The sequence below is a fragment of the Rutilus rutilus genome (assembly GCF_951802725.1).
Source record: "Rutilus rutilus genome assembly, chromosome: 20".
Lineage (NCBI taxonomy): Eukaryota > Metazoa > Chordata > Actinopteri > Cypriniformes > Leuciscidae > Rutilus > Rutilus rutilus.
Window position 1 is genome coordinate 9324300 of NC_140225.1, and position 142340 is coordinate 9466639.

Genomic DNA, 142340 nt, shown 5'->3' on the forward strand with positions numbered 1-142340 from the left:
ACACTGATTGGTTGATCTCACCACAAGTACATACATACAAAATCACAAACCCTTCACTTGTGACTATCCTGAGCTACGACGTCAAATCCAGCAGACAGGGGCAAATATAAGTCCATTTCATGCTTTTAAGAGCCCTAAAAAGGTCACTGCCAACACATCTACCAAACTATAATTAGATATGTTTACTTGAAGAATTGTTCACATTCTAAAGAGCATTCATGCCAGATTTCAAGAACAATGATTAAGCGGTTTATGATCATTTTTTTGTATGTTTAGAAAACACAAACATTATAGAGACTAAATTTATGCTTCATGAGAAGCTGGTTATGAATGTGAAATTTCGAGTTCATAGCTCAAATTGACCAACAGCACTGAGCTTTAATATTTTACATTTTTATATGCCTGTTGCTAAGCAACCACACTGTTAATCTATCCCATAATTTGGATGATTAGAAAATTTAGCAACAAAAATAGCCTGCATGCAAAATTGGGTGACTTTTCACCAAAAAGGGGTTAAGTTAATGAAAAAATGAATAAACACAAGAAGCACCAAAAGCAATAAGTCTAACAAGGTGTAGGTTCATATCTGTTTGGCAGGTTTTGTGCCACAGGGAACACTTGAGACAGAATAAGATCTGAAATGACAGTTACACTTATCAAGCTGTACGATTTATATTTATTTTCTTTGGAAAATATAACAAGATATTTAGAATGTAAAAACATTTGAGCAGCATTTGACAGAACATAAGAAAAGAAAAGAACATTTTCACACAGTTCCACAGACTTCCACGGAGTCACGAATACAGCCCCTGGAACCCACCGTCAAGCGGCTTCTTGCATTTTAACATCATACAACAAAATGGCAGAAAACTCTCCGGTTCCCCCGGAGGTTCTGCTAAGAAGAGGATGTCCCAGGAGAACAGGAATTCTGAGCAAAACCAAACACTTCACAACACAGCACTGCCGAGGCTTTTTCCAGTAGATACTTTGCTTATTGGGGAAGACAACTTGAGTTTTTGCAGCGTTTTGAAAGGTAATTGTAATGTATCTGTAAATAGATATATTCATATATATAGAAATATACCATTCTTTCCCACAAATATGAAATATATACAACATCTTGAGCTTAATCACGTCTGCACTGTCCAAATAATGCTTTCCACATAAAAAGTATCGCAGAAGACGCGAATTATATGGTTTGGTGTTTTTCTTTTGCTTTCTTTTCATTGGGATACCACGTGTAAACTTTCATGATTTAATACATCCTTTGCAACACATATACCCAAAGACTCACAAAGTCCAACAGACACGCACACATAACCATGCAATCCGTGAAATCCTCGGCTATGTAAAAAGTTCAGATCATCTTCATGTTGACTCGTCTGGGCCCACTTGTTTCTGTAAGTTCTGAGTTTGCACCTTTCCTCTTTCGTGGGACATATTGAATGTCCACGCTTCCTCTGTGCTTCCCTTTGCCACGGCTCCATGCAAACAACAACAAGAAACAGAACAAAACGACGCCCAGGAAGCTGAGGCAGCCCATTGCTGTGGAGACTAGGATGGTGGTGATATCTAGCACTACTCTGATGGTGTACTCCTCTGTACCATTAATCAAGGAGCTGTTGTAGTCGGGGTCAAAAAGAAAGCTTCGGTTGGCATAAAGGGCTCTGTCCCTGATTCCCGAGCTTTTAACTGCGTGCATTACAGAGAGAGTAGCATTGCCCGCTGGGTTCGATGCCACACACACATACATGCCGCTATCCTGAGGCTCTGCCATGCGGAACTCTAGTGAGCCATTGGTGTGGACCACCACTCTTCCCGTACTCTTCGTAGTGATGTGCCGCCTATGCGGTGTCAGCCATGACACAGAGGGAGGTGGAGCCCCATCCGCACTGCAATATAGCCAAGCTCTCTGCCCTTCTTCTGCCTGTGACGGGTAAGTTGCCATGGAGATGACCCTGGGTTTGGTGCAGATAACATAGCGAGAGATTTGAGGTTCTACCAGGTCCCTAAGAGGCTTCCCAGCCAAGGGAGTAGGAGCACTGCATTCAGGTTGAACATCCCCGTACAGCAAAGGTGGATTCTTCTCCAGGAGCCAGCGTAGACGACAGTCACACACTAATGGGTTCTGACCAATCAGAAGACTCTGCAGGGCTTCGGAAGCAGGGAAAACGCTCCTCTCAAGTGTGGAGAGACGGTTGTAACAGAGGTCAAGAATACGCAGCGAGGAGGCTCCTTGAAAGGCTTGAGGTTCCACGCTGAGCAGGTTAGCCTGTCGCACACGTACAACTTCCAGTCGGTCCATTCCCCGCAACCACCCTGCTGGCAAGACCCGTATACGGCTGTAAGACAGGTTGAGATGTGTTAGATACAACAGATGCGTCACAACTGGCACGGACGTCAAGTTGGTGTGGGTAATGGACAGTGTGCTGAGATTCAGCCCCTGCAAAGTGGAGGTTGGAAACCCCTCTAACAAAGGCCAGCGGTCCACTTCCAGGTGTTTTAGTCGTGGCAGACCCTTAAAGGCGTGTGCCTGAAGCTCTGCGATGCCCAAGTCCCGCAACCGCAGGGTGTTCAGGCCATGCAGATGTGCGAGAGCATGTGTGGGCACTGTGCTCAGGTTGCAGTGCTGCAGCGTCAGAGAGCGCAGGGACGCCAGGCCACTGAACGCCCGTGGGGCAATAAACACTAGCTCATTATCACTCAGCTCTAGTACCCGCAGCCTCCGCTGGTCTTCAAAGCCGTAGTCCAGCAGAATAACAAGACGGTTTTGACTGACATCCAACAGAGTGAGCTCGCTGAGGCCAGCCAGCGCCCCGCGCGGCAGCAGGGTCAGCTGGTTGCTGCGCAGCCGGAGCGAGCGTAGCCGTGGCTGAGTGCGAAAGCTGCCCGGTTCCACAGATGACAACAGGTTGTTGCTGAGATCCAGCTCCTCTAGCAGTAGCAGCGAGGAGAAGTTCTGTGGCGTCACAATGCGCAGCCGGTTTTTACTGAGGTCCAGTGCCCTTGTTTCTATAGGGATGCCCTCAGGCACCTGCACTAACCGTCTGCGATGGCATGACACAGATCGCGTGGGCACAGAGCACTCGCAGCGGGCAGGGCAGGCGTGGATGGGGCACTGAAACAGGAGGAGTGGCAGGAGGGAGAGCCCCAGAGCACAAGAGAACGGAGAGAACAGCATGGCCACCTACAGAGAGAAAACAGAGATAGAAAAAATGATATCAATAAGAGATATGGCTGCATGATTAGTCACTACAGGTCATTTAAACATCCACAGATATATTCTCTGAATTTCATTCTACGAATTGGGATATTCTACAAGAAAAATGTAAATTGTTTGATATTCTATGGTGCAAATTACATTTTGGTATTTCAAGCTAAATTTCATATTTATTGGAATATGTTGGGATGAGGAATAGTTTATTGTTTTAAAAAAGGATGGTAACAGGTGGCAGTGGTTCTCAAACATTTTGACATCCCCCCAACTTGTAAAATAGGCTACTATGATATTACCTAAATTTCTGCATGATAAAGCTGATTGTTTTTACACTTTTTGTATTCCTGGTTGAAAAACTCTGACCTAGTGACACAGTCCTTTAATTATACATAAATGAAGAAGAAGAAAATGCATATTTACTAATATAGAAAAATATGTGGTAAGTTGGCATCAGCTATTTATTGTAACTTTTGTACATGCAGTATATATACAGTATGAGGGACACAAATAAGCCAACATTTTGTAGAACAACCCTTATAACGCACATACATGCACGTCAGGTTCTTTGTTCCATCCCAATTTCCCAACACCTCTTCTGTGCAAGACCTCTCTTGATTCTAGCTGATAGGAGCCCTGTGGTGCATCGATCGCCTCTTTCTCTGTCTCTCAAACGCACGCACACACACAAAACCTGCTTTCAGAAAGACATCTCCAAACATGCCATAACCATGGAAACCCCATGCTCCCTTGGTACAAGTCCTGCTTTGCCAATCGAAATCAATAATTGAGGAAAGCAAAAGGCAGGCATTCCACAGGTCTGTTAGATTTTGATAACAAATGTGTAATTTAAATCAGATACATAGACTGACTTTAACCACACCTGTTTATATGTTAAATTCACCAAATAATTTGGCCAGTTGATAGGAGAATAGCACCGTAAGACAAAGACCATATCAAATCAGATAAAGGCAGACAAAAAAGGATATATTTTAATTGTATATTTGTATATAATTTAACCTGGGCATTTTTATACTAATCCATTGACTGACTTTCCTTACCAACACGAATTGGGTTGAAATACACCCCTTATTTCAAACAATATGAAAATCAAACAGACCGTTAAAACCTCTAGCATAAGGATCACCAGCAGGGGAGCTTTTATATTTTATGAGCTATATCTATCTTGCACGAGAATGCTCCATTTAAACCTGCATTTAAACTGTAACCAATTAGTATTGAAATTAAAAATGAATGTTGTCCATCGAAGATCTTACAACCTCCTCTGACCATTCCTGAAGCTCTGGTTATATATTTCAATATGCTTCTCGCTTTTAGGTTGTTTTTCAATCTTTTAAATGTTCCCTCAGACATGATGCACATAATACAAGATGATGTTTCTCATTACGAAAGAGACATAAGAGTAGTAATTGCTTTGAAAATATAACTATCAAAGAGCATTGTTTGGGGGAAGGTTACGTGCACACACTCTCAATTAATTATTAATAGTAAAGTCATAAAGGAATCTGTTTCCCTTTATTGCTCTAAAATGGCCCTGAAGAGAAATGGTCATAATTTTGGGCAGAAAATTGGGGCAGACAATTTTCAGTAAATGGCAAGCCACCGTGGAGCACTCTCATAACCGATATAGCTACAGATTGACCTGCATTCACTATATAAACCTGGTGCCCATTTCTCTCTAATGTATAATTTAGACATGTGGCTTCACTAAGTCAAATATAATCTGTTTTTACAGCATTTTTCTGTGTATACTTGTTTGTACAAATCACAATTTTGTACTTTTATTTTTGCTTTTAAGCTATAGATACATACAGGAATTCGTTAAAATCACAAAGACAGAGTTCAAGGTGCAAATTCTCAGGCGCTGGCCCAATTGACTCAAACCGAGCACAGGTCATCTCATTCGAGCACTCATATGATTAGTACGAGCAAGGCCAGGCTTTCCTTTCAAATCAATATCAATGCATGCCACGAAATCTGCTGCCACATTCACGCTGCCTTAAAAGGCATGTGACTGCAAATGCCCTTGCTTGCACAAGAGAAGCATTTCTCAACCTTGGCGGCGCTCAGTTTCATTCACAACTCCATCAGGTTTGTCGCGACACAACACATCAAACGTTCTCCTGCCAGCGTGAGTGTCAGAATGAAGACAGAGGACACGTCTGGGTGGAACATCAGGGGGCAGCGCTAAGCCTGTGGTTCGTAATGGGGAGCAGCTCACTGACAGGAGAAGTTTATTAAGTTTTAATGAGTTAATAATTCAATTCATCCCAGCAGATCTGATGACAGTATCAGCAGCAGGGGAGAGCATGAGCGTTGATGTAATTCTTGCTAAAGGTGTCTGGATTAGATGCGCATTTCTAAGGCGTTTATCAGTCTAAATTTTATCTGTAAATCATTACAAAGTCCTCTTTTTGGGAATGGAGATAAGCCATTACACACAGCGGGAAGCTGCTTTTGGTTGAACAAATGTACTCTTCTCAGTCTTTTACAAAAAAAAAAATATCTCACAGCCACAATCTGTCGCGCTCTCTACCACACACAGACACACGACAGCACAGCCTTACATCATTTGCACACAGGGATGGGGGAACCCTGGAATCTGCTTGTAATTTTAAAACCACAAGATACAAAAAAAGAGCACCCTTTTGAAACATGCGTTTAATAAAACAGAAAGCAGTCTTGAAGCAAGGTGGGATTGTGTAAAGAACGAATAAATGAATAATAACCTATATAAATAAAATAATGAATTATTATAATGCTCAATAAAAAAAAAAAATTATATAAAATTACTGTTTCCTTCAGCTTTCTGAAAACTGGCTGGACATCGTGATATTCACCACAGTTCTTTTTTTGTATTGACACAGCCATTATGTTTCTCTTCAGGTTTATACATCTACTCTTATGATGCATAGAAAAAAAAACATACAGTGTCAATTTATCAGATCTAATATTAAATTTTGGGCTAGTGAATATGTTGTCTGCCAGGGTCCACCAGGGATGCCTTAAAAGTTTGTTTTTGCAAGCAAACTTGCTCAATGCAATGCAGATGAAATGTGTTGAATGGACTGGAACATAAAAGAAATATAGTCAAACTGACAATATGTATTTTTTCTTTTTTTGAATCAAAGATACCTCAATGTCCAATTTAACAGATGCTTACCCTCCATACAGACAACAAACAGACATCACACTAGTAAAACTCCTTGATTTTTGCTGCGAGCATGCGAGTATCAAAAACCTTCATTGTCCGCTTCTAGCGTATCAAAGCAAAGATCAGAGCGTTTCCTCAAACGTTGCAGGTGAGCTGTGGAAAACAATCCGGCCGTTCTCCTCATTGCTACATCAGTGTCTCTCTTTCACAGAGGGAGATTGTGAAGCCTGCGGTTTCTCTTACTTTGAGGACATTCTGCAGATTAACTTGGTCTAATTTTAGTTTATCTAATTTTAGTCTCATCCATTTTTCATTGAGTGAAACCACCACAGCCACTGAGAGCGCAGTGTCCCATCTCCCACCGGGTGAATGTGCGTATAGGCTGTGTCTGAGCTATTTGAGACTGAAGGAAAAAGGCAAAGTTTGTTGGAGAGTTTGTGAAGCATTGGAAGCATGCATATTTAGATATATCAGCATGTATACACGGTAGAGAATGTGTGCGAGCTGACCTTGATCCTTCAGGGTCTTTGGATCTCATGTTTAATTCAGCGCTACAGCACGAGCTTGAACTACATGTGGTGATCATTTCATACAGAGGTGTCTAAATGTAGGTGCCACGGGCTGTGTTTGTTCCCTGCGTGTCGCTTTCAGGCAGTGTGCTGTAGTATCTCTATGATGCTCTGATCCAGCCCAGTGGAGCTCTATTGACTCCAGCTATTGATCTCTGCGTTATTACACATTCGCTTCTTCACACGTCTCTCACATTGCACAAGACTGAAACCCAGTGTAGCTCTGCACCCATGGCAACCGAGCTGTCAATCAAGTCCTTATCTCTGAATGTTTCACATAGAGCTCAGGTGAGAATTCACTGAGTACTTTAATAATACCCAAATGATTTTGCTGGAGTGCGTAGCTTCACTCATTTGAGTTTCTGTGCTGGATGACCCTTTCCCTACGGAATACTATATTCGTTGGAACAAATGAGTATGTTTACGCATGTGTTTTGTGCGTCTGGGGCTGTCTCACTGGCAGGGCTGATGCTATGTGTTTATGTTTAACGGACATTCAGTACACAATCAGCAGAGTGTCTGGGCTCAGCTGCTGATGCCTTAATTCAGGGGCCATTTGTCAAGCCTGTCAGTATTTGTTCTTCAAATGACAGGACTTTTAAGATGCTAAGAAGGTTAAATTACAAACACACAAATCTTTATACACAAAGCTCATTCAGCTCAATATTTACTCTATATTTGCAATTTTGAGATAAATGACCCTGGCCATATGGTCAATTAGCTGAAGTGTTAACTCCCCCTTATATATATGAAGACTTCAGATGCAAAAGCCTCTAAGTCTGTCTAAAGTTTTTGTTTAATATTAACATTTTTATCAGGCTCCTATGTATAGGTTTCTACCCAAGTACTGGCATTTCTGAATGGGCTGAGGCTGGGATTTAGTGAGTATGTGCGGAGAGCAATCACTCAATATTATTATCTCATTTTTGACAGAGGTGGCTTTTAGAGGCTTTTGCATCGGAGGTCTTCATATATTCATTCTTTCTATCTCTCTCTCTCTCCCTCTCCCTCTCTCATTGTCTTAACCACAATTTACTGGTTAGGACATTAGCATAATTAATTAAAGCAAATGCACTACTCATAAAGCCATTGCTGTCTCAGAAAAACATAAAAGTTTTTGGCAGAATATAGGAAGTTTGATTCAGAGTGGTTAAGCAGAGATGCGTTGAGTGATTAATCACAAACACGTTGTGTATGTATATGTATATGTATATATATATATATATATATATATATATACATACACATACACATACACATATACATATACATATATAATATACATTTAAAATTATATAATATAATTTAAATAATTATATGAAATTATTACAACTAATTAAATGATTAAACTACTATTACAACAAGTATTACAATGAATATATTGTATTATTATATCCTGTATTAACAAATGGCTATTGATCAGCCTGCTCTCAAGATATTCATAAAACCCTGGTCAACAAATTCTTAAAAGTAAATATAGCATGAAGTCTTGAAATTAATATCAAACAGAAAAAAAAAAGCTTTTTAAAAAGACTGGATGGACTACAGCATGCTAAACTGCTGTGACACATCATGTCAAACTCCCAAATACATTTGCATATACACATCATAAAGGCCTGTTCCCACCAACACGAATATTTGGCACAAAAATGTTGTCAGATTTTTACATGCAATTACTTAACAGTTTGCAATCTCTAAACTATCAGAAAATAAAAATACAATGTAAATCTTGAAGAGAGAACCTCAAAATGCCTTCAGAGGGAACAGATAAAATGTAAGGGAAGAGAAAATACTAGCTGAAGAAACAATAGAAAAAACAATAATCCAAAGATAAAAGAACAGGAGCTGGTGAAAAGGGGTTAGAAGAGGTAGTTTGGAAAGAGGAACGTGTTGCAACGCATGAGAGGAAAAACGACTAGGCAAAGAAATCAGGCATACTGATTCATCTCTCCACCTGTGTGCCTGGGTAATAACATTAATGTGTGTGCAGTCACGTTTATTTGGCCAACAGGTTTCCTCCTCCCTTTGGCATTTGTCTGTGTGTGTGTGCGCTCATCACCGGCATACTGTGTAGTAGGAGCATCATTTATGCTTTCTTGTTGATTTCTTCTCTGCATACACAATTTTCTGCATGTACACAATCACACACACACACACGCACGCATAAGAAAGGGATGCGAGAGACGGAGAAAGGCGAGATTTGATGAGCCGACTGCCTCCAGACATTGCTTCTGCAATGCTAATTAACCCTGCAGGCAAAATCCACCACCAAGACTCTAACCCTTACCACCATTAACACACACCCTCCCACGCACACAAGACCTCAGTGCTAATCATGTATGAAAGTTTACTTAGCTGCTGCTGAGTTATTTCCTTTTGCATTTATTTTCTTTTATAATTATTCTCCTTCAAAATAAAGGTGATCTAATCACTTAATAATGAAGCTTGATTAATTATTTTCAAACACAACATAGATCTAGAATTTACATTTCATGCAGAAAATTTGTTGTACTTGCCCATGCAAAAGTCACTGCCATTATAGCAGGGTGTTCTATGTGTTTGCTTACTGCCCCTAGTCAAAAGAGCCCATCCCTAATTCCCGGTACAGATTGTATAATTTTGGGCTACAAAAGATGACCAATCGTTGCGTTTTCTGTGGCCGTGGCTCCTAAACGGTGGTCCTACATCAGTGAGAGAGGTTCAAAGATAGCCTATGATAAGTTTCTGACAGTGTCGGTATGGTCATCTTACAGCGTGTTTGCTGCTACGACCTACGTCTACTGACTAGCCAATGAAAATGGCTTGTCATTTGCACAATTGGCATGCCAAGTTCACCTCTTTTCCCTAGCCAGGACAGCATTCATAGTCTCCTCTTTCGCTTCCTCCTTTTTTTTTTCTTCAGCGCACATTAAAAACCACAATTGCCGGCGCCAATAGCCTCGTGGGTAGCGCCGACATGTAGCGCAGTTGCGCTTCGGATGTCCTAAGTTCGAGTCCCGGCTCGTGTACCTTTCCCGATCCCAAATTTGTGGGGTTTGTTCATGGGATTTTTCACAAAAATCATAAATCATACTAATTTACAGCTCACCTCTCCACAACAAGTCTTAATACAGTAAGCGGTATTATTCTTATCCATAGCACAAATCAAATTTTTTTAACTTTAGGAGTTATGCAAGTATAAGCAACAGGGTTGTACAAATTGTGAATTTGGTTTGGATTGGCCACACCCCACAGGAAGATGAATTGGAATTTGAATTAGAAGTACAGGAAATGTACTGAATTACAACTTCAAACAACTTCAAACTTTCAAACAATGCAAAACTTTTTTTTACACTTAAATTACACTTATTGGGGGTATATTTTCTTTGTATTTCAGTTCTTTACAATTCTACTTCCTTCAGTTCTAATGCAATATTCTAATATGCAATTTCAATTTAAATCTAATTCAGGAACTAAAGTGGCATTTTAAAAATCATTAGCAAGTACTACTAATGTGCAGGAGTTGATAATATCTTTGGCTCATGGCAACCACAAAACATTTTCTTAATGAGGATTTTGGTGTTCACCCTCATCAGGACACTTTCCTCTTGGTGGCGAGTCTATCCTTGCTTGCCTTTTCCAGGGAATTGAATCAGCTGCAGTCTGTTTCTGATTCCATAAAGTGCATTACCATTATGAGTCCGAACCAGCTCTGGCATGAAATCCTGGAACTCAGATGGATAATGATACTGCAACAACCACTGCCACCAACAAAAAAACATAATCTGATTTGCAGACTAGTGGATTAAACTAACACATCTTCCCCTAAAATATCATTGCATCACCCTAGTCATTTTTCTAAATAATCATAGCATACTTAATAGTAGGCAATGGTCAAGCATTTTAATTTAAAATAAGTGAAGTGAAACACTAAGTGAAATTACTTTGGCAATGCGTGCGTAAGTTTCACAGCAACTTGACGGAACTGCCAAAAGCTCAGAAAATCTCACATACACACACGACTGACACAGGCACACATCCATCCACATGCATATTTAGCTTGTTGCCTGATATATGCTAATTCATGCACATAATGCAGATTACTGAGATAGTTATCGGGCTTAAGCTCTTTGAGAACTGTTTGTCCCCAAACAAGCTAACAAGTGAGCTGGAGCAAATATATGACCTCATTCTCCCGCTCAGCATTGCGCTAAGTAACAACAGTCAAAGAAACAAATATATTAACAAAAACTGCGAGAACTACCCCAGTAATTGGTGGCACTGAGGGTGAGAACTGCATGCAGATGTAAGGTTGAACCACAGAGACCCTTGTTACAGTACATTCAGGCACAAATCCGATGGAACTGGCCACTCCTGAGTATGAACAAAAAATCCTTTCCTTTAGAAATATTGAAGAATGGAGCTATTCAAAGACTAGTTATTCAAAGATGACTCATAGCATTAACGGGGGGAATACATTTAGTAAAAAAAAAGTTAAAAGTCTGCTAGTGTACGGCCTCTCTAGAGGACGCTCAGGAAGCTCCTGGAGGCCATCGGGGCCAGTGGAGTTGAAGGAGAGCAATCGGCACTTTGAAAGGAAGCCTAATTAAAAAGCAAAAACACTTGCTTAGTCAGACAGGATTTAGAGCAGGAACTTTTTTTTCTTCATGTCATACTTCTGACAGTATAAAGCAACTGTTTAATTGTGAATATTAGTTGGCTTAGCACTTAAACATTAAGGTTCTTTATTGGCATCGATGGTTCCTTTAACATTCATGCAACCTTTCCATTCCACAAAAGGTTCTTTATAGCGGAAAAGGGTTGTGAAGATTTTTTAGAATGTTCTTCACACTGAGGGGAAAAAAGTGTTCTTTTAAGAACTGTTGACTGAAAGGTTCTTTGGGGAATTGGTTCTTATGGCATTGGTGCTAAAATACCCATTCTGACACCTATATTTTTAAGAGTGTATGTGAGCTGCGGTGGCTTCTGGAATATTTCATAAAACTATTGTCAGCAAAAAAGGCATAAATTTTTTGTGTTCATCATATCATATCTCCAGTGAAAATATTTAGGTCAGAGGGCCCTGTGCTGTAATATTTGATAGAAGAAACTCAAATAAGCCCAACATAAAATAAATCCTTTAGCTTAATATATAATCCCTTACAGCTTCAAGAATTCTGTAATTGTTCCAATCCAAATACATTCTAGGTTTTCCCATTTTCCCATGTTCGAGAGAATCCCCAATAGTGGAAACCAGGGGGTATGAGCATGTACAATAAAATACATATTAAAAATTGTAAAAAAGAAATAAATATTCAGATAAACGAGAGTAACATTTACCACTTATTTTATTTCCATATTTGAAAATGTAGTCATGTTTTTCTTTTCATTTTCAAAATTGTATTTTTAATCATAGTTTTCCAATGATATTTAACAACCTACAATATTTTTTTTATGCTGACTGTTAATTGTCTATTAACACAGTAAGTGATGAATTCTTGCTGACATGCAGTTGCATTATGCTTGTACTGAACTGATCTTGGAGTGAGATAGATCACAGACTTTGTAACTTAGAGGGGAAAAAAAAATGAATAAAAGTGCTCCAGGTAAAATCATACACTTCTCTGATCCCTTCTTCTTGTTCTAGGCATCTCCTGCATATGGCCTCTAGAATACACTGCAGATTGTTAACACTAGTGGTGTCTAATTTGTAACCCTGTTGGCATCCCTCAAAATTCCATAATGAAGCCAGCTAAACTGTCAGACTTATTAGGCTTGGCTCTGGAGAAACAGACTTGTGATTTACAAATCCCCTGGGGAAGTAAGGTTTACATCACTTGCCACTAGTTCTCAATTACGTCAGTATCACAGTACATTCCTGAGGCTGAGCTATCTTTCACTAGAGAGAAGTGCCCACCATTCTGCATCTAAAAACATCACTACTCTTAGTTAGCTGCTTGTTTCTACCGTAGATGGCTATTTACTTATTTTAACCATTTCACAACAACATTCACAATCTTGTCTTGACTGAACCTGCCAAGACTACGGGGAAGTTAAGATTCAGTTAAAATGGTGAAAGACATATAAAACAAAACAGTAAATGAAGACCACGCCCCCTATTAGCCCATGCAAACATTATCAAAAATAGTAACGTAAAACATGTCTATGTCCGATTCATTGTAATAAATAAAATAAGGAAGAGCAAGGAAAATAAATACACTTATTATTTACCACACCTACTAAGTAAATCTGGATCAAACTCTTTTCTTCAGACAGCACTATATTTTTAGGCACTTTCTTGTTACCACTTTCTAAATTGCCACTCTGTCTTTATTCCTGATTCATTCCCGCTGAAGAGTGGTTTTAACAATAGAATATATATGCACATTCCAATAAGTCACTTTGGCAGTTGTAAGACAAGCTGTACAAAAAGTATACAAGAAAAATGTATTTATGTTAATGCCAATGCATTTCTGCGTGCCTCTGAAAGCATTTGAAACAGTAGTAGAATGTTATGTATTCAGTGTTTGCATTTACATTTAAAACAACTTGATTTAATTCACTGAGCAGTCATTTAAATACCATTCAGTTCTTGCAGCACTTGTGAAATTATGTGAAAGTAGATTGGAGGCTTTCCTGAAATATGGTAGGACTAATCTGGGTAAACCTTTTTGCTGTGCTAAAAAAAAAAAATATATATATATTTTATGGTTCAGTTGGTACAAGGTGTCAGCAAAAAAAAAGCAGTACGCATCATATTGTCAATACAGACCTGTTGGTGCAGCTTACAATGAGAGTAAAGCAGAGATTAAACCTATTAAACACTGTGAAATTTGTGCTATGTTTGTTACATAATAATTACATGGTATGAAGATGCCACATTACAGAGCATTCCCTCAGTGCCTAATTATATATAGAGGTGGAAAAGAATTTCTGAATGTAAAGAATTGTAGTTTTTCTGGAAGGTGATACACACGATGCTGTGATTTAATCAGGTCGAACACAAAGGATTAAACATAAGAAGGTGTTAGGGTGTAGACAGCAACACTTTATAATGATTTTAGGGTTAATTACACTTGCCTTCCTGATATGAAATATACAAAGAAGTCTTAAAGCCGTGTTACAAACTTTCTCTCGAAACACATCCATTCACACTCTCAAAACAGTCACACCTACACACTCATCTCATTTATAGATGACAGCAAGTTCAAAAAGTCACATACACAAATGTTCATTTAAAAAGGAATCAGATTATCCGATGTCCTCTATATCTCTCCTACCAGAAGCTCACCTCGCAATACACCTAAATAGCCTTGTATCAACTTGCCAGGTCCATTTCCTCAGTCCTTTTTTCCTCCTTCCTTCAGCCCCTAATGGATGTGAAAACGCAACTGCATATCCTGGAGATATGCTGAGTTTATATTTTGTCTTAACGAGGTTTAAAGCAAATGATAGTGCACTCGCCACATGTGACGACACACTTTGATAAAATGAAAATGCAAATGGGTGAATCACACCCTGACAAGTTACTTACTTATTCAGTCAGTCAAAGCTCTGTGTGTCTCTCTCGAAGGCAGGTCTTCTTTATTGTGTCTGACAGCCCCAAAACTGTCCTTCTCCACCCCCTGAAATCCACACTTTTTGCTCTTTACCAAAGAATAGCATTCATCACTGTCCAGAGTCCTTCTAGTCTATCGGCGCGTGAGATAAGAACCGTTGAAAGCCATGGGAGAGAGAATCGCCGTGGCTGCCGTCTGCCGAAGGAGTTCCGCTAAGACCGTGCGCATTAAAGACACCTGACCGTCACAGACAAAGTGAACTAGTGACACACTTCCATGCACCGCGCTGATGAAATATCGCAGTGATGTCTCCCTCTCTCCTGTGTCTCTCTTTCTTTTCCCACCTCTCTACTAAAGCGCAGCAGGAGCGGGCTGTGGAAATTCACACCAGCGCTTGCTGAAACCCCTGGCAGAATACATCACCACTTTCCCTTTATGAGTCACAATGCACACAAACACACACCTCTGATCCGTTCCTACCTGCCACACGCAGAGTGTCTCAAACGAACACGCACTTTTAATCGGTTTCTTTTACCTTTACCTCCATGCACTGGCAGTTATAGTCTTAACTATCACGAACACACACACCTCACGACATAGGTACGGCTTACGTGCTCAACGCGTGCGTCTGGTTACCTGTGGCTGCTGTTCTAGATGCCATAAGGATCAGTGTCCCTGTGATCAGCGTCTGAGTGATCAGCTAAGGGGAAGAGGGAACAGCCAGCACTCTGTCTCCACGACAACGCCCGGCAGATGCCACACCTCCAGTTCAGGCTCCTCAAGAACAATAAGCGTTTATCGCCACCCTCCCTCTCTCTCTCTCTCTCTCTTCTTCCTTTTCCCATCCGCCGCTTCCCGCTGTAAAGCCGCGCTCAGTCAGAGAGAGTGACGCGCTTGTGTGTGACGTCTTCCCAAAAGCAAGGATTCTGTATGTGTGTCTGTTAGACTTGAGTTCCACAAGGGGATTAGGCACTTTTCATCTTCATGACGCACACTAGAAAGAGTGAGAGAGAGGGCGAAAGAGACCGGAGATGGAGAGACAGAGGATGGGGTCGTCATGGAGATATTCGCCCATGAAGGCAATGTAGGGTGAATGACATGAGACAGAGCTGGAAAGAAAGCAGGGGCATTAGTAAAGCCCTACGACACAACCGCATGGCACTTTTGATTCAGTTTCGCATAAAAGAAAAGAACTAACTAGCTGAAAAGGCACTGGTGCTGTTTTGCATGCACATATTCTCGCTTTCTCCTCTTGAGCTTTACTCGTGTAACCAGCTAGCCCTCGGGGAGGCCCTTCTACCGCTCTATCGTGCGTCTGACTTAATGCTCCAGCCTTCAGATTAAAATAGCTGCAGCCAAATGCCTTAAACTCACCGCCTTTTCTAAGATTACAAAGCACTCGCCTTGTCCAGCAACGTGAGCTTCAATTCGAAACCCTGCGGAGTGGACAAAGTGAAGGCAGATTCCCTTATGGTACTTTAGGTAACACAAAATGCCATGTCTAATTCCTATTAACATGGTGTAGATGACAATCTGCCATTGGGGAGTATGACAGGCTCTTCATTCTACATACTAAACAAAGGACGCTACAGCCTGTAATTGTGCACAATGTAGTGGGTGTTATGATTAAGCCACTCCCCATCAGGTTTAAGCCTCGCTAACATGAAAATAATTGACTGAGAAGGGGTTGTCGGCCATACAGATGAAACCTTGATGTATATGAGCTGATAGTAACGAGTTAGTCAACGGTATCTGGGGCGTCAATGTATGCAGCATGTGCTCTGTCGAATGCCAAATGTGGTTTCAAAGGTGCAGCTGTAATTGTAGAGCTCTATCATCTGATTCTGTCATGCGAATCTGATATCAAAGAGATGAAAGCTTACTGTGATTGCACATTCCAGGAGCTGGAATCCCACACATGCAAAGCTGGATACACCCGGAGACAATTACCGTGAAGATTGGGCAGGCCAGGCTTTTTACTACATTACAGTAATAGTAAGAGTCAAAGACAATTGTATTCTGTTTGGTGAGAGGAAAAGTGCAAACTTTATTACTTTCATTTGTCTGAAAGTACGTTCGCTTCTGACTTGTGTAATAATAAAGAAACGTCACATTCACACTGAAGATTAATACAGAGTCACTCCTCTTTTGACTGCTCAATCTTGTTCTGTACACCCTGAATTTATTTATGAGAGGGACAACTGCATTCTACACTTACATTTACTTACAGGTAATTACAGGTAGTGGTAACCAATTTTATATGAGTCCTAAAAAAAGTGTACAGAACAGAACTGAAGAACTAGTTGTTAATGCAGTAATGCTTCTCTCTCTTTAGGAAACTGACAGCCTGTCGATGTGGGTCTTCTTTCACCGTGAGCAGTGCTGGCAAATTACAGAGACTGAGGTACGTGTCTTGACTCATTCGCAAATTTTGACATCCACACCTGTCTCTCTTTGCCAGCTCTGTGGTCTAAGGGTGATCCATTACTGTCCAAAGAGAGCATGCTGTTTTTAAAAAAAGGAGCTGAATGAAATGAAAAACTTTTGAGATGATGAAATACCTAATATTACTTTAACAGCCATGAGACAGTTCGGGAGTGACTCCTGTTGTCTGATCACACTTGGAATAAAAACTTAGGGGATTTAGGCCTGTTCACACCAAGGACGATAACTATAATGATAACTAAACAGTTTTAATCATTTTAATTTTTGGAAGTCCACATCACAACTACATCAGTAAAAACACAGAGGAACAAAACTGTTGAAATCACTTGAATAGCAGTTTTTCCAGCTGATAAACGATAAAGCCAGTCGGATCCACACAACTTTAAACAGCTCAAGCATTTAAATCTTCAGACAACAACTGCATGCTTTAGGGTAGAGTGGGGGAAAACGCCCCCCTGGGGTAAAACGCCCCCCACCTGTTTTTCCCAAAATGATCACTAAAAGTAGTCAAGATCAATTTTTACTGTTGCTATGCACTACGCTGATAACGGGGATATACAAATCTCTATGGAGAAGCTGACACCAGCGACATATTTTAAGAGAAGAGGATTACAGGGTAAATGCTATAATTTTCAGATATTAGTAAACAAGTGTTTAATACAATATTGTTCTGCAGGATATCGCAGTGATGTATGATGGATGAATAGTGAAGTCTGTAGTTTGAGATCATATGGTATTTATAAGGAATATAATTATATTAAAAAAAAAAAAAAAAATTTTTTAAAGTCATAGCTTGTGGGGTAAAACGCCCCCTACGCTGAGGGGTAAAACGCCCCCGTGGGGGCATAGTTTCTCTCTATCATAATTACTATAATAAAATATTTCTGTCTATCAAATCCTTTGTTTTACACTTAATGCAGTATAACTAGGTGGTAAAATCAAAATATTTGAACAAAACATGAAAAAATTACCTCAAGTGAGCATTAACTAGCTAGCTTGCTAGCAAAGTTAGCTCACTGATGGAAGGTAGTTAAATTTGGCTATTTTGGACATTGCTGAAATAAATATTAATATATATACATGTTGATACATTACTTGCCTTTTACTTTTAGAGATTACAAACTATTGTCTGTTAATTTTGCTGTTGATCTATGAAGCAAACTGGTTGGTAAGTCAGGGGGCATTTTACCCCACCTTGGGGGGCGTTTTACCCTACCGCTGGGGCAAAACGCCCCCTTTGTACAAAAATATTTTCAGTGAAAATACTAATTAATTATGAAGGCTGAGCAATTTTAATATTTGGTGAATAACTCCTGCCATAGTCACTCAAAACCGGGATGGCAATTCTAATCACATTTATGTTTTGTTTCACTGTAACGACACATTTTCCTTAAGGGGGGCGTTTTCCCCCACTCTACCCTATAATAAACAGAAGATTAGCATTTTGGTTGGATGCTAATATAGACAGTTAAGCTATCATTCTTGGTATGAACGGGCCTATTCTCCTGCATTTTAATACTTGTAACAACTAAAAGTAAAACTTTAAAAAAAATTGGTGTGACTTTCTGCTAGAGCATTTACAGACAGTAAGGTAGTGTTTAGGAAACCTATTAGAAACCAATAATAAAATGTTGTTTTTTTTACAATTCCAGTTTGTTTTAGTGGCGTGCAGAAATGACATCGGTTCTGGTTCTAAAATAGACAGAGATGACTGAATGACTGACTTTATGCACTTAACTCACAACATTTGAAGAGACAATTGTTTTATTTCTTTATGAATTAAAAATGAAAAATTCTAAAGTAAACAAATGTAAAAACAAGCAATTCAATTATGCAGGAGACGCTTAGATGTTTCTTTGCATGTTTGATCATTCCAGGCGTCTTTGTTTGAAAGCATCAATAGAGACGCAGAGATGCGACGGCGCAATTTGACACGAAATAAGGAGCCTGGGAGTGAGATGCATTCATTAACGTCTCTTCACGCGCCTGCCGTGCAAAAGAAGAACCTAGTAAGAATCGTGCAGCGCTGTGTGTCAGAGTTTAAGTGTGAACAGAAGAACACACTTCCTCAACTCACACACACACACACACACACACACACACACACACACACACACCATAGCCGTTCACTGGCCAGTCGGTTGCTATGGGAAACCATCAGAGCATATCAGAACGAGCCCTCTAGGGACTCCTGCCACGAGCAATCCTATCCATTGAAACACACTTAACAGCGTGTGTGACTGTGACAGAGTGCCGTTTCCGAGATGCGGACAATTCGGTTTCTCACCCGTTGCCTCATAAAAGAAATAGAACCTCATCTGTCAGAGGTCTAATAACAGCCAGGAAAACATTTAGGGGTCATGCTGCGCCCGGATATCGAGCGAGACATTTTAGAAAATGGAATAATTATTGGGCAGTGCAAATATAAATCTAAAGAACAAGGCAAATAGATACAAATCTGTACATGAATCATCCTTCTGTAAGACCCCCGGACTGTGATGATTTATGTAGCATTTTGTAAATAGCGAGCATTCATACCCGAGCATGGCATTGTGGATTCAGGAAGTAGTTTAACATTCATTTTACCCCAAGCAAATGTGCGATTATATTTCAACAGACATAGAACAGAAACAAACAGAAAAGTCGTGTGAACTTGAGAGCAGTGGCAGTGATCTGTACAGGCACGAGCTCTTCCGTCAGTGAGGGGGGTGACTGACTATAATTGTCAGAGACAAAGTGAAGGTTGAGTCTCCATCTTGTGGCCATTAATCATAATATTCACAGATCAGTATCCCACAATCTTCCCTCCCAAACACTCTTCAAGTATATTACTTTCAAATTTAGGTTATTGGCAGTCTGGCAGATGAAAATACTGCACAGGAAAGTGCATATTGTGTAAGGGACAATTATCTAAGCATGTAACTGAGGATAGCCTGCTAAACCGAAGCAGTTTAATTTTGCACGATTATGTTTCTAATTACAAACAAATGTTTTATTTTCAGTATGACAGTCTGACTAAAAAAAATCAACTTGAATTTTAGTTTCTCTAAACCTAGTGTGTGTGTGTGTCTGTGCAACAGTTCAAAAGTTTTTTTTTTTTATGATTTTGAAAAGTCCCTTTATGCTCACCAAGGTTGCATGTATTTGGTCAAAAATACAGTAGGCCTAAACAGTAATATTTTGGAATATTACATTTTCTAATAGGCTAACTGTTCACTATTTCAACAGGTTTTAAAATGTTATTTCTTGTGAACACTGATATATATATATATATATATTGTAGAGAGAGAGAGAGAGAGAGAGAGAGAGAGAGAGACCTCTTAATTATTGAATATGAGTCACAGTGGCTGTGCTGATTTCATGGCTGAAAAGTTCCAAACTTCCACTGGCATTAATATCGGCAAACTGCGACGGGAGCTTCGTGGAATGGGTTTCAATGGCCGAGCAGCTGCACACAAGCCTCACATCACTGGACTCCACTGGAGAAGTGGAAACATGTTCTGTGGGGTGATGAATCACTCTTCTCTGTTTGGCAGTCTGATGTCCGAGTTTGGGTTTGGCACAATGCAAGGTCCATAAAGAACTGGAACGGAGATTGCAAGCCAGACCTTCTCATCCAACATCAGTGCCTGACCTCACACATTCTCTACTGGATGAATGGGCAAAAAATCCCACAGAAACACTCCAAACTCTTGTGGAAAGCCTTCACAGAAGAGTGGAAGCTATTATAGCTGCAAGGTGGGCACACACACAGATTTCACAGGAAGTGTATATATATAATCAATCTAAAACTACTTTAAAAGGCTATTTTAAATGTACTAGTAAAGGCCACAATGTATAATATGGCCTAATATTATATACTTTTTAACCTAACATTTTTATATATATAAATATATATTGATTATAATATATTGAAAATTAAATATTTAGAGTTATATACATTTATAAATAAAATATCTCCCTACATACATATTGTATACATCACAGCCATCCACTGCTAAAATACTGAAAATGTTTGGCAAAAACCCCAAGCCACATGCCAGAATTGCTGTAACAATGAAAATGCTTTCATGCTCTCTGATAGCTAGAGGCCAGAACAAACAAGTAATAAGACATGACTTGGCCTAAGAGCATCCTGTCTAGTGAATAACCATTTATACTATGGTATTCAGAGGTTGGGTATGGTTTAATGTCAAAGACATATGCCTGGTGGCTCTTTTCCTTTTCAGAGCGGTTGTATAATACCCTCACTGCCCATTTTAGTCTCATCGCAGTTCAGAGGTCTGACTGTTATTAGCTTTTCCTTCATACGAGTCCTCTATTTTCAAAGACTCGACTTTCATCTCAGAGTATGTATCTATGCACACTTAAGTATTCAGACTACATGAAAAACAGACATCTAAATTAAGATTTCAACACTGCATAGCTCCATCTGCTTGAGAGCAGTAATTGGTGAACAAACTGCGTGCTCCTCATTAGAGTATTGCGAGGGTCACTAAGACTGATTCAAGGGTCTCTCATTAGAGATGCTAGAGGTGTGAAGTGAGGAAGCTCAAACAGCACATCAGACTGTCATCTCATTATCCTGCTGGCCAGTACCACATAAACATCCAGAAGACATCAAAATGATACTAAAAACTATTGACATCTGCAGCTTTATTAGTGACCCTGAGTCGCAGCCATTAAACCAGAATACTCTTTTAACGCTATCATAAAAATGAGTTTTGTAGTTGTCAAGTTTGATTTTGTCTGGGACCCTCCCACGTTGTTTGTTTGACTAGCATCTCTCTATCTACTGATCAAAGTATGTTGAAACGGCATTAAAATCATTATGTCACAGTAAAGTCACTAAACACAAAAAGATCACCCCGCAACACAACAGAACATGCCACCAAAGTAAATAACACTATAAGGTTTCGTTTTTTCTAACAAAAACTACATACCATTTAAATGTTTGAGATCAAGATAAAAAATAATAATAATAATAATAATAATAATAATAATAATAAATACATTGACTTGATCAAAAGTGACAGTAAAGACATTCATAGTATTACAAAAGATTTCGATTGCAAATAAATGCTGATCTTTTGTGCGATAAGAATGCTTCTTGCGTAGCAAATCAGCATTTCTGAAGGATCATGTGACACTGAAGACTGGAGTAATGATGCTGAACATTTTAAAATATATTAAAGTTAAAAAGTTATTTTAAATTGTAATAATATTTCACAATAATATTTCTCTTTTTACTGTGAAGAATTTTTTTACCTTTCAAAAACATTAAAAAGATCTTAAGAAAAAAAACACAGAACCACAAAAATGCCTGTTTTGATCAACTGTCCTTGAGATGAATAGAAAAATCTCAGTTTGAACAACATTTTGATTCTGAACAAAGTCCTTGCTAACAAATAGTTATTTATTCTCTTTCTATGTCCCTGCAGTAACCTTTTGTACATGCTCTAGCAGCCAGTATCAGGTGACATACTGGTTCAATATCATTCAGCACTGTTCAAAGTCTACTGCAAGATACCTTAAACTTATTCTGAACTCTATGAATTCAGTTAAATAGACAGATGCTAATTTTGGATTCAGAAAATATTGTGGCTGTGAGCACAATCAAGCTTTGCTCTGACACTAGACTGAGTGGTGATGGGTTGTGGAATACAGTGCACTGCAAACCTCCAGACAGAAAGACTGCAACCAAGGTTTTTGTCTCGAAAAAAGAAACTCAATGGTGATTAGGTTATTGATTGTGAGATTTCAAATCTGAATGTTAAACGTGTAGAGTTCACAAAAAAAGAACATAAATGGCACTTAAGGCTAAAGTGATTACAAAAATCTGAGTTGTTAAATTGTGGGAAAATGATAGATAGATAGATAGATAGATAGATAGATAGATAGATAGATAGATAGATAGATAGATAGATAGATAGATAGATAGATAGATAGATAGATAGATAGATAGATAGATAGATAGATAGATAGATAGATAGATAATTGCAACCTCTGTTATCTACTTTGGTGAGATTTGATGCTCTAATAAATAATTAATTGCCCATTAACATCCAGCATCACTGTGGTGATAAATACCAAGACGCCTGGAATAAATTGAATCGATATGAATCTATTTTATTTTCAGGGCCTATTTGATAATGCTGCTATCTTTTTGAAGAGTCAAATCAAGTCAATGACATCCAGACAAGCAAAATTCTGTTACAGCATTGCAAAAAAGTCCCACAGTTTACTGTTCTAATAAGGAATGTAAACTTATGATGCATCGAAAATTCACAATATAAAAAACACTTCTTGAATTGCAAACCCCCAAATTTAATCATGTCAATGCTTAAAGATGGCAGCTCTATGTAGATGAGCTTGATTACATGCACTCAATGGCCAAATACCCTCTCAATTAAATGTTGAGGATTAATCTGAATAAATTAAAATGTTTATGTTCAATAGGCACTGAAGCAGCAAAGCTGCTGGATAAAAGAAGACAGACATTTCCTTTCCTCTGCCATTAAATAAATTGACAATTTTTTTTTTTACAAAAACAAAACAAAACATTAAATACTTAAATAACTCTGAACAAGACTTGCCAGGGGTAAACATTGAATGTGATTTTTGAATACTCATTTTTTTTCTTAGCGAAACTGTGTAGTGATATGTGAATGTTTGGTGGGAACATGTGTAGTGTTGCATGATACAGAAGTAATACTTATAAAATGTGTTTGAATGTAATAATCAACACTGTTATTTTCTAAATTTGTCTGTGCTGCATTCCTCATTTGTACAAGCAGAAGCCCAGGAGTGTGTTTGTGAAGGGCTTTTGCAAAAAATGTTGCAGTTCAGAGTCCAGTCTGTTTTGTTGCTTTGGTTTTAAGTGGCAGAGAGAGAGAGAGAGAGAGAGAGAGGAGAGAGAGAGAGAGAGAGAGAGAGAGAGAGAGAGAGAGAGAGAGAGAGAGAGAGAGAGAGAGGAGAGAGAGAGAGAGAGAGAGAGGAGAGAGAGAGAGAGAGAGAGAGAGAGAGAGAGAGAGAGAGAGAGAGAGAGAGAGATGAGTTCAGGCCCTTGAAGATATTCAGACCACAAACTTGTTCTTAGTAGTGGAGCCACTCTTAGTGGCCGTGTCAGCATGAGACTGGTAGCCAATGGTCATATTCATAGGGATGCCTAACCGTTCCTTGTACACCCTCCTGCCAAACAAACACAATTACACATTGTACCAGGTTGAGTATATTATCATTTATATCAGGGGTGCCCAATCCTGTTCCTGCAGATCTAACTTCCTGCAAAGTTCAGCTCTAAACGTAATCAAACACAACTGAACCAGCTAAGTAAGACCTTCAGAAGAACTTGATCATTACAGACAGGCCTGTTGGATTTGAACTCTGCAGGCATTGGGCACCCCTGATTTATATGTAGCATTAGAGTCTCACCCTATGTGTGTTACAGCATCTCTGTTCTCGTAATCAGATGTCCAGACGGCGATTTTGTCGCCTTTCGTTCGGATATTGACTACAGCCCCGCACACTTCATCGCTGTAGTCGTCAAAGGTCTCACCGATGAGGCACAGCAGCTGTAGGAATGACACAGGTGAGTGTTTGAGAGTCAGGGCTACAGAAGCACATGAATTACTTGTGTGCCTGTTGAGGGGGCGTTCAGTGACTAACTCAGAACTCTTACAGTTTCCAACCAAAAGCGGTCCAGGTCATACTTCCTCTGCTGCTTGTTGAGAGTGATGAGCCAGCGGCCTCCTTTTTTATTCCTCTCATCCTCCCACATGGGCTCAATACCATCCTGCAACCCAAGCACAAACCAAAGTCCACAGTAATCTGGAGTATCTCGTACACTACCGCTAGAAAGCAGCAAGCAACACTAAAGCTAAAATCTACTTTCAAAAAAAGAATAAAAGTACAAAAACAATATTTTTGCAAACGCTATGCTTTCGGCAACTGACCCTTAAACTCCACCCTCCTTGGTTACATTCCACTGGAGATCTCCACATATAGAACAACAATGTAAAAGTGCTCATAAAAAGGTAAAAGCTGACAGATTGTAACGATTTGTGACACTGCAAAGCATTTTATTTGTTTTTCTTCTTTAAAAAATTACAGAATAACAAATGATAAGAATCTATGTAAAAAAATAACGATAATTAATAAGTAACGTTAACTTGCACAGCATAAACTGCTCAACATTTATTTTAAGATTCGGCAACAGATGCTCAGTACGATTGGTCAGTAATATTTTGCTGCGGATTAGCATTAGGTCAATTAGTTCTTGAAGTCTGGATAATGTGTTTGCAAATATTGGGTAAAATTTCACAGAGCTTTAATTTAAAGCTGATGATGGTAATATCATTTTTACTTTTGGGTGAATTATCCCATAAATTACACAGCAGTTATGAGGGAAGCCTACCTTGAAAAGAGAATAGTCACATCCTGACATCAAAAAACTGGAGAGCTGAATGTGGTTATAAAGCCTATAAAGAAGAGATCCATAAACTCAATTAAACTGGTCAAGTCATTTGGGTGGAAGTGAAATGTAGGCTATGCTTATCTCTTGGTAAAAAAAAAAAAAAAAAGTCTTACGCCCAAAAATCCTCTACTGTGTCAAATTTGGAGATCAGTCTGAGATTGGCCTGCCATGTTTTGCTCTTGTCATTTTTGAAGAACCATAAAGACCATCTTTAGGGGAAAAACAAAAATAACAAATATTTTTACAGAATCTATACAGAAATTATAAAATTATACAGATGAAATATGCCATTTATATATATTAAAAACTAAAAATATATAATTAGGAACTAGCGTTTTATTGGAAATAACATTATGCGTGTCCCTAAAAACAAGTGCATTCATTCACTCGACCTGTTCTGTAGAGGATGTTTGATGTAGCTCTCAGGGCTGACAATCTCCTGATTGGTCTCTTCTGAGTTCTCCTCTTCACTCTTGCAAGAATTTGAGTTTATTTCCTGGGCAGGAAAATTTTAAAGATTAGTTTTGACCTAATACATTCAAGTTCCCATCAAAGCAGCCAGTGTGAAGACACACACACACACACACACACACACACACACACACAACTGTTGGACTTACTGTAGTAGACAATAACCATTTATTTTTCCATTATTTAAATTAAATAAAGCATAGAGAACAAAACTGATTCAACACCTGGGACCAATGCAATACCTGGTAGTTTAATGTGATTGTGTTGTATCTGCTGCAAGTCTGAGGACTGTATCACTGTTAGTTTTTCTCAACCTTATTTTAATCTAACCTGAGCTGTGTGAGATAACTAGAAGTGTTTACAGTCATTCATTACTGTCATTCATTCCGATTTTAACAGCTGTGAATAAACTGTGGTTTGACACAGCTTTCATGGTTTGATCCAGCATAGTGTCGTTACAATTCACTTCACTTCACTTTCCTCAGTCTTAGTTTTTGACAGCTGTGCTGTGACGGGCTCGCTTTCTTCCAGAAAGAAAATTAAACAAGTTTAAAATTGTGCCTAAATGCATAAAGGGTAGTAGTGACGAACAGACATCTGGAAAAGCAATTAAGTCCCTTACGTGACTGGAACAAGCCTTATCAACTTTCAGCCTAACTTTGAGTCATACCATTCAAACAAGCCGAATAACTTTTTAAAAGTTTACAGAGGATGAAATTTAAAAGTCATTTTAGCCTAAAACTAAGTATATCTATTGTTACATGAAGGCCGTTTTGTAGTTTAGCGTGAAAAGACAGGAAAGTGTAAAATAATCTTTGTGAAGTTTATTCACTCACCGGCTCCGCCGTCGCCATTTTACGTGAGTCGTTCACAGGCCTCATAAGGGACGTTCACGCTTCACTTCAGTGCTTCGCTCTGATTGGCTGACACAGTACTGAGAGCGAATCACAGGCTGTGCTCAAAACCCTATGCTTAAAACGTAACGAGACGCCTACCAAAAACAATTCGAACACGATTTGGCGATCTGAACGAATCATTCTTTTGAATCGGTTCTTGAAAGTGAATTGATATAGCCAGTTCACTAACGTTCACTAATCACAGTTCTCATATAAACTCTTTGATCGGAGAAGCGTCTCATTTGTACGACGTATAAGAAATAACTTAAGGCGTGCCGAGATGTTGATTTTTCCCCCCATATAATATGAATAAATCACAGATTGTATCTAAAAAAGTATACGTTTTAACAGGAATATTGTGTGTGTGTGTGTGTGTGTGTGTGTGTGTGTGTGTGTGTGTGTGTGTGTGTGTGTGAAATCAGCCAGGTGAGGTAAAATGTAAATGCAAATTATATTTAGCTTTAGTTGACTTGTTTTTATGAGCTGCTATGAAGTAAACCTGAATAAAATTACAATAAACATAATTTTTCATAAAATTGAAACAGTACACAGAAATATGAAACGATATATATGAATTTACTGGAGAGGTTTGAGTATGACCAGAGACAATTTGTGACAGACCAAAATGTGATTACGCGTGACGTAAAAGGCAGCTGAATCGTTCTCAGTCGGTTCGTTTAAATGAGCTGTTCGAAAGAACCGACTGTCGGAAATGACGCCCCCAAATTTTGTCTACGTAGTTGGCTTGCTAGGTTTTGACACACAGCCTGCACTTCAATAACAGTATATATTTCTATAGCGGATTTATTAATGAATAGTAATACTATGAAACAGGCCTTATAAAAAAGAAAGAAAATGTGGACATATCTACATAATGGACATATCATTAATGTCTAAATCATTATTTTTTTGTCATTATAAAGGTTATAACAAACATAATACAACAATTCCCGCTATTTAGGATGATAAATCTTTTATTATGACTGCACTGTGAGTGACTCATGACGTCAGGATGTAACGTTACCTTCTGTTGACAGCCAAGACCGGAAGTATCGCCAGCAGCCATCTGGTTCTCAGTCCCTCGGCCCTATCTCAGGTCAGCATTAATCTTTCAGTTTTTAGGAATATGTCAAGTACTAATCGGATAGTAAATGATACGGAGGTACGTCATCGTGATGCCTTATGCGGGACGCGAGATCGAAGCGGGTGTCATTGCCAGCGCGAGCGTGCTGTTAGACCCACACACAGCGCACTGGTAAGACTGTCAGATCTCATTACAGCTCTAACAATTTTGCATTTAAATATAATAATCTATTTTTTAGACTTGCATGTGTGTATTTATCTTCCTTTCTTTCACTTTTTACTCGGAAATGGCGGAATATTCTGTTATCTGTAACTTAAGACATTGCCCTGCCTCTCCCTTTCTGTATCAACAGCTCCACATCATACCACAGCCTGCTCTGTGAATAATTGTTTAGCAATTTCACATTCATTAGGTTTAACATAAGGCATTCAGTCTAATATGTTAAGCATAAACAATATCTATTGTTAGCTTAGTAATAAACCTAGGTATACCAACTTGTTTGTTTTTTGCCTGCCTATATATAGCTCGAGTACATATAAACACACTCCACAGACACTCTCACGCACGGTTATGTGGTGTCATCTTACAGTATTTTCCACTTTCTGCTTTGTGTTACTTATATATAATTTAGTCAAACTCTGTCTTTGCTCTCAGAATGACCTCAGGGGAAGAGAAAGACCACATGAAGCCTCCGCAGCAGAGCCACAGGCAGCAGAAGGACCTGCGCCAGAGGCTCCATTGGTGGACGACTGTGAGAAGATGGGCACTCTGTTCGGGGAGCTCAATAAGTGTCTGAGGGGTCTTGGTTTCACCCAGCTTTACTTTGGAGAGAAGATTGTGGAGCCTGTGGTCGTGCTGGTCTTTTGGTTGCTGCTCTGGTTTCTTGGTATCCAAGCCCTCGGCCTTGTGGGAACTCTATGCATCGTTATCATTTATATTCAGAAATAACAGATGTTAAGTGACGGACAGACAGATGAAGGTGCATTTGCCACTCACAGCCTGTGCCAGTGAAAGAGAGGAGAGACTTCTTTCTACAAAAAATGAGCTTTGCGAATGCCATTTGAACGTATTACCCTAACCGTATACTTGGATCTGTGCCGTTTGCCTTCTTTTTATGTGGGTAAGTTATTAAAGATAATCAGAGGATTTACTTAATCTACAGGAATGATTCATCCAGTCTGTGCGCTGGTGTGAACTGTGCATTATCTATGCATTATGTATTTGTGAAAAGCATGCTTCCCTTAAATATTTGCATCAACAAAATGGGTGCATATTGATATGCTGACTATCATTAGTTTTAAAGTAAAGTTCAGGATAAAGAGCATAAATATAACCGTATTCTAATGACAGTTGTACATGCCAGTTATATGGTCATTAAAATGACCATGGTACTGTTGTTGAATGTATTACTCTAATTTGCCCAGGTGTCAGTCCTGCATTCTCTGCAATTGCACTAGAGGGCAACTTTCCTCATCTTCCCCTTAACATGTCTTGGGAAATATACCAGGGAATAATAATCCTTCTGTGTTAACTTGAATGTGTTAATACTACTGCATGTGAAATGTTCTGGGGCTGCTGGGATATTTTTGTGTTTCCTCTGACAGTATGAATTAAATCAAAGGCTCCAAAAGTCTGAGCAGAGGAAGACTCTATTAAAACTAAACCTCTCGTGAGAAAAGACCTACGTTATGCACTGTATATTCCTATTGGGTATTCTTATTAGTTAATTTTACTTTAATCTGCTCATGCTAATTTCAAAAATTCATGTTACAATATCTGTATCAATGAAATCAAAGGATAATTTCATAACTGTAAAATATTTAGTATGCAAGTTTTGCAACAATAGAATGTTTTATATGACCCATATTCAGGATCAGAAGTATGAAAATGCAAGTTTTTATTGCACTTGTGTTTTCTTACATTTTAAGATTATTGAATGAACTAACTTTTTAAGCAAAGCTAAGCTGCTCTTTATGTAACTGTGAATATCTTTGCAAGATGACATCATTTCATATTCCTGAAAATCTTGTTTGAATATGATTTATTTTTGGTACTGATTAAAAAAAACTTTGGTTGGTATGTAATATTACAATTCATAATTGCTGATACAATGCCAACACTTTGCTCTAATGTATCTGATTCTTTTCAGTGTTAATCAGTATCTTCTGTGCCATAATTTCATTTCACCTACATATCATTTACTGTATGCCACAATGCTGTATTTTTGGGTGGTGGTGGACAATACTGAGGAATACTTTGATTAATTTAATTGGAAATAATTGCTTTTTATATTTCACATCTTTCTGCAATGTAAGGGAGCTTTAAAACTTGGTTATCATAATAAAAATGGTCATGTTTTAAAATCATTTGTTGTTATTGCTTTTTCCCAATGAAATCCACAAAATCATGGGCTGTGTTTCCCAAAAGCAACAGTACATTGCTTTTGGGAAGACCTGAATTTGAATTGAGAAGGTTAAAAATATATTATTATTATAAGTCTTTAGAACTTAAGCAAATATTAATTGAAAAGCATCAAAAACTTTTGAACAGGATGAAGATGTCCACATTTTTTCATTTAGTACTGCCCTTCGGAAGCAACAGAAGATATTGCACGTTTCCCGGATGACAAAATAAGTACAATTTACCTTGATCTTCAAATTCAAAAAGTTTTCACCCCCGGCTCTTAATGCATCGTGTTTCCTAATGGGACATCAGTGAATGTTTGAACGTTTTTTTAATAGTTGTGTTTGAGTCCCTCAATTGTCCTAAGTGTGAAAAGACAGATCTCAAGATCATATAATCACTACTGGAAAGCGTTCGATTATGCAAAAGATGCTGGAAAACTGAAGAATTTGCAGGACATGAAGGATTTTATTTTTTCTGAAGGACATTGAGCAGTTTAACTTCTCAGGACAAACAAGGAACTCAAGAACAACCATCACAAAATAAAAACAGTCGTGGATCATCCAGGTAACGACACAGTATTAAGAATCAAGGGTATTAAACTTTTGAATGGGGTCATTTTTATAAATTCTGCTTTTTTTGTCTTGTGGACTAAACATCTTATGTGACAAAACAGTACTAAATAAAAAATAACATGCATTTTGTATGATCCCTCTTATTTTGTTACTGATATTTCACTGGTTTTGGCCATCCTTCTTCTTCTTCTTCTTCTTCTTCTTTGGCTGCTTAACGGCGGATGCGTTGGCCATCCTTCTGTTAGAATGTCTCACAAATGAATAGGTTGAATAGCTGTCAGCTGTTAAATTTAAGTACACAATTAGATAATACCAATTTAGGTCAACCTACCCAGCAATGCTTAATTTTGTTCAGTCTGTGGTGTAAAAAGGTCACATTAGCAATTAAAGAAAAAACACTTAAGCACAACATGGTCAGTGAACTATAGTGTCCTGCACCCACTAGTAAAAAAAAGATTACAAATTAATAAATAATTAATTCAAATAATTTTTGGTTTGACTGTATGTGTATATATATATACTGTATATATATATTGTTAATAAAATGTTTATTTTATTTCAGTAAAAGAGAGAGAGAGCGAGGGAGAGAGGGAGGGAGGGAGAGAAATTTCTTCATCCAGAATATAAGAGCGAGTGCCAAAGATTCTCTGTCTCTCTTTGCATTCATCTCAGCAACGACTACATTGGGAAATGGCCACTGCAGGGAAGGTTCGTAAACTTGTCTTTTAGTTTCTTTTCCTTTGTGCTGCAGAGCAGTTAATGCATTATTAATATGACTTCAGTCCCTTTATACCTTTACGCTCATTTCCATTGAGCTATTGATTAAGGAAAAATTTACAATGCAAATAGGCTACATCTGCAAATAAGATTCTATTTGATCATTTTAAGGCCAAAGTTTTAATAAGACTGTCATAAGACTGTTTTCGATGCTTTAAGCCAGGCTTAAGCCAAAAAAACTGGCTAAAATATGTAAGATCAATGCCTTGTATAAAATGCACATACAATTTAAAACTTGTGTATATGATATGCTGCCATGCAATATTGACTTGCTGCATTGCTAATAATAATAATACTGTGTATATAAAGAAATCCAGAAGAATAAAAAAAATAACATTATTTTTGAAAAGTATTTGGGGGAAATTCATATGTACATTTGTCACTTCAGTTTTACATGTGACATCTAAATCTCTTTATATAATAATAATAATAATATATATATATATATATATATATATATGAAGAGTTCAAATGCAAAAGCCTCTAAGTGCCATCTGAAATTTTCTTCTAGAATGATCATTTTTATCAAGCTCGTATATTTAAGTGCAGTAATTTCACTTAAATGACAATAGGTCATTTCATTGCCATTTAAGTGAAATTACTGAACTTAAATATATGAGCTTGATAAAAATGATCATTCTAGAAGAAAATTTCAGATGGCACTTAGAGGCTTTTACATCTGAACTCTTCATATATATATTAGTATAATATTTGACAGTTCTCTGCTAAAACTACAAAAATGTGCTCTGGCAATTTCATTGGGTTAATATTTATCTGCTATTGTGAAATCACAGATAATTGTGGCTCTAAAAACAGATGTTTCAATGTTTTTATTGGCTTAAGCCAAACAGCTGGACAACCTCCAACTACGGTTTGAGAGTGTAGATCATGCAAGTCCTCAAGTTCAGCAGTTATACAAACATCAGTAGTCAACCATTAAATATCTATAAAACATGCTGAACCGATCTCTTCTTTCTGCCAAAGGTGATCAAATGTCGGGCTGCCGTTGCCTGGGAGCCCAATGCTCCCCTGATGATGGAGGAAATAGAAGTCGCCCCACCTCAAGAAGGAGAAATACGAATCAAGGTGGGAAATGCCCCATGCAAGTTGTAAAATCAGTTAATACTGTGATATCATTAACTTTTTGATTAGAAAGTTTTTCTCCTATCTTGAAGGTTGTAGCTACAGGTGTGTGTCACACTGACCTCTACCACCTGTTTGAAGGGAAGGACAAGCGAGGTTTTCCCACAGTCCTGGGACATGAGGGCGCTGGTGTGGTGGAGAGTGTTGGACCTGGAGTCACTGATTTCAAACCAGGTCATTAACTAAAACTACATTTTAACAATGCCTATCCATGTATTTATCTCTCCTTTAAAGTCACCAGGAAATCAAAATTGACAATGCTTATTTTTGAGTGTTGCATTATTTATTATAAATGATTTATCCGTAGACACCATTATTATTACTTTTTAAATGCATATGCACTCTTCAGGGCGTCCGTCTCGGCGGAGGGTGCACTAAATATCCTCCGCAACTGACTGCATATAGCATTCAGATCTGCCTTTATTTGGGTAGTAACATCCACTTCCTACAATCTAATCAATTGGATCAGGAAAAAATCCAGTCTCGCCCTATACATTTTTTCTCATTCCAGAAGCCCTTCACTTGGTTATAGGCTACGTCACATTAGGAAAGTAAAGACTATCGCAACTTCCGTTTCATGACTACTTTAAAAGGATAGTTTACTCAAAATGAAACATCTGTGTCATCATTTAATCACCCTCATGTCTTCTGATTTGAATCTTTTCAATTAATCGTCTAACTGATTTGTTCAGTGCACTGAAACTCCCTAAAAATTCCCACAATGCACCGTGAAAACTAGGGAGTATATCGATACCTCTCTTTACCCTTAAGTTCTGAAGCACGAAACATAAATCACATGAGCCAACTCAGTACAACTAATGACTCGGTAGATGTTTAAAAAAAAACAAAAAAAAACGTAATAACTATTTAATTGCATTTTAGCATAAACATTCATCGCTAGGTATTGAACATAATCTAGCAAACATTTATAATTTATTTACAGCTGAAATGTTGCATGCATATGTAACAAGCAATGTATTTATCATTATGTACTTTAAATAACATAATAAAATAATGTCAGAAAGATATCAGTTCTGCTGTTGTTCATAAATGCCAGGAGTGATGGTCTACAATGGAAATCTGTCATCAGTGTCCCAATGTGTAGTGAGCCAGAGTCCTTATACTGTCCTTTACAGTGCCCGAGTTCATGTGCACGATATACTGATTCACTACCTAAGCTAGGGAGCTGATTGAGATGCACTCTTTATGCAAGTAAAATAAATGAATACATCTGTATATTGCGTTGAACAGGTGATAAGGTCATTCCACTCTTCATCTCTCAGTGTGGAGAATGCAGATTCTGCAAGTGTCCAAAAACAAACCTGTGTGACCGCAGCTGGTGAGAAACAAACACAAAACAACGTTTTACATATACTCAATATCTTGCTTTTTAGAAATTATTATTATTTTTCTCTGGCAGGACAAGTAATAATCACAACATCATGTCTGATCCCACAACACGTTTTACTTGCCGTGGTCAGTCCATCTTGCAGTTCATGGGCACCAGTACCTTCTCTGAGTACACCGTCATGAACCAGATTGCTGTGGCAAAGATTAATGATGATGCTCCACTCGACCGCGTGTGTCTGCTCGGCTGTGGCATCGCTACTGGTTATGGAGCTGCTGTCAACACAGCTGGGGTGTGTATAGATGTTGTGTGTATTCAAGAAGTGTTTGGATACTTAAGCCACACTTTACTGAATGTCTTTGCTTTATATAACAAAATGTTGAGTTCAAGGGTCATTCATTTTAAAGAAAAAGAGCACAAGCATACTTTAGGGAAAAACTGTTTATAAAGACAAACATTAAAAGTTAATGTCAGCTGTGATGATAAGATCTTTATTTTATACAACTGCAGTAATATTGAGTAATTTGGGCCTGGTTTCACAGACAGGGATTAGATTGAGATTAGATTAGATTAATTAAAAAAAACATTACTGGTTTTTAACGCTGGTCTTGAGACAAAATAATGGCACTGACATATTTTAAGATATGTCAGTGCAAGTTGCTTTAAGTTAAAACAGATCAAACATGCATTTTAGTCTGGGACTAGTCTGAAGCCTTATCTGTGAAACCAGGGGTTATAGATTTTAAACACAAGATTAAAATATTTACTTTAGATTTTAAGTTAATATTTAAATAATTTAACAACATATTCAAGAGCAAGGTTCACTGATGTCTGTTAATGGTCACATGGTCACGTGAAATGAAGGTAAACCGATAAAATACTTATTTTTTTTAGTGTTTTCAGTGGTGTTTTATTTTGAATGTTTTTATTTAAAAATTATTTATTGTCATTTTTATTTGAATGATTTAATAAATAATTAACAGGTCGTTAACTCACAACCCCCCATTCGCTCGCTAACGTCAGTGTATTACAGAATGAATTAGTGTGTTGGTTAAGTGAATAATTCAATGGCTCATTCATAAATGGCTCATTTCCATGGATGCACCCTCCAGAGGTCGCATTTGTCGGCCGCATAAATGAAAGCTTTATCTTCTAACACTATACATAAAATATAGGTGGATCTAAATCCAGATGATCACTTATATAAATAAAATATAGGTAAATCCAGATGATTACTTATATCATCATATCGCCCAGCCCTAAAAGTTTTTAAAGCACTAAGGCATTAAAGACATAACATTATATCATTCTGCTAAGCTGCTTGGAAAAGATGTGTATTGTGAAGAGCTAATAAATTTGACTTGACGCTTGGTTTTACTTCAAGAAGGGATAACATGACGAGAGCATTCTGGTGTATATTCTGGTTGTTTCAATATATTTTGTAGAGACTTTTAAAGTCATCTGGATAACTGTCAGCTGGTACCGTCATGCAGACAATACAGAGTTAAGAGCTGTAAACTGAATCTATTTAATTCTACTCAACTCCTGTGTGACTCCTATCTATTTTTCCTATCTAAACTTGCTTTTCTTAAACTGTTAAACCCTCTATAAAAAGGATTTGGACACTTTCTGTATACATATTTGCAAATTGCAACAACAAAAAAACAAGTTTGTAGATGCCAGTTTGTTTATCATCTAATGCAAATAAATTCATACATTTTAAGGGTGACTAAAGTGTCCAAATAATTTTTTTGTGGCTTGAAAAGTGAGGTGTATGTTAAGGTGCATTACAATAGTGATTTGTTTGTGTTTGTGTGAAGGTTACACCAGGCTCTGTGTGTGCAGTGTTTGGACTGGGTGCTGTAGGTCTGGCTGCAGTCATGGGCTGTAAAAACGCTGGAGCCTCTCGCATCTTTGCCGTGGATATTAATGAACAGAAGTTTGAGAAGGCAAAGGTCTTTGGTGCCACTGATTTTCTGAATCCAAAAGCGTATAATAAACCAATCTCTGAAGTACTGGCAGAAATGACCAATGGAGGAGTGGACTTCTCACTCGAGTGTGTGGGAAACACTGAAGTAATGGTAAGACCTCACCGACACTCTACTCTACAGTGTGTAAAAAGCTGCATTTATTTACTTATTTAAAAGCTTTCAGTACTTGCAATCTTTCTGTGTGTGAATTAATGCGTCTTTGACCTCAGAGGAGCGCACTGGAGTCGTGTGTTAAAGGCTGGGGTGTGAGTGTTATGGTTGGATGGACTGATGTGAAGGACTTTTCTGCACGACCAATTCAGCTCATATCTGGAAAAACCTGGAAAGGATCTCTGTTTGGTGGTAAGCAGGCTGTCAGTTAATGCTTTCTATGGCTTTCAGAGAAATCGAGTACATGCCTGTGCATACAGTACATTCATTTTTGTTTATGTAAAGGTTTTAAGAGCAAGGACTCTGTTCCAAAACTGGTTAAAGACTACATGTCCGGCAAAATAAAGCTTGACGAGTTTATAACACACAAAATGAGTCTGGAGCAGGTCAACGATGCCATCAATCTCATGAAGACTGGAGAATGGTACATTTTTCACTCTCATCTTTCTGTGTCTGAGCCTGAGGTTAATATTGGAAAAAAACATTTGTACAAACATAGTACTGACATTTGTTTTCTATCTTACAGCATTCGATCCATCCTGAATATATCCAAATGAGAAGCAAATCATCTTCACCCAATCATACTCTAGGCCACGGTTATATTTCCTTTATTCTCTTCTCCCTCTTTGCAATATTTGAGTAACAGCTGGGTAACCAGCTTCAAGTACGAGCTTCAAGGATTCTCTTTAATAGCATTTTCCAGCCCTCAGCTTTATGAAGTGAGTCACAAGTGCATGTAAACGTTAATGTTTAGCATCAAAAACTTCTATTCATCTGCAAGGCTAAATGGTTCTGAGAAGTTTGCAAGAATGTTATCTGTGGCAAATGAAAAAGAGACAAGCATGTAAATCATTTCAAGAGGTTTTGTATAACCAATTTATAATGCCGTCAAAATAGTTTATTTCTCTCCTCTAAGCCAGACTCTCCAGCATTTGTCTCGCTTACATATTAATCATGGGAATGTTGGGAAGCATCAAAATATTTACAGCTGCACCCTGCAGCTTGAACTCATAACCTGCTAAACTGATCCAAACACTGATACACAAGCATGTTAAATACTTTACATCATGTCTTTCTCAAATGATTTTTTCATATCTGTCTGTCTTGGGTGGTCAATTCAGTGTCAACTTGTAGAAACCATTTTTCCAGACTCTTCTAAAAATGTTTAAGACAACAAATTGATGGAAATAGATTGATTGCTCAGATCTTATGCAGACATGCTCAATGCCAGTTTATCATACTGAAACTATTTCTGAAAGGTTTAGATCAAACTGAAGGTATGAACCTAAAGTTAAATGATGTGAAAACCAGCAGCAATAATTCAATACACAAACTTCTTGGACGACACTAGAAACGTTTTTCAGTTTCTTTTGACTATATTTTATCTGACATTTTATGACTTCAATCCATTTTAATTTCTTTGCCAGGGATTCACCCTTCATTTTAAAAGGTTATATAATAGAGCAAAATAAAGAAGAAAATAAACTTCAATTCAGCTTGCAAACTGAAATGTATCTGCATCCAACCAACAAGTTTGCAACTGCTTTTCAGGCTTTTACATTGCTCTTTAAGTGGCAATGATCAGAAAATAATTAAACCATTTGTACTCAACCTAATGTTTCCTCTAGGTGTTCACAGGCACATTCTCACTCAAAGATCAATTTAATTGGACCTTATGAACACTGGAAGAAGTTCATGAAAAACATTTGTACAATGTTCAATAATGTTACAAGGCACTCTTTCAGCACTGAAGAGTTTTCATATATCAATCATAATTTGATAAGATTAAAGAATTAAATAAAAAGAATTTGTACCAAACAAACACATATAGCCAGGCATACAAACATACTGAAGCAAACTGAGACAGCAAACCTCACACAGCCGACACGTTTGATACTTTTAAGGTGATTAATTTGTGGATCCTCTGAGCAAATGCAACTGTTTTCACATATTAAAGGGTAACTTTAACTCTCGCCAAAATGCAACCTAGGGTCTTTTTGTTAATCTACCCGAGTCAAACTTTCGTGTAAAATCATAATTAGAATGGAAACGCCACTTTTAAGATTGACCGTATTTTCGTTTGCGGTCAAATTGCCTTTTGAATGGGAGCGCTTGGGGCACTTCTATGATAGCATCAAAAATCGCTATTTTCAAAACACTAAGAAGGCTCGACACAACATAAAACTGTGCTCAAAGTGTGTTCAGGGGACAGGCAGCTAGCGGATGGTGAGGAGATGTTTGCTGTATGTGACAAAAAATGTTTTGGCCTAAAATACGCGTGACATCGCTTAGAGCACCTTTAACTTTACCAAAGAAATGCTTAATACCAACCGAATAAGTTCATGATTCCCATCAATGTTCCACACACTGTTGGGAGCTGGTACACTGTAACGTCGGCGTCGGGCCGTCCTAAGACGTCCTTAAGTCTGTTAATTTCAAACCTGGATGAGACATTAGATGATAAAAATTTTCATATTTGCTACATTTCCTACTTTGTATACACAGTTGCCTGGATCTTATGTGTCCCAAGATCATCTTGTAGCCAGCATTGGGGTATCTGTGGTGTATTTCCGCCAATATTCTATCCAACTCCTCATTCGTAATGGAGGTGTACAAGTCACTTTTCCTAAAAACAAAGCATGTTTTAATCATAGTAAGGTATTACACAAAAGCTTTACATAATACAATTATATTAGAATATTTCAACAAATTCCGACTTCACTGCCCTTTAAAGCACTCACATACATTCGAGAGTTTCCCCCCTTCACATAACCCACTTAACTGTAGTAAATATCCAGCCTAACGTTTCTACATGCTGTATATAATACTATAAAGTCAGTCATGCGATTGACCGCGTGCAGGCCGTTCAAGGCATGGGAGGCTATTCTTTCTGGAAAAATTGACACAACATTTTCTTTTACATACCTTAAAGGTCCCGTTCTATGTGATCCCATGTTTCAAACTTTAGTTAGTGTGTAATGTTGTTGTTAGAGTATAAATAATATCTGTAAAATTATAAAGCTCAAAGTTCAATGCCAAGCGAGATATTTTATTTAACAGAAGTTGACTACAAAAAACGGCTGGATTGGACTACACCCCTCTACATCCTGCTTTAATGATGTCACTAGAACCGTAACCTCCGCCCACAGGAACACAGGCGTATTGATGGCGAAATGTCAACAGACGTGGTTGATGTTTATCTATAATCGGATACCGCAAAAGTTTAATTCGAAGTTGTTAGTTTGCTCTGTCCATTTCACCACGGACTGTTTTTCTAACCTGGAATAATATCAAGCAGACTTCTCTCAGCGTTTCATACTGACGAAGGGGACTATTTCAACTATATTCCAGCAAGCGGTAAGTATAGTGATTTAATATGGAAGTAGCGATCACTCTTCACATCGTTCGTTTCTCTTAGTAGGATGAAAATAATCTTACTTAAACTGTGATTAATATACAGAAAGCGATCAAAGAACAATCCCTTTCCAATCGCCCAAGCTGTCAATCACACAGCGCGAGTTTATCTGGACACTTGCCAAAACTCATTATGAAATCAATGAAGCTGTTACACTGCACAACGAATGAAATCATTAGTGAGTGCAGAAACTGCGTTGCAATGATAAGATCTTTCACGCGATCAACAGACTGTCATCTGCTCAGTGCTCATCACTGCAACCTTTTATGTGATGGTAATAGATCTAAATACTTAAAAAACTTCTCATGATTCGTTAATCCAGATAGCTGTAATAGTAAAAACGTATAATAGCTGTAATAGTAAAAGTTTTCCAGATAGTTCCACATGTAATGCCAGATATTTCATATGCAAGCATGTCAGCCAATCACAGCAGAGGGCGTTTACACTGAAGTCTCACAGCAGACACGCCCCTTCAAACAGAGTGTTCAAACCAGGGAATGAAATCAGGCTAGGAAATATGCCTTTTATTTCTAAATTATAACAATTTTTGATCTAAAAAACATACTAACATTATAAGGGCACCCCTGGAAACATTATAAAATAATAAAAATAATCCATGGAATGGGACCTTTAAACCATCATGTGAAGTTTTCGTCAGACTGTCCTTAACGACACACCGATACATCTCGCCGTCTCTTCTGCTGGTACATCCAACGACTGGTGTTGTTCAAGAATGCTTGGAAGTACAATAGCGTGACGGCTGCAACAGTCCGAGTCGTTGAATGACGTGCCTCATCAAACATAACCCAAATCCTTCCATTTTTTGTACAACCACAATATCCGCTGTGTTTGCAACATCTTCCCTCAACTGTGAAACTCTTCTATATACAAAATGATAATTGAGAGGAGAATTTCTTTCGCAGAAATCAGCTAAAGCTAACAAATCATCCACAATCCCTCTCCAGACACGTTCAGATTCACCGGACATTTTTGCGTTGCTCGAACTCGTCTTTGAACTCCCGCTGTAATGACGTATAGTTTCTCTAACTGTCCAATGACAGTGCGTGTTACATTTTCAAGTGGGAGAGACGATTTAGCGCTTCAAATTGAGGCGAAAGTTGATTGGTTGCTCCCACGTGTGTACTGTCCAATGGCATTTTTTTTAACTCGATTGACAAATGGATGAATAAAAGCATTTGGCAAAACGACAAAGAAAAGCATCTGGTAAATAGAGAGAGAAAAGGTTTGCCACATGCTTTTTAAAAAAAGCGATTTAACATGTGCATTTAAAATGTTTTATTAATGTGCTTTTTATTGTTTTGTTAATCTACGTTTAAAAACATGAATTAAATAAACTATTTTAAATGTGTCTATTTATTCATACATTTAAAATGTAAAAACACAAATCAAATAAATACCTTTAAAAATGTCTATTCATTTGTCCATTTAAAAGTGATTTATTTATATAAATTTTTATGTTTGAATTATTAAATTGATACATTGATTCTTCATTTTATTTTTAAGTGGCACTCCTGGTCCTCCATACCCCTAGTGATACTTCGAGCAAAGTTTCATGTTGTGTCGAGCCTTCTTAGTGTTTTAAAAATAGGGATTTTTGATGCTATCATAGAAGTGCCCGAAGCACTCCCATTCAAAATGCAATTTGACCGAACACGAAAATACGGTCAAACTTAAAAGTGGCGTTTCCATTCTAATTATGATTTTAAACGAAAGTTTGCCTCAGGTAGATTAACAAAAAGACCCTAGGTTGCATTTTGACGAGAGTTACCCTTTAATGGACATTAAAAAAAATCCACAAGAACTGTATCACAGATGCTTGCTTTGGAGTTGCCACACCTCATAGTCCGACTCCTCATCAGTGTTGGGGGGTAATGCATTACAAGTAACAAAATGAGTTACGTAATCTGATTACTTTTTTCAAGTAAATGATAGAGTTAAGCATTACTTTTAAATTTACAACAAAATATCTGAGTTACTTTTTCAAATAAGTAACGCAAGTTACTTTGTTTTCCCATTTATTAACTGACACCTCTCCTGACCCGGGAGTAAGTGCAGAGGTGTTGTGTTTGTGGTTTAAACATGATGGTTATTGTAGTTCTAGACTAAATCTGAACATGTATTTACTCATCTCATTTGCACAAAAACAGATTCAGTACTCCTCAAAATGAATAAAAACAGTAAAATGCAAACTCAGAATATTACACAAACCTGCAATAATTAAATGTTAACACAAATACACTTTATGTAGACCTATTTAATCTAGCTTCATTAACTAATGTCTTTGCTGCTGACCTTCAATGATCCAATTCAACCATAAGCAAAAATGACTTTAGATAAACATTACATTTGTGTTTCATTTTATTTATTTATTTTTGCTGAAGAGTGTTAATTCAGCTTTCTTCTCTCTTCTTCTGCGATCCAGAATGGCAGCACAGCTGAAAGGTTTGTTCTCTATACTGTACAAACATGAATTTGCATTTCCTCCATCCTGTGAATGATGTGTATTTGCCAAAAATAGAACTAAACAAACAATCAAGGCCAGCCCAGGTGAGAAAAAAGTAACGCAATGTACTGAAACAATGTTTCTAGTTATGCAATATTGTAACACATTGCTTTTAAAACTTTCCCCAGCACTGCTTTTTCACCACATAAAGACATTTGATAAAACAAGGACAGTGCAAGCTTGTGCAAGTCTGCCCTCTAAAGGTCATTAGTGTACATCACATCAGACAAATATATTATAGTAGTGTACACCAGAAAGGTCTTCAACACTGCTGCTGGGGACCCATGCTGTGACTCAGTCAGCTCCCATAGCTTCCAAGGTTGTGAATGATTAAAGAATGGTTTGTATTTATATAAAAAAAAAACATCTAGGCCTATCACGTGTCATTATGTTTATTGAGTTGGCTCACGTGATTTATGTTTCGTACTGTTCAGAACTTCCGTTTCTGTCTCTCTTTGCACAGCACTCAAATGGCCACTGCAGGGAAGGTTCGTAAACTTGTCTTTTAGTTTCTTTTCCTTTGTGCTGCAGAGCAGTTAATGCATTATTAATATGACTTCAGTCCCTTTACCTTTACGCTCATTTCCATTTACTACATAGCCTACAAAGCAAAGACATCTACAGTTAAGTTTAATTTGTATTCTCTCTGATCAGTTTAATGCAATAATAAAAATGATGATGATAATATAAGACTCATAAGACAGTTACGGATGCTTTGAGTTATCCAGTGTAACACAAAGATTGTTTTTTTTTAGCTATAACTAAACTAATAACTTTTAGCAATAACAAAAAAAAAAGTTAAAGTGATGAAAAATGAAAATGTGTTATTACAATGCACAAATGACTTGCTGCACTGCTTTACTAACTATAATGCAATATGACGACTTACTCTTCATATTAAGACTAAATAATATAAAGGTTACATAAAGCGCACAAATTCCACAAAAGTGCGAGGTGACAATAGTACATAATTATTAGTCTAATTCTCTCTCTCTATACATATATATATATATATATATATATATATATATGCAATTCTCCCAGTTTTCTCCCTGTGTTTTTGCAGTTTCATTGAGTTAATATTTATCTTTAGTGATAGTGAAATCACAGATAGTTGTGGCTCTATGCTTCCATTGGCTGGACAACCTTCAACCACAGTTAGAGAGCAGAGATCATGCAACCGCTCAAGTTGTATAAAGTCAACTACATAAAATATGATGAACCAATTCCATCTGTGTGCCAAAGGTGATCAAATGTCGGGCTGCCATTGCCTGGGAGCCCAATTCTCCCCTGGTAATAGAGGAAATAGAAGTCGCACCACCTCAAGAAGGAGAAATACGAATCAAGGTGGGAAATGCCCCATGAAAGATGTCACAAACTAATTTTAAAAGATGCTGTTCATTTGTCAATAAACAAACAAAGATTTTCCCCATCACGTAGATTGTAGCTTCAAGTCTGTGTCACACTGACCTCTACCACCTGTTTGAGGCGAAGGACAAGCAAGGTTTTCCCACTGTCTTGGGACATGAGGCTGCTGGTGTGGTGGAGAGTGTTGGACCTGGAGTCACTGATTTCAAACCAGGTCACAAAATAAAACATCATCTCTAGGCATAGCTCAACCATAAATGAAAGTTCTGTCATCATTTACTCATCCTCATTACTTTCTTCAGAGTAGACAAAAGGAGCATTTTTTAATTATCTACTACTTTTTCCATGCAATTACAGGGACTGAGGACCGAATAAGTATAATAAAAGTAATACATGTGACTTCCAAGTACCTGAAGCCATATAGCTTTGAGGTTTCACTGATTATTCACTGATATTATTTGCCTCCATGAGCCTGTAGTTGCTGTGACTGATCATTGAGTCAGTGAAAATAAGTTTCTCGCATTGAATAGCCTTCATTTCTCAGCACAACAATAAACTGACGTATTTTCAAAGAAAGTTCTTTATTTCCATTTTGAGTCTGTAATCAAACCCATAACTCCTGTCCTGATGCACCAAAGACTCAGCTAATCTAAAGATGGCCACTTTTATTGCTTCCTTAATCAGTGCAACAGTTTACAGCTGTGCTAACACAACTGCAAAAGGGTTTTCTAATGATCAATTAGCCTTTTAAAAATGATTAACTTGGATTAGCAAATATAACATGAGATAGGGTAGCCTACGTTTACACGACGCGGATCTGCGAAAACGACAAAAAAACGCTGTATTGCTGCCAGGCCATATGAATGGCGATGAAACACTATAGGCCTATTGATTGAACAAAAACGTGAATCTCTGAAAACGAAGACGTCAAGCACATGTATTAAACGTGCATGACGTCTTCGTTTTCAGATTCACGTTTTTGTTGTTTACACAGAGACCGTTTTCAAACTTAGTTTAAACTTAGTTGCACTTAGTTTGAAACCCGTTTTTTAAAAGTTTGCTTTTTCAGGCACCCAAAAAGTTTTACGTTGTTAGTAGAAAACGGTGTTGTGTAGCCCCTTAAACACATGAATTCTGTGTAACAGTAGATTTTTCTTTCAAAATCAGCTGTTTCCAGCTACAATTATCATTCACAATATTATCAATGTCTGCACTGTACTTGTGATTGATTAATTAGAAGTTTTTGTAATGGATCAATCTTTGTTTTTCTAAGAAAAACAAGGAAAATTTCAAGTGATCCGAAACATTTGAAAGGCAGTAGGCTTTCTTTCTTTTTTTTTAGGCTTTCAGCAGTACTTTTTTTTTAATGAAAAACTTTCTGACGTTTCCGACTAAAACTAAAGCTGAAATAAATTAAAGATAAATAAAAATCAATTAAACAATGTATAATGACAAACGCATAACAAAATTACTAAAAATTAAAATATTAATAAATTATATAGGCTAATAGTAGCCTATATAAATAATACTAAATAAAATAACATCTTTAAACTTTTGAGTGTAAATATATGCTCATTATATGCTCAAAAATATGTATATTGCTGTAACCTAAAAATATATCTGTGTATTGTGTTGAACAGGTGATAAGGTCATTCCATTCTCAGTCTCTCAGTGTGGACAATGCAGATTCTGCAAGTGTCCAAAAACAAACCTGTGCGACCGCAACTGGTGAGAAACAAACACAAAACAACGTTTCACATATACTCAATTTCTTGCTTTTTAGAAGAAAAATAAAATAAAATTCTCTGGCAGGACAAGTAATTATCACGACAGAACAATTAACGTTAACAACAAATTGTCACATATTTCATAGTTTTTTAAAGCTTACAAAGTTTCTTTCTTTTTTTTGACAGGATAGATAAATATGTTGATTTTATGTCATATCCCACAACACGTTTTACTTGCCGTGGTCAGCCCATCTTGCAGTTCGCAAGCACTGGTACTTTCTCTGAATACATCGTCATGAACCAGATTGCTGTGGCAAAGATTCATGATGATGCTCCACTCGACCGCACGTGTCTGCTCGGCTGTGGCATCGCTACTGGTTATGGAGCTGCTGTCAACACAGCTGGGGTGTGTATAGAGACTCAAGATGCATTTGTACACTTACCATTTTTGATGTGTAAAAGAAAACCATTCCAAACAAAGCAAAAGCAGAATCAACAGTTGTTAGTGTATGAGAAACACACATTGTGTGTTCATTAATTAATTAATCAATGTTTGAGTGAATCAGATATGTGGATGATTCATGATTCATCCCCACATCCGAATATGGTTAGTTCCTTACTAAATATTATGCAAAAAGCTGTAGGCTACATGAAATGAGTAACATGTCCTAATAAACAGTATTCATAAACAAAAGGGGGAAAATACCTGCATGACCTAGGGCCTAGGCTACTTCCAACAGGATTCTAAAGTGCACATCCATTGTGATATTTTTTTACTGAAAAAAAAACCCTTAAAAAAAAAAAAATTTCCAGAAGCCTATATTTCCTGTTAAGTTTATGGACATTTCCTTCAACACACTGCAATGTGTAACATGAGTAAAATCTGTGAAAAATCAATAGGCCAACAGAAAATTCCTTTATTTTAACATGGTACACTGGAACATATTTTAGAGTGAAGATATCTAGTTGTATTAGAAGAATTTAAAATAATTAAAAGAAGAGAAATCAATAACAGTATCTCCCCAGACCAGTAGGCTAATTTAAGGTATCCAATATAACTTTTGGCCCTCTAGCGGTCAAAAAACAAAACTGCATGCATTTTGCGGGGAAAAAAAACATTGTTGTGCTTCAGCTCTCTGGATGAATATGATTCTTTCTCATAACTAAAAAAAGAGAGAGATTATCCTACTGCTCATAAAACATTTACTATTAGGTTTAAGAGATATAACCAGTTAAGATGGAAAGGATCTCGAGCTGACTAGCTGAAGCTATAGTCTACCCATTAATAGACACGGTACTTCCTTGAAAATAAATTCCAGCACAGCGCAACAACCATAATGAAATGATCAATTCACAATAGATCATGCTTTACAATGAACTGTTAGACATGTAAATTTATCGGTTCAATAAAATACCTTATCTGTTGAGTAATAAAAGAGGTGAGAGGATTCCCAGAGGATTGAGATTTAGCGTGCTCCATATTATAAACCTTCCTTGTGGTTTAAATTTATTGTGACCATATAAATGCCTCATTAGCAGCTGTTTCTATGGGCAGCTATACGTAAGCCATCCGCCATATTGGAACGGTCAAAGCCGGTCCATGAACATTCAAAAACAAGTTGACAGTGTCTGCAACCGTAGTTAGACATGTATGAATATATCAGCAATAAACTTCAGCAGATGATTTTGCTAAACTAACACAATACAAGACAAAGGTCTTAGCTAACACGACATTTAAAGGTTACCATAGTAAAAGTAAAAACATTAAAAAGCACCGTAGTAAAAACTTGTTAATAGGGGTGTAACGATTCGTTTTAACAACGATTCGATTCGTATCGCGATTCGTGGTTGTCGATACGATTCAAGGACGATGTTGGTTCATTTAGAACGATCCGATCCGAAACGATTCAGTGACCTGAAATCGATTCAGTGACTTTTTAGCCAAAAATTCTTGTAAGGGAATCAGGTATCAATTAATTATGGATATAAACAAACAAGTAAACAACAATTAATGTCAAATGCATTCACATTTTATTTGAATAAAGTAGGACTGCACGATTATGACAAAAATCATAATTGTCGATTATTCCCTTGATATTGTAATTGTGATTAATTACGATTATCACAACATTGAATGATGTTTTGAATAGTTTGGCCATGGGACCCACATTTCCCCATGGTCATCAAGCCGCGACCCACCTTTTTAGGAATTATATAGGCCTATTATAATACATTTGTTTACACAAAAATTGTTGACAATTGTTGACAAGTTCTGTCCCCCTGTCATGCATGTCAGCATGTCGTCACTCATAGTAACAATCAGCATTGCGCAGCTTCTGGTTGTGAAACCGCAGAGATTTCAATTCTTAAAGAAATGAGACAACCTTACACAGTAGAGAATGTGTTGTTTGTCCTAATAGTTTTATTTATTTATTATTATTATTTAGTTGTGGCTTGAATAGTAAGGTGTATGTTGAGGTGCATTACAATAGTGATTTGTTTGTGTTTGTGTGAAGGTTACACCAGGCTCTGTGTGTGCAGTGTTTGGACTGGGTGCTGTAGGTCTGGCTGCAGTCATGGGCTGTAAAAACGCTGGAGCCTCTCGCATCTTTGCCGTGGATATTAATGAACAGAAGTTTGAGAAGGCAAAGGTCTTTGGTGCCACTGATTTTCTGAATCCAAAAGCGTATAATAAACCAATCTCTGAGGTACTGGCAGAAATGACCAATGGAGGAGTGGATTTCTCACTCGAGTGTGTGGGAAACACTGAAGTAATGGTAAGACCTCACCGACACTCTACTCTACAGTGTGTAAAAAGCTGCATTTATTTACTTATTTAAAAGCTTTCAGTACTTGCAATCTTTCTGTGTGTGAATTAATGCGTTTTTGACCTCAGAGGAGCGCACTGGAGTCGTGTGTTAAAGGCTGGGGTGTGAGTGTTATGGTTGGCTATACTGATGCAGACTTTTCTGCAAAACCAATTCAGCTCATATCTGGGAAAACCTGGAAGGGAACTCTATTAGGAGGTAAACCAGCTGTCAGGTAATGCTTTCTATGGCTTTCAGAGTATATGCATTTGCATGGATTCATTTCTGTTTATGTGAATAAGGTTTTAAGGTCAAGGACTCTATTCCAAAACTGGTTCAAGACTACATGTCCGGCAAAATAAAGCTTGACGAGTTTATAACACACAAAATGGATCTGGATGAGATCAATGATGCCATCAACCTCATGAAAACTGGACAATGGTATATTTCTCACCTTTTTTGTTTCTCAAGTTAATCCTGTCGAAGTTTTAACAATTTTTTCTATCTTACAGCATTCGATGTATACTGAATATATCCAAATGAGAAGCAAATTATCTTCACCCAACTTCTACACCACAGTTTAAGACAGATGGGAATGCACTGCACAGACTTAAAGCAGACAACCTTAATACTAGTTTAATTTTCCTGTATTTCTGAAAGGTGTGGACCTAAAATGATGGATTGAATCTTGTACTCCAGTTCTGCATGGCAAGGAATTTAATTGTTTCACCAAAAGCAACAACAATTCAATACAGAGGAACTTCTTGAATTATCTTTTCACCTGCTTTCGTAAGTCATTGTTGAAATTGCATTCTGTTGTGATTGCTTGAAGTTTGGCATTTGTTGTACGTTAAAAAAACTAACAAGTCCAAATAAAGGAGAAAATATACTTTAATTCAGCTTGAATACTGAAACACTGTAATTGATTCCATGAGATGCATCAAACTGACAAAGAGGCCTGCAACTGTTTTTTTGACTTTCGCATTGCTCTTTAAGTGGCATTAAACAACCAAAGACAAACAAAAATCATCTTGTCACTGACTAAGGATGACTGTAGTGAGAGGACATTCAGAAAGGCCATTCTCTCCCCATCACAAAACATAATTACACCATTGTACCTAACCTAATGTTTCCCTAGGTGACATTCTCACTCAAACTGGATTGATTTAATTGAACCTTATTAACGCTGATAGAAGTTTATGAAAAACATTTGTACAATGTTCAATAACATTACGAGGCACTCTTTCAGCTGTAAAGAGTTTCCATATATCAATCTTGATTTGATAAGGTTTGGAGAGACTCCACAGGGTTTTATCACATACACTCGTTGCATCTCAAACCTCAACAATGGCTTACAAAACAGACCCGGTACACTGCAACGAGCCAAGGCATACAAACACACTGAAGCAGACTGAGACAGCAAACCTCACACAGCCGACACACTCTCATAAACACACAGGTGCGTACACGCAAAACCACTCACGCAGATACCTCTGCCTTTGTAGACAGAGTGTGGTGGCACTGAAACCAGGCTAAAGGCCAGTGCCTTTAAATTTTCTCAGATCCAAGCTGATTAATGTGACTGCCAGGTGACGCATTCAAAAGTTACCAAATCTCCATCTCCTGCCCAATTCCACTGATACGGCCACTTGGCCAATCATCTCCTGCCCAACAGAGAACCACAATGTGATTGGCTGATTGGTGATATGGGGCAGAGCTGCTGTATCCTTCACTGCACAACAGGGCTGATATAACCCTACCATCCTACATTTGGGACAGGAAGTGAGCACGGCCATTATCCTCAAGGCGACGTGTGAGGATCTCACAGCCAGTCTCCGTCACAAGGAGCGTGTGCTCAAACTGGGCCGAGCGTTTGCCGTCACGAGTGACTGCAGTCCAACCATCTGGCCACGTCTCATCTTGCCAACCACCTGCACAGAGCAAAGACTCTTTACTAATCAACTGATTATAATATTTAAATCACACTGAGTCTAATTTTTTTTTTAGTTAACAGTATGTTGAAGGAAAGAAAACTTGTGCAGTTGACGGGTTCAGCAATTTGCTTGCATGATACACAAGAATATTGTAGGTATACAAAATGAAATAGTTAAGTTATACCCAACCATTCAAAAGTTTTATGTTGATAAGGTTTGTTTGAAAAAAAGTCCCTTATGCTCACCATAATTGTGAAATATTATTATAATTTAAAATAACTATTTTCTATTTTTAATATATTTTGTAATGTAATTCATTCCTGTGGTGACAAAGCTGAATTATCAACAACCATTGTGTCACATTATCCTTCAGAAATCATTTTAATGTTCTGATTTGCTGCTCAAGAAACATTTCTTATTATCAATGTTGTAAACAGTTGTGCTGCTTATTATTTTTTAGAAAACCATGATATTAACTTTGACAGCCTTACTTTTTAAACATTGTTCTTACCTTCGCAGATCATAGGCTCGATAGTAAACACATGTCCAGGTTTCATCACTCCAACTGCTTTATTCTCTGTAGAAATACAAAAAACAAGAACAGTACAAGCTTTATGAGTGTTTGCAATCTCTGCAGATTTCATCACATCACAGCGTGCAATGTTTGTATCATTCAGACTGCATCAAACTGGACGAGATGTTACTCACTGGCATAGTGCGGTACGTTTGGTGCCGTGTGGAATAGTTTGTGAATGCCGTGACCACAGTAGCTCCGTACCACAGAGAAACCACTGGCCTGGGCATGTTTCTGGATGATGTTCCCTAGCTCACGATACCGAATACCAGGCTTTACTAGACAAGACAGCAAAAAACCACCTCAGAACACAACACAGACATCCCGCTGTGCAAGTCTGCCCTCTAAAGGTCATTAGTGTACATCACATCAGACAAACATACTGTACACTACATCACCTAGTCCAAATAAAATGTCTAATTTGCATAGCATGGGGTCTGTTGAATTGTTTTGTGCTTGTTTGCAAGTAGTTTCATTCTCACCAGAGTCGATGGCTTGCATAAGGCATTCATAAGTGGTCTGAACCAATCTCTTGGCTCCCTCATCTACTTCACCCACAAAAAAAGTTTCATTCAGATCTCCATGGTAACCATTGTGGTAAACCGTTATATCGACTGCAGGGGAAAAAAATAACATATGATTGGTCAAGTGAGCATGTAATATGAAGTGCAATTCAATTCAATTCAGAAATTCAAGCAATTGAACTGCAGAAAACTACACACAGCGACACAAAATGATTTGATTATGCATTCAGCTAAGATCATGATCATAAACTAAGCAGGAGGAAAAAGCAACAGTCTGGACACTGCCAATACATTTACAGAAAAAGTGAAAATGTGTAAAAAAAAAAAAAAAAAAGGAGAGTCACGCACAAATCTCTAATGCCTAGTTAAATAGTTAAACTGAAATATGTAATAGATTTTACATTTAGAGGGAGAGTGTGTATATTCTTTTAAGACAGCATTCTTGGAGGCAAAAATAAGATCTCCTGTGAAATCTTGCAAGTAAGATGCATGTATTTACTATATGTGCACATGCATGCTGATACATACTGTTCAGTATGTCCCCGTCTTGAAGGAGACGGCGGTCAGGTATCCCATGACAGATGACTTCATTGACCGAGGTGCAGCAGGACTTGGGAAAGTTGTAGTAGTTCAGAGGAGAGGGGTAGCAGTTCCTCGCTATACACGCCTTAACCAGTAAACATGGAGACACCACATTAGCATCAACACAACACACAAGATGGCCATATAAAGGCAGCACTACTCAAACCTAGGGCTGGGCGATTAATCGTGATAATTAATGCAATATGGCTCAGCTTGTCAGTGAACTACGGCTCTGTGTAGTAAATGCCGCTCCATCTGAAAGCAGGTGATGGCGATTTACTACTAATCAAGGAACCGGCTTTACTGACGAGATGCGCATAACAATGTCATGCGATATATCGCCCAGCCCTACTCAAACCATAACAAAAGTAGAGTTTACAAGTATTCATTAAGAATATTTTCAAATAATTGTCAAAATTATGCTCTTTTTTTCTAGAAGGAAACTAGCAAAAAGTAGTCCAGCACGAACCATGACATTTAGAGTAGTGGTTCTCAGTCAGGGGTCCGGGGCCCACTAGGGGGCCTCAGCAAACTTCCAGGGGGACCCCAAAATGTCTTAAAATGATTTAAATTTAGTTATATTAACACCAATTATAGTTATATTATACTAAGTTAATCTAAATGAATATGCTAAAAAACTAAAACAAATATGTTCAATAATAAAGTAAAATTTTTGAGTTTATTCATTATTATTATAATAAAAGGACCAGGCGTACTTTTTGGAGTCAAAAAGGTAAAGAACGACTGCTTTAGAACAAATAAAAGAGACAAATTTCCATATGAAGGCATCAGCAATTTCACATTTCCCCTTAGATAACCAGTATTTAAACTTTATCCATTGACTACTATGTAATATTTAAAGAGAAAAGATCGTGAAGTTTTACCAAATGCACCGCATGGTCAATCTCCTCTGTTGTCATTCCAGGTTTCACCATCATGGCAGCAATGTCAAGTACTTCTCGAGCCAGCTGAAGGAGGAAAATGGCACGCATAAATTTCAGAACATCACCCCTATCTTGATTTCCTTGCAGTGGTTGCATTTTAACTTTGGTTTTTAAATTACATAATCTTGCGGAGTTGTGCGTCCGCTCAAATCATCGCAACCACTCAGTTCGGGACATTTAAGAAGGCGATCGAGCATTTGCTATTGCTCGTCCAACACTCTGGAACAAGCTCCCAGTAGCCATCCGAACAGCACCTTTTCTTTCAGTTTTTAAAACTAAGCTAAAATCCTATTTATATGAACATATGATGTTAGTCTAAAATATAAGTCAAATAGGTCTATTATATTGCTTTGTAATTTTTTTAATTACATTCATTTGTTTTTCTCTTATTCTATGTAAAGTACTTTGGTCAATCCATGGTTGTTTTTAAATGTGCTTTAGAAAGAAAGAAACGAAGAAAGAAACAAAGAAAGAAAGAGTCTTTATAGTCAACAATTCAAATCTCGTCTGCTCATGATAGACATGATAGGCAGACACAAGCCAATTTTTCAGCTGATTTGCATAAAATGTGTGAATTTATCTTGTTTTTCTGAGGTTCTCCTACACATAAATTATTAATTATATATTTAAAAAAAAAAAATAATCCAAGGCAGAACAAACAGCAGCAGAGCAATTAGTAAGTTAAATAGAGGCAGAAAAATGTCTCACTCCATGCATCCTAATTAAATCTATTACATTTGTTTATACATCAGTATTCCTGTTTTATTTCGGTAACCTTCAAACTTATTTGCTAAAACTGGTGCATTGCATAACATGACAGGCAATTGAAACATGAAAAAAAAAATCATTTTTACGTCAGTTTATGGGATGCCGTTCGGAATAAAAATTCTATCTTTCTCAAATTGTATTTTGGATGTTACACACATTAACCAACGTAATTATATTCTTTCAGGTACAACACAAAACTAAAGCTAGGTCATTAACAATACAGATTCCTGTTCTCTAATATTTGGTTGTTATCGTACTTTATCCCTGACTCTCACAACAACACCCAAAACTTCAACTGTAACATTTCACAGTTATTATTCTGCATGCAAAGTTATTATTTGTGGAGTTATGATGTTGATTTACCTTGCAGACAACTCTCATGCCCTCAATCTCTTCAGCGTTGAGGATCTTAATCTGAGACGTCCCTTTCATGGTCTGCTCTGACTCTGACATTCCTGAAAGACGTGATGAATTTGTGAATTGGTGAGCAGTAAAATACACTGATACCCATCTACCCACAAAAGCATCTTACTATCACTCATATATATTGACTAGCTCTGCCTACTGACCTTCACCACAACAGAATCTCAACAGCACAGTCTCCAGTCAGCTAATGAAGACAACATAACCACTTCTTAGAGACAAACACACACACACACACACACACACACACACACATATATGGTCGCTGATCTAGTGAGGTCTAGGACATGACAGTTTGGCAATGATGTGATCACAGACAGTTCCTGCTGGGGCTGGGCGGTATGACTATATATCGTGTGGCGGTAGAGATTTAGTATAGCGACACTGTATAGGGCTTTTCACACTGCAGACTGCACTTAATCCCAGGTTATTGTTGTTCTAAGCACTGTTTTTAACCCCGGGTAGAGAAACGTTTCACAAAACGTTTAGAAGTGGGGTTAGCATTGCGTTTTACCCGGGCTTATGAAACCCTGCTCTGGAGCATTGCGGTGCCAAACGTGTACATAATGCTAGAATGTTACGGCTAGATGCTGCTTAGCAACAAACAGCCAATCGCATGCCTCATATTCACGTGCTTTGGACAGTCACAGAAACACTAACATAGTATAAACAGTATGTTTCAGCGTTTGGGAGAAAAAAAATTTCAAATGGTGACAGAAAATGTGTCAACTAGATTGAAGAGAGCATTTCATTCTCACCTTTACAGTAGGTGAAACACTTGATTGTATCGTCAGCAATATATTATATGAGGATGCGAAATGCTAGAGCCTTTATGTAAACAGTAAAAAGCCCTTTTGTAGTAGTAATGCAAAAAGAGATAGCAGGATGTGTCTAAAAAAAACGTTAAAGTATTAACGCAAACAAGTTTAGATGTACCATATTGCATTGAATTCTCTGCAAAAGCAATACAACGTTTGGTCATATCGCCCACCTCTAGTCCCAGCTGAGTGACGATATCAGCCATGCAGAAACAAACAGAGCCATGCTACTACACAGACACACTCTCGCTCACAAAAATACACTCACACGCCCACTGCGGAGCCAACCGCTCCCTGTAATACTATTAAAACAAGAGGACAGCACTGGCTAAGACACACATGGGAAGCGGCGGGGCTTCGTACCTGCCAACAACCCAACCTCTGCAGCTGCAGAGAGCAAGAGAAGAGCTTCAGACACACACTGCAGCAGCCCACCCCCAAACACACACACGGAAATAAATGGTAACGTGTATAGAGTGACTTCAGGACCATCACACACGCTCTCACAAAGAAGTGCAATTGAATGTACTGTTAAAAATGTGCACACATTCCTGACCTAACCAGGGGATGCTTTTGAAGACATTCAGGCTTTTTCAATACATCACTATTCTGCTGTTTGAAAGTCGGGGGCAGGAGACTCAAGGATGAGCTAATAACAGGAATGAAAGGCTGTAACTATAGGAGCCTAATACCAACTAATCACCAACATAATGGTTACTTACGGGAAGATTCTGCAGCATCCGTTAATGAGGGACAAATGAGCATTTATTCACAATACACAGTGATTGATGAGAGATGCATCTAGACTAGAAGAAAAATCAGGATTCGCTCTTAAAGACGTGTACCATCTATCATTGTTTGAAAAATCGTTTCATCATGAACATCATTTACAGGGACCCCAAAAAGTATTTGGACACTTAAGTCACACTTAAAGGTGCATTGTGTAATATTTAGGAGGATCTGTTGTAGTGTTGCGCGGTGCACCGATACTTCAAAAGTATCGCGATTCTCGGAAATTAAAAACGTCACGATTCCTAAATGTATTAGTATCGATACTTCTAAGAATGACCGCGTTACAGATTTGTAACCTGTTAACATGGGAGCCGAAATAAAACCGGACACACCACACAGCTTAGACGCTCACGCAACACGCACGTGTGTTCGCCGGCCATACTTAGAGCTAGCACACGTGCGTGACGCGCGCCTGAGCCACGCGGAAAACGCGTGCATGCTAGAAATAGAACCAACGCCTATTTTTCACGCGTCACGCAAGCGTGTTGGAAGCGTTCCCAGGCAAAATAGAATAGGAAAAGATGTTTCTATGTCATTTTGGCACGAATACATATTAATAAATGACATTTTGATGTTTGAAAGTCTCTAGGTTTTGACATGCAGATATAAATGTAATTTAAAAAAATATTATCGATTTTAAAATACTGCACCTCAATACAGAACGGAATATTCTGTAGCCTATTTTGCAGTCTACACTGCCGTCATTGTCTTTGCTGTTATATATTTATGTTTAACATGAAGTATAGGCCTTCCACAACTCTCTCCCCATATGTCAAATATATCACCAATGAGGCTTATCATATGTTACCAATATTAAACATTGTTTAATATAATCGCTGTTCATATTTTTATTCAAAGGTCAGAATCAAGATAAAGTTATTACCGGTAACTCTTATGTTTCTTATGATAACTGAGATAATGCTGCTAAATTTATTATTTTTTTACCTTGAATGTCATTGCTCTAATTTATTTTTTATATTTTTATATTTCATATTTTGTTCAAATGTTTAATATATCTGCTGTTCATATGTTCATTTATTAGTGTGTTATATGATTAGAATGTTGTCCTGGTTTTAAAATAAAGCACAGCAATGATATTTGAGAGTGTTTCTCCCTTTTCAGGAAAAGTATCGAAAAAGTATCGAAATCGCAATTCTTGACTTGGTATCGGCATCGAAACAATTTTGGTATCGTGACAACACTAATCTGTTGACAGAAATGCAATATCATGTACATAACTATGTTTTCAGTGGTGTATAAAGACCTTACATAATGAACCGTTATTTTCTGATTACCTTAGAACGAGCCATTACTATGTACATACACGCGGGTCCCCTTACATTGAAATAGCAATTTTGCGCTGATATGTTTCTACAGTGGCCCTAAACGGACAAACTACTACAGAGCGGGTTTCGTCACTATATTGTTCTTCATGCAAAGAAACTAGCTAAAGTCAACAAATAAAACACTGACACAATGATGAACAAGTAACAATAATATTCGCAATAACATATAGTTTTACTGAATAATTAAGTAAACATAATTTCTTAATTGATCTTTGTAAAGAAACCTCATTGCTTAACTGGCTACTCTCTGCTGTCTGCGACGACGGCATATTTTCCTGTCGGCCACCGTAACTTCTGTCGGTTGCAATTCACAACCTCACCACTAGATGCCGCTAAAAATTACACACTGCACCTTTAAACACGTCTGCGTTTCATTGCATTAAATAAAAATATCAGAGCGGCATAAAACCACACCTTTTCAAAGAACTTCATGTTTTCATGGTTCTCAGACACACTGGCATAGTAACTAGAAGGTTAGTGATGATCTATCATTTTTAAAAAACTTATATAATGTTATATAATATATATAATCTCAAATAAATGCTGTTCTTAACTTTCTGTTCAACAAAGAATCCTGAAAAACATGCATCAGTATTCAACATTGATAATATGAACAAATGTTTCTTGAGCAACAAAATGAGCATATTAGAATGATTTCTGAAGGATCATGTGACACCGAAGACTGGAGTAATTCTGAAAATTCAGCCTTGCATCACAGGAATAAATTACATTTTTAAACTATACGAAAATAGAAAACATAAAAATAGAAAAAAGTTAATATTTCACAATATAACTTTTGCTAACTATGCATTTGGCCTCATTTTCTCATTTCCTAATCGCAAACATACGATTCTGAGTTCATTAAACTCCAAATGCTAATAATACAGATGATACACCAATGAAATACCAAACAAAAAAAACAGAGTTAGAGTTTTCAGTAAACACAGTAGATGTGTATATACAATAAACAGAGGTTTAATGTGGTCAGAAGAGGTGCACTATTGCAGCAAACACTTTAAAAATCAAACAGCACTTCTGCAGATGAGATGGAGAGTGAGACCATTAGTTTAAACGCTTGTATATCAGTGGCCCATTGCAAGGGTCAAAAGTTTAAACTTCATGCAGGCGTATCAAACAGGGCAGCCGGTCGGAATAGTGCAATGACTCAAATAAAGGGCTTGGGGCAAGAAAGCTAGTCTAGGTTAGAGTGTTGTGGAGCATAATTTACAAAATGAGGTCAAAATGTATGTGTGAAGGGTTTTGCAATCTTACCCAAAGGATGATCTGCATAGTCTGGTCTCTGGATGTTGCTAGGAACAAGCCGCATGGGTGTCTGAAAACAACAACAAAAAATTGAAAACCCCCAAAAGAGAGCCGTACCATGCAGTGAAAAAGCGCCATATGCGTGCATGTGCTGCAATTTCGATGCAATTTTTATGATGTCTGTGCTCATGTCTATCTCTAGTGTGCTGCGTCCTTACCAGTGGATAGTGGGGTCGCAGTTTACCAGTGTATCTGTACCCAAGCCATGGGTCTGTGTTGATTTCTTTCTCCACACAGTTCTTTCCCTCATCGTTTACTTTGTCCTCCTCTACAAATAAAACACCAGATATTAATGATGGCATTATGCAAGACATAATTTGTATGGACTATGGCGAATATAAAATGCAAATGCAGAATTGAACATCACTCATCAACAGCGAGAGTAAATAAAACACACATACTTGCTTTTTTGTGGAGCAGTTTGTGGGTGGCCCAGCTGCCTTTGAAACATTCCTGAAAACATACAAGAAAACATACAAGAACTTTATTAGAGGTTATTACTCAAACAATTTCACTTCTTAAAGGCCCTCAAAAATGAAGTGTCTGTTAACGGTGATGTATTCGCTAGTGTCAAAATTACACTACCATTTTTAAGTAGTTTAGGTTCAGTACATTTTTTCTTTGAACAAATTGGTTTATATATATATAGTTAAAATTTATCAAAAGTGACAGTGATGACATTTATGTTACAAATTTTTGTTTTTTGAACTTTCTATTCATCAAAGAATCCTGAAAAATTGTATCACGGTTTTCACAAAAATATTAAACAACAAAATGGTTTTCAGTATCAATAATAAGAAATTTCTTGAGCACCAAATCAGTACAGATTTCTAAAGGATCATGTGACAATGAAGACTTGATTATACATACTATAAGAATGCATTACAGTCATTTTCAACTATTATAGATACAACTGTAATATTAGAAAAGTTCATTTAAATTATAATATTTTGCAACATTACTATATTTTGGATTAACTAAATGCAGCCTTGGTGAGCATAAGAGACCTCTTTCAAAAACATATATTTTTTTTTATCTTACTGACCCCAAACTTTTGAATGGTAGTGTATATTATAGCATTTAAAATGTAACAGTCTCTTCCAGTAGGCTAAACGTATCAAATATTATGATTATGAGCGATGATCTTGCAATGAATATAACCGGAAAATCCAAATTATTGTCCAAAAATTATGCTTGCAATAAATAGCAAATCACAATCCTCTTGTTTTAAAGTAAAGGCTTTTTATATGTCTAGCTTCCTGTTTGAATAGGAAGCACATAAACACAGTAAACTGCGTTTATCATGTAATTTCATGGGTTAATCAAATCAAAAGAAAAAAACATGAAGCATGTAAAATAATAATAAAATGTTTTACTGAACTGTTACATTGCATACATCTACCAATATACTAGTTAAAGGCGAGTTGAATCATGTTACATGTACTTTAGCAAAATTAGAAAGAAAAGCTGATGAAAATATCCTATATAATATGACAGAGCGACTTGGCAACACTGTCATAAAATCAGCCTCTCCAAAAGTGTTAGAGTCCAAAGATATGTCAAAATGTAATAAACTGTGCACTTGTACAGCATTTTTTGAGCATAGGCTTTTTGCCTTAAAACCCAGTGAGCTGCCAACCTAGACAGCATTTTGACCATCATGGCCATGTTGCAGCTCACAAGGATTTGAGACATAGGAGTGCCCAGCGCAAATTATACGAGAATGATGAGTCAGGGTTAAATCTACACTCCTTTACAGGTTGCACAGATTTATGCATCATGTTGTCATTTAACTTTAGAGATTATTAATACAAGGTTGGTGTACTGATTTAGCAACTGAGCAGCAAGCGGGCCACGCTGAGCTGAAGTCATTTAAAGCACATTGAGCAGAGAAACAGCTCGCTAATTTACATTTTCACTCCGTGTTAGGGTTTAACATCTCAGACTAATATGTCATCCTGAAAATCACCATGCACAAAACTTTAATGCAAACGTCAAAGCTCAAAGCAAGGGCTAAAGTGGCTGTTTGTGATGTACAGTAAGACAGCTAGCTAGCTAATGCTGAGTTCAGTCCCGTAGGCCGGCAGCGTGACATGCGCTACAAAACCCGAGAGCTTCGCTTGTTTCTTAAACCAAAGTGTCAGAGCTTCACCTGAGAGCAAAAGTATGAGCCTTGAATTCCGAGTTTGATGCAGGTGGGACACTGGAGCTTAGCTTCGCTGCAGCAGCCTTCCGTCTCGCACTCCCGTGTCTCCACCGCCGCCATGCTTCTGCTGCTGTCGGTCAGAGAGAGAGAGAGAGAGAGAGAGAGAGAGAGAGAGAGAGCTGCTGCTGTCTCTACGCTGCAGTCATCCGAGATCAGAGGGAGGGACTCGTCTCCAACACCACCTAAGTTGTGCATCATTGCAAAATTGTGTGTTTATTTATTTCACCTTATTGCAGCCACAATTATTGACCACAAATCATTGTAAAGTTAGTTCGAATATTTCTTCTCCAACAACTAAAATAGTTTCACAAGAAGCAAAAGCATCACAGGCCTCACCAAGCAACGCAGACCGAATACCGGACTGGAGTTCAGTGTATGAGTGGAGCGGAGCAACAGAGACCTACCCAGCCCCGGCGCTCAAAACGTTCTGTAATCACGCCTCCGTAGTTCCACTACAGGTTTATCTATTTCCCATTCCTCTCTTGAATATCAAGAGAAACCCAGCTATGAGCTGTTCTGTAAATAATTGTGTTCTTTTTTCTTTTTCTTTTTAGGCAAGGCTTGGGGTATTTAGAAGCAATAACACTTGTCCATGTGTTCAACAAATCAGCGCCCCCTATAGGTGAACCATTGGAATTGTGAAATATGCCAATGTTCAATGACAACAAAGCCTTCAGGTGTGTTCGACTTGAAACGGCGCTGTGCAGACAGACATCAAAATACCGTGTGAGCGATTCGAAAGCATACAGAGCCATCTGGGCTCTAATCGCTCTCGCTGTACTTTTATGTCACACACCGATCGGTACTGCTTCAAGTAGAACACCTCTTGTTTTCTAAAATCCTGTGACTTGGCGAATTTGAAACAAGCTCCAAACCAATGATCTGAAACAAAAATGTGCAAATGTTTTGAGGCTTTATTAACTATTATTTTCAAAAGTGGCCATCACAGCTAGGCTACAGGCCAAATTATACGATTCCATTTGCAAGAGAAAACACTATTATTCAAGATGGAACAGTAATTGCAACACTATTGCAATTGCAAACATTTTATCGGTCACCCTGCACTATATTTCTAATATGTCCATTAGAAAACACATTATTTAAATTTAATTCAATGCATCTTCCATTTTCTGTATTATTATTGTAAAGCATGTTTCTCTTTACTTCACTGACTATAGGTGTTGATCTGCTCCAGAGTAATCTGAACTAATCCTTTTAGACTTTGTCTTAATCTACAACGGCGTTTGGAAATGTCACACTCCTGCTCGGACTCCTGCCCTTTCTTGGGACAGTAGTGTATGAGATCCTTTATGTGTCTCTTAGAGCAATGCATCCAGTCATATATGCAGGCCTCACTCTGTGCTTAGCGTTGGTGGTCTGTGCACAGAGTCCACCATGCCCGTCTCTGTGCACCTGTGTGCTCCATGATCGCAGCAACTCCAAAGGACTCAGGTACAGTCCAATTGTTTTTTCTGTCATCTTTTTGCCTGGTCAAGTCTTTGATCCTGAATTCTTCCATCCACACGCTCTCTCCTTCACTCTGTTGTTGTCTTGTTACAGGTTTCTTGCAATGTGCCAGTAATGTAATCTAGGGGAGACAGGTGTATTCATGATTGTAGAGGGAATATGTGTAGTAGGCTATACACTGTCAGAAAAAATACGTAGAAAAACAGATAATGTCTTGACAGAAAATTACTAGTACATTTCCTGTTAAGTTTTAAGACATTTCCTTCAACAGTAAAATAGAGCAAAATGCACAATACTATAAACACCCAAACATTTTTTACAGACTTTATAAATAAAGGCCAATTTATCTTAATTGATATGATAAATTGGCCTGGCTAATGCTGTAACCATACTGTAGCATTATAAAATGCAAATTTTTAGTGTTGGGATGCTAAGTATGAACAGGTTGTTGCTGCAGTCCCCACAACAAAGGATATTCAGATTTGAATATCCTTGTGGGGGCATTTCATCCCCACAACGTAGGAAATATTTTGACCACACACACATAGGCCTATATATACATATATTAAATATTATTAATCTATTTATATTATTATGTTTTGTGTTTTTCTTAGAACTGTGCTCTGTAAGAACCCAGCCTTGACTGCCATTCCAATTGATTTGCCATGTGATACTGTCAAATTTCGTCTAGAGCGCACCTCTGTTTCCAGGATCTTTAGAGGCGCTTTCTCTGCCATGCCAGAACTGCTTTATTTGTGGCTTACATACAACTCCATTACCGTTCTGCATCCAAGGAGTTTTACAAACCTGTCTTCCCTTCATGAGTTACGATTGGATGGGAACCTTTTGTCCACCTTCCCCTGGGAGGGACTCAGAGATGTGCCCCGCCTCCGAACACTTGGACTTCACAATAACCGCCTGGCACGAATCCCACCCCTGGCTGCGCGTTACCTTGGCAATGTGACTTATCTGGACCTCTCGAGCAACAGGCTAAGCACGCTGCCCAATGATCTGACTGCTCTCTGGCCGCTCAGTGACGCCACTCAAAGCCAGCGCTCAGTGGTTCTAGGTGAAACATAAAGATAATTTGTTAATCTGTAGGGTCATAACTAAAATGAAGAATGTCATTGTACGTTACTGATGATAACTAAATCTACTTCAGTGATCTGCATATGGTACTATAGGGACAATATAGGGTACCAAGTTTCAAGCTTGTCTACTACTGTACCTACTGTACCAGTGAGCCAAAATAAATAGCATTTTTTTTTTTTTTTGCACATAATAATCCAGTAACACACCCTGATTGGCCCTCATACAACTATACTAGACAAACTGTTCCTCACACACATCGACACCGCCAAAGTCAGTGAAACCAAATTAAGTCATGAATGTCTTATGTTAATGAAATATTTACCCAACCTGAGTGGTGTAGCCTACACAGACACATATGTGATATCTAAGTGCGATCTGAGAGTTTTCAGCCTTTTGATGGCTCATGCTGTTCCTCTAGTGGAAACTAAAGCCCTTTCTGGAGAGAACAGTTTATGTAATCAGTGCATACCTCTGTAGACTCAATGCGTCATCACGTCACCCTCTCTCATCCATTTCATTCCTCTCACAGGTCTTCAGGACAACCCCTGGGTGTGTGACTGTAGGCTTTCCACCTTGCTTGATATTAGTAAAGCCCCGGAATCCTCTCTGGTCCTGTTGGATCAGTTCCTGACCTGTAGTGAACCGCCAGATCTCGCTGGAGTTCCCTTTCAGAGTGTGGAGCTCACTCGCTGCCGCAGGCCCTACGCGGTCACCTCTGCCACAAAGATCACAGCTTTACTGGGTAGCAATGTTCTACTTCGCTGTGATGCAACAGGACACCCGGCTCCAACAATTATGTGGATAAAATCTGCCAGACCCAACCTTTATAACCAAGGTATCTTCTTGTACACTCATGTGGCATATTTTCTATATACTGTACACAAGTGTTGTTATTGTTGACTAACAATAAAACTTTTATATAAAAATCTAAATATTAGACGAATGAACAAAAATGAGAAATGTTTCCATTGGCAACAACTGAAATAACATAAGATTAAGTTGAAGCTAAGTTAAAGGTGCAATGTGTAAGATTTCTGAGGATCTATTGACAGAAATGCAATATAAGATCCATAACTATGTTTTCAGTGGTGTATAAAGACCTTACTTAATGAACCGTTATGTTTTTATTACCTTAGAATGAGTCATTTATATCTACATAACCGCGGGCACCCCCCTTCTATGAAGGTCGACATATTGTGACGTCATGTTTCTACCGTAGCCGACAGCGAACAAACAGCGCTACAGAGTCACTAACTTGAATGAGAAGCAGCAGAAAAAGACGCAGCAGAATACTCAGGTTGTCCCTGACTCTGCAAACGTGGAGAAAAACATGCTGTCTGAACGACGCCTCGGACATCGTAACATTAGCTATTTCCCCTTACCTAGCTGCTTTGATGCTCTTATCCATAGCTCTTATCTTATACTAACTAGCATGGAAACAAGCTATGGTAAAGTCAGTGAATAAAAGACTAACACAATGATGAACAAGTAAAAATAACAATCGCAATAACATGTGGTTTGACTGAATAATTAAGTAAATATAATTTAATATAAAATATAATATAAAGAAACCTCATTGCTTGACTTGCTACTCTCTGCTGACTCTTCCGATTCTACGTCGGCCACCGTAGCTTCTCCTTCGAGTTTGCAAAGGGAGGGATAAACAGTGAGTGACTGGCTGTTTGCAATTCACAAACCTCACCACTAGATGCTGCTAAAAATTACACACTGCACCTTTAAGCTAATTAGAAATATATATATATATATTTTTTAAACGAATAAAAATGACAAAAGCACATAACAAAATTACTAAAATTAAAAATTAAAAAATTAAAGTTAATCTGAAATACTAATAAGTACTATAATAGTATATAAATAAATAATACTAAAATAACAGTTGTGTCTCTTTCTCTAGTAGCTTATGTATCTTTCTTGTTTTATTTTTACTTTTATTAAAAAAAAATAAGTTTTAGAATTAAACAATATAAAACAGAAAAGTTAGGACTTAAAATGAACAAATTTGTGAAAATAAAATTCAATACATTCTGAAATTTGGTCATTTTTCAGTTGAACTTTTCATTTAGTTTGTTATGCTGATTAAATATGAATCTAAATGAAAATATGGTAACACATTACAATAAGGTTTGATTAGTTAACATGAAATAACAATGACTAATACTTCTACAGCATTTATTAATCTTAGTTAATCTCAGCATTTACTAATACGTCAGATCAAAAGTTGTATCAGTTAACATGAACCTTTTTAATTAAAATTAACTTTTAAGGTTAAAAGATGCTGTAAAATATATTGCTAGTTCATGTTAGTTAATGCATTACCTTATGTTAACAAATGAGACCTTACTGTAAAATTTAGAATGTTAAATTAGTCAAGTCATCTTCATTTATATAGCGCTTTTAACAATGTAGATTGTTTCAAAGCAGCTTTAGAGATAAGCGTATAATTTAAGGTAACAGAGATTGTTTTGGCTTTATAGCGGTTCTTTAATGAAGTTATTTTCCAGCTAAAGTTAGTTTTTACTGTGAATTACTGTAATTTAGTTGGTGATCTCAGAGGTTTGAACTATATTCTCCTTTATTTTAAGCTTGTTGTAAGCAGATGAAAAGCAGCATTGATTCCGGAAGATTGCCCAGAAAACTTTCTGGCTGTAAGTTACCTTTAGAGCTTTGTCAAACTTAATGGTGCAGTAAGTGATTTCTGAGAAACGCTGTTGAAAGTGGATAAGACCGAGCGCCTCAACACACTTGTCAATCAGCAGTAGGGGGCGTGTCCACTCATGATGGGACAGGAGAGAGAGTAAGAGGGAGAATTGAAGAAAGACTGTAAATGGCTGAGAGACATTACAAAAGAGAAAAGTTCAGAGGGATATCACTGGAAAAAGAAGGGTTATGATCAGGCAAAAGCTTTTGGACCAGCATTAATATTAGAAAAGCTTTCTAGCGCTGGAGAGACCTAAGCAGGAAGGCCTGAAAATGGATGCCAAGGTTGCGTTGTTTCTGCTCCATACGTGAGTAACTGGTTTTGCTATGTTTCTCAGAACCAAGATATGCTGTTGTTGATATGTTATATCTGGTAACAGGACAGTTGCTGCTGGCGACTATTAACAAACTCTTGCTTGTATATACTTTTGTGTACTGTATGTTCATTTTTTGTCCTTTCTTGTCTTTTGTTCGCCCTCTTCGCTTTATTTTGCTTCTCTTCTGCTATGATAAAGAGACAGACATCCACTTGTGCATTGCATGTTAGTGCATTTTAGGGGCAGAGCAATGAAGGGAGGGGTGTGTTTGTTTGGGTTGATTTCAAATATCAACAGTGTGTCTCAGAAATCACTTACTTGACCTTTAAAATGATTAACTGTTTAGCTGTGCACTCTGTTTTTAAACCTTTGTGTTTAAATATTTCCCTTCAAAGCACATTGGTGCAAATGTTTTACCAATTTATCAGCTAGTAAACTGTCATGTAAGTGAGTGTTATCTTAATTCACTTGATTTAATGTCTGATCACATGATCACTTCACTTTTATACCCATTGCCTGCAGATGTACATGAGTCTCCACGTGTGGGAATCCGTTGGTCGGCGGTCAGTCTTAATGGAATATCCTATAGAGATGCAGGGGAGTACCGATGCAGAGCACAAAACATGGCAGGGATATCAGAGGCCATTGTCAGTCTGAATGTGGTTGGGATAGTGGCGGAATATGCAAACTCCAAAAACTCTGGTCAACAGCAAACAGTTGCAAAATCAGACTATTCACAGAGGAAACCCAAACAGAAATCCAAGGCGGTACCTTCTTTGTTACCTCGAAACATGACTGGAAAGCCCTCCCTTCCAAAGAGAGTCTTAAAAATCCCCAAAGCCAGCAGAGACTAAATGAAAAGGGACAGGACAGCTGTACAGAACCTGCCACAGAAACCCTTTTTGATTGCTTCTGAAAATCCACTTCACACACACCTCATGTCTCCATGTCATTTCTCACCTGACACATTTGTGGACTTTCATGAAGTTTCAGATTTCATATGAACCTTGTATATTTCAATGTAAGGTTACTTTTTTATGTATTACACAGCCATGACCACCAGATGGCAGCTCTAAACTAAAGACACTTCACAACAAAAGCAGTTTTTTTTATTTAAAGGAAGTGTGCACTAACAAATGAATTGAAATTGTACTTTTAAAAAGCATGTTGATATGATGTTCCCTCACATGAAATTCTAATCATACCAGTGGCCTAATAAAAGTCACATTCTAATTGAAGAATCTATCTGGTGAGTGGTATTACTGGTGTATTAGGCTGCAGCCTACATCAAGTATTGATACATACAATGAAGTACAGACAATGAAGGCTATATAAAATACCTCTTCTATAATGTATGGCTCGATAGATCTAAGCACTTAACTTATTAGTTGTCGATTAAAATTTCGAGCCAGTATCCGTGCAACAAAGAGTTCAGGTGAAAACTTTGCTGACCTAATTTCTTCTAAAAGTACTTTTATATTGGGTTGAATAAAGAGTGATGAAATTCTGTGAGATTATTCATCTAAATATCTGTAAAAGCTTCCTGTATTTCTTAGATCATTGATACTCCCAGATAAAGATGTCACAGCACTATTGTTTCTACTCATTTCATATCTCACAGACTGATAACAAATGATTTATGATTATAAGATTATGATACATTAATGGACAGTCTTTCATATCATTGCCGTGACCCGGATTGGAGTGAGGTTTAGGGGGATGAGTGTAACAGACATAGGCCATTAAGAGCTGTGTGTGTAAACCTCACTCCCCTGGCCTCAAGAGGCATGTTATTGGCTGCAGTCTTTAGTGTCCTTGTTAACGCGCCTGCTTCCCACGCTGAAGACCCCAGTTCGAATTCCGCTTGGAGCTGGTCGAGTACTGGTTACACTTGCCTTTTCTTTAGTGGTGTATTTTATCTTGTTTCTGGTTCTGGTTTATCCTTGTTGCTATTTTGTTTCTTCTTCTAGTTAGTAATTGCCCTTGTGATCCCAGTTTTGTTTTTTCTCTTGTGATTTTTTTTTTTTTCTACCCAAGATTTTCATCTCCATCTTCCCTGCATTTATAAGTTTCAGTCAGTTATTTCTAGTTTTCTTTTTTCTTTTGTTTCATAGCTGTTTTGCATCAGGTTTTATTTAGCCTCTTGTTACATTTATTATTTTGTCTTGTCTGTCTTTGTTATCTTGTTGTGTCTTGTCTCGTTTGTTGTGAGTCTTGTGTTCGTTCCTGCCCTGCCCTGTATCCTGAGATTTCCTGGCCAGTGGCCATTGACTCTCACTGTCTTGCAGCAAGACTGGTGCAGCTGTCTGGTTCTCAAGTGTCAAGCCTCTGGTTCTGTGAGCCTCTGTCTGTCAGCAAGACAGTAGCTACATCTGAGAGATCATCAAGCCTCTGGTTCCTTGTGTTCCTGCCTGGTCTTACTCACCATCATCCCACCTGGTGCCGCCTCTTCCTCCGCAGTCCTCAAGCCCGCTGTCACCCAGGACTGGTCCCAGTGGTCATCCTCCCTGCCTGCCATCGTGTCATGTCTCACTCTCCTAGTTGTACCCGGTCTACAATCTTGTCAATAAAACACCATCACTGCTCATTCTGCATCTTGGTACGATCATCTACGGCAGATCCGTGACAGCACATGCGTATTATGTGTTCAGTCTATAGGCGCTTAGTTTTTCTTTACAAAATGACATCACCAACTCTGGCATGCATAATACAGAATTTTTAAGCATTTTTGTAGATCCGTGTGAACGGAGATCGTTTTGACAACAATGTCATCTATACGTGAAAAATGCAAAGGAAACCGTTTCCGGTTTTAACATTGTTGTCATGTTAATGTACCCTTAGACAGTCACAGATTTTAGGTTAGATCAGTCTAAAATCATTTTGCATTGACATAGAGAATACATTTTGAATTTGAATTTTTGAATTGGATTTTTTTAAATGTAAATTTTAATATATTGTTGGACAACAAGTCTTATTTATTGGCCCTTCGTTGTAAAAAGTTTGGGCTCAAATATGTGTTTAAATGTTCACCTGAGATTTTTAATCCAAATATGTATATATAATCAATTGTGTTCAAATATATGAACCAATAAAACTACATTCAGGAAGAAAACATGCATGTGATCTAAACTTTACATATGGGGGTTTTGTGTACAGTCACTAACATGGAGTGATTGTTTTTAGATTCCCCTATTTCAGGTTTCTGATCACATTTGTCCGTTTTGATTGTATGATGGAGTGAATAAAGGACCACATCTACCTGCTGTAGACTTTAATGTCTAACAAATTTGTTCATAATTTACATTTTGGATCCTGTATATTATTTGTTCAGTCACTTAAAACCGTGTCAGCTTCGTAACATTCCCCAGTTCTCTCCCTTAAGCCCCTTCCTCTCCTCATAATAACTCTTTCCATGTTACTCTGCTTTCCTATGCCTCCCTCCCCCACTTTTTCTCTCTCAGACGCTTGTTTGTGATCATTCCTTTTTGACTGCTGATTAACATATTTTGATTTATGTTTAACTGAAGGGCGGTACAAATTCAGCCCTTTTCCCCTATGTATTTCCATTATCAGCGTGAGATATAGTGTGAGGACAATCACTTCCCTGTGTAAACGCATTGACAACCGCGTGGCTGTGACATTACAGACATCAGAGCAATTTTTTGGAGGGCGGTGAAACTTAACTCCTGATTTAACCTCTGAGCCTCCCACAGGCTGCCCTGCATGATTGAGTGTGAGACTGCGTATGTCCACACATTTGGGAATCAGACACAGCTGTTTCCTCTCTTTGGAGGCAAAAGGAAGTGCAAGGACAGTGTGTGTGTGTGTGTGTGTTGGTTCACAGGGAGTGAGTGTTCTGACTTTGAGTGTTTGTACACATTCTGACACTTGTGTCCGTGTTTGACGGCTTGCCATGGAAAGTCTGGAGTTCGAAAAGAAGGAAAAACGGTATTTTATCCGTGGGAAGCATGCCGCTATCATCTGCGCCGCCGTCATTGTGACAGGTGTTGCCGTGGGGCTCGGAGTTGGTTTAAGCCAGAAGACCTCCTCATCCGAAGATGAAACCAAACCAACTCCAACACCATCACCTACAACACCCCCAGATAACCGGGGTCCCTGCAAACCATCCGACAACACAAACGGCGGATGGAACAATTTCCGCTTACCTGACTACATGGTACCGTTCCATTACGATCTGCATCTGGAGCCCGACCTCGAAACGGATACCTACACCGGGAGCGTGTCCATCCATCTGACCCTGACGAAGCCCAGTCAGCATCTGTGGCTCCACATCCGAGAGACATTTGTCACCGCGGTGCCCACTTTACAGCGCAGTGGCCCGTCCGGCTTGACCTCTGTCAGGGTGAAGGAATGCTTTGAGTATAAGCCGCAGGAGTATGTGGTGGTAGAGGTGGCCGAGCAGCTGAGTGTCACTGGTACAGGCGAGCACTACGTCCTCACTCTTCACTTCCAGGGCTGGCTCAATGGCTCTCTGGTTGGTTTCTACAGGACCACATATCAGGAGAATGGAGTTACCAGGTAAGCATCAAAACATCTATTGTAGAAATGTATAAAAAAAAAAAAAAAATTGTGGTGTAATAAGTCATTATGCACAGGTCAGAGGTATGAAAAGTTATAAAAGTATAAAGTACTTGAAAGTATGCTGTCACAATTTCATGATTATAAAATCAAACATTATTGAAAGTGAAATAGTTTACATGTTTAATATGTTTACACTACTGTTCAAAAGTTTCTTTTTTATTGTGTTTGAAAGAAGCCTCTTATGCTCACCAAGGTTGCATTAAAAAATACTGTAAAACAGTAATATTGTGAAATATTATTGGAATTTAAAACAAATGTTTTCTATTTTAATGTAGTTTAAAATTGAATTTATTCATGTGATCGTAAAGCTGAATTTTCAGCATCATTACTCCAATCTTTAGTGTCACATTATCCTTCTTTTATCATTCTAATATGCTAATATTTTGTAACAATATAAATGTCTTTAGAGGTATGGTTCACCGAAAAATGAAAATTCTGTCATAATTTACTCAATTTGTTCCAAACCTGTATGAATTTTTTTTCTTCTGCTGAACACAAAAGAAGATATTTTGAAGATACTATGGAAGTCAATGGGTCCCACCAACTGTTTGGTTACTGACATTCTTCAAAATATCTTCTTTTGTGTTCAGCAGAAGAAATTAATAAAGGTTTGAAACAACTTGATGGTGCGTACATTTTTGGGTGAAATATCCCTTTAACACTGTTATTGAACATGGAGGCATTAAATTGATCAAAAGTGACAATTTATTTCCAAAAGAACCAGCAACAATAAAAAACGTTTGATCAGTAGTTATTTATAGACTGATCAGTGAGTCACGTTCATCCACATTTCTTTAGGTATAATACTATGCTATAGTATAGAGATTTTTCTTCTTGAGGCTGAATGACCAATGTTGTTTCCAAATACAGTTTATACTGAAATGGATTTCATATCAGTTTGGAGCCTAATTTATTGACTTGTAAGCTCAGTGAAATGGACAAAATGAGGACAGATTTATGTTGTGAGGGCCTGCAAAAAGTGCATTTTGGAGGTCTAAATGAAATTATAAAGAGTAAAAAGTATATATATATTTTCAATATAGTACAATTTTTCAGTTTCAGTACTCGAGTAATGTACAAATTCAACAAAACAATATTTGCGTATAGTATATAAAATACATTTCTTCAAGTACTTTACAACTCGGTACAGAGTTTAACGTGATGAAATTTTATTATGGATCATTTTTTATATGGCTGTAATAGTTACTATAGTAACCAGGCGCTTCGATAAGGATGTTGAAGTTCCTCATCTGTCAATTATGACCATTTCAGGGCCATCAGGCAACACCAAATGGGAAACATTTTTTTATCAGCACTGTTGTCACCCTTGTCCTACTTTCTGGGATTTACTGCTTGCCTCCAACAGTGAGATCCCAATCATGCAAATTACAACATATCCAGAAATTACATGGCAACTTATTTATCTAAATTTTTCTCACTGCACATCTCAGCTCCTCTGATTAGTAAACAGGGAACAGATAACACTAGACAGGACTGAATGTCTGAATTTAGCCAACAGTTTGGATAAGAAGGTCTGAGACCTCTGCTTCAAAGAGAATTGAATTATAGTCGCTAAGGGAGATATAAAAAATGGAAAATCCCAAAGAGATTACAATGTTATTTAACAATGAAACACGTGCTTGAGTATTGCCAAGCTGTAAGTAGTGTCACAGTATTTGATCTGATTTGGAAATGGTGTGAAATTTTAACTGAACTGAACCCTCATTTCTTGGAACAAAAGCAGAAAGGTGCCAAGAATGAGATATCTACATCTGCTAAAGCTTATTTAATCATGAAGCAATATAGCTTTTAGCACTATTACTGCACTGTTCTGTTTTTTTTTTTTTCAAATCTGAGAATTACTAACTGTTAAACAAGCTTACAATAGGAATGCCATTCCTAATATGTTATGAGATAGCAAGTCATGCTACATGTATCATGGGTGATCACATGATCATCTATCATATCATATGATCAACAAACAAGTCTTTATTATCTATAATGTCGAAGAACTAAAAATCACACTTTACAGGAATTTAGTATGTTTATCAACGTAAATTTTAATCACTTTTTATTTTGTTTATAGCATTTGCAAGGGCAAAACTCCAGAGGCCACCAAAAACTATTTTGTTTGTTGCACAAATAGGCAGCGAGTTTAAAGCCATAATCAAACTTGATTAAATGTTAATGAAAATGTGGTTGGACTTTCCCCACGTGGTTAATGGGGTAAACGTAAACCCATATTTTGATTTTTATGAACCCCGCTCTGATCTTTTATAGGAAAATCGCTGCAACAGACCATGAACCCACAGACGCTCGTAAATCTTTTCCATGTTTTGATGAGCCCAACAAAAAGGCCACCTACACAATCTCCATCACCCATGACAGTGCATATGAAGCGCTGTCCAACATGCCTGTGGAGGTATATTCCCCTGCTGCTTGAGTCTTAAAAACAGTTTGTAGAACTTGAACTTTTAAACCAAGAATTGTACCATCAATCTGCTAGTGTGTTATGTGCAAGTGTGTGGTCTTTATGGTTTTGGTAAATGAAAATCTGATCAGATTTATTATTATTATCACCCCTGGTAAATATTATCAAAGATGGCTGTAAAAATTAATCTCCATTGTTTATCCTTTCGATCTTTCATAAAATATATATATATATATAAAAACAATTAGCAAAAATCTAACCTTTCATTGAAGTAAAAGAATTTAAATCACATTTTGAAATAAATGCTTTTCTCCAATAATTATTGGCACCCTTTTATTAAATACTTTTTGCAACCTCCTTTTGCCAAAACAACAGCTCTGAGTTTTCTCCTATAATGACTGATGAGTTTGGAGAACACCTGACAAGAGATCAGAGAGCATTCCTCCATACAGAATCTCTCCAGATCCTTCAGATTCCCAGATCCATGTTGGTGCTTCTCCTCTTCAGTTCACCCCACTCATTTTCTATAGGGTTTAGGTCAGGAGACTGGGATGGTCATGGCAGAAGCTTCATTTTGTACTCAGTGACAAATTTTTGTGTTGATTTTGATGTGTGTTTTGGACCGTTGTCCTGATGGAAGATCCAACCATGGCCCATTATAAGATTTCTAGCAGAGGCCATCAGGTTTTGATTTTTTTATCAGTTGGTATTTGCTAGAATCCATGATACCATGTCTCTGAACAAGATGTCCAGGACCAAAACAATAGGCCACAACATTAAATATCCAGCGGTATATTTAACCATGGGCATGGAGTACTTTTTATCCCTGTTTGCACCAAACCCATCTAGTGTGTTTGCTTCAATAAAAGCTCTTTTTTTAGTTTCATCTGACCATAGTGATAGAGTGATAGATTTCTTAAGTGCATAGTGTTTTTATGATGTGAGTGAAGTAATGCTTCTATGTATTATTCTGTATATATTTTATGAATTTTTGTAAGTATAATATCAACCTGTCCAGGGACTGCAGGTGGAAATTAGCATTTTTTTGCTATAACCTGGCACATGACATCTCTTCTTTTTTAGACTAATGTTGTTTGTGCATTGTCCCTGATCAAATAAAAAAAATAAATTCAAATTCAAATTCATAGAATCCAGTCCCTTTTCAAAGTTCCAGTCATATCTGATAACTGAATATGCTGAAGTTTGTTTTTGGATGAGGAAGGATGATTTTTCTCGAAACCCTCCCAAACAACATGTGGTGATGTAGGGGTTGTTTGCTGTTTTTTTGTTTAGTTTTTTTAGGCATTCTGACCCCAAGACTCAACTTATCTCTGCAATTCTTCATCTGTGATCCTTGTAGAGTCTTTGGCCACTCAAACTTTCCTCCTCACCGTGCATTAGCACGATATAGACACACATCCTATTCCAGGCAGATTCGTAACATCTTCAGTTGATTGGAACTTCTTAATTATTGCCCTGGTGGTGGAAATGGGAATTTTCAATGCTTTAGCTATTTTCTTACAGCCACTTTCTATTTTGTGAAGCTCAATAATTTTTTGCTGCACATCAGAACTATATTCTTTGGTTTTACTCATGTCATGTGGTGTGACCAACACACAGGAAAAAAATGAAATTATGTACTGGCAATTTGACTTTTTTTCAGGTTGTAAAATGTCATGTGGTGCAACTCCCCCGAAATGTTACAAAAAAGTGTGACGGATGATTAAGGGAATTTGGCCTTTGTGTTTCCTCATATTTATACTCCTGTGAAACAAGAAGTCATAGCTAGACAATTTCATATTCCTAGTCACCGTCACCCTGGTGTGCTTAAAAATATATTAATATTAATGGAAATATTCATATTCACATTAATATTAATAACCCCAACCACACACTTTCATTTATTTTACTTCAATGAAATGTTAGATTTGTGCTATTTTTTTATTTTTATTATTAAAGATCAAAAGGATAAACAATGCATATTTATTTCTACAGCCCTCTTTGATCATATTTACCAGGGGTGCCAATAATTCTGACCACAACTGTATATTAGATGTTAATATTCCTTTTAAACACATCTTTTGGCTCTCTTTCACAGAACAAAGAGAAAGTGTCAGATGAAAAGACAACAACCTCATTTAAAAAATCTGTAAAGATGAGCACCTATCTGGTATGTTTTGCGGTGCACAAGTTCAGCTATGTGGAGCGAACATCGAAAAGAGGAATACCAGTAAGAAATTTTCTTTCGCTGTTTGTTCTTCTAAACCAGGATTTACTGAATATTTCCTAACAGTCGGAACACTGAAACCTCTGTGGATTTTCATTATTCATCTCTTTCTCTCCTCCTGACAGTTGAGGATCTATGCTCAGCCTTTGCAGATCTCAACCACTGATTATGCTGCAAATGTCACTAAGATCATATTCGATTACTTTGAGGAGTATTTTGACATGGACTATTCTATAGAGAAACTTGGTAAATAAGCAAATACATTTTCACAATTTTTAACTTTATCATATTAGTGGGATCATCATCATCATTAATTATTACTTATCATTTTTATTTTATGGGGCAATGACTCATAAAACCAATTCATATAATAGCTTGAATACAACTGTTTCATGATTAGCCTGTTTTTAATTTCTGAACTTACATTTATATATTTTAAACTGCCCCAATATCACAATGAAGGGGGAAAAAATCAATTAAATTACTGTAATTTAAGTAATTACTGTAAGTGGACATTATTTTTTATGATTGTCTAAACAGAAATATTTCATATTATGATTGTCTAAACAGAAATATTTCAATATAACAGATTTATTACTTAATAATATTTGTAAGTCATGTAGTGTGACCAACACACACACAAAAAAAAAAAAATTATGTAGGCCTACTGTCAATTTGACTCTTATTCAGGTTGTAAAATGTCATGTGGTGCAACTCCCCCAAAATGTTACATTTATGATATTTATGAATTAATCAATGATATTTGTTTGGAAAAAGGTTTTAACATTACATTTAATATATATTTTAAAATATTTCTGAAAGTATTAATAAGTGTACAAGTGTATCTTCTTACTTGCCAGGTGTAAGGAAAATATTATTACTTTTCATTGAATTTAAGCTTTTCTTGAAAAGGGAATCATTTTTATTTTGTTTTCAAAATCATATGTAAAAAAAAATGAATACATAGAGTACATTTTTAAATGTTCATTTTAAATCATAAAAAATATACAGTATATATACATTTCTTTCTTTTTTTATATACTTTTTAAAATGAACATTTTATAAAAAATATCTTTGAACACTTTTTTGTCATTTACCCTTATACGATTTGAAACAGCTGTACAAACTTATCTTATCAAAAGTCATTATTTATATAGTATTTTATCTTATCAGCTGATTTATATCATGTATTTATCTACAGTATGCTATAATTATTGTGACAAAGGAATATATGATGTGTTCCGTTTCTGCTGCAGATAAGATAGCAATCCCAGACTTTGGAACAGGAGCGATGGAGAACTGGGGGTTGATTACTTATAGAGAAACCAACCTGCTGTTCGATGAGAAGGAGTCCTCTTCAATCAACAAACAGCGAGTGGCCAGTGTCATTGCGCATGAGCTTGTTCACCAGGTCACTAACCCTATCACATATCTGGTCTAATGGTAATCACTGAAAGATTACGAGTTGGGAAGCTAGTTAACCTAGCATCATGTATCAGATTCAGACTGCAGCTTTAATATCATTCAAAGCAAGCAGTGCTTTAAAGCACACTACAGGTGCTCTGTCCAGGACACTGCGCAGAGCGAGGACAATAGCATATACTTCATCAGTCACACTTCAGAACAGGCCTTGGCAGAACACCCTGTACTGAGCCTGCATCTCATTTTACTGCTTCCTGTAACTGCATTTTCCATCAAAGAGGCTGAATTTATCAGGACGATTTTACAGTAACAAGACTGACAGAGAAAAATATGATTATCGTAAAGATTACTATCACACAGTTAAATATTACACCCTCTCAGAAACATAAAACGCAGTGATGTTTTTTAGGATGATGACTGCAGTCACATTGATAAGATTATCTTTTTATGGCCAGGTCCAAGGTTGTTGGAAGCAGAATCCAAAAACTATCCGAAGTTACACAGTAATGTGCTAAAAATGTCATATTAAAATAGAACTGTAGAAACCTTTTATAGATGGTATAAAATCATGATGTAATTTAGATAATTTGTAACTTATTTCCTTGTAAAGACATTCACTTTAAGTCTTTTTGTTGAGCTTTCATTATGTTGCTGCTGACTTTGGTTGCATAGTTTGAGTATTGAATCCTTGAAATATGTCCAATTTCTTTTTAACTTTGAATAAACACATTTTTTTAAAGGCATGGTTACAGAAACAATATAGGGCTGAATAAGCACAAGGTATTTAGGGTCTACCATTTAAGGAACTGTGGCCAGTTGCATAATCTTAGCCACTGTTAATACTGTGTCTTAAGAGTTACAGTATAGTTTGACCAACTAACAGTTCGACAAGAGGCAATCAGTCTTCATTTTCCTATTCAAATTAGATCAAACTACCATTTTATGTAACTGACTAACTAAAAAGTTAGGACCAGTCTTGAAGAAAAAAAATAGATGACTAACTTTTTAGACTAGTCTAAGCAGTTTATGAAACCGGCCCTGGTTTTGTCTTTAATCTGCAGTGGTTTGGAAATATTGTGACTATGGACTGGTGGGACGACTTGTGGCTGAACGAGGGCTTTGCCAGCTTTTTTGAGTATGTGGGAGTGGAACAAGCCGAGACTGACTGGGGAATGGTGAGCACATGTCTGAATCATTCAAATGTATTCCTAAATAGGCAACATCTCTCTGAAACCATCCGATCACATTGAGGCCATGTTTATGCCAAATTCATCCTCTGTGTTCCCAGCGCGACATCATGCTTATCAATGATGTATTTCCTGTCATGGTCGATGATGCTCTTCTCTCTTCCCATCCTATTATTGTGGATGTGTCCAGCCCTGCTGAGATCACATCCGTGTTCGATGCCATCTCATATAACAAGGTATATTCAGTGATGCCTAACCTAGCGATGTTGCTCTATTAACTCTTTTTGCTATGAATTGGTCGCTCTAATCTCATTCTGCTTTAGGGCGCTTCTATTTTACGTATGCTGGAGGACTTGCTCGGCCGTGACAAATTTAGGGATGGATGTCGAGTAAGGCGCCTCACTTTTTACATACATTTTCCAATGACTCCACACTTTTATCTTAAATAAAACCTCTTTCTTTTTTTACCACAGCAATATCTGAAAAACTTCCCCTTCCAGAATGCTAAGACTGCAGACTTTTGGAAAGCCATGGAAGATGTAAATAGCTTTTATTGGTCATACCTTGCCGTTTTAATGCTTATATTATAAGCAACCACATGCCGTGACACATTTAGGGAAAAATATGGGTTACACTTTATTTCGAAAGTCCACTTTCAAATTCTACTAACTATGAGTAACTAACTCTCATTAATTTGTTTGAATAAATTAATGTTTTTTAATACATTTTTGTCTGCACACTATTTAGATCTATGCCTATTATATATATCTTGGGTCATACTTTAGGAGAGTGGCTTACCTGTGGCAAACATTATGGACACATGGACCAAGCAGATGGGTTATCCTGTTCTGAATCTGACCATCACAGACACTGAAGCGAAACTCACCCAGAACAGGTTCCTCCTGGACCCCAATGCTGACCCCAGCCAACCCACCACTCCCCTGGGGTGAGCCTGATGATATTCCCACATCCCTCTACACCAAAAATGTCTGTGGAATCAAACACTGGAATTCAGTAATATTACCATGAACCACATAGGCCCAACAATTTGCAAAAGTAACATGGCAGTGGAAAGATTAGGAAAATGCATACACTATCAAATATTGTGTTCACCATACTGCCAAGTGACAGATGAATTTGCACCAAAATACTGTTAAACAAATGCACAGCCTTTGACGTCAACAACAAAAGACATGGAAAGCATTTTTGTCCTACCTTTTAAAAGCTAATAAGGCCATGTATTTTGCCTTTCGAATTCTTAATTATATGATTGGTTTATTCTTACTGTCCACAATCAGAACAGACTTACAACTCATTTTACAGTCACTCACAACCCATGAATTGAAAAGCACTGCTCTATTCTGTACATACGTCCTTATCTCATCTGTCCCCAATAAAATACAACATGTTCACAAATAATAATTATCATTATTCTTCACAGGAACACAGATGTGTAACTGAACTCACCTCTGATTCTTCTTCTCTCATTTGGCACACTGAAAAGTTCATTAGTTCACAATGATCTCTTGTCCCACAGATACAAATGGACCATTCCTGTGAAATGGAGCACACTCAACTCCAAAGAAAACTCTTTCATATTTGACCAAACACAAACAGGTTAACAATATAATATGCTTAGACTGTTTTTGACACTGAGAAATAAGTTATTTTAATTGAGGTATTCTGCTGTGTAATTAATTTATGGCCTGTGTTTATATAGAGAAAGTCATTGAAGGATACGCCCCTGCAACCGATGATCTTATCAAAGTCAACAAAGACCACATGGGCTTTTATCGAGTAAATCACCACGACAGTGTGTGGAGCACTATTGCTGAGCAACTTTTCACAGATTATAAGGTAGCCTATTATCATTAATATTTCTTTCTCTTTAATATAACGTTACCTTTTTTCACATTTCTGAGTTTCTCAGAAGCTGAAGTATGAGACCAAATGAAATATATATTTTTGTGTTCCAATTTGCTCAAATAGCAAAATAAAAACACCACAATAGTGTTTTCACAACTTTCAAAGATCGATAACGGCAGTCAGAAGAGAGAAAGATGTCTATTGTCACTACTTCCATAGAGCCGCTGAGTGAGAAACGCCCTCATCCTAGTTTTTTTTTTAAGTTTTTTTTTATTTTTTATAGGTAATATAATACAAAGTATAGTGTTATTAATGTATACATTTAAAAAAAGAATACACACAAAAAAAAAAACGTTAAACCACGCATCACAGTCTGTGAAAAGGGTCCATTTAGCTTACGCTAAGAAAAAAGTAGTCCCCTATAACGTACAAAACAATTATCCTAGCAACAAGACAGACACTGTAACGATGTTACAGTGAAATAAATTATTTTATAAAGCACCTTTAAGTCGCCTGAGGTAATTTATACTTACAGACAATACTTGAGATTGTCCGCGGACCGCGACAGGAAAGTAGCGCCAGATGACAGCGTTACCACGGACGACGGAGTGATATTGCTATTGGCCAATCAGAGCAAAGATGTTCTGCAGAGAGACGTGTCATAAAATATAAAAACTCATGCTGAACTCACTGATGCTTAGCTTATCTTTTTTTTTTTTTTTTTTTTTTTTTAGGTGTATGATGCAACTGATCGAAGCAGCTACATTGATGATGTATTTGCATTTGGACGGTGAGTTCGTAAAAAAACATGTTCCAACTGCAGAACGCTTTCAATCTCGACTTGCTGACAGTAAAAAAAACTGAATTTGAGATGATTTTACATAGCACAGCTTTTTATGGTTATAGTGGAGGTTATAAAGTAAGAATGATGAAGTCATGCTTAAAAGTGCTGCCTTTTGTTTCTCATTACCAGGGCAGATATAGTCAATTATGGAAATGCCTTCAACTTAACAAGATATCTGGCCAATGAAACTGAGTATATTGTGTGGGATCGAGTATCTACTTCTATCTCCTATGTCAGAGACATGCTGGCCGATGACGAAGTGCTGTACCGCAAATTCCAGGTTGGATTCCAAAGTCTTCACTACCTTCCAGAGCATGGCAAAAGTCCTTGTGTAAAAAACATGTAAAATGTTCAAATCTGGTCTTATTCCAAGAGGGAGATTTATAGCTGATATTCTTTATATAAATGTTTGCAAGAAGTTACTATTTTAAATCTTCAGTTTTTCATATGCTCTGTTTGAAATCGTGTTTAGCAACTCTTCCGTGGCCATGTGCAGAAGATATCCAGAGAGCTTGGGTGGAATGATGAGGGGACCCAAACAGAGCGGTGAGAATTTTTTTGGCAGAAGTAACTATAAAACCTCTCCTATAGCACAGGCCAAGCCAAGGACACATTCTTGGATTTATCAGTCTTGTAAACCTTAGAGTTAAATGCTGCATATACTGTATGCATGCATACTATTCAGCACATGTGTTCACACACACGCACTGAATAGTATCCGTGTGTGTGTGTACGTACGCACATATACAGTGGAAATTCTTTTATTTTGCATGCTTTTCTAATTTAATACATTTTTCATAACAATTTGATGAAAAAGTTTTAAAAATGTAATGCCTTAGACTTAGTGTTTGTTTCATCCTCCTTTTGCTTTAATGACAGCAGCATTGCTCCACATGTTTTGTTCTAAAGAACATCTGATGATCTATAACAAAAAGTTAACATTTTCTTTTTTGATTACTGAAATTCAGAATCTTAAAGTCACCATGAATTCAAAATGGACATTTCTTATTTTCTTCATGTAATATTGCAGTTTTCATTATAAAAGATTTATTACAGCTGCGGATCATATTTTTTTTTAAATTCATGTGCCCTTGTTATCATTAATCAAAATAACTTCCCCTCCCTCTTGCAGCGACATCTTCTGATGATGTGTTTACTGGCATGAGGCCGGAACAACCTGTGACTCAAATGAGATAACAGCAATAGCAAACGATAACGAATCAATTCCTGATTGACAAAATTAAGTCCTGTCCAACATTTTGTCTTGTTCGAGAAGCCGTTTCACTCAGAAATGTCACAATAGGGAAGAAAAGACTACCTCAACTTTAGTTTCATGCTGACTTTAAATATTTTTCCTTCATTTAACTTTTTTGTTTTGATATTATTATAATCTTAAAACGGTTTATTTTCAGGTTTAATTATTCAAAAATTATATTTTAAAATTCAAAAAATATAAAAAAATGTAAAAATCTCAACAAACCTTGTGTACATTTACATGACAACGATGGACTAAAAAAAACATATCTTTTTTTTCTTTTGCATTTGTGAAAAACTTTGCAGACGACAACGTTCTTAAAACGGTCCCTGTACCCACAAATCCGCAACTAAAACACTGTATTATGCATGCCAGGCCAGTAGTTGGCGATGTCACTTTGTTGTTTTGGTTGTCAAGTACTTGCGCATGCCTATTTAGACTGAACACAAAATACACACAAATGTGTGTTTTTGTAGTTTACACAGAAACGATAATGGTATCGTTTTAAAAAACTTGCACTTTGAACCCCGTTTTCAAAGGTTTGCATTTTCAGGCCCCCAAAACACTGTTGTCTTGTAAATGAACGGCCAAAACACATAAAAAGTGTTCCATTTTTAGTTGAAAATGGTGTCGTATAAACGCCCTCTGAATTTCTTTTTTCCGTTCCCAGGCTGCTGAGGGAGACAGTTTTAGGCCTTGCATGTCAGATGAATGACTCGGAAGCTCTCAACCAAGCCTCTGACATTTTCAATAAATGGATTGATGGAACAATTAGGTAATCACATTCATACATAAATACCTCACAGGATGTATAGTGGTCCACTCAGAGTCAGTGTATCAAAGAGGCTCTTTCTCTGATTGGGGAGCAGCAGTGTGGCTGTCAACTTACGGTTGTTGGTGTACCGATACGGAATGAAGAAATCAAACTCAGAACGGAGCTGGGAAATCATGTTCCAGAAGTATCTCTCTGCCTCTCTCGCCCAGGAGAAGGACAAGCTGCTCTACGGCCTGGCTTCTGTAGAAAATGTCACTCTCCTTCATAGGTAATGTCCCTCTTCCCAGTGCAGAATTAAAGTCGACATGAAATGATTTTACTGTGAGTGATTCTTACAAATACATGCTTTATTTAAAAAAAAATTGTTTTGGGTAACAATTTATTTTAAGGCAGTGGTTCCCAATTCCAGTCCTCGTGACCCACTGCTCTGCACATTTTGTATGTCTCCCTTATTTAACACACCTGAACCAGATCATCAGCTCATTAGGAGAGACTCCATGAACTGAACTGAGTGTGTCAGATAAGAGAGACATACAAAATGTGCAGAGCAGTGGGTCACGAGGACTGGAATTGGGAACCACTGATTTTAAGGTGACGTAGTTACACTTTACTACATGTATTTACTTTAGTAATAACAGTAAATTATACATAATTACAAGTAACTAACCCTAAACCAAATCCTAATCTTAACCGTAACTCATCCTATGAAAATGAAAGACTTCTCTCTGGTGACGAATGATGAACTTTTCCAATCACTTAGTCCACTTAAACACTGCACAATCAACTCCAACTCACATTTATTTTTGAGTGCAACGCCCACATCTCAGAATCCAATCAATAACGACGCATAGAATTCTTTTTTGATAATTCATTGTTCTCTGAAAAAATACTGATACTGCTTCAGATTCTTTCACCTACAGTTGACTAACTCATAGCCTAATTGCACACAAAAAAAAACCCTGGTTTTAAGATGCGTTTTGGTCAATCGGATCACAAGTGCTGAAGTGCACGACGCTAAATACAGGTGTAAACGGGGTCTATAACATTTTGAGCTTGTCCACTTTCGACCACTTTCAGAGATAGTCGAAAACACATTCGACCAGACTGCTTTTGTTGTGTAGAGTAGACGCTCATGTGGTCGAATGTGTTTAAAAAAACACAAAAGACATTACTCTCCGCCTACTGATCAAACGCGAAAACAACATGGCAAGCGCGCTAGTCAGAAGGCTTTTAAACTTTGTCGGCTGAAGACCCAAGTTTGGTTTGATGAAACAAATGTACCAAGCACAATGTTCTCTCACCATTCTTGATTTCTAACATGCACTCACAGCGTTCGGCGTGGTCTTGTGGCTATCGGATCGAATGATCTGAAAAAGCCCATACATTTACCCACCCATAGACCCTCCACTTGAAAAAATCAGAACAAAAGTGGTTGAAATTGGACAAAAGAGACGAGAATAAACGGGAATGTGTCTCCCTCGTTTCTTTTGATCCGATCTTAAAACCAGGTGTAAACAGGACCTTTGTAATAGTAAACTAGCACTCAATAAATAATTTGTTCAAATGTCTTTCTTTTGTAACAGGTTACTTGAAGCCGCTAAAGATGAAACCATTGTGAGAAGTCAAGATCTTTTTAGTCTAGTGCAATACGTCTCACGCAACACAAATGGCAAAACTATGGCCTGGGAATGGATGACGCTCAACTGGGATTACCTAGTGAACAGGTTAGTTCATCTAACAGTTGAAAGGAACAGGGAAAATCAGTATTCTTCTTATTGAAAATAACAATGTTCTATGTGATCTCATGTCTGTTTTAGATATACTATCAATGACAGGAACTTGGGCCGTCTGCCCTCCAGAATTACTAGTACATACAACAGCGAGCTGCTGCTATGGAAGGTGAGACACAAAGGCTGTGTTTGGAATGGAATACTAGCTTACTACTTAGTAGATTTTGGATTTTAATGCACTTTTGTGCAAAATGCCTCAGTGTTTGATTGTCACAAATTGGTTTCCTTTTAGATGGAGCACTTTTTTGCCCTGAACCCAAATGCAGGAGCAGGTGAGATGCCCAGGAAGCAGGCATTAGAGACTGTGAAGAACAATATTGAATGGATGCGACGGAATCGGGAGGAGATCCGGGTCTGGCTGGAGAACAATGTCTGAAGGGTCCAGCGTCAGAACAGTTTTTCCCTCCCCCCACTAAATTTGTCAGTGAATTGCTCAGGGCAGCTTGAAAATTAATCTTTAGCTAAGAGCCATAATTGAAAACACTCTTCTGACAAAATAGCCTTGGATTCTGTTGCCATGACAGTTTTTAAAAAGTATTTTCTAAGGCATTACAAATCCTTAGGCACTGTTCTTTATTTAATGATTGCAGTACACATCAAATTCATTATCTGTAAAATGTGTAAATGTGAAATAAATGTCATAAATAATGCTTAAATTTGACACATTTTATAAAGAAAATAGAAAAATTATAGAAATCTTTTAAACAAATCATTGTGTAATTGTTTTTATTCAAATGAGAACATTTTGAGTACATGCAGTATCAAGAACAGCAATTTCACAAGATTTGCAGCAGACATGTAACAAGCATCGAGATTAGATACTGAATAGCAAGGTTAAAAGAAGGCAATGCCAGTTGCAGAAACCATATTCATGGTATGAGAACACGTTACATTCGTCTGAGACTGCAAAGTAATCGTGCTCTAGTGGTGTTAAAACAGTGGAGCAGACAGAAAGCGTCCAGCGCTGATGGTTTATGAATGTTTAAATATCAGATTTTCTCTTAAGGGTTTTCATTTAAGGGTTGAGTGGCACAGAAGACACTGTCATTGGAAGCTGGTTGGTAATATTCATTCGCTGTCGTGTCTGACATCGTAACATTCCAATGATGGCTCTCCTGAACCTGCAGTCAACAAATGCAACTTATTAGTAAGGAAAGAAAAGGAAAGAAAGTGACAACAAAGATGGGACAAGGAGGCCTTACTTTTTGTTGGTGATGACATAGATGCAAGGATTGTAAAAGGTGGAGGACTTGGCGAAGAGTGGGGCAATTATGGCCATTGCAGCTGGAATCTTTTTGGGGTCACCAAATGATGCCCACAAACACACAATCGAATATGGAGACCAGGCAGCCAGGAACATCACTATCATTATAACGGACATCTATAAAAAAAAGAATTAAGCATTCAAGTTAACGAAAACCAGAGGGCACACAAAACCAGTCAAGCAGTATTTATATAAACTATTAGCCTATTGTATTTATATTTTGATTAGGGGGCCGTTTACACAACACCATTTTCAACAACAAAAAAAAAAAAAAAAAAAAATTTCGTGTTTTTGGGGGCCTGAAAACGCAAACTTTCGTAAACGTGTTTCAAAGTGCACGTTTTTGAAACCCATACCTTTATCGTCTCTGTAAACTTCAAAAACACGAATTTGTGAAAACGGTGACGTCATGCGCATTCCGTTCTCTAGGCGCGTAGTTTTTCTTTACAAAGTGACATCGCCAACTACTGGTCTGGCAGCATAATACAGCGTTTTTAGTCATTTTTGTGGATCGTGTACACATTGATCGTTTTGATAACGTTGAAGTTTTTTTTTGTTATATGTTACAAGACAATGATGTACTGCATGCCAGGCCAGTAGTTGGCGATTTCACTGCATGCACATGACGTCACCGTTTTCACAAATTCACATTTTTTGTAGTTTACACAGAGACGATAACGGTATCGTTTTAAAAAACTAATTTTCAAAAGTTTGCCGTTTTAAAGCTCCCAAAATGCCGTTTTGTAAATGAACAGCCAAAACGCATTAAAAGTTTTTCATTTTTAGTTGAAAATAATCTTGTGTAAACATCCCCTCAGTTTTCATTTTAATTTCAGTTTGCGTTTAGTAATTTTGTTTTTATAAAATATTTCTATTTAGCTTTACCTTATAATTATTTCAGTTTTAGTCTAAACCTTTTTTATTTTAAGTTGCCAAGACAAAATTTCTCATTTTCATTTAATTAATTAAAAAAAAATGCAGCTTTATTTCAATTACTTAAACTGATTTTTGATAGTTAATGGTTACATTTACCCTCACGTGAATGGGATTTTTTTGGCAAAAATAAACAAAATATTTTTGCTTGCCTTGGTCACGTCCATTTGGTCAGACCAATCCATGTCGACGCTGTCTAGGCAGTTACTAACTTTGAACCTCTTCACAGTAACCGTGACGTTGTAGTAGCAGTAGAACATGACCGACAGTGGAATGATGAAGTTGACAATTATCACAGTCATTGTGTAGGACACAAAAGATCTAAAAGCAAACAGGATTAGTCCCACTTGTAATCCCCTCTCCACTTTTAAGATTCACAGTCTAAAGGAAAAAAAGCTTTACAGAGTGGTAAAACTGATAAAAGATTAGTAAAGGAATAAAATGGGTATCTATGGCCCGGCCTATAATATCAATCTTCACTCACGCGTCATTGTTTCTCCAGTTGATGGTGCAGGTGGCTCCTGTGGGGTCAGGGGCATATCCTGCCCAACCAACGATGGGCATGGCTGACCAAAACACAGCATTCAGCCAAGCAGCCACAATTAGAAGTGTGTATGACAATGTTGACAGCTTCTGTCCTGTAACAAACACACATTAATAGATATCCTACAGCATTTGGCACAAAGTGACATTGACCCTCCACTAAGTCAATGACAGTCCTTAGTGGTTCATATTTCATTCAGGCAGTTGTTTGGACAGATTCATACCTACATCAGATCGACATATGGTAAGGTATCGGTCAATGGCAACCACAGTGAGCAGCCCAATACTGGCCATTCCGAAGAATATATTCAGGGCAGCGTAGATCTGTAACAGAGGCAACAAGTTTTGTTATTGTTATGCAAGAAAGTGTGTTCTAGTGGAATTAAGCAAAAAATAATGAGATTTTATGTTTTAATGAAAATGTGTTTCAAATATTTTCAATATCTAGCACTTGTTGGCATTATCTTTTATTGTTATGTCTTCGGAAGAAAAAAGTAGTGAAACAATTTTGTTAAAATATTATAAATATAATGCAAGGTTAGTTCAGGTTGCAAAACTAAGAACATGCGTGCTTTATAGGATACTCTTACTCATCATTGTCCCCTAACAATGCTACTTAGCTATGACTATATTTACAATTTTGCTTAATTATACAATCAGAATGACTGTGTTTGTTGAAAAAGTAGGAGGTGCACAACCTGGCAGCCCATGTAGCCAAATTTCCAGCTCCCGTGCAAGTCTGAGGCTGCTGACATGGGGTAACCAATGCCGGCTACGCCAATGTCAGTGAAAGCCAGATTAATGATGATAGCATTTGTGGCAGTACGCAACTCTCTGAACTTCACAAACATCAGCAGCACCACAATGTTACTAGTCAGACTGACCACTCCTGATAGAGATAGAAAAAGACACAGACAGGGAGAGCAGGAAGTTAAAAGGATAATTTACCCAGAAATTTAAATATTGTCATCATTTACTCACCATCGTGTTGTTCCAAACCTGTATGAGTTTCTTTCTTCTGTTGAACACAAAAGATTATATTTTGAAGAATGTTGGTAATCAACAGTTGACGGTAACCATTGACTTCCATAGTGTTTTTTTTTTTGTACTATGGAAGTCAAAGGATACCGATTACCACCATTCTATAAAATATCTTCTTACAGGTTTGGAACAGAAACCTGTTCAGGTTTCTCATACAGGTTTGCAACAAATTGAAGGAGAGTAAATGATGACAAAATTGTTCATTTTTGGATGAACTATCCCTTTAGGACATCTGTGGACACAAAGACTCTGTTTCACACATATGTCATGACTCATGTCCATTCTAAACATTTCCCGTTTTCAGTTCCCCATTTTATACACACCCCAGCTGGTTACCTCACACGCCTGGCTGAATCTGTAAATGTCTGTTTCAAGGAATGCTTAAAAACATTGTCCTGAATTTAAGCCTACCCAGCTAACGAAAATATATTCTAAGCTAAGGTTCCCATTAAATTATGAAAACGTTATTTTCTGAATGTTTAAAATGTAGGCTACGTTTAAAAAAAAAAAAAAATCTTTCTTGGTTTTACGAGAGTTAAGGGAACATTTCTATTAAATTTGGAAATAATTTTTGGCAACGTTACTTTTGATTGTTCTCTGAACGAACGTTTAAAAAAAAAAAACGCAGTGACATTTAAAAAAAACATTAGACGACCGTCCGACTTAAACATTTCTGAAAAACATCCCATGACCAATGTATAAAAAACTTGACTGAGAACATTATTATAAAGACCAGATATCTTTGAACGAATGTTCTTCGTTAGGCTAGTCTACTAGAATAATGTTTTTTCATAACTGTCCATCTAAAACGTAGGCTAAAATACATTACGTATCAATGTATAGCCTACGTTACGTAAAGTAGCCTAACGTTTTTGTGTTCTGTGTGCAATGTTTTCATTTTGAGAACACTGAAGACCAGAGAACTTTAAACAAAATATCTATTAACGTTAACGTTTGTTCATAATTTTGAGAGAACCGTCGAACTAAAATGTTAAAAAAAAGTTAAAAGTTCCATGATTGGTGTAGGCCTAATTAACATTTTTATGTTAACATTTTAAGAACATTATTAAACACCAGATAACTTTGAACAAATGTTCTATTAAATTATTTGTTAATATTTTTAAGAGAACCTTACCAGTTAAACAAAGTTCTGAGTATGTTTCCTGTTTAGGCCCCAAAGGCAATTCTTGGCATTTGGCTTACTAAACTCTTACTTAATGAGAAGATATCCCAATTAAAAAAAAATTGGCTATTAAATCATGAACTTGATAATTATTAAATTAGTTATTTAAAAGTTTCAGTTAATTTATAGCTAATTGCTAACATCAAATACAAAAGGAATACACACAACTACTGCTATTTACCTGCTGTGATGAGGTATGCTGCGACAATATTGTGTTCTGTTTGTGAGAAAGCGCTCTTTTCACCATAAACGTTCTCAGCAGAAGCGTTCAGAAATCCAGATGCCATCTCTTTGTCACACATAATCATATAGGTTATATATACACCACTCAGGTTTCAGATCTGTCTAACATTCACATCTGTTTAAACAAAACCATGCAGTCCAGACTCCTCCGTCCTACCTAGAAAGAAATCATAAAACTTGTGTTTGCTTATGGGATGTAGAAAGTTATGGGGTGATTGAGGGAATGAAGGGCTGGAAAAGCATTGGCCTGGATTATGTTCTCTAATTATGTTTTCTGCTTGGTTTGTGAGGACTGAAGAAACCGTTGTTTCAGTACTAATCCGCACATGAAAGCTTTTCATTCTATGCAATAGAAAAGCTTTATTGGAATGTGGAGTACAAGTCATTCGAATAATTCACCATTAAAACAACAAAAGTGCAGCAATAAATTGATAAGCACAATTCAGTAGTTCAAACAAGGACAATGTGCAAATGCAGATAAGTGCAAATAAGTAAAAAGCATCTTCAGTAGCAGCATTTTTGTTATTTCAAGAATGTTATTACATCACTTTTGGATTAAACAGTTTGTTTAAGATGAAGTGGACCTTGAGTGGCCTATCACAAGTTTGCAAAGCATCATTGTTATAACACACTTATATAGCCTATATATATATAGTGTGTGTGTGTGTGTGTGTGTGTGTGTGTGTGTGTGTGTGTGTGTGTGTGTGTGTGTGTGTGTGTGTGTGTGTGTGTGTGTGTGTGTGTGTGTGTGTGTGTGTGTTCCCACAGCAATGCCGTAACCTTATGGGTTCCCTAAAGAATCTTTTAATGAAAAGGTCTTGATAGAACCATTTTTCTTAGTGTGCAGGACATTTTAATTAGGCTATCTATACAACCCTGTTTTTTGTCTAATGGAAAGGTTCTGTGGGTGTTAAAGGTTATTCATGGAGCCATTGATGCCATTAAAGAACCTTTATTTTTAAGAAAAGTATTTCTCGGCAAACATTCCACATAAGACCTGTAAGTCACACCATGATGGAAGTTTCTTTTTTACATTCATATTAAGAGAATAGAATTTTATTCATTTTGAAACAAAATCCAAGGCCAAATGATTTACATGTAAAGGCAATATTTTTATATATATATATATATATATATATATATATATATATATATATATATATATATATATATATATATATCAGTTTTTTTTTTCTAAAGTGCTTTTACACATTAGTGTGTGCATAATAAAGAAACAAATAAACAGATAGCTAGGTTATATTAAATGTGGACTGAAATGGGGGGGGGGGGGATGGGGGTAAATGACTATACACTTTTACTTAGGCTACTTTAATTTTAACTAATCCATTGACAGTATACATAAAGGGATGAAGACAAACACTCTACTAACATCAAAACCAACTGCCACCACTAGATGGCCTTGTGTACACGCACTCTCCTCATACATGACGTTTAAACGGATATTACGTACACGGAAAACCTTGTGTTTTCTGTCATGTGATGATCGCACATAAACAAGAGAAGAACTTTTTATAAAACTGGCTTGAATTGAAGGTAATACTATTATATTTTGCGTCTTACGCCTTTAATATATGTTTCCTCCATTTATAATTACTAAATTTAGAAATGTTAGTGTTTAGTTTGAAATAGCTGTCGACAATGAAATGCCCACAAGATACTGTCAAAATTTCGTGTTACTTCCACGTCGTCCTTTAATCTTTTTCTTTTTGCTACAGGGTGCAGCAGGGGAGCTACATAGTCAATCTAATGAATATGGCAGATGTGAGTATGTTTGTAATGCATTTGCTGAAACAACTTTTCTTAGAAATGTCATAATGCGTTTGATTTAATTGTTACAGAATCTGAGGAGTTATTTGTATAAACAACTGCCAAGGTAAACGGATTTATCTTAGATTTTAGACAAGTTTTGTACTTCATTATGCATTGTGAGTTGTAATGAATGATTACTTTTCTCTGCCATCATCAGTGTTGAAGGACTCCATGCAATAGTGGTGACAGATAGAGATGGAGTCCCTGTAATCAAAGGTAACAGCCTCAGCTCTGAGTTTCATGTCTGTTTGAGTGTCTGCTGAAGCTCCACCTGAGATTTTACTTGTTTTCTCCTTTAGTTGCCAATGACAATGCCCCTGACTATGCACTGCGGCCAGCGTTCCTGTCCACCTTTGCCTTGGCAACTGACCAGGGCAGCAAGCTCGGCTTGTCCAAAAACAAGAGCATCATTTGTTACTATAACACATACCAGGTACTTTATATTAAAACACACACTCACGACTTGCTCCTTATGGACATTTTCACAGACTGTAATGACGTGCTTCCACAGTTACCAACATTGCACATCTAGAAACCTTTTTCATATTAAAATGGGAATACAAAAAATATATATTTGTTGTCATTTAGAAGTTTACTCAACTAACTACTTCCTTGTTATGTATTTCCTTGGCAGATTGTACAGTTCAACCGATTACCCTTAGTGATAAGTTTCATCGCAAGTAGTAATGCCAACACAGGTGTGTCTCTCCAATAAGACAAAAGCCACAGAGCCTATTTGGTTGTATGCTCATGACAATAACAGTTCAATGATTAACTTCCCTGATTTCTTTCTTTTATATTTAGGTTTGATCTTCAGTCTTGAGAAGGAGCTAGTCCCTCTGATTGAAGAACTAAGACAGGTGGTGGAAGTAGCTTAGTTGCTATTCATCTCAGTACCTACAGGAATCAGACATTTGGACAAGAGAGTCACGATCGCCCATCCAGTCTGATGCCTTGATGTTCTAGCTCACACACACACACACACACATATGTACATATATAATGTTGGCTGGTCTTGATGCTGTATGTCTTTTATGAATGTAACCTGCTCCTTTTTGTCTCCTCCTAATTAATAAATTTGTCTAAAGCTTTGGTTTACAAAAATAAATGTTATTTATTGACATGATACATTTTTACAGAAGGGGCTTCTCCATAGGAAAATGGGTACAAGTATGGGTTCACACATTGTCAGTTCACACATCACATTAGAAGTAGCATTTATGAAGAGAAATTATAATTTTATACCTTTTATTTTGGTCTATAGAGTGCTGAAGGGATTATGCATTTTTGTAGACCAAAAACCTGAGTTCTGTGATGAACACAAGCGTAAGATATGTTTGTTTTATTCATTGACATAAAATATATCAGTAATACCCTCTTGTGAATTTTTTTTTTTTAAGCTTTTACTAGTCTTGAAAAAAGCAGTTGCAAATAAATGGTTCAGTGGGACAACAGATTGTTGAGGACATTAAACATCATGAATTCAGAGTAGTATATGCGCACATCCAAACATCACATCAGCAGGTGCTCGATCAAAAGAAAACAGCTGAAATGCAAAAGAACTGGCGCACTGCTATTTCTGTTCCCAAAGAAGTTTAATAAATTGCAACGTTTTCGACCACAAACGACGGTCTCGCACTGAATAGGAAAACTCATCTATTCACTAGTTTGCTTTCATAGCCTCGTTACATTTTAAATCGTGGACGAACTCAAACTTAGTGATGGTGACGTTGAATTTGTAGTTAAGATATAGGCTACTTTTAGCTTTTCACTTCTGGCGATTGTCTTTAGGCTTCAAAATTCATAACATTTTTACTTGTGAAGATGTACAAAATGTGCAAGAACTTCTGTTGGTAATAGATCTTGTTTTCTGCAGTAATCCAAGAGTCAATGTAAAATCCAACTGGGTTTTTGTGGAGGGAATAAGGGTGATGCTAACTTCCAGGTTGGAATTCTGTAAAAAAAGTATCATACATCCAAAGGTCTTTCAATGCACAAACTTAATTATATTTTACATGTTTACTTCTTCATAGTCACAGCCATGCATATAAGGGGGTATTGTACGTATGTTTGGGAGCAGACACACCGTTTAAAGGAACATTCAGCAAGAATAGCTTGGCTTGGAGAAGAATAAGAAAATCTGAAAGTTCCACACAGAAAAAAAAACTTCCTACAGTCAATTATAAAACAAACATTGGTAATGCACCGCCTCCAGACTCTTTTTAAAGCATGATAGCATGGTGCCTTGGGACTTCACTTGACCTAGATGGAAAATCTTGCATGTGTGATTCAGTGGCCAGATTATATCTTCATGCGATATCTACCATAATGCCAAATCAGATGAAGTTAATGAACATAAAACTGCACACAGCTCACAATGCTCCAGTGCTACTTCTCCATGTTGAACATCATCGACCTTTCTTTACCTGTGACTGGAAATGTAGGGTAGTCATCATTAGAGATAAGGACAACAAAAAGACAAATACATCTAAGATTAGACTGGTGCAGAGGGTCAGATAGATTAATTTCCACTGGAACAAAGAAATAATTGACTATACTGTTAAACCATTACGTACATTGATTATTCATAGTGACTGTTCTTTCATGGTTAACATTTTAGCTTCTGCTTACCAGTTTCCATCGTAGTATCTTAATCCATTCGTCTGCCTCAGCACCGGATTTTGCACACAAATAAAACGTCCTCTCGGGGAACACCAGACTATAGGAAAGAGATAGAGAAAAATGAAAGTAGAAGAATATTAATAAAGAGTTGCATAGTGAAGTAAAAGTCTGAAATTGAGAAAAAAAATTCCATACATCGGAAAATATGTGGGCAGGAGGAAGTCCATGTATAGGAGTGTCTGACTGCACTTCCTCATTACTGAGCTTCACTTACATGTAGGAAAATATTATATGCAAAAGATAATGAATGCACAATTTTAGGATTTTGATATGAAATTGTAATTACCTTTTTTTAACCTATCATTATATCATAGTCTGTACACAGACAATGTGAGTTTTGACATGTAGATTCGCTCTAATGCTGATTTAGTGAGCACAGGAACTGTGTAATGCTGCAGATATATAGCTCATTTTCAGTTGTCAAAAATAGCCAGTAATTTTATGGTTGGCCAATTTGCAGAAGTTTCAGATGTAAAAACAAACAGGACATCTAGTCAATAGAAAAAGTCTTATTTTTTCTTCAGAAACTTTGCTTTTGTAAGAAAATGAACAGTCTACCATTAGCATCAACATTATTTTATCAAGCCTTTATTTTTATAGCGCTTTATACAATAGATTGCTTCAAAGCAGCTTCACAATAATAAACAGGAAGTAACAGAATTATGATGCATACTTTATCAAATAAGTGATTCAAATTCTGCTGTAAAGCAGATGTAACAAGGTAATAATGATATTATTCAGCTCAGTTCAGTTCAATAACTGGGTAAAGATCATTCATTAATTGTAGCCGCCCTCGTCACGTAAATTCATGGTTGTGCACCATTCAGACTTGAACTGAGAAAGCCTTTTAAATTACAAATCCTGAATTAGAATGAATGCAGCAAACAGGATGTAGAACTGTAATTACTTTTTTCTGTATTTAAATTTAAGGAAGTAAATTCAAACTTCAATAAATCAAACATATATACATCCCTTTTATAATGTCTGAAAGAGTTCCATTTTCAGAATATGTCACCAAATGGTATAAAATGATATATTCTCTACTAAACAAAAGGGAAGCCTATATTTTCAGAATTTTGCCTATCACTGACACCCAAAAGAGGAAGAAAAGGAATTCAGATAGTGCAGTCATATCATAAATTTCTCACCAGAAGCAGTTGACCCTCTCCTGACTGTAATCAAACTGTACAGCAGAGCACTCCGTCAGATTCAGGGTTCGTATCGGATTTACAAACTGAGGGAACAGTTTTTGAGAGATAAATAATCAACTTGAATGGTTATCTAATTCTAAATCTTATTGTACAAAATACATGGACCTACCATTTTGTCCTTGAAATATTTCAGTTCATATCTATTCAGTGTGAACCATCTCTGTTTCCAGTTCTGCCCAGAAAATAAATAAAGAGGAATCCCATCAGCCAACAGAACTAGGTCTAGGTTAACTCTAGAACCAATTTAACCAGTTCACAATTTACCTTATTAGTTTTACTGTAAACATTGGTTTACATTTTTTATATTAATCTATATATATAGTAAATTGTGTAACCATACCTTGATAAGAAATCCTTGTTTAACCAGATAACCTTCTTTTGTGCCAAGCTGTTAACAACATGAAAAGACTTTCAATGATTCAGGAGCACAGACAATACTACCAAGACAGATAAATTCCACTCACTGCATGTATGTATTGATTTTTAACCCAATCCTAAGTGCTAACCGCCATTTAACTCTTTTAAAGTGCCCCTATTATGCTATTTTAAAGGATTCTAATTTTGTTTTGGATGTCTCCTACAATAGGTTTACATGCATCCAAGGTAAAAAAAACACTTTAATTTTCTGATAATATACATTGCAGCATCACCTCTTTTCTCACAGTGCCTGAAACGGTTCTATAAAGGATTCAGTCTCTCTAAACCCCGCTTTTCTGAGAGTGTAATCTGCTCTGATTGGTCCAATTTTCCATTCTGAATTTCAGCTCCGAAGGCTTCCCTTAGCACTTGTAAACACAGTGACACGAACAGTAAAGATGCCGTCAGTTTTACCGTATCAATTCCAGCCCGGGTCCTCATCCTTTGGTAGTGCAAGTGTAACGGAGGCCAGCTAGTGAGAGCTGTGCGGGTAAACCTCACTCTCCTGATCTCAAGAGGCACACAAGCGAATGACTCTAGAGACTGTGGTCTTTAACGTCCTTGTTTGCATCCGTGCCTTTACATTCCATAACTGTTTATTTCACACCTAAAAAAATTACTCGGGGTCACTACTGTGCAGACTCGAGACTCAAGATGTCAGCGCCATATTGGGACACTGGCGGCTTCACTTATACAATGGAAGAGAGTGAAGGTGCGTCGTCCATCTTTTTTTACAGTCTATGGTCCCGCTCGGAGCGGGGCGAGTAGGACCGGATGGGGCTACGTTGGTGCTGTGACCCAGATGGGAGTGAGGTTTAGGAGGCTGAGTGTAACGGAGGCCAGCTAGTGAGAGCTGTGCTGGTAAACCTCACTCTCCTGATCTCAAGAGGCACACAAGCGAATGACTCTAGAGACTGTGGTCTTTAACGTCCTTGTTTGCATCCGTGCCTCCCATGCCGGAGACACTGGTTCGAGTCCCACTCAAAGCGGGGCGAGTAGGAGTGGAGGGCTTGCATTGGTGCCGTGACCCGGATGGGAGTGAGGTTTAGGGGAAGGAGTGTAACAGAGGCCAGCTAGTGAGAGCTGTGCGGCTAAACCTCACTCCCCTGGCCGCAAGAGGCGCACTAGCAAATTACATTTGAGACTGCTGTCTTTAGCGTCCTAGTTAGCGTGCCATCCTCCCATGCCAGAGATGCCGGTTCAAATGCCGCGAGTAGGACTGGAGTGCTTACATTGGTGCCGTGACCCAGATGGGAGTGAGGTTTAGGGGGCTGCGTGTAACGGAGGCCAGACAGTTCGTTCTTTAAATAAGTTTGGTTTTAGTTAGTTATTTGATGCTATGAAAACAGGGATGTGACGTCATTATTGACAGCTGAGTTTGACAGCTTCTCTAAATGAAGTAGTCACTGAGGCGCCAACAGACTTTTTTCAGGATCTTCGGGGGAAGATTGGAGCTTAAACCTTTATTTTTTTACATTCCATAACTGTTTATTTCACACCTAAAAAATGACTCGGGGTCACTACTGTGCAGACTCGAGACTCAAGATGTCAGCGCCATATTGGGACACTGGCGGCTTCACTTATACAATGGAAGAGAGTGAAGGTGCGTCGTCCATCTTTTTTTACAGTCTATGGTCCTGCTCGGAGCGGGGCGAGTAGGACCGGATGGGGCTACGTTGGTGCCGTGACCCAGATGGGAGTGAGGTTTAGGAGGCTGAGTGTAACGGAGGCCAGCTAGTGAGAGCTGTGCAGGTAAACTTCACTCCCTTGATCTCAAGAGGCGCAGTAGAGACTGAGGTGTTTAGCATCCTTGTTAGCGCGTCCGCCTCCCATGCCGGAGATGCCGGTTCGAGTCCTGCTCGGAGTGGGGTGAGTAGGACCAAAGGGATTACACATACAAAGTGGATTTGCTTCTCAACATGTCAACCAAACACTTCCGGGCCTCAGCAACAACTACAGTGTTTGAGGGCAGGTCAAAGTAAGGATACACATTTGTTACAAACCTACGTAGGTTCGAGCAGGAAGTAAAGCTAGAATTACTGACGATGACAGTTCAGAATCGGTTCATTCTTTTGGGAGACAGTAACTCCATATATCATGCACTTTAATCTTTGAAACTTTGCAGAACTTTTACATTCACAAACAATTATATAACACTACATGAAAGGTAACATCCAAAAAAGCATAATTGGGGGCACTTTAGATGCAATACATGTGTGCATGTGTGTCTGTATAATGTAATTTTGACTTACTGCTGGAACATTAGGCACCGGGTCATTTTCATGCCGGCCTGTCTGCATGGCCGTATGCACACACACAGTCTCATAAATAGATGGCTCTTCCACCTGCCGTGGGTACGGGAACCGTAGCACTATCAGGTTTCCTTGGTTACAAGAGTGAAACAGGAAACAGGGTGACTGTGCCGCAGAAGTGCTGAAAAGTTTGTGAACTGTAAATTAAATGCAAACAGCTAACCTGTCTCGCTGCCTAGCAGAGGCTGATTGGCAAAGTGACTGCAAAAATCCTGAAGGGAAGGGAATTCATTGAAGCCAAAGGAATATCTGCCAAACTGCCGCCGGACATGAAAGTGTTTCACTGAATCCTTTGCTCTAAAGAAGTGTTGATGGAAAAGAGAGTGAGTAAATGCTGCCATACTGTGACTGAATTCTCAATATTACTTGATTTTAACTTATATCACACCTAGTCAACACTGAAATAGGCTGAATATTATTTCTACAAAGTCACACACTATGAAAAGTCAATTAACCTCAGAATTAAACGCATTTATACATATCAGTCTGTCACAGTGATGTGAGCAGGGTACTCCCACATTGTGTGAATCAGTTTTTTATTTATATATTCAAATGGGAGTAAGCACCTTTATTTTGCAAGACACAAGACTACGGTGGTTCACAACTGACACTTTGAAAAAAGAAAAAGGAACTGAAAAACTTCAAGTAAACTGAATACCCACAGAAAATAAGAGAAATGGAAAAATAAGGGAGTAGTAAAAAGTCATGTTGGGTCATCATTTGACTTTTTAAATTGTTTGAGTAATAAAAGGGCAGAGGATTGCAACTAATTTTAGAAAAGGTGAGTGTCTACTGCTGCACAGAACAAAGGTCAGATACGTTCATTTGAGGTTATATTATACTTTATTATTTAAAAGTGTAGTGTCAGTAAGATTCTTGAAGAAATTAGTACTTTTATTCAGCAAGGACGGTTCTATTTCTATTTTAAATAAATGCTGTTCTTTTGAACTTTCTATTTATCAAAGAATCCTAAAAATAAAAAAATCTAAATTATTAAGCAGCACTTACACACAATTGAGGTTCATTTTAGGTAGCTTTGTGGGTAGATTTCTCTATAAATTGCAGTCAGTGCACACAAGGAAAATATCCAACTTGTATGTCGACTGCAAATACTTCTGAACTTTTGTACCAAATGGATATTTCTTACCGGACAGACAAAGCAAAGCAGTCAAGACCCTTGTTGCTGTTTCGTAGTAAAAAATTCCCATCTACCCCATTCGAAAGGAGAAGGGCTTCAGCTGCATGCCGGGACAAATCATAATGATACCAGCTACAGAGAGAAACAAATTGGGGCACTTAAACACAAAGCCATGTTGTATGGTGATGTCAAATATCAACTGTCAACATCCACTGACATATTTGCTATTGTTTCAGATGTGCTGGTTCTGAAATTTTTGCATAAAAATATCAAAATTTAGGGACGGGACGATTTATCATCACTGTATTACAGTGAGAATCTAATGAGCAATTAGATTAAATTACAATTAGCAATTAAATTATAGTTAAATGTAAAACATCTGCATGGATTACTGTAATTAGAATTGGGGTGAATGTGCTTACTGGTGGTCATAAATATTACTAATAATGAATAAAAAATAAATAAACTTAATGGTCCTAAAATAGGGGTTAAATATAAAACTGACATGTTGGGCTTGTTGAAAAAAAAGAAAAGAAAAAAGCCTTTGATTAATCATGTGAAATTTAACTGTATAGGCTACAATGAATAAAATCTTTTACATTTGTTTTGCTTAACAAGAAAAAAACACTTCATAAAAATAGGTTAAATTATATAACAGACAGTCAATGAGGGAACAGGTTTCTGTAACCCTTTCATTCACTAAAGAACTAAAATTGGAGAAGTATTTCCTCGTGCATTCGCTAACGCAGCTGACCTCGACAACAAACAGTTGTACAAATCAAATAAACAACTAACAATAGTTTGCTCGTTATATACTTGTTTTATTGCTCTTCCCTTTTTTATTTTTTACTCTCACATTTGAGCATAACACGAAAAACTGTGAAACTTTCACAGAAACAAGTTTAGCTCAAGAACCATAAAAGGATCTGAGGATCAAATACGTGTACAACCGTCATTAAGGGGAGTTAAAATAACGGAGAGCATGTAACTGCGCATAACTGAGCTCAGTCGTGTAACTGTTACACTGCTTGTAGAGTATTGTTATTTCATGAGTGGTGTAACTTATGCGTTTAGAAAGGTCCAAGTAGATTTTATAAAACAGAGAGTTGTTTGAGCTCACCTAACTGACTCCAGCTCGTCGAGTTCTTCCCCGCTGCTCCGTGTTGAACTGACACTCATGGTCTGATGATGATCTGGTGTGACTGGAGCAGAATTTCAGTGTAGTCGCTGTCAGTCAGTCAGTCAGTCATTCAGACTCAGTCATTTACTAAATAATCTCAGATCAGCTCGAAGTAACAGTTTCTCACATAGAGCTGCTCTTGCACTAGAACCGAAAGCTACAGGCAGGGAAGTCAAGTAGATCCGCCCACCAATTAAATCAATGTCAAAATTTATAGAACCATGTGCTTATGTGCAATTGTTCTCTATTCGACCAGTAGCCACATTTCAACCATGTAGACGCGAGTGACGAGGCAACTTAACTAGCGACAAAACTCACTCGACAATTAATATAATTAGGTAGGGTGAATGCAGGTAAAGTGGGCCGTTTACGCTTTATTGTACTGTGATCAGTGGGTTACACATTCAGAGCACGACACTTGTCTTTAATGAAAGAGACACTATTTCAATTAAATTATGAAATAGTTTTGGTTGATGCAATATGACACTGGTGGGTGTGCCCAGCCCACAACTCAAATGAGAACACCTTGATGGTTAAAAGTAGAAAACCCTCTGATATAAGATTTTATTCTCGAAATGATAAGGTCGCACTTGTTCACTAGTTGTAAACAAATATTATTGTGACAGTTCCTGTTTTGTTGGTTTTTTAGTTTTCTTGTAAGGTGTTTAAATATTGGTGGCCTACTTTGGTTAAATGTGTAAATCAAATTCATGAAATAAATTGACAATCATTGATTATTTTATAGTTGAAATGTATAATCTACTCTTTATTTTTTATTTTTTTAGAAAACATTGGTTAAACAGAAGCTCTAGTTTTTTTTAATTTATTTTTTACTCATTTAAAATTAATAAGATTATGAATAATATGTAAGGATTGTTCAATTCAATTTGATGGAAATCTTGAAAAAAGGCTTAAATATTTTCTGAGTGCAGGAGAACAAAAAAATCTTTCTTTTTCGATAAACTGATAAGAAGGATATTTTAACAAACCACAGTACTTCTACTTCTCATTATTTCTGCTATCTGATTTCATTTTTAAAGATAGCCTATGTTTTGTCTTGTCATGAGGTGTCTGTCCTATTCGATAAGAAACGTTTCACTTTATGTGGCCATTACTGTGGCATTGAGTCAGTACTGTGGAAATCAGTCACGTCATCACTTGAAAGACTTATTCATGACCCAGATAGCACACGTACATCACGGAGACGTCTATTTGATGTGCGCGTTTACATCTGGAAGACGTATTTTTTTTTAGTGTTTGCTCATCTGCAATACGTCTATAGGACGTTTCCTGTCAGATGTCAAATAGACGTTTAGAAAATGTCTTTAAGATGTAATGATTTAGAATGCATGTTAAACTGACATCTTAAAGATGTCTATCAGATGTTAGTAAACAGCAGATGGTTTCCAATGAAGTGACCTTTAACAGACATCTTGCAGACGTACGTGTGCTATCGAGTGAATCAAAGCAATGAGTCCACAAAAATGGTTAGGAAAACATTCTAAATATAAAAAAATGCACTTATAGCAGTTATAAATGCAAGTTTTTTCAAATGTATTTATTTATTTGCAGTGTAAAGGTGGTTAGATGCAATAAAGAAGACACAGTCACAATTAAGAATGCAAATAAATTTTAGAAATTTTGCAATTCTGTCTAACATTACAATGCGGTCATTCCAGCAGTTATAGATTATACACTGCTCAAAAAAATTAAAGGAACACTTTGAAAACACATCAGATCTCAATGGGGAAAAATATCATGCTGGATATATATACTAATATGGACTGGGTAATGTGTTATGAACGAAAGGATGCCACATCGTTTGATGGAAATGAAAATGATCAACCTACGGAGGATTGAATTCAAAAACACCCCGGAAATCTAAGTGAAAAAATGATATAGCAGGCTTGTCAGTTTTGCTGAAATTTCATTGCAGCAACTCAAAATGGTACTCAGTAGTTTGTATGGCCCCCACGTGCTTGTATGCATGCCTGACAACGTCGGGGCATGCTCCTAATGAGACGACGGATGGTGTCCTGGGGTATTTCCTCCCAGATCTGGACCAGCGCATCACTGAGCTCCTGGACAGTCTGAGGTGCAACCAGGTGATGTCAGATAGACTGAAACACAATGTCCCAGAGGTGTTCTATTGGATGTAGGTCAGGTGAGCGTGGTGGCCCTCAATGGTATCATTCCTTCATCCTCCAGGAACTGCCTGCATGCTCTCGCCACATGAGGCCGGGCATTGTTGTGCACCAGGAGGAACCCAGGACCCACTGCACCAGCAGAGGGTCTGACAATGGATCCAAGGATTTCATCCCGATACCTAATGGCAGTCAGGGTGCCATTGTCTAGCCTGCAGAGGTCTGTGCGTCCCTCCATGGATATGCCTCCCCAGACCATCACTGACCCACCACCAAACCGGTCATGCTGAACGATGTTACAGGCAGCATAACATTCTCCACGGCTTCTCCAGACCCTTTCCTGTCTGTCACGTGCTCAGGGTGAACCTGCTCTCATTTGTGAAAACCACAGGGCACCAGTGGCAGACCTGCCAATTCTGGTGTTCAATGGGAAATGCCAATCGAGCTCCCTGGTGCTGGGCAGTGAGCACAGGGCCCACTCGAGGACGCCGGGCCCTCAGACCACCCTCATGAAGTCTGTTTCTGATTGTTTGGTCAGAGACATTCACACCAGTGGCCTGCTGGAGGTCATTTTGTAGGGCTCTGGCAGTGCTCATCATGTTCCTCCTCGCACAAAGGAGCAGATACCGGTCCTGCTGATGGGTTAAGGACCTTCTACGGCCCTGTCCAGCTCTCCTAGAGTAGCTGTCTATCTTCCTGGAATCTCCTCCATGCTCTTGAGACTGTGCTGGGAGACACAGCAAACCTTCTGGCAATGGCATGTATTGATGAGCCATCCTGAAGGAGCTGGACTACCTGCGCAACCTCTGTAGGGTCCAGGTATCGCCTCATGCTACCAGTAGTGACACTGACCCTAGCCAAATGCAAAACTGGTGAAAAACAGTCCGAAAAGATGAGTAGGGAAAAAATGTCAGTGGCCTCCACCTGTAAAACCATTCCTGTTTTGGGGGTTGTCTCACTGTTGCCCATCTAGTGCACCTGCTGTTAATTTCATTAACACTAAAGCAGCTGAAACTGATTACCAACCCCCTGTTACTTAACTGACCAGATCAATATCCCAGGAGTTTAACTGACTTGATGCTATTCTCTAAAGTGTTCCCTTTATTTTTTTGAGCAGTGTAGTTTGAAGACATTATAACAATGTAATTTGTTTTGGATAAGAGTGAATCATACAATTATGTTTCAGTGATTAAACTGAGGTCACAAAAACAGTAGGCTATGTTTGGTCTGAAGTAAAAAGGAGTGAAAAATCACGGAGCAAAGACGCCAAAGAGGACACTGACACCGACAAGCAAGACAGAGCAGGTTACTTTGGTATGAAACAAAGTCCCAGCTTTCAAATTCTGTCAATTTTATTACGAAATTCAAACAATAAATTGTGTTTCATTGAGAAAAATGAACATGTAGCTACTGTACCTGATATTTATCCAAACGAATCGATATTGAATCAAGATCGGAATCGAAACACAAGCTTATTAATTGAAATCGTGAAATTTGTGTCAAGCACTGAAAAACAGTAGGCCTACCAGTTATTGTACCATGTAAACATTGTAAATGACACTAAACCTAATGAAATTGTTTAGTTACCAAATGTTTTGACAATCACAATACACTTATATTGTGTATAATATACTTATACTTACTCTGTGTATTTTTTTTTTTTCACTGCAAGCTAAATTTAAAAGTTGGCATCCCTATTTTAAAGCCAATTCTTATCTCTCAAAACAAGTACTTTACAATAACACCTAGGCTATCGGTTGTGAGTATGTTCATATTCATGCACTAGTCGAGTTTTTAGGTTTTGAATGTTTTATTGCAAGTTTTACAAATATCACATATGGCTTACAAAATGACTTTAAATAATGTTTTCAAGTCATTGACTCAAAATCATCTAAACTGATCATTCTGGATTATCGATTCACATTCTAAGCATTCACTTTTTGCAATAAAAATAAAATTGCCTAGAAGTACAAAAAGCTATCTAGCCTTTCATGAAATACTGGACATGTACATTCGTAATGCATGCAGTAGGCATGCTCACTATCAGAATAAAAACACAAATGAACATCAAGGACCTTGGGTCAAAAATACTCCCGTTTAATTTATAGCTCCTCATTTTATTCTTGAGCAGGGAAAATTCAATTAATGTCTTTAAATGTAACGTCCTCATGATATCAACAATCTATATGATCAGATATTTAAAAACAGTCATGTTTAACAGTCAAAAATCATTCCCATAGTTTCAATCAGAGGAAGATGGTCATTTACATTTTGCTAGAATATAAAATCTGGAAAAAGGACTGTTTAGGAAATTGTGAGTTTATGTATATATGTTAATGTTTAGTGTGCAAGCTCATGAATATTTTAGCCTCAATAACCAAAAATGGAGTATTGCATTAAAGTAGGAGCAAAGTAGCCACAGTATCTAACCATACACCAGCCACATCCTGACCCACAATTCATCCTCAACAACTCTTGAGGTTCTTGAGTGATGCTGGAGTGCATGTGTGAATAAAAATGTCACAGGTCCAGCCGTGTGAAACGTAAACAGTTATCTGCATATCTTTAGCCTACAAAAGCCAGACTCAAAGTCCATTCTGTGGTCACTGGACAGGAATCTGTAAGCTCCACCCGCAGAGGGTGAGAGAGCCCAGGCACATCACAGTGAAAACACTCTCATTGGCCAGCTCTGAATTCTGACTGGTTAGAGTATCTACCGATCACTAAAGTGCAAGAATATACGGTCACTATTTGAGCTAATGACCATGTTTATATGACCAAAAGGGACTTTGTTATTGGTCATGAGAGAACAGTGCCTGGTTCAGCGATACAATCTGTTAAATGGGGCATGTCAGCATTCACATTGAGGTTTTGAGGGACGTGTCTTTGAGCTTTGTTCTCTCTCCACTTCTGTAAACTAGAAGAATAGTCTTGTGCCGAGAGTCTCTCCATTTTCTGTGCTCTCACCAGGTCAGATGGAAAGATAGTGTTACAAAATGCACGAAACAGGATCCTGAGACAAAGAAAGAGATGAAAAGACAACAGTGAAATATACAGTATCATCATGACATGAAGATGAAAACAATTCAACGGGCAACTATTTTCTATGTAGTTAAAAGTCATACAAGTACAGATCTTATCAAGTTGAATGGGGAAAGACTGAAAACTTGTTTGTCAAGATTACATTTAAATTAACATTTCTCAAATAATGCTGTCATTAATACTGCTTTTTCAGCTCTCATCACACTATACAATTTTAAGCATGCATGTTCAGGCCTTCTCTCTCTCTCTCATAAATAGGAAAAAACTAGGCATCTCAGAATTATTCTTTTTGTTGGAAGTGTATAAATACTCTACTTGACTTTTGCCCCGAATTGCTAGTTTCGATGCTAGTTGACCGAAAGTCAGAGACAGTTTGCAGATTTTGGGCGTATATTTCTAAATATAAAAGAGTAGCAGAGTCCATATCATAACTATAAAGATAATGTCACAGAGAAACGATATAATTGGAATCATGAATATAATGGAATATAATTAGAATAAAGAGAGCGCTATCGTTCGTTGGTGTGGAGTGGACGCTAATACAGTAATGTTGGTTAATGGTAAATTAATATTATATATTAAAAAAATGTTGTAAGTGTTTTACTTTGACTTTGAACCTGGACTTTAAAGTGGACTCAAACCTCTTTTTTAGTAGTGATATTTGTGATTCACATTACAATTACACTAGTGTTTAAGGAACCTGAGCAAATTAAATATAATATTAACTAATTATTATTAGTTTTAACCAATTATAAAAATTAAGACAGAATTTACTGTTGTAAATCACCATTGTCCTTTGAAATAAAATAAAGACATTTCATAATAATAATTATTTTATTTTATACTACAAGTTACAATACTAATATTTGTGTCTTAAATTCTTCACTTTTAACAATTCAAGTCCTCAAGCTTTTATTTTGGTGGAATACTGCTGAAATGCGGTAAACTTCTGTCCACAAAATTATGCGAATGTGTAAATAAAGAACTCCATTTGGGAAACCCTGTATGATGCCAAGTTTTTCTGTAACCATTTAAAAAGCCTGCAAGTGTGTGATGCCTAGTGTTTTAATGCTTTAAGTCATGTAGTGTATTTAAGCCTTTAACATAAAATCTTGGTAGTCAGGTAACTGGGTTTTGAATCAGTATTACAGTTTGTTATTGTGACTGGTAAGTGAATGAGCTAATTCAGGTATGTGTGTGTAATACCTGGGTAGCAGGGCCAGGACTGTGGTCAGTCCACATACTAAATAGTAGAGCGGCTCAGACATCATTTGTGTCTCAATGCCGTAGGGGTTTGTAGGAGAATTGCATGTCACACACGTAATGCTGAACAACAGGGTAAAGGCATAATAGAACAGGACACTGAAGAGCAGCAATGTAGCGTGTATCCACGTCTGCACAAAAAAAGAAAAACCACACAAGACCAGCATTAGCATAAGATACAGAGCCAGTCTTCCGTAAATAAAGACATAAATGATAGCAGAGTTATTCTTGTAACAAAATTTGCATACCATACCACTGTGCTGTTACTGTGGTGTTTTATGCAACATGTACTTTCTCTGTGCACGCTGAATGAGAAGGTGCTGAATGATTTGAGATAATGCTTAAAGAGATATTTGATCATTACTGTACAAATATGTGGAGCTGTATTTTGGACCAATAACATTTCACATGGGGGGTGGGGAAAATACTTCAGATTTACACTACCGGTCAAAAGTTTGAAGTTTTGAACTGGCTTTGAAAGAAGTCTTTTATGCTCACCCAGGCTGCATTTATTTAATCGAAAATAAAGTAAAAATACAATATACAATAACCGTTTTCTATTTATCCCTGTGATGGCAAAGCTGAATTTTCAGCATCATTACTCCAGTCTTCAGTGTCAGATGATCCTTCAGAAATCATTCTAATATGGTGATTTGCTGCTCAAGAAACATTTCTTATTATTATCAATATTAAAAACAGTTGTGCTGCTTAAAGGTACACTGTGAAGTCTTTAAGTATTTTTATTAGCTAAAATCAATGCTTTTATTCATAAATATGTCCTCATTAGTGTAAAATTACTTCTGCCAATGATCTGACTTATCCTGGTAAGCGAAGAATTTCTTATCTTTATTTACATTGGACCAGTAAGTCCAAGGAGGCTTCCATGTCGTTCCGCCATTTTGAAAAACTATAATTGCAGAGAGGGACAAAAAGCACTAGCCTCCCTCAATGCGTTTCCACAACGCGTTTTCGTTCAGAGCCAGCGTCACGTGACTGAAACCAGCTGGAACGGACAAGGAGATCAGTGAGAGGCGCTTGTCACTGCCCCGGAAAATTTGAAAGGCTGCACTGCACGGTACTTCATAATGAAGGATCATACTTAATGCGAGCCACAGGAGAAGCAATCCTCATCGCCAAAAAAGCAAAACATTTCATTTAAAAGGAAACGTGACCGGCGAATAAAAAAAAACAAGGGTAAATATTCGGATAGCTTTTCCCAGGTGGAAAGAGCTAATGAAGGAAAAAGACTTTGAAAGGGACGCTGAAGTTGCCTGCTTTCTTCTCGACAGGTAAGTTAATGTTACGGTCTAAATTAATGAAGCTTTTTTTCATTGCTTGGTTGTGTAATTCATTATATAGGCAGCATAACAGTAGAACATGTATAGTTAAACTGGATGAAGTGCTATTGGAAGACATGTTGTCATAGCTTCTAGTATAACGGCTACCGTAGTTGCAACACGCATTTGAAAAAGCGAGGCGCTAGAGAGCACTATTCGTTTGAATGCAAAATACAATTTCACCTCTAGATGGGAGAAATTCCTACACAGTGTACCTTTAATAAATGAATCCTTTGGGAAAGACACTTCTTTCAAACACATAAAAAAATTCTTAATTATTCCAAACCTTTGACTGGTAGTGTAGATTGTATTGTAATGCTTGGTGAGGACACAGTGTGGCATGGAATGCAATTACTATTCTAAAGATTTACTTTTTAAATTACACTGCATTATAGATGATAAATTTGCATTGAACAGCTGTGATTGGCTTACCACTGTGCGACTTTCTATGACTTGATGCAGGAGGATAATGAGGAGAGCGGAGCCATTGATTGGAGAGCCGAAGGAAAATACCCCAATATCAGACCCTGCATACGCCTTCATAGCATACAAAAACAATATGAATTATTATATGTGAGCACTGCTCTGAAAAGTATATTTGAATTGTATTGAACCTTTTAGACATTTAAATGTTTAATTATATTTCAAACATTCAATTTGTAACATTTAATAAAAGCTTTAATTTTTTTTTTCAGGCAAGGTTCGTTAAAAAAAAAAAGGGGGGGGGGGGGGTTCTATTTAAATGTGCATTTAAGATCTCAAGTGTCATTTGAGAACAATGCAAAAAAAACTCGGTACAAATGAGGAATACTCAGTAAAGTGAGAACTTCAGAATGACTTACAGAGTAAGGTATGAAGAAACACACTAGGCTTTGGTAAAACGCATCGAGAATGGTCAGCCAGAACGTTGATGGAAGATAGGCCTGAAAACACACATCACATAGCCACAAATAAGCCGTCATTATATTAATTCCATGTAAAACGCAATGCAAAACAGCTCATGAGCTGAACACAACAGAAAGGCAGAGTACAACAGAACGACGTGTGAGACAGGATGACCACCTGCGAGTTTTGTCCGGACTTATAGAGATCAGGCAGTTCTAGGAGTGTCTCGGCAGACACATCTTTGTCCAGCACTCCATATATGAGTGGAGGTATGGAGGTGAAGAGAAGGTTGAAGAAGATTAAAACCCACGAGTTGGTCATCGTGCTGCCTGAAAAGCCACAGACAAACTGGTACCAGAACAACAGGTTCACGTACATCTACATGAAAAAAGAAGAAAGAAGAGGAACAGGTCAGGACCGCATTTATTCATAAGATAAGAGGAACTGTGTAAATGTGTACATTACTCACCACATTCTTGTAGAAGAAATAGAGGATCATGTTAGCCAACCGTGTGTAGCACCAATGACCATGAACCAGAATTAGCTTTCTCAGGAACTTAAATCTTGAGATTGCAAAGTCACTGGACATCACCGCCTTTATGAAGGGAGAAGACATCATAAACATTGCAAGAGTGGGAAAGATCTGTTTTGTTAAATGAAGTACAAGGTTTTAACTATAATGTTAAATCAAATGTTTTTTCCCCTATACATAATATTTTACAATATTAATGTTTTAACAGTTTTTTTGGATAAAATAAATGCAGACTTGGTGAGCATATGAAAAATCATAACAATCCCAAACTATTGAAAAGTTGTGCAATTAGTCAGAATTCTACATAATTAGTCATACCGAATAATGCAAGTACATGTTTTGTTGCATTTAAGGAGTACCCAAACCCAACCCTGGTTTCTGCTTGTACCTGCATGCCCTCCTGGCCTGAGATGCCAATGCCAACATCTGCCATCTGAATCATACTGACATCATTGGCTCCATCACCTGAATATGAGCATCACACATTTTAATTCAAACAACATTCTACATGGACATTTAACCATATACCTTTCAATGTACTTACTCACCTATAGCCAGGGTCATGACCTTCAGCTTGTCTCTGACAAGCCGTACCACTAGGCTCTTCTGCAGGGGGGTGGATCTGCAGCATATGACTGAGCGACAGCAGCATGTGAGTTCCAGGAATGGCCCCTGTAGCTCCTTCTGCAGAGCATAGTCCAGCGTGCGCCCATCAATAACCAACACACAGTCAGAACTACAATCATCTTTAGACACGCCTCCATTTGTGACTTGTTTGATCTCAAGTTGTAACTCATGAAGTTGAGCCTCACAAGCCTCCTGAGGGAAAAAGCACACACATACAAAAAATGTAATTCAGATTTCAGTTTTATATACAGTGCAACATAAAGGACTGAACATATTGGCATCTACCTTTGTACTTTGTTGGCATTTTCACCCTAGCTTTTGCATTTTTTCTAACATAATATAATATAAAACCAGGGCTGTTTTATTTAAATTAATTACATGTACAAATTAATGGGAATTACCAAAACCAATATAGGCTGAAAAGCCAAGTCAATTAGTTCATGCACTTCCAGGGAATCAAACCTATGACCATGGCATTCTCAGCATGAAGCTCTACAGTTTGAGCAACAGGAATGCCTAGATGTTTGGAAAAGTCTAATATAAATAAACTATAGAAATATATTTTGGAATTTACTTACAAGTGTGCTTTAACTTATTGCATATTATACAAAACAAATATTAAATTGACAATAGTGAACAGTGCTATATATGTCATGTCATTTCACCATCGTCGCTTGGCGGCGGTTGGCTGTATGGATGAGAAAGTAATGACCAGAGTCTTCTGCCGTATGGCATGAAACAAGCCAGCTCCTGACAGACCAATCCATGTCGTGATATTATCCGGCAAGTCTTCCACAAATTCTGAAACCTTCCACTAAACCTGTCACGATGCTGCCTTTAATGGAATCGAATGATTGTCGCATTACCATAACCAAAATAGCGTAACTTGCGGGATTTAATGTGATTCAGCAATTCGCTTTTTGTTCTAGCCAATTTGTATACCTGCTCAATTGTCATCAGTTTTGTCCATGGAATTTGTAACAACTTTCTAATGCACTTGTTTTCAAAAGCCTAGATGTGCCTTTCTTCCTCTTTCTTCAATGTCCACTCCACACTTCACAACCGTATGTTGCAACTCGCCAAACCAGGACTTTCATCAAACGCAGTTTGGTGATAGTGCTTACTGATTTGTTCTTCCAAATATTCGTAAGCTTTAGCATCACCAGCTATTTATACCAGGGTGTAAATAGTCACTTTTTAATTTTTATTTTTTTTACCACCTCTACTTACCTTGCTGTCACAATTGGCCATCAGTAAGTGGTCTGTGGGTCTGAGGAGTTTGCAAGCAAAAGCAATATTGATAGCCGTCTCTTGTTTGTCCCCTGTGAGTACCCATACTTTAATCCCAGCTTCCTGCAGAGCCTCAATGGTCTCAGGCACCTCCTCTTGAAGGCGGTCTACTATACCAGTTGCCCCTGGAAACCAAGAAAGAATTAGGCTAGGACAACCAACACACAATATAATTTCAGGGCAATTTCATTTTTGTCTTCATTGTCTTAATGTCTCACCCAATAATGTGAGATTAGTTTCCAGTCTCTCAGCAGATTCAAGCAGAAGCTCTTCTCTGTTTTCAATGCTGGTTTCTGCATACTCATGTCTCTTCAACCAGGCTTTGTATTCCTGCTCTTCCATCACCTGTCAATCATATGCCAACAATTTTCTTCAAGCCTCAACCTCCATGCACAGGCATCTTAATGCAATCTACTGTCAGGTTACATTTGATGTGCTGTATGCAAATAGAAGATAATGAATGTTGCAAATAAGGGAAATGAAAGTGAAAGACATACTTTTTTAGCAACACAGAGAGTCCGCAGTCCCTCTCTTGCATACTGGTCCAGGTGTTTCTGCGTCCGTTCAATTACTTCCCTTGAGAAACCATCTTCAGCTGCACCCACATGCACACATAGTCAAAGCAAATGCTTGAGTATACACTCAACACTGGTGTGACAATATCGCATCCAAATTTCTGAAAAGTAGGACTACACAAAATGACAATATGGACTAGTGCATTTTTACAGTCTGTGATTACAATAAATACTCTAACTGAAAGAGCAACACTCTGTTCAGTCTGTAATCTACTAAACATACTCCAAACACTTAAGGGATCATGACTTCACATTTAAGACATTTTTTAAAGGTCTTAATTAACTGATGTTTGCTTGAGAGCCACGTCTTAAGAACGCTGTAATGCGTAAGACACTGCAAAAGTCGAAAACATCCATCTAGCGAATGTTAACATAGAAAAACAATGGAAAAGCAGTGAAGAGGAATGCAATAATGCCTGTGTGAATGGACCATTAGAGAGGTTTGATCTTTTGTACACTTTTGGGCCAACAGAAATTGGCCTTTTAAGCCTTGATACAGTATGTAAGCAGAAGCAATATGAGATGTTAAAGATGATCATATTGTTGATACTGCTAGGCGTAAACTTAACTCTAACTACCTTTACAGGTATGTGTTAAAAAGGGGGTTCACAAAGCGATCATCATATGAGGTGGACAAAAAGCCTTGAAACTCCTGGATTAGTCCACCATCATGGCCATGGATGAGAAGAATACATCCATGGCTAAACAATAACTACTGTCTCTTAAAACAGCATGAAAGTGGAAGCAGGGGCCTATATATAAAATCTATATTAATTAAAAGTAACTCTCTGCACACTTAATGAACTTAATGTTGCATGTGTATTTTTTTGGCTTTTGGTTCTATAAGTTTCATTCTTTAAATATAACTTTGACATTACACAATTTTTGTGGCAGTCTAAAAACCTGACAGTAGTGATTCTCAACAAACTAAGCCCAACAGCCAACTTTACAATATTTGAAGCGTTTTTGGGACGGTGTAAACCAGAGGTCACGTTACCACATACCTTCTTCAGCCAGCTCCATAATGACGTTATCAGCTCCTTTAGTGTAAACCACCACGTCTCCAGTGAGGGGATGGCGCACCACCACAGACATTCTCTTGCGGGCAGAATGAAATGGCAGTACATGTAGCAGAGGGATGGACAGTGGCCCTGTGCCTGGAACAGCCACGAGGACTTGCTCTGGGGACCGGCCCAGCAGAGTACACCCATAAGCCTTTGCTGCTTGCACCAATGCCGCCTCATCTGGGCTCTCTGCCTCGTACAGCAACGCTTCTTCCTCATCATCACTCTCAGTCTCATCAGCAGAGTTATCTTTAGCCTTCTGTATGTCGTCCACATCCTCGCCCCACGCCCCAATGGGCAACAGCGCAGGAGTGACAGGTGTGGACGGAGTGCTTGAAGGGGTGCCAGAAGGTGTGATGGGGGACTGTAGCATTTTGATGGGTGTTTGAGGGTTGCTGTTAGGGAAGTAGGAAGCCGAACGACCCCGGGCGAAGAGTTTCTTGGTTAGGCTGGGAGGACTGTCCGTGTTTTGACTTGGTGAATAGGGAAAGCGGGGTAGACTTAGCTTCTGAAACATGGCCTTCATCTCCTCTAGAGAGCGCAGGGGTGTGCGAACCACAGGCATCTGAACCTGACATTACATTAACAGATTCAAAAACACACAAAGAAATGCACATATAAGAAGTATAATTTTTTGCAAGTCACAAGCAGGCACTGAATATCAATTTATGTAATATTTTGGCTAATTTGATTATGATTTCAGCAATGAAAAATTTGTGTAGAATTTTTAGCACAGTTTGAACCATGTTTGAGGTTAATTTAGTTTTGACAGTGGCCTAAAAATTGACTGGCTTACTGGGAAAAGCCCTGGGCCTAAATCCATCACTTAGGCCAGTCTGTTCCTGCATCCATTAAAAACGGGCACAGATTAAGATCAGTCTTAGAAAATCATTGTTTACTCTGCTCTAATGGTTACAACATACTTCATATGTGCATATTCAACCTAGCTGATTGAACTACATATTATCAAAATTGACTAATTGTTTAAAATTAAAAAAGTATAAGCAGGTTTCGGGTTTTCGGGTATACCTGACACCATCGGACCAATTTCTTATGGGCTGGACAAATTTTTAAGGTGTGGTCACATTTATAGCTGTTAATTAGTTAAGTCTTGGATCATACCACGTGTCTTGGCTGAGTGGGTGAGGAAACTACTACGGTGTTGCAGACAGTGAGGGCGAGAAAGAAGTCTAGGATGTGAGAGATTTCAGTAGCTTCTTGTTGGATAGGGGAACGCATGGGAGATGACAGTGTGCTCAGCTTCACATGAAGCTGAGGGTCTGGAACAACAGCACACTCCTAGAGAAAAAATTATTTATGATTTATTTACTTATGACAATAAATACTTGAAGTGCATGTTACAGTGTGTTACTGTTAAAGTAATAGATGACTAATACAGGGAGTAAAGAAATAAAGTAATCAAGACAAGGAAAAGTAAGATAAGATTTCTCACTATGGTGCTGCTGAAGGCTCCGGGTGTGTGTCTGCGGAGCGTGTCGTGGACTGAGTGCGTGTCAGACTCTGCAGTGAGGGTATTGAGGGACACTGAACTCCGGTTGCAGCTGAGCGATTTACAGCTCAGAGACTTCCTGCTAGCACGTGACCTCAGGGTTAGAGAGTGATCTGCATCGCCACAGCCCTGCGCCTCATACTGTTCCAGAGAAATCGCTGAGGAGAAAAACACAAACATGATCAAGACCATGACGATAGCTACATATTTTCACGCATAAACACCTATTTATACTTTAGATAAAATGTGTTTGTGTTATACATACATATATATATATATATATATATATATATATATATATATATATATATATATATGTATATATGTAGTTGTCTTACAAATCTAATTAGCTGTTGCGCAATTTTTTATTTATTTAATTATGTTAATATACATAATGTACAATATAATATCATTTAACCTACAGGACAGACAACTGTTATGACCACGGATGACGATCAAAGGACAACGTTTCAGAACAACAGAATAACTAGAGTCTCTAGGTGTGGAAAGGTCTGCAAAGGCAATAGGGGTCTGAAGATACACCAGAGTAGGATGGGCTGTTTAAGACACAGTAGTGTGCAAAGCACAGGGCAACCTGATGAGACAGAGGAGAGGCAGGGTCAGGTGTCCGACCATAGCACCCAGAATCTCCAGGCACACAACGAAGGGGTCAGCATTCCCTCAAGTACCAACAATGTATCAGACGACCAGCAACATCAAGAGAGGCAAGCCCGGCAGGAAACAGGTCAGCAAGTTCGGGCCAATGAGGAAGAGGAAAAGAGGAAAAAGCTAGTGCTGTGGCCAACAGCAGCAGCCAGGAAAGACTGGGAGTCTTTCGACAGGGAAATAGACCAAGTCCTGGAGTCTGTCCTCGCTGGTGACACTGGGAGGAAGATGAAGGCAATGTCCACTATCATCTGGAACACGGGAGCAGAGCACTTTGGGATGGAGCAGAGACAGAACAAAGGCCCGCAGCATGCTGGAGAGAACAGGCGCTCAAGGGAAATTGAAAAAGGCGACTTGAGAAGACTGAAGAAGACTTTTTTTCGGCAGGCTCCTGAAGACGAAAAAACCTGCCCTTAAAGAGATGCGAGATAACGTGAGGGAGCGCATAAAGACCTTGCGCTGAGCGGAGTGCCAGCGAAGGGATAGAAGGAGGCGGGAAAAGGAGAGGGTCAAGTTCACAAAAAACAAATAAATATAAACAAAAAGAAATATCTTAATATGAATCAATTTATGAATATCTTAAGTTAGCATGTTAAGTCTGACAGCCTAAAAAAAAACATTCAGGAAAATCATCAGATCAAAAATAAGCAAGTCAATCGATTTAAAACTTTAATTAAATTTTTTTTATCCTTATAAACAGCATACCCAAAGAATCAATCAGGCGTATTTGAAGGCTGTTTTGAAGTAAACTGACCATTCTCATGGTGAGGGTACTCGGTTCCTGCCACAGTGCAGCGGCGGAACAGCATGCGGTTCTCTGTGAGGGTTCCCGTCTTGTCAGAGAACAGGTACTGGATCTGTCCAAGATCTTCTGTGATGTTTAACGCTCGGCACTGCACTCCTGTGTCCAGTACTGGGTTATACAGATTTAAATCATTCTGAATAAAATATATCTGTCCCAGCTTCACAATCTCTATCGACACATAGAGGGAGATGGGAATCAGCACCTACAACACACAAAAAAAAGAAAGAAGAGGAGGACAGCAATGTCAGGTACATAGACAAATAAGATTGGTTATATGCTTACTGAAGTATGTAACTGAAAACCTGATTCATGAACTGTAAAGGATAGGCCTGATATACTATAATATCATTGTACATGTAAAAATTTTAAAGGTTAAAAACTTTTTTATAAAGAAATGACAAAAAATAAGGCAACAGAATACGGAATTTATGCGAACCAGATTTTAACCTGCATCAAACTATCATAACATTTGACATACTCAAATTTTCTGACGATTTAGCAAAAGCATTACCATTAGATAATAACTGGATTAGATATGACATGCATGTATCCGCTCACTGTCACTCACCTGCAGAACAATGATCATAGTCCAAAACAAGTAAAAGGCAGCGAGCGCAGGGTGCGTGTCATCAGGAATCATGAAAATAGTATTCTGTAGTCCACTCAACCAAACACCATGACCTACATATCACAATCATATTTTTACTAAACCCACAAAAATAACACTAAGCGTGTACTGGAGCTGCATAATTAAAGTCTCATTTTGTTACAGACTGTAATTTATTATTTGTCATTGAATCATTCACTCAAGAGATTACATTGTCATGAAACAAGTGAAGTCTTTATGAATGAGTCATTGAATCATTCAATCAAACTTAATTATTATTTTTTTTTAAATAGACTGCTGTTATTAACATTTAGCTGAATCTCTAATAAATTACATTAAAATGTAATATTGTTTAGCTGCCTAATCAGAATCGTAGGTGAATCGTGATCTCTATTTTAAACAAAACTATCAAGGAGACATTTAGACAACCTCGAGCGAGTACAAATGTGTACCAGATGTCGTTTGTGCCAACTACCATTAGAATTTTAAATGTTGAGAAGATATGAATAGGAGTAGGGGTGGATATGTATGCATAGATTGTGTATGTACATATGGGAATGTTATTGTTTTAATTGTTTTATAGTTTTTATGTATATTGTTATGTTGTGTTGTGTTGGTGTACCTGTGTGTGGTGTATAGTGAAGCCAAAGACAAATTTCCACTTGAGGACAATAAAGGAACTAAACTTAACTAAATCATAATTTTCAATTTATCTAGAATCGTGCAGCTCTACCTAGTACTTAATAGTTTAAATGCTGACACAAATACACCAATGACCATAATACTGACCTACAGCAGAGATAAGGCACATAAGTAGCAGTAGTGCGACACTCCAGAGGACGTCCACGTTGAGTCTGCGCTCCAGTTTACTTCGTTTGTAGCGCGGCCCACTGTTATTCTGCATCGCTTTTGTCTCGTGACCTGTATACAATCACACACACAAGCTCTTTATCTTTCTACAATCTCATCATATCTTTTAATGTAAAGCTCTTTATCTTTCTACAATCTCATCATATCTTTTGATGTGAAAGTGACCTGCATAGACTACAATGCCAATCACAGTCTCCGTGTTCCTCACAGTGCAGCTCCTCAGGAGCAGGTTTTCACTATGGAGTCCAACCCGTCCTTTACCAGGATGCTCCCTGTGTACATACAAAAATTAAAAAAAATCTTTAAAATGCCTTGTTTATCATTTACAGAAGCAGTTTACTGCTTACTCACATGAAGCCTCTGAACCGTCTCAGGTCATTGTTGGGATTTTCACACTCAATGCGACTGCTGTAGTTTTCTGGAATAAATTCAGATCCCTAAAGGAAGATCACATTCACACATTTTTTAAACACACTGTTCAGAGAGGTTTTTATGCCAAACAATTTAATAATGTTTTCTTTTAAGAATTTCAGCATTTCAGAGACTTTTTTTCTTAGCAATGATGGTTACACACTACTTTATGCCCCACAAAAAAGTATTTTAATTTAGAAATTCAGAGCACATTAGATGATGTGATTTAAAGTAATTGTCTACAGTAGAGGCCAAAAGTGATGTCCAGAGGCAATATTTGTTTTTAAAAACCCTAAAAGTTCTATTAAACCATCAAAATTTGAGAAAACTATTTTAAATATATATTTTTTAATATTTAAAAAAATGAATAACAAAACAATAAATTATTTGGCAAAAAAGGCAAACTACAGCCACAGGTTTTATTTGACCATGCAAAAAAAGAATGTATAGAAAAACAAAAAGCTCACAGGAAAAAGCATACACTGACTACAACATAATCAGTTATTCATATTTCATTGATTCTCTCTTGTTTTTCCATGTGTTCATAATTTCTTTGTATGACAGCCTGGCCAAAAATTATGTCCACACAACTTGCCATGTTTCATTGCGTTATCAAAAATAAAACAATTGACTCCAAGCACGACTACGCAACATGCTTATAAAATTATATTATTTTAATAACATTTGGACAAAGGGTGAAGATTTTCCAAGGCCGAACATCACTTTAGGCCACTTTTGTATATATGAAATGCATTTTATTTATTTTAAAAAGCTTTATGGATTTCAATAAATAAAAAAATTACCTTTATACATTGTTTTTGCAATGTGGAATTAATCTATTTTCTGTGAATTGCGAGATTTCCGATTTATTAGCCGCTACAAAGTGCAGTAAACAATAAAACTATTTGTGCTACAAACCAGTGTTTATAATTATGAGAATACATTAAAATAATATGGAAAGAAATACCAGTTTGAAATATCAAGCAGCATAACAAGCTGTTTTGTACAGCTAAAAATGACTGGAAGCGGATTGCTCGGGAAGACACACACATTCAATTTACAAATGGCCGAGTCCGCTCTTACGTTAAAGATAGGGTGGAAAAATACAGCAAACCATATTTTACCTCATATATTTATGGAGAACTAACAAAAACAATGGTGATGAAGATGACAATGAAATGCATAGGCACACACCTGTTGTGGCAGGTCACGGACCACCTGCCTCTGTTTGAGGTTGGTTTCTCCATCCAGGTTGGCAGTCTCGATGTGGCACACTCCATTAGAGTCAGATGAGTGCAGCAGCACCATGTCAGCAGGAATGATCTCATTACAGCAGAGACGGACCAGATCACCAACACACACCTCTGCCCAACGGCGTTCAACATACTGCAGATGCTTCCTTCAATACAAACACACACTTTAAATGCTTTATTTGGATTCACTATTAATATTGGATAAACACAACAGAAGACACAAATGAAGAAAGGCACTTTTCTAGAATAATTGAAACAGAGCGGTAATTCACTAATTGTTTTGTTTTCAACACTCATTATCAAACATGCAGTTCAAACACCAGGTTTGGTGAAATAAAATATTAGACAAACTATTAAAGTGATTAAATGATAAAAATCAGTCTACTTTAACAGTCGGATGACTATGGAATCTCCTTGGGGTTTTTTTCAGAGCAGACTGCAGTCTATTAATACAGAATTAAAGACAGACAATCATAACTACATGTTCAATTTTTTACATTTTGTTAAAACATTTGGATTGGTATCAAAATATAAGATGTGGAATATTGATTGTTTTGTGCATGGCTGTACAATTTATATATATATATATATATATGTGTGTGTGTTAAATGACATCATGTTAACCACTGACTCTGGGCAGTCTATGGCTCTGGTTCTGTTAGACCTCAGTTCTGCCTTTGATTTAGTCAACCATGATATTCTTAAATCACGTCTTGAAACATGTGTTGGTCTTCGTGGCACAGTATTACAGTGGTTTCAGTCATATCTCTCTGACAGGAGGTATGTTGTCAATATTGGACAGTGGACACCATTCCTCCTCTGAAATAACCTTAAATTCTGGTGTTCCCCAGGGTTCAATTCTGGGTCCTGTACTGTTTTCCCTTTATATGCTTCCACTAGGGTCTACTTTTAACAAGTATGGGGTCTCTTTTCATTTGTATGCAGATGACACCCAAATTTATATCCCTTTGAAGCGTGATGATAAGCAGGCCTTAAAGCCTATTATGGATTGTTTGGAAGAACTAAAACTCTGGCTTGCGACTAACTTCCTGAGCCTTAATGAGAGTAAAACCGAATTTATTGTGTTTGGTTCAAACCAACACTATGTACATGATTTTGAATTTGCATCTTTGTCACTTTATAGTACTACATGTGTCAGAAACTTGGGTGTTTGGTTTGATATTAATCTTAAATTCGATAAGCAGATAAGTACTGTGGTTAAGTCGTGTTTTTATCATCTTCGTCTTCTGTCAAAGGTGAAGCCATTTCTTTCCCTTAAGAAATTCGAAACGGTTATACATGCTTTCGTTACATCTCGACTGGACTACTGTAATTCATTGTATATCGGTGCTCCACAGGCTTGTGTTTCACGTCTACAGTTAGTTTAGAACGCAGCAGCTCGGCTTCTTTATGGAAAACGTAAATATGATTGTCACGCCGGTCTTGATCTCACTACATTGGCTGCCGGTCAAATATAGAATTGATTTTAAAATTCTATTGTTTGTTTTTAAATCTATTCATAATGAGGCACCACAGTACTTGTCAGATCTGCTACATCCCTTACACTCAGTCAAGGTCACTTAGATCTACTAATTCTGGACTATTGCAAGTTCCCAGGACAAGACAAAAAAATAGAGGTGATCGTGCCTTTTCTGTCATCGGCCCTAAACTATGGAATAGTCTCCCGGTTCATATCAGAACTGCCCCAACTTTATCTACTTTTAAGTCTACTCTTAAGACTCATTTATTTTCTTAGGCGTTTAATATATCTTGACATCCTGTTTTATGACTTAACTTTCGTGTGTTACACCTATTTTACAGCTTGTGTTTCATTTTTAGATTATTATCATTGATTGGCTGACTGTAAATTACATATAGTACTCTGCTGCTTATTTAAAATGTTTAAATTATTTCATTATACAAAATAAGCAAGAAAGACAATAAACTATTACAGTTATGTAGGAAATTGGCTTCCAGAAATAACAAATGCATATATACAGTTTAGTGCGTCTGCAGAATCACTGCAGAATACAGTATTCCAGAAAGACATGTAAAATGTGTTTATTATTAGTTAAAACAGCCCACTCAGTATTGATGGCTCTGAAAACCATTCTGGCTGGTGGTATTATTGACTATCTGCAGAACCATTGTGAAACAAACCTACAACAAGAAGTATTTAATATATACCTGCAGAATGACAAAAACATATATGCTGTACAGTATATGCATTTCCAATGATGCTTTGTTTCTGTACACTGATGTGCCATATGATTTAAGCACAAAGCATATTCAACATTACTGTTTTATTCCTATTAAAATAAACACACCAGCCTCAATGCCATAGTAATCAAGTAAGCCCTGCGCTTCATTGTCACCCACAGCAACAGCTCCAGAACAGAAAAACAAATATGACCCCTGTGGCAAGGCGATCACATGGGAACCTTTTTACACTGAGCAGCATTAACAGCTTAGCTAGAACCAAATGTCAGATAACACAACGCTTTGGTACAATATTTATCAGAACATTAGTGCAAGAAGGCAAAATATAAACACTAAAGTCAGCTGTCTGTGAATGGCAACTGTGTACAGGATCAACATGACTACACAGTATAATAGAGTATATTATATGTATAGTATTAACCCTTAATTAAAATACATTCTGAAATGCAGAATATCAAAGCTTAAAATAAACCTTTAATCAAGAGATATTAATTTAAATTTATAAAATAAAACAGATCAATAATAACTATACTTCAAGCTAACCATTAACTAAGAGCTGCACTAATAAAAAAAATGACGTACGTGGGTTATAGCACAGGACACAGGATGGAAACAGACATGTAACTGCAATTTACAGCAGATTAGAAGACACATTGTAGCTGTGACACTTCAACATGCAAATCCAAATGGCTGTATTTGGAGAAACCAAAGTTTGTTGCATTTGACAGTGACACATCCACTGAAGATATTAAGCCACACCTCTGTGAAGAACAACTGTTTGAAGAACAAGCCAGTGTTAGGATCAAGAAACTGTCAAAAGTAAAATATCTGGGTCAAGTCACCTCACAGCTAGATTAAATAATACCTTACTACATGGCAAACATACTGTTGAAAAACAAAAAAAGCATATATATATATATTGAATACATATTATGCGCTATGCCATGATCCACTGATAGCAGATATCAGCCGCCTAACCAAATAGGTTAAAGTACAAACTGACGTACTTTACAGTTATAGATAGTGTGTATTACGTGTATATTTTCAATTCTGACGTTAAGAATGTTTCATGCTTTTACCTGTCATACACATCACATAAGCATTTATTGACCTTTTGGTCAGACATCCTCCGCCGTTGGTCCTCCCAAAGGTCTTTACCAGCAGTTATGGACATCACAAAGACAATAGGAATGACGGAGATCTCCGGCTGGAACGCGTTTACAATAGGCACAAAGTTCAATGCAGTCAAGATGATGAAGTATACATTGGCAAAACGATGAAGTTGCTCGAAAAGATTCTTGGGGACGAAGGACAGGAAGGTGTACTTAGTCGTCCGGACCTTATTCCTGCAGTACGACTGCTGTAATTCCTTTACCTCTTCATCTTCAGTCCAACTTGGCATGACAAGCCTTCTGTTTTTGGTCAGATCTTTTGCCATGACACCTTGATCTAGGTCTAACGACTGAATCATGGCAGCTTGACTCCTCTGCTCCGGGAAGACAGTCTGTAAGAATGGTCCAGCCAATTCAGGTAGTTTCTCTATCCCCAGCATGTCCAACAGGTCTCACCATCACTAGTTAAATTCATGTTTCATGATTCTGTCCAAGTAAAGATCATCATGTGCAAGATCTGACACCTAAGACGTGAGAAGTGCCCTTCAAAACCTTTGTCTCAACAGTAGTGTGTGGTTCAGAAACCTGTAATGATCTATAACATATAGACCGGGCCGCTCCTTATCCAGGAAACACTCCCAGGCATCATAAACAAACTAGACGTAGAGCTTTTTATGACTCCGAGGCAGTTTTCAGACCGAAAAACCGAGGGCTGGTAAATAAGCAACACGTTTGCAGTGTGACGTTTATCTCGGACAGAGAACACAAGCTACACTATCTATCACCCTGAGCCCTGGACTTTTGAAGCCTAGATGTTTATTATTATTACTATAAAACTTAATAAGGACTGCATACAATTACAACCATTGCTTTATTAAGGCTATTTTAATTGGATGTTGTAGATACTGTATGTGAGATATTGTTTATTTTTAGTATTTTATAGTGGCCATAGTCAAACAAAGAGAGAAGGAGAGCAGGGTGTCCTGTGTAAGATGTGTTATAAGAAATGAGCCCTGGCTTAGGAGGTGGGAGGGGCATAACTGTGACATTACAGACTTTCACAACTACATTTGAAGTTTCACATCAAGACACTAGAGATCATTAAAATATCTCTTTAAGGAAATACTGAAGCAGCATTGTTATAGAAAAAGACCCTTTATCAGCTAATTTCTTTACATAGACGACTGAGGAAGGATAAGAAACAAAGGAGAATCATTAATTCTAATGGGTAAAGTCCTTGAGAGCATAGAAGGAAGTTTTGCACAATATGGGAATTATGCAAAATCATTTCTTGGAAATAAGCTCCTCATCTCAGAGGCACAGTGTTTGAATAGTGAATCTGTGTCAACACTTCTTAATGAGAATAGTGGGGAGTTCCACGTTAACAATTTAAAGGCTGTGACACCAAGTGGACAGTCAGTTGTCTGCCATTGTCAGGCCAACATTGCCATCTTTTCAGCCAATTGAGCATGTTGACCCGGCATCAGAGCTGTCGATGAGAGGGATCACTCTGATTGGCTGTTTTGCTTAGCAAACCAGAAAACCGGATAAGACAAAAGCAAGCCAATGACAAGGTCAAGAGGGCACACACAGACCCTGTCCCAAATGGCACATTTCATATGCACTTACAGTCTTGTGGACTTACAATGGCCGCCGCGTGCGCGTGTCCGTTAAGTCCATGAGACCGTAAGGTGTCCCATTTGTCATTTTAGGTTTCAGAAGGGTGCTCAAGAGCGCCCCCATTTGCAGTCGATATGCACCCTCAGATGCGCACTTTTGCCGAGCCCGCACTGATGTGAGCTCCGCAGCAGACTTCTTCCCGACAGTCAAAGCGGCGTTATGTCAAGAAAGTGCGGACTCGTAGGAAGACCGCAAGTGCTTAGGGTGCCATTTGGGACAGGGCCACAGAAGTATATTCTCTGTATATATATATACTGCTGTTTCAATGTGTTGTAAGTGCCACCTGCTGGTATGGAGAGTTATTCCTCTCACGCAGGTGCAGAACGTACATGCTAGTTGGCCGCTGGCTGTAGTCTTTGTGGTGTGTTTTGGCACAGAGACAGGCACTGTGAGCAGACACCACGATTGGTTTTCGTCACCGCCGTTTTTTTTCTTTGCTTATAGTCCTTTGGTGTGTCTGGGCTTTAAGCAGTAAAGCTAAACTTAGTTATGGTTTAATTGATGTCTAACATTGGGATCCTTCTGAAGGATATGCAGAGAGACCGATGCTACACCGGGGCCGTAACAGTTCTGAAGATTTTCTACACCTTTTTACTCTTGCTAGCTTCCTGATTTGTCTTGTATTACCTGACCAGGGTTTCTAAAAACTGGATAGACTACACTGATGTGTACATATAGTCAAATGTTATTAGTTTCTCGTCAAAAAAAAAGAAAGATTTCAGAACGAGGCATTTTTACAGCTCGGCTTCAGTCTTTAATGCTGGTGAAGAAAATTTGAGCTGAAAATGAAGTGTTTTCACAGTACAATGAATTCCTTTATCTCAAAAGATGAAGGAAAAATGTGTTCCTCATGATATGATCCCTTTAATACGCCACTGTCACAAGATGCAGAACAACATTATATATATATATATTTTTTTTCACATTGAAGCTCATTCCCAACATTGTTATTCTTAACTAAATTAAATGCATTTTATCATGCATTTTATCTAAAAATACATTTACATTTAGCAATCGTATTAACTAATCTTACAGTTGTGTTAACTAAGAGCTTGTAATGGATTAAAGGACATTAAATGTAAAATGTAAGAGCCGGGGCCTGATGTATAAACATTACGCAATTTTCCACGCACATTTCGAGACTTATAAAAACTAAATAATTTTGATAAACACATTTACATTAAATACTCTCATTTATGGAGGTAAGCACTGAAATGATTATCCAGAAGTTACAATAAATAGGAATATTTGTAGTGGATGCGGTGCTTTGAACACATTTCCTGTGGCATGCTATGTTTTAATGTTTTAACTACAACGAGGTTAGCTTTTTGATAATTCTGCTTTAAATTGTATTCTAAATAGCAGACCTCATGTTTTGAGAATGATGCACACTTACTCTGTCTAATATATTAAAAGTATTTTAGCATCATGCTTTTACCTATTTTCACAGTACAACTCTAAACACATTTTAAAATAATTGTACTTACGTATATTTTCTAAAGATATATTTTAGATTCTGTTTATTTTTTTAAAGTGTATTTATTTGCACTTTACTTGTGCTGTGTGCTGAAAATGATCATTGTAACAATGCATTGAAAGTATACTTTCAAAATACATTATAGTATACAATAGTATATTGTACAAAGTATAGCTAAGTAATATTTGTTTATTAATGTGCACTTGTTATTGAAGACAAAGTGTGCAATTTGTAGTATTTGGAATAAGCAAAAGGTATTACTGAGCATATACTTTTTACTCAAATATAATTGGTATATTGCTTGCATGTTTTGAAGACACTCGCAATGAATTTGTAATGTACTTGTAACACGAATAAAGTACACTTTAATATCAATAATCAAGCATGTAATTAGTCCCTACACAGGCATATACTTAAAGTATACTAAGTCTATTTGAAGTTGTTCCAATTTAGCACACAAAAGTACACTAAATGCTTTACTACAACTTAATACTAAAACTAAAATATACTTAGCACAAAATTGTTCCAAAATAGCACACTTCAAGTTAACTAATACTGAATTTGTCTGGCTGTAAGAATGCTTGGCATTTTTTTTTTCACCAGGAAAAACTCACAAAAAAACAAATAAACATAACAGAAACACTGACAACACCAGATAAACAGGCTCGAACACATACTGACCCGCTGTAGACACGCGTCAGTGTGTTGTTTATTTTCTTGTCGTATCGGTAACGTCTGTAATCCTCCATGGCATCTTTGAAGGCAATGACGATGAGCACCACGGCTAGGGGAATCATGGTAATCTCCTTCTGAAATGCTTCCACCACTGGGACCCAATTCAGCAACACCAGGAACAGGAAGTACAGATTTGCCGATCTATTGCAAGAACCCAAATGTGTCAGTAACACACAAAAACATCTAAATACAAACACACCATTAAATCATTTAGACATAATATTTTCAGCTCACCTGTGAAACTGCTGGAACAGATTCATGGGTATGAAACTGATGAGTGTATACTTGGTTGTCCGGATGCTGTTGTCTTGAAAGCCCTTGGAGAAGCTGTGGTACTCCGCATGTTGTGGACCACGTTGTGATACCACCACTCTTCTCTTTCCACTGAGCCGCTGAACCAGAGGGTCTTGAGCGTCCAGACTGCTCTTAGGTGGAAGGGATGAAGGAGGAGAGTACCAGCCCCTCCTCCTGTCTGTGGATATCAGCTGCATACATCTGTGTCGAACCCAGTGGAGCCGCTCCATGAGGACGACAGCAAGACAAAATGGTGAGGTCTCTGTCTGCACTACACACAGCCCTCGCCCTGAAAACACATGAACACACATACAATTGCTATAAATCCATAGAGTATAGGCCTACTCCTTGCAATCTGCCATTTCTTCTCTTTTTGAAAGCATAAAACCTGTTGAACAGGCTTAAGTTGGCTGAAAGGCAGAAGTTCTGCCTGTAGTTAATGCCATTTTCAAGTTAACCACACACTTCCCTACAACATGGAAAGAGGAAGGAGTGCTTGATTTGTTTAAAATGAAGCAGCTCACACAGGCCAAGATACACGAGGCTTCACTTTTCTGAAGGTCTATGGTGGACATGTTGCAAGATTAACATGATCTGAAATGAGGAAGCAGAAAAATGACACCCTAAAACGACTATATAAACACACACAGTGTGCCGATAATAGGTGGCCATGGATATGTTTCATTTGACTAGATATGTGAAATGCTGGAAACAAACAAATGTAAACAAGCATTAGATGAGGACTTTATCTAGCTTAACTAACCTAGAACTAGCATATTCTATCCTCTACCCAACGTTCAACATGCTTTGACACATCATTCTATACCAATTCCCAAATAGTATCTTCTAAGGCAAGGCAAGTTTATTTATATAGCACATTTCATACACTATGGTAATTCAAAGTGCTTAAGACGGAAAGGAATTAAAATAATCACAAAATAAAAGCAAGGAAAATTAAAACAGTTATAAAAGCAATTGAAAGAGATAAAAAAGATGATACAGTAAGGCTATAAAAGGAATTAAAAAGTGTAAAAAGATGATACATAGATAAACTTCTCATCTGGCAAAACATCGGTGTATCATATTTTTCACAGCTGCTTGTTTTACTGTGAGATTTTCCCATGTTGATTGTACTCTGTCTGTGGTGTTCTTTCGGCACGCCTAATAAATCTATCGGTCATCTCCAATAGACCCGATTTTTCCCTAAAACCGGATAGAAAGAGCTCTAGGAAAGGAAACGATCTAATCCGCACCACAAAGATTAGTTTGGAGGCTCTAGGACTGACTCCAGTCCGCACCCCACAGAACAGATTTGGTCCCTGACCTCGAGTTTCACATTAAACTCACTACTCTACCACAGACTCAGATATATGAAAATGAAAGCAGAAGCTATGACAGAACTTTTAAAAAACTTTTGCCAAATCAAAATGATAATTAAAAGATTTTATTTGTCAAATCTCAAAACCTGGAAAGTCTGACATTTGAAGTAATAATCAGAAAACTTTATTTTTTATTTTTTATGGAACATAAATGGCTTGCATATTTGTTTTATGTTTTGTATCATATTCGATACATCATGCTTTTATGTCTTATATACTATGATATAATAATTAGAATATGGAGCTTATACTTGAGGAGAAAAAAAACCACCTCAGTTTTATTCAAGGGCTCAAACTTTGCAAAAATATGCAATTTGGTGCAGTTGCTGTTATTTACAAAAAAAAAAGTATTACATTCGGATAGCTTGTAATGTAAATTAGTAAGGTTTTATTACACATAAAATGTAAATTGCACATAAATATTAGTTATCACTCTAGTCTATATCTTCCAATAATGTGTCTCAGTTAGGCTACATGATATTTAAATGCTTCATTTTATGATCAAAGTTCTGTAGTTTTAATTGTGGGGGCAAAACATATTAATGAAATGCGATACAGTGATGATGATTGACATGTACATATAAGCATTGCTCAGAGGCCTGTTGTGTCATATATGATACTCACATTTTAAAGTTTTTTTCTAAAAATGAATACATAAATAAACGATGAATGGATAAACCAAAGTTGTTTCAGTCCAGTAAATGTTCATCTTGCAATATAACTATTGAAAGTTATTCTTACATTTACTTCAGGACTTAGAAATTCATGTATCAAATGTAATACTGAATGCTTTATGGATAAACAAAAATTCTCAAATAAACAGACAAAAACACTTTAGGAAGCTCCCACAGGCCTCTGAGATAATTTGCTCAGGCTAAGTATTTCTCAGGCTAGGTTCACATTTGACTCAGTTTCTGTATCGATACAGACTATCTATGGACTGATGGACACATCTATATACACATATGGATCCATTTAGAACTATACATCTATAGATACTATAGAAACATAGCCTACCCTATTGACTTAAAAAAAAAACTATCGGACATTTTCAACATTACTGCAGAGGGAAAAAAAATATGTCATTGAAAGCTAAATAGCATGTTGTCACATGATATGGGGCAACTTAAGTTGTCACAATCAAACTTGGCATTAAACAGCCTATTGTACGCTTTTCTGTCAAATTTAAACAGTTAAAAAATTGTTTCAACAAAACATTACATTGTTTTGAGTTGACCAACAACTGTTGTACTTAACGTTACACAACCTGAATCATGTGCTACTTTTAAGACGAGAAAAGATTGTGATGAAAACATGGTGATGCTTCAAATTTTGACTTTAAAAAAAAGAAAAGCTTCGTTTTACACATCCGGAAACACATCCGCAGACACCTATAAAGCAGGTACAATAAGGTGTATGTGTATGGTGTATGTGACCTCAAGTAAGTACAGGTCAAAAGGAGTGTAAAATCATAAAATGCTTATGTCGGCGGAATTATGGCCCAAGATGTAACTGTTACTTTCTTAAAGGACCCAACACATATTCCAGATAACAAAGCCTTAAACTTACCGTCGAGTCACGGACTGCCCACATTTCAGAGTAAGTAAAATCCTGTACAAATCATGCACAAATCATGCATCAGAGCACATTGATTAAATAGAGCAACCTACTGAATCGGAGAACTGCAACAGCCCGCCTTCCATCCTGTGTGATGCCGTGCTTCAATGGTTCATTGGTCACCCACACAGTTACTAGTACAACACCCACAAGTTTCTCTCCTGTGTGCTAGTATTATTATTGCAAGTATTATCATGCTTTGGCAATCTACATTTTTATTTTTATTTTTTTCAAACGTAAAATCGTAGTAATTGTTGATTACCAGCATTTTCAAAAGGGATTTTGAGTGAAATATACATATTACATCTGACGTTAAGTTTTCTTTTTTTTCTTTTAAGACATAGGAAAAGTTTGTCTGTACAAAACCTGTTCTTTTGCTTGGTGAAAAATAGTCTAAATAAGTTACAGTTAATTTAAATAAATGTGAATCTAATTTCAAATCGAAATCTAGTAAATGTACGATTTTGAACTTTTAATTTGAAATTTTGTGAGCGAATAGTTCCGGGTTCGTTCAAGTTGACAATAATGTATAAATGTGACAACAGTGAAATAGTTTGTTGGACTTTAACACGTAAATTTAAGTAGCATGTCAAATGTTTCATTAATAAATCCCAGAGTGCAAACGACATCCTTGAAGATACTGACGCGACAGCCGACAGAATATGAAGTCATGTGACATTTCGGTCAGCTGACATCTTTGACGCTGAGGAAGACGACTGACAGCATAATGATAAAATTGCTCGACAAATTACCATCTGAAGAATGTCCTAAAGTAAGTATATAATGCTATTTATGAAGTTATATAAATGCACAGATATTTGTATTGATTCTGTTTCGACACCAGTAGCACACCTTCTGCCATCAGCTTGAGATCAGCCGGGTCAGTGCTTGGTATAGTTTTTGGCTTGTGAATTGTTTTGTTTGTTTACTTTTCTTTTTTTTTTAAACAGTTGGGATCACATATTTTTACAAAAATGATTATGTTATCTGTTGTTTAAAAATGCGTCATTCTAGATGAAACTCCTTATACAGTAATCTTTGTTCATCAGCTTGACTTTTGAACCCTGAAAACTTAAATTCTTGTTTCTTTTGTAAGCTCATACACAGGGTGGTGGATGGGGTGTGCGGGCGGAGTGGCCCGAGGCAAACAGATTACGGTGATCGGTGGAGTCTGACAGAATGGGTGGAGTTAATGAACACTCTCTCTTCTCTCATCCGCTTTGCTGTAGGAAGGGGCTGCTCAGATCAAGAGGTTAGTAGAGGAGGATCCGAGTAGACATATAAACGTGTCTAACTGTGTACAGAATCATATAAATGTTCAAATAGATTTATTGGTTAACTAAACATCTTATTCATTATGTGCACGTCTGAAGATCCAGGAACTGCTGAGTGATTTGGACACAGCACGGGCTGAGGCTGTTGTTCAGTGTGTGCGGTCCAGGTTTGATGAGATCAGACATGCTCTGGTGGAGAGAACTAATGCCATCTCTAGCACACAGCTGCAGGACTTTAACTGGCAGTTAAAGGTGCACCAAGCACACACATACACATGTGCATTAATCATAGTGATAAGAAAATCTATTGATTTTTCCATTTGCTAATATTGCTTTCTTACTTCCTCTCCCCTCTCCTTCCTAGCTGGCATTATCCAGTGATAAGCTGTCAGCTTTAAACACCCCTCTGCTAAATCTCAGTCTGGACCTGAAAGAGAATGGACTTCAGAGATCTGTGAATATAGAAATGAACAAAGAGGAGCTGCAAACTCTCATCAGTTCACTAGAGGCTGCTAATAAGGTAATGCTTATGGTTAAGGTAATGGACTATTAAAGTGCCCCTATTAGTTTCTAATTTTGTTTTGGAGTCTCCTAAAATAGGTTTACACACATCCAAGGTAAAAAAAAAATACTTATATACTTTATTGCAGCATCACCTCTTTTATCACAGTGTCTGAAACGGTTAGAAAAGGATTTGGTCTCTTTAAACCCCTCCTTTCCGAGAGCCTACTCTGCTCTGATTGGTCAGGTGGTGATTAGGCTGTTGTGATTGGTCTATCGCTTACAGCACGTGTTATAATACAAAACGCCCTTTACTGTATCTGCATTTCAGGAGGCTTCCTCAGCACTTGTAAACACAGTGATACGAACGGTTATCGTAGTGTTGGTTTTACCTCATCAATTCAAACCCAAGTCTTCATCTTTTGGAAGTGCATGCAAAGTGGATTTAAATTCGCAGTGCAGAAAAGAGCGTCTTCTCGACATGAACCAAACTCTTCCAGGCCTCAACTAAAACTAGTGTTTAAGGGCGAGTCAAAGTAGACGGTGTTTAGGGGCAGCCAAAAAACCTGCAAACCTAGAGGTTTGCGCAGCAAGGCCGGAATTACATACTGACGACTCGTTTCAGGCAGTTCAGAATCGGCTCTTTCTTTTGGGAGACAATAACTCAATTTATCGTTCACTTTGATCTTTGAAACTTTGCAGAACTTCTACATTCAAAACAGCTAAATAACACTACATGAAAGGCAACATCCAAAAAATCATAAAAGGGGCACTTTATTATACAGTAGTGGCACCAGCGCTTACCTCTGCTGGCTTTGTGTCTTATTTTAGGTGGTGCTGCAGTTGAAATGAAGATGCATACCAACCAGTACATTTCCTTATAAAGATGATTCTGTGCCATCTGCTGTCAAAGAGAGGATTTCTGATGTCTTTATTATGAGACAATGCCTGCATGCGGGCAAACAGGAACCTTATGGACAGAACCGGGAATCTCTCAGTCTCTCTACCTATGTAGTGTTCATAAAGAGCTCAACAGACTGAATATTATTGTTCAAGCTACATCATTATGGACTAGAGTTGACTTGAAGTTGCGTGATTAATGGTGCTAGGATAGTTTTGAAGCTGAGGATTTTACACGATGAAAAGCTAAACGGATGCTAGGATCTTGTTCAATTCTCCATGAAATGCAAATTAATTTTGGTTTCACACCCCAAGGGATGCCTTTCTAAATAAAGCAATTAAAAACAGTAATGCCAACACATGAGTTGAGAGTTGTTCCTTTTTTGTCGATGCGAGTCAACATAAGTAATAGGCAGATAAAATTATAAAAGGCGGAAACCCCCCAGACAGGCAGGGTTTGTGAGAACAATTAACCATTTTTTAATCCAATCCAGTTAAATCAGTGTTCATCATGATTCGTAGACTTCCCAGTTCACAAAAGAACACCTGTGTCCTGTGTTAATGCAGCAACAATGCAATAATCAGCTCTTCACATTTTGCTTAGTGGGATATTTTATTTGAATTCATTCAAAATGTCTACGATTTAAAATAAAGTACAACTATGGTTGCTAAGCTTAAATACAAACATACACTCAAATACAATCATCTTATCAGTCTCAATCAGTGACAATGCATTCTCCTTCAACACACTCCGCATCTGCACAAGATTGCACGACCAATAGCATGAGTGCAATTACAGAAATCATACAGGGATAATAGGATACTGTTTAAAACATACTTTTTTCCTTTTTTTGGCATTTGCCGTTGTATGAGTGATATATGGCCTATCAGACCCCTAAGTTAAATAGGTTTACACTTCTATGTGTTTTACGTGTTTGTGTCTTCATGCTGATTCTGGCTGGAGCGTGTGTGAGATCCCTGCCACTCTTGAGATCTCTTTGATTAGCTTTAAATGAGAATCTTTAATGGAGTTAATTCACTCCTGGACAATAACTGAGCTGTCTATGTCCCAGTCAGATTGACACTAAAAAGAGTGTTGCAATGCAAGCAATTTATTTACATGCCATATATATATTCATATATTTATAATATTACATAGAATATTAATGCAGGGCATTGGAAAAGCCCTTGAAAGTACCTTTCATTTTGATTAAGTGTGGTACCCTTGAGTAATCTTTGTTCTATAGAAAAGTGGAAATCCATTCAGAAAATTTCAACCCAGCTATTGAATGGTAAACCCTGTAAAATGTTGTTTTTTTGTGTGTTTTTTTTTTTTTTTTTAAAGGCACAAGTTCAGCCATAAAGAGGAAAAATCTAATTTGTTATTAAGTCCTATCTGACATTTTGGTGAGCTTGGATAATATATAACTCGCAGTGAATATGTTTAAAGCTAAATACAAATTTGAAAGGTAAATACAGTTAAGTCGCTTACTATATAAATAGTTAGAACTACATCCCTAACAATGGCTATATCTAAAGTCATAGCTACATTTCGATTGCAATAGTGTTAGGAGTGCCGAGTCAAATATTGAACAATAGGAACTAACATAATTAAGCTATATATCATTTTTAACCCTTTGCTAATGGATCAAGTCTGGATTTTATTGGGCTTTACAGTATTAAACTGTCACTCTTTATATTAGGTGTCTTTAACTACTATGTACCTACATCTATCTATCTATTAGGTACAATGTACTTATTGTGTTCATGTTGAGGGTTAAGTAGAGGGTTTACTGTTAGTTGCATGTAATTACTATAGTAACTACATGTAGCTTGTAACAAGAACACAGTAAAATAAAGTGATACCGAACACAGTAAAATAAAGTGATACCAAACACACTTTTGCTGCTATTGAGCTGGGATACTGGTAAGGTTAGGGACAGGTTTGGTGGTATGGGTAGGTTTATAGGGCAGCATTGGTAGGTTTAATGGAGCATTTGTGGCCTAATGGTTAGAGAATCAGACTTGTAACTGCAAGGTTGCGGGTTCAAATCTCAATACTGGGACTGAACAAACAGCATTCTCTTCCACCCTCAATACCCACAATTACACCCCGGGCACCACAGCAAATAACTGCCCAGTGTTCACTACTCACTACTCCTAATGTGTGTGCACTAACTTGGATGGGTTAAATCAATGCAGAGGACAAATAGACAAAGAGGGTTACCATACTTGGCCTTCATGTCACTTCACTTCACTTAAAGTGAAAGAGAAGGGTCAACAACTAAGTAATTAGAGAAATGAATTACAGCTGTAATTTCATAAAGGTATTTTTAAATATACGTACAGTGTAAGAAACGTGTATGAACACAATAAGTGCATTGTATGAAATTATTAATATAAATGATAGTACACACTACACAGTAGTTAGACACTTAATATAAAGTGGGCTGAAAAAATTCAACTACTGCTTTGAATGAAATATGCAGGATTAATTGGCTTATAAGAAAAAGTACAGAAAAACTTGATGACATCATAGATCTTCCGATACCTGATATGTTTTAATGTACAAATTTACATACTGTCCAGACTTTGAACTCCTGTACATCCTGCTTGTCATCATGTGTTGTCATATTGATGCAAGGACATCCATTCTTGGCAGATTGACTACATTTGATTATAGAGAACAAAAAGTGTGTTAGGCCACATATAGACACCAGAGCTGAAGACAATTATTTTTTTTGAGTTGTAGTCTTAACCAAGCCCTATAAATACTGTAACCCAAATGATGAGCCCATTTCTTGGTAGTGAAGTCTTTATAAGAACGGGTTTAATCTACAATATGTGATGTGTCTAAACTGGGGTAAGACTTTCATCAACAAACTTGAACAATATATACTATGAAGGTCTTGCTTTAAAGAAATGTTCCAGGTTTTAATTCAAGTTAAGCTCCATCTACCAACTATAAAATGTAATTTTTTGAAGGAACTACTTCAAAAAATTACTTATATTAAGTTAATTATAGTGCACATTAATTCCGTTTGGCCCATGTAAGCAGTTCTCAACCATTACATTATGGCAACTGGTGTAAAGTTTCATAGCGTTTCATGTTATGTGGTTATTTCAATTGCCTGGCCTGTATACTTCTATTGTAAGTGTCTTACTGTAACCACAAACTAATACCACAGATATTGAACAGAATTAGGTTGACAAAACTTTGACTATTCTTCTTAATCTTTAACTTGGGTCATATTGACCTCAGACACAATTAACTGAATAACAATTGGTTTTCTTAAATAAATAAATAAATAAATAAATAAAAAAGCCTACTTTTTTGTAAAACAAAGGGCTCAGCTTTAATAAAATCTACAAGTAAAAGTAACAAATAAATGCTGCATTTATGCTGCAAATGTCAGAGCTTGTAATAAATAAACCCAGAACATCCTTTTAAGACCTTCATATATGAAAGATAAATGATGAAAACAACTTTCAAATACTGTTTTACAAATTCAAGCCTGCCTGACCTACAGTAGATGTGCAATGCAGTCGCCAGCTAAGAAAAGCATATTTTCTCCCCATTGCGTAGTTGCACTTTCTGCAAGTTAGTGAAATTGATCCCACAGAAGCAAAGTGCAAAAATCCAGCGACAATTTTAACTAATATTTATGATAATCTACATTAAGCAGCAAAAGTTGAGTAGTCATTTTTACTTATTTTCTTATTGAAAAATTATAATACAGATTTATATTATATATTTGTATAGTTTAATAATTTACAGAGAAGGGCTAACTACAGAATGCACCTCTTCCTCCTGTCTGACTGGCAGTCGAAACCGCAAGGAGGGTAAGAGAGCCTGACCTGATGTGTGAATGGCTGGCTGGGTCGAGTCAGTGCTGCTCCCTAGTGGACATAATACAGCCAGTATACTAAGTTAAAGAAGGTGTAGGTGATTGGAAAAATGACACGTGACCACTTGTCAATGGAGTTTACATCTGTCAGGTCTGGAATCTTCACCTTCAGCTGAGCGGCTCGCCTCCTAAGATGACTCTTTTTTCGTGCCATTGGCCTCTCGACAGCGGCAGTGGGCCGTCCATAGAGGTCCCGACTTGTAAGGGGCTTACGGTATTGGATGCTGGCACTATCATAAGAGAACATGGTGTTCCTCGGGTCCCCAAGAGCACCTAACATCTCTGCCCCACTAAGGCGAAGATCAAGGTTCGTCAGGGGAATGCTTACATGGACATCAACCTTTATTAATATAAAAGAAGGAATAAATAAAACTGAATATTAGTAAATAAAAGTGATTTAGAATTTAGAGATGTATCAATATTAAAATTCTGGCCAATGCTGATAAGAAAATGTATGTTTTCAAGTTTTGGCCAATATTATTATGTCGGAATTTAATTGAAAATAAAACACTAAAAACTAAAATCCAGTAAATTTAGGCATGACCACATTATAATGTACGAAAAAAAAATCTGATTTGCTAAAGATTACATTTAACAGTGTTATTAAATTAGTGTTTTTAAACTAACTTGTGAATGTTTGATGAAGGTAATCTACATATAATAATATGAGACAGTATGAAGTCCAACACCTCTACTGTATTGATCAAACATTGATTACTTAGTGTAAACACAGAGCTGGTCAAAAACCCACCTGAACTTTGTTACTTTTCTCATTGTTGCTTTTTGCAGCTTTTTCTGCCACTTTCTTCCGTAAATGTGGACCACGGCCGAAGAATATGTAGTTGACGAAAGCATACTCGAGCAAGGCCAGGAACACAAAGACAAAGCAGCCCATCAGATAGATGTCTATGGCCTTCACATAAGGGATCTTGGGTAAAGTCTCCCTAAGATGAGTGTTGATTGTAGTCATAGTCAGAACGGTGGTGATTCCTAAAAAGAGTCAGTTTTACAATGCTTAAAAAAAGCTTATTTAGAAACTGGTTGACATTAATTGTAAATTTAAGAAGTGGGAAAAGGGAGGTGTAGAAAAATGTGTCTTTAGTTGGTGTGAAGTACTAGGTGTCCTCTGTGACACACACACACACACACACACACACACACACACACACACACACACACACACACACACACACACACACACACACCTAGTGCAACTCTTGCAGCTGAAGCATCATAGTTGATCCAGAAGGAGACCCAGGACAGGATGGTGATCAGTGTTGAAGGCATGTAGGTCTGTAGGATGAAATATCCAATGTTTCTCTTCAGTTTAAAACTGAGAGACAGACGAGGATACGACCCTGAAAGTGAGAAATTAAAGTGTTTTGTGTTACACACTGCAGCTAAATTTGGTTGTCATTTCACCTATTAATGCTTAATCCTGTTCTGTACACACACAGTTCAGTTCAATTTAATCACACAGTAATAATTCATTCAAAAGTTTGGGGTTGGTAAGATTTTTGTTTAATGTTTTTGAAAGAAGCCTCATATGCTCAATAAGGCTGCATTTATTTGACCAAAAATACAGTAAATATAGTAATAGTGTGACATTAGACACATACACGTTTACTATCTGTATGGGACAGGGCTTTCTCATCCTATGCTCCTAGACTCTAAAACGCACTTCCTTCTCATATTAAAGATGCACAAAATCGAAGCATTTTTAAATCCAGTCTAAAACCTAAAACTATTTTGTATTCCAGTGTGTTCTTTTGTTTTTTGTACGCTTTGTATTTCTATCTGTGTATTTTTTCCCTCTCTTTGTATTTTTATCGTGTAAAGTGCCTTGAGAAGCTGCTTTAAAGGCGTTATATAAAATAAAGTTTATTATTATTACAATTTAAAATAACCTTTTTCTATTTTAATAGATTTTAAAATGTAATGTATTCATGTGATGGCAAAGCTGAGTTTTCAGCAGCCATTACTCAATACAGCCATTACTTACTTCAGTGTCAATAAAAGCATTAATTTCTTTCAAAAGTATTTTTTTTACTGACCCCAAACTTTTGAATAGTCGTGTATATGCATGCACCTGTGGAGACTGTTACACCATATTTCGAATGAGCTTTTTCTGCACCGGTATCATGTTTCAGATTTACTAAAACAAACTGTGGTTGGTCGTTTAACATGTCAGTCAGATAGATTCCTATCTAAGTGGGCGGGTCTTGATGAAAATAAGCCGCAAACTGGACCAGACATTATGTAGCAGCATAATTTCATTCACATAAGAACAATATTACAGCTACACGCATACCACTTTTGAATTTCTGTGCTTACAAATATACAACTATTTTAATGAATCATGTTTGAACTGAAGTGAACTGAAAGAATCTTGGCATACAGTACTGAGGAGGGCTGACTCATCTCAAAAGAAAGTATAATCATCTCATGAACATGCAGGGAGTGCACTGTACCTGTGGCAAACACAGCTTTCTTAGACAGTGTTTTATAATCAATAATAGAGAACTGCGGCAGCTCAATGTTTTCCACCCCCGTCACCGAACTTCCTCCCTGCCAGTAGAACTCAATGTCATCTGTAGTGTAGCCATCTGAGAAACAAAAGAGGGACAGAAAGATTTAGAAATACACATATATCCACAAAACAGCATGCTGGCTCAAAGGGAAAGCGGCCTCTCTCACGTTCCCAAAGTCTGTGTTGTCAGTGGTGTAAATCAGCATGTTGATGCAGCGAGAACACTTCTGCGAGAGGTCCGGTCCAAGTCTAACTGCTAAAGATTGTCCCTGCAGACTCTGCGCGCTTATCTCCAAGAGAGCACAGTACTGTAGAACATTAAAGCTTAATTAGAAGATAAAGTATTACGATAGTCAATTCTTCCTGTGTCTTCATTAAGTCCAATCAAAAGAAACATCAGTCTATACTCCTGAGTGACTGAAGCACAGCGATAATCCTCATGAAGGTCTATTCTTCCCGGTCCCCTTCTCTTTAATGTTCGAGTCTGTAACGTTGGATTAATTGGTTTCTACAAAAAGGGTACACTCTGGTGTCCAATGACTGTTCCAAAATGTTTTAGGCCTGTTCCTCTTCCACTGTATTGACAGTACCAATAAAAAATTAAAAAATCTCCTAAATTGAGATTCAATTATTGTGGTTCATATCTTTAAATATTGAGTCAATTAAAAATATTTAGCTGTCCCATTTTTTATTAAAAAATTGTATGTGTTGAAAGATATAAGCATTAAGAGTTAAATGAAAGATCTAAGCATCTGAGTTTCTTAAAAGCGAACTGTGTGACATATCAAATTTTGGTTTGTAAAAAAACGGGTTTGTAAAAATGGCCAAATGCACATAAAATGAATAGCATCCAAATGAAAGGCTCCATAACAAATTGAATGCAAATGTTTACTGACCTTTTGATAAAAAAAAATTGTGTATAAAGGGATGGTTCATCCAAAAATGAAATATGAATGAAATGTATTCCAAAACTAGATATTTTGAGTGTTTTTTTGGCCATTATGGAAGTCAATGGTCTCCAAAATGGTTTGGTTACCAACAATCTTCAAATTATCTTCTTTTATTTTCAGAAGAACAATTTTCATTTTTGGGTGAACTATTAACTACTTTTAACTTATTTGTGGAAAGTATTTTTGTCTCTTATTACAGTAAGTCTGATCTTGTCCACATAAATCATGTCACCTTCAACACATTCTCATCATCCATGGGACATGATTTATGTCTGCCGCGTGAAAGCGACATGGTTTATGTCTGCTGTGATGTTGAGGTTTCTCCTTCCTGTTGTGATATGCATCTCAGAGCTCTGACATGACAGCAGCCTCACAGGAATACAGCTGTCTGACCAACAAAGAAGACACCCAATTACAAACACTGTCTGTCACACTGAGAGAGGCAAAGTGCAAAAGAGATGAGGGGAGGAGATGAAAGAGAGCAAAAAGAAAGAGTGACAGAGAGTAAGACATTTGCAGAGACTGAGAAAGATGAAACGGTGAGATTAGTCAGCACAGCCAGATTCTCTGCAGGTATTTTTCTTGATAAATTTATAATGATGCATGCATACATGCATTAGGATTATACAACTGATTGTGCCAGTTTTTGCTGCATTGCTGCAAGAAATCATGCATCTTCATTTAATGCTTTCATTGAAAATGTGGACTTTTTGCATTCACCTTCTCTCTATGTATTTTTAGAGCTGTCAATGTTTTATATTAATTTAATGGTATTAATTAAACAGAATGGTGTGAAAAGAAAATTAATAAAAAAGTGTGTTTCTAGTACAACAGCATAAATCGCTGCTTAACTACCATAGTACAATTTGGTGTTATAGACCTTAACTACAGTAGCCAGTCACAACTTTTTCCTGAAACCATAGTAACTTTGCAGCACGTCCCTTAGTTCAAACCACATTTGTTCAACGACATAGAACAGCGCTTTCATTCTTCTGACAAACTAAAAGACATAGAATGAAATTTGCATATATGAGATTGTGCTTAAGAGCATGATCTATATAAGTCCACATGTCATACTAAATTGAAACTATGATTCAACAGGTCAAGAACTGTAGTTCCAATCACACGACTTTGCAATGCTGTTGCATGGTTTGGGGAAATGTTAAATTGTTGAACTATATTGGTAATGACTGAACTTGAGAAAACTTTGCTTATGGTAAACGCACCCCTGGACAGTTTAACAAACTCGACTGTAAAAGGAATGTCTGTGTGAACTATAGGCCAGTGATAGTCTTGTGTTCAATGATAAGAAAACTAAAATAAACTAAATATTGATTCAAAACCACTTTAAGTCTATTTAAAGCTACACTGTGTAAGACTTTCTCCCATCTAGCGGTGAAATTGTGACTACAACTGAATATTACTTTCTAGCCCCTCTCATTCCGGGGGCGTTTTAACTCCTACGGTGGCCGTATTATTTCAAATCTGCCGGCAGTCGCGAGTAATCTCCCCCTCACATTCGTCACGGTGCCACTGAGTGTAAAAACTCGGAAGGCGAGGCTTGAATTTCCAGGTATGTCCCTCTTTGGCTAATGTATTTTCAAGATGGAGGCGCAAAATGGCTTCCGCCATTTGAGCGACTCGCTCGTATGTATTTTAAATGGCAGATTCTATGCTTACAAGAATACTTGATTAGTTGGTAGAAGTAATTACACATTAATGAGCGCATATCATTTTGAAAGAACAAAGTGTTTTTTTGCTAAGAATCAACTTAAAAAATTATACAGTGTAGCTTTAATGACACTATAATGACTTTGAATAATATTCATTCAGGGTTTTCTCAGCTAATACTCATATACATGATTAATTGTGGATATGCAATCAACCTATCTATTCAGCATGCTAGTCATGAATGCTAACAGTTAAACCGTGAACATCACTTACAACTTTCAATCTCCAGCGTGCAGTTCTGCTCATCCAGCGGGTATCTGCGCAAATCCATCATACATGCAGCTGTGGTAGTTATCCTACAGATATGAGGTGAAAAACAACACGATACTATTACAATTGAGCAGTTGTTTAGTATGTCTACAGTAATAGTAAAAGCAAGTTTGCTTTTGAGTTTGACTGATCAAACATACTTATATTATTTTAGAAAAATTGTTCAGATGTCAGAAGAGGTAAGTGAAACATTTAAGAGCAGATGGTGTTACAGCCACCTACTTCCACCTGTAATGAGATTTATATTCGGAAAGCTTTGCAGAATTTTATTTCATGCTGAGCTAATAATGATTTGACAAGCACACGTGTACTTCTTCATATTACAAAACAAATGTAATCATCTCCCTATCAACCGCCATTAAGTGAAATGTAGCAAGTAATTGGATGGTAATACACAGTAATATTTGCTTATTGTTTATTCACGTGTCATTTAAAGGTTCTCTCACAAACTGCCGGTAAAATAACACTGCAGGCACACTGCGTTATATCACTCTCGTGTTTCATCCCTCTTTATTCCTCTCCTGTGTAATTGCCTTAACGCTGTCTCAGTCATGTCTGCAGCGTGCAGCCCCTCTCTGAAA

General features: G+C 37.4%; 14 protein-coding genes across 19 annotated transcripts in view; 7 read left to right on the forward strand and 7 right to left on the reverse strand.

The window, feature by feature from the left end:
* Positions 1-444: 444 nt before the first annotated feature.
* On the reverse strand, positions 445-15279 carry lingo2b (leucine rich repeat and Ig domain containing 2b). The gene is made up of 2 exons (XM_084391309.1): positions 15133-15279; positions 445-3187 (listed from the first exon to the last, which is right to left on the reverse strand). The coding sequence occupies exon 2, from the start codon at positions 3179-3181 to the stop codon at positions 1358-1360; it is 1824 nt and encodes a 607-aa protein (XP_084247435.1). The 5' UTR covers positions 3182-3187; positions 15133-15279; the 3' UTR covers positions 445-1357.
* A 7239-nt stretch (positions 15280-22518) lies between these two features.
* Positions 22519-26822, reverse strand: eif4eb (eukaryotic translation initiation factor 4eb). The gene is made up of 7 exons (XM_084391310.1): positions 26725-26822; positions 25810-25913; positions 25531-25626; positions 25358-25421; positions 24623-24736; positions 24376-24515; positions 22519-24132 (listed from the first exon to the last, which is right to left on the reverse strand). The coding sequence occupies exons 1-7, from the start codon at positions 26767-26769 to the stop codon at positions 24018-24020; spliced, it is 678 nt and encodes a 225-aa protein (XP_084247436.1). The 5' UTR covers positions 26770-26822; the 3' UTR covers positions 22519-24017.
* Positions 26823-27809: 987 nt separating this feature from the next.
* fam241a (family with sequence similarity 241 member A) lies at positions 27810-30234 on the forward strand. The gene is made up of 2 exons (XM_084391312.1): positions 27810-28039; positions 28523-30234. The coding sequence occupies exons 1-2, from the start codon at positions 27911-27913 to the stop codon at positions 28814-28816; spliced, it is 423 nt and encodes a 140-aa protein (XP_084247438.1). The 5' UTR covers positions 27810-27910; the 3' UTR covers positions 28817-30234.
* Positions 30235-31415: 1181 nt separating this feature from the next.
* LOC311279947 (alcohol dehydrogenase 1-like) lies at positions 31416-37212 on the forward strand. Its single transcript, XM_084391778.1, has 9 exons — positions 31416-31554; positions 32608-32709; positions 32799-32940; positions 34018-34105; positions 34187-34406; positions 35935-36195; positions 36315-36447; positions 36541-36679; positions 36782-37212. Exons 1-9 carry the CDS (start codon positions 31537-31539, stop codon positions 36810-36812), a joined length of 1134 nt encoding a protein of 377 aa, XP_084247904.1. The 5' UTR covers positions 31416-31536; the 3' UTR covers positions 36813-37212.
* A 5408-nt stretch (positions 37213-42620) lies between these two features.
* LOC311279946 (alcohol dehydrogenase 1-like) lies at positions 42621-48832 on the forward strand. Its single transcript, XM_084391777.1, has 9 exons — positions 42621-42682; positions 43440-43541; positions 43635-43776; positions 45203-45290; positions 45476-45695; positions 47806-48066; positions 48186-48315; positions 48399-48537; positions 48609-48832. Exons 1-9 carry the CDS (start codon positions 42665-42667, stop codon positions 48637-48639), a joined length of 1131 nt encoding a protein of 376 aa, XP_084247903.1. The 5' UTR covers positions 42621-42664; the 3' UTR covers positions 48640-48832.
* Positions 48833-48969: 137 nt separating this feature from the next.
* On the reverse strand, positions 48970-60762 carry metap1 (methionyl aminopeptidase 1). Of its 3 annotated transcripts, none has more exons than XM_084391775.1 (12): positions 60667-60762; positions 60277-60512; positions 58526-58577; positions 58283-58392; positions 58074-58134; positions 53786-53877; positions 52595-52678; positions 51657-51795; positions 51087-51218; positions 50739-50882; positions 50542-50607; positions 48970-50027 (listed from the first exon to the last, which is right to left on the reverse strand). In XM_084391775.1, the coding sequence occupies exons 2-12, from the start codon at positions 60388-60390 to the stop codon at positions 49861-49863; spliced, it is 1161 nt and encodes a 386-aa protein (XP_084247901.1). In that variant the 5' UTR covers positions 60391-60512; positions 60667-60762; the 3' UTR covers positions 48970-49860. The 3 variants fall into 3 exon arrangements, with proteins under 3 accessions (XP_084247901.1, XP_084247899.1, XP_084247900.1); XM_084391773.1 differs by lacking the exon at positions 60667-60762 and adding an exon at positions 55027-55050 and having other exon boundaries at positions 60277-60473; XM_084391774.1 differs by lacking the exon at positions 60667-60762 and having other exon boundaries at positions 60277-60622.
* A 792-nt stretch (positions 60763-61554) lies between these two features.
* lrit3b (leucine-rich repeat, immunoglobulin-like and transmembrane domains 3b) lies at positions 61555-67513 on the forward strand. The gene is made up of 5 exons (XM_084391776.1): positions 61555-61782; positions 62412-62866; positions 63419-63724; positions 65493-65555; positions 66447-67513. The coding sequence occupies exons 1-5, from the start codon at positions 61658-61660 to the stop codon at positions 66776-66778; spliced, it is 1281 nt and encodes a 426-aa protein (XP_084247902.1). The 5' UTR covers positions 61555-61657; the 3' UTR covers positions 66779-67513.
* A 2162-nt stretch (positions 67514-69675) lies between these two features.
* Positions 69676-85025, forward strand: enpep (glutamyl aminopeptidase). The gene is made up of 20 exons (XM_084392240.1): positions 69676-70463; positions 72807-72948; positions 75056-75187; positions 75310-75430; positions 76441-76595; positions 77668-77781; positions 77895-78029; positions 78117-78182; positions 78267-78332; positions 78579-78739; positions 79331-79410; positions 79514-79650; positions 80394-80449; positions 80633-80783; positions 80976-81049; positions 82429-82533; positions 82628-82801; positions 84117-84257; positions 84351-84432; positions 84556-85025. The coding sequence occupies exons 1-20, from the start codon at positions 69838-69840 to the stop codon at positions 84697-84699; spliced, it is 2862 nt and encodes a 953-aa protein (XP_084248366.1). The 5' UTR covers positions 69676-69837; the 3' UTR covers positions 84700-85025.
* On the reverse strand, positions 85026-89799 carry rrh (retinal pigment epithelium-derived rhodopsin homolog). The gene is made up of 7 exons (XM_084392241.1): positions 89469-89799; positions 87762-87952; positions 87288-87387; positions 87005-87158; positions 86673-86841; positions 85526-85704; positions 85026-85444 (listed from the first exon to the last, which is right to left on the reverse strand). Exons 1-7 carry the CDS (start codon positions 89593-89595, stop codon positions 85339-85341), a joined length of 1026 nt encoding a protein of 341 aa, XP_084248367.1. The 5' UTR covers positions 89596-89799; the 3' UTR covers positions 85026-85338.
* Positions 89800-90958: 1159 nt separating this feature from the next.
* On the forward strand, positions 90959-92461 carry lamtor3 (late endosomal/lysosomal adaptor, MAPK and MTOR activator 3). The gene is made up of 7 exons (XM_084390565.1): positions 90959-91084; positions 91267-91312; positions 91390-91424; positions 91518-91576; positions 91660-91793; positions 91995-92058; positions 92165-92461. Exons 2-7 carry the CDS (start codon positions 91298-91300, stop codon positions 92236-92238), a joined length of 381 nt encoding a protein of 126 aa, XP_084246691.1. The 5' UTR covers positions 90959-91084; positions 91267-91297; the 3' UTR covers positions 92239-92461.
* dapp1 (dual adaptor of phosphotyrosine and 3-phosphoinositides) lies at positions 92459-100486 on the reverse strand. 2 transcript variants are annotated; one of them, XM_084390564.1, is made up of 10 exons: positions 100241-100448; positions 99130-99252; positions 98146-98279; positions 97923-98053; positions 95594-95641; positions 95363-95425; positions 95191-95276; positions 93992-94079; positions 93737-93792; positions 92459-93314 (listed from the first exon to the last, which is right to left on the reverse strand). In XM_084390564.1, the coding sequence occupies exons 1-9, from the start codon at positions 100297-100299 to the stop codon at positions 93769-93771; spliced, it is 756 nt and encodes a 251-aa protein (XP_084246690.1). In that variant the 5' UTR covers positions 100300-100448; the 3' UTR covers positions 92459-93314; positions 93737-93768. The 2 variants fall into 2 exon arrangements, with proteins under 2 accessions (XP_084246690.1, XP_084246689.1); XM_084390563.1 differs by having other exon boundaries at positions 92791-93792; positions 100241-100486.
* A 3749-nt stretch (positions 100487-104235) lies between these two features.
* atp10d (ATPase phospholipid transporting 10D) lies at positions 104236-129859 on the reverse strand. The gene is made up of 23 exons (XM_084391016.1): positions 129749-129859; positions 126640-126988; positions 126352-126546; positions 119123-119327; positions 117869-117954; positions 117683-117789; positions 117437-117568; positions 116609-116721; positions 115990-116242; positions 114513-114727; positions 114182-114358; positions 113000-113630; positions 111918-112015; positions 111639-111765; positions 111361-111545; positions 110052-110322; positions 109892-109968; positions 109441-109566; positions 109149-109349; positions 108929-109009; positions 108519-108623; positions 106693-106880; positions 104236-105457 (listed from the first exon to the last, which is right to left on the reverse strand). The coding sequence occupies exons 2-23, from the start codon at positions 126927-126929 to the stop codon at positions 105244-105246; spliced, it is 4077 nt and encodes a 1358-aa protein (XP_084247142.1). The 5' UTR covers positions 126930-126988; positions 129749-129859; the 3' UTR covers positions 104236-105243.
* On the forward strand, positions 129401-132734 carry commd8 (COMM domain containing 8). Of its 2 annotated transcripts, XM_084391017.1 has the most exons (7): positions 129401-129519; positions 129608-129677; positions 130311-130467; positions 130792-130947; positions 131069-131221; positions 131334-131489; positions 132302-132734. In XM_084391017.1, the coding sequence occupies exons 3-7, from the start codon at positions 130423-130425 to the stop codon at positions 132320-132322; spliced, it is 531 nt and encodes a 176-aa protein (XP_084247143.1). In that variant the 5' UTR covers positions 129401-129519; positions 129608-129677; positions 130311-130422; the 3' UTR covers positions 132323-132734. The 2 variants fall into 2 exon arrangements, with proteins under 2 accessions (XP_084247143.1, XP_084247144.1); XM_084391018.1 differs by having other exon boundaries at positions 129501-129677.
* A 978-nt stretch (positions 132735-133712) lies between these two features.
* The window catches only part of gabrb1 (gamma-aminobutyric acid type A receptor subunit beta1), a 22945-nt gene continuing 14317 nt past the window's right edge, over positions 133713-142340 (reverse strand). Inside the window, exons 5-10 of one of the 2 annotated variants that reach the window (XM_084391314.1) lie at positions 141703-141785; positions 138750-138884; positions 137484-137636; positions 137030-137268; positions 136385-136618; positions 133713-135037 (exon numbers count right to left, since the gene is read on the reverse strand). In XM_084391314.1, coding sequence (XP_084247440.1) covers positions 134990-135037; positions 136385-136618; positions 137030-137268; positions 137484-137636; positions 138750-138884; positions 141703-141785 — 892 coding nt within the window. In that variant the 3' untranslated portion in view covers positions 133713-134989. Of the gene's footprint in view, positions 135038-136177; positions 136619-137029; positions 137269-137483; positions 137637-138749; positions 138885-141702; positions 141786-142340 lie in introns of those variants that run through there. The other variant, XM_084391313.1, reaches the window with a different exon arrangement.

Bases quoted from the DNA above. Each gene is read 5' to 3' on its own strand.
- LOC311279947 (XM_084391778.1), top strand. The intron at 32,710-32,798 runs GTGGGAAATGCC...CCTATCTTGAAG, and splicing joins AAGGAGAAATACGAATCAAG to GTTGTAGCTACAGGTGTGTG. The intron at 36,196-36,314 runs GTAAGACCTCAC...CTTTGACCTCAG, and splicing joins TGGGAAACACTGAAGTAATG to AGGAGCGCACTGGAGTCGTG.
- lamtor3 (XM_084390565.1), top strand. The intron at 91,577-91,659 runs GTAACAGCCTCA...TTTCTCCTTTAG, and splicing joins TGGAGTCCCTGTAATCAAAG to TTGCCAATGACAATGCCCCT. The intron at 91,794-91,994 runs GTACTTTATATT...TTTCCTTGGCAG, and splicing joins GTTACTATAACACATACCAG to ATTGTACAGTTCAACCGATT.
- commd8 (XM_084391017.1), top strand. From the start codon at position 130,423: ATGATAAAATTGCTCGACAAATTACCATCTGAAGAATGTCCTAAA. The intron at 130,468-130,791 runs GTAAGTATATAA...TTCTTTTGTAAG, and splicing joins CATCTGAAGAATGTCCTAAA to CTCATACACAGGGTGGTGGA. The intron at 131,222-131,333 runs GTGCACCAAGCA...TCTCCTTCCTAG, and splicing joins ACTTTAACTGGCAGTTAAAG to CTGGCATTATCCAGTGATAA.
- eif4eb (XM_084391310.1), bottom strand. From the start codon at position 26,769: ATGAGGCCTGTGAACGACTCACGTAAAATGGCGACGGCGGAGCCG. The intron at 25,914-26,724 runs GTGAGTGAATAA...TTTCCTGCCCAG, and splicing joins AAATGGCGACGGCGGAGCCG to GAAATAAACTCAAATTCTTG. The intron at 24,737-25,357 runs GTAGGCTTCCCT...CTTGGGTTGCAG, and splicing joins GTGACTATTCTCTTTTCAAG to GATGGTATTGAGCCCATGTG.
- LOC311279946 (XM_084391777.1), top strand. The intron at 43,777-45,202 runs GTCACAAAATAA...TGTGTTGAACAG, and splicing joins AGTCACTGATTTCAAACCAG to GTGATAAGGTCATTCCATTC. The intron at 48,316-48,398 runs GTAAACCAGCTG...TATGTGAATAAG, and splicing joins GAAGGGAACTCTATTAGGAG to GTTTTAAGGTCAAGGACTCT.
- lingo2b (XM_084391309.1), bottom strand. From the start codon at position 3,181: ATGCTGTTCTCTCCGTTCTCTTGTGCTCTGGGGCTCTCCCTCCTGCCA.
- fam241a (XM_084391312.1), top strand. From the start codon at position 27,911: ATGTCAAGTACTAATCGGATAGTAAATGATACGGAGGTACGTCATCGT. The intron at 28,040-28,522 runs GTAAGACTGTCA...CTTTGCTCTCAG, and splicing joins GACCCACACACAGCGCACTG to AATGACCTCAGGGGAAGAGA.
- atp10d (XM_084391016.1), bottom strand. From the start codon at position 126,929: ATGGAGCGGCTCCACTGGGTTCGACACAGATGTATGCAGCTGATATCC. The intron at 111,766-111,917 runs GTATGTCTTTCA...TATGATTGACAG, and splicing joins CTCTCTGTGTTGCTAAAAAA to GTGATGGAAGAGCAGGAATA. The intron at 110,323-111,360 runs GTAAGTAGAGGT...TTTTTCCCTCAG, and splicing joins TGGCCAATTGTGACAGCAAG to GAGGCTTGTGAGGCTCAACT.
- lrit3b (XM_084391776.1), top strand. From the start codon at position 61,658: ATGCATCCAGTCATATATGCAGGCCTCACTCTGTGCTTAGCGTTGGTG. The intron at 62,867-63,418 runs GTGAAACATAAA...TTCCTCTCACAG, and splicing joins CCAGCGCTCAGTGGTTCTAG to GTCTTCAGGACAACCCCTGG. The intron at 65,556-66,446 runs GTAAGTTACCTT...CATTGCCTGCAG, and splicing joins GCCCAGAAAACTTTCTGGCT to ATGTACATGAGTCTCCACGT.
- dapp1 (XM_084390564.1), bottom strand. From the start codon at position 100,299: ATGAGTGTCAGTTCAACACGGAGCAGCGGGGAAGAACTCGACGAGCTG. The intron at 98,280-99,129 runs GTAAGAAATATC...ACACTTCTTTAG, and splicing joins TGCTTTGCTTTGTCTGTCCG to AGCAAAGGATTCAGTGAAAC. The intron at 93,793-93,991 runs GTAAGCAGAAGC...CTACATTTCCAG, and splicing joins AGATACTACGATGGAAACTG to TCACAGGTAAAGAAAGGTCG.
- rrh (XM_084392241.1), bottom strand. From the start codon at position 89,595: ATGATTATGTGTGACAAAGAGATGGCATCTGGATTTCTGAACGCTTCT. The intron at 87,159-87,287 runs GTATGAATCTGT...TGTTTGTTACAG, and splicing joins CATATGTCGATCTGATGTAG to GACAGAAGCTGTCAACATTG. The intron at 85,445-85,525 runs GTAAGGCCTCCT...TGTTGACTGCAG, and splicing joins TATGTCATCACCAACAAAAA to GTTCAGGAGAGCCATCATTG.
- enpep (XM_084392240.1), top strand. From the start codon at position 69,838: ATGGAAAGTCTGGAGTTCGAAAAGAAGGAAAAACGGTATTTTATCCGT. The intron at 77,782-77,894 runs GTGAGCACATGT...CTGTGTTCCCAG, and splicing joins CCGAGACTGACTGGGGAATG to CGCGACATCATGCTTATCAA. The intron at 80,784-80,975 runs GTTGGATTCCAA...AATCGTGTTTAG, and splicing joins TGCTGTACCGCAAATTCCAG to CAACTCTTCCGTGGCCATGT.
- metap1 (XM_084391774.1), bottom strand. From the start codon at position 60,528: ATGATGCACAACTTAGGTGGTGTTGGAGACGAGTCCCTCCCTCTGATC. The intron at 58,135-58,282 runs GTAAGGACGCAG...TGTTGTTTTCAG, and splicing joins TGCGACCCCACTATCCACTG to ACACCCATGCGGCTTGTTCC. The intron at 51,796-52,594 runs GTAAAACTTCAC...TTACTGGTTAAG, and splicing joins TTGACCATGCGGTGCATTTG to GCGTGTATAGCGAGGAACTG.